At 37.1% G+C, this 144179-nt stretch overlaps 12 protein-coding genes and 2 long non-coding RNA genes across 23 annotated transcripts; 8 read left to right on the top strand and 6 right to left on the bottom strand.

Annotated features, from left to right (window-relative positions):
* Window positions 1–4752: 4752 nt before the first annotated feature.
* LOC116192804 (probable isoaspartyl peptidase/L-asparaginase 2) lies at window positions 4753–8387 on the top strand. Its single transcript, XM_031521454.1, has 4 exons — window positions 4753–4985; window positions 5089–5322; window positions 7501–7587; window positions 7679–8387. Exons 1-4 carry the CDS (start codon window positions 4821–4823, stop codon window positions 8177–8179), a joined length of 987 nt encoding a protein of 328 aa, XP_031377314.1. The 5' UTR covers window positions 4753–4820; the 3' UTR covers window positions 8180–8387.
* An 827-nt stretch (window positions 8388–9214) lies between these two features.
* LOC116202818 (probable carbohydrate esterase At4g34215) lies at window positions 9215–14216 on the bottom strand. The gene is made up of 4 exons (XM_031534442.1): window positions 14194–14216; window positions 11185–11202; window positions 9845–10478; window positions 9215–9484 (listed from the first exon to the last, which is right to left on the bottom strand). Exons 1-4 carry the CDS (start codon window positions 14214–14216, stop codon window positions 9215–9217), a joined length of 945 nt encoding a protein of 314 aa, XP_031390302.1.
* An 11016-nt stretch (window positions 14217–25232) lies between these two features.
* On the top strand, window positions 25233–26036 carry LOC116202803 (probable carbohydrate esterase At4g34215). Its single transcript, XM_031534419.1, has 2 exons — window positions 25233–25646; window positions 25845–26036. The coding sequence occupies exons 1-2, from the start codon at window positions 25233–25235 to the stop codon at window positions 26034–26036; spliced, it is 606 nt and encodes a 201-aa protein (XP_031390279.1).
* Window positions 26037–32297: 6261 nt separating this feature from the next.
* On the bottom strand, window positions 32298–35345 carry LOC116193256 (mannose-P-dolichol utilization defect 1 protein homolog 2-like). Its single transcript, XM_031522069.1, has 8 exons — window positions 35033–35345; window positions 34275–34428; window positions 34108–34183; window positions 33944–34010; window positions 33467–33526; window positions 33112–33172; window positions 32943–32984; window positions 32298–32667 (listed from the first exon to the last, which is right to left on the bottom strand). The coding sequence occupies exons 1-8, from the start codon at window positions 35177–35179 to the stop codon at window positions 32564–32566; spliced, it is 711 nt and encodes a 236-aa protein (XP_031377929.1). The 5' UTR covers window positions 35180–35345; the 3' UTR covers window positions 32298–32563.
* A 2476-nt stretch (window positions 35346–37821) lies between these two features.
* On the bottom strand, window positions 37822–39781 carry LOC116192366 (elicitor-responsive protein 1-like). Its single transcript, XM_031520903.1, has 6 exons — window positions 39639–39781; window positions 39321–39425; window positions 39095–39221; window positions 38909–38980; window positions 38445–38496; window positions 37822–38336 (listed from the first exon to the last, which is right to left on the bottom strand). The coding sequence occupies exons 1-6, from the start codon at window positions 39679–39681 to the stop codon at window positions 37983–37985; spliced, it is 753 nt and encodes a 250-aa protein (XP_031376763.1). The 5' UTR covers window positions 39682–39781; the 3' UTR covers window positions 37822–37982.
* Window positions 39782–45771: 5990 nt separating this feature from the next.
* On the top strand, window positions 45772–47900 carry LOC116209767 (protein RICE SALT SENSITIVE 3-like). 3 transcript variants are annotated; one of them, XM_031543458.1, is made up of 8 exons: window positions 45772–45877; window positions 46020–46169; window positions 46295–46348; window positions 46466–46597; window positions 46695–46803; window positions 46920–46961; window positions 47098–47154; window positions 47224–47900. In XM_031543458.1, the coding sequence occupies exons 1-8, from the start codon at window positions 45798–45800 to the stop codon at window positions 47656–47658; spliced, it is 1059 nt and encodes a 352-aa protein (XP_031399318.1). In that variant the 5' UTR covers window positions 45772–45797; the 3' UTR covers window positions 47659–47900. The 3 variants fall into 3 exon arrangements, with proteins under 3 accessions (XP_031399318.1, XP_031399329.1, XP_031399321.1); XM_031543469.1 differs by lacking the exon at window positions 45772–45877 and having other exon boundaries at window positions 45889–46169; XM_031543461.1 differs by lacking the exon at window positions 45772–45877 and having other exon boundaries at window positions 45889–46169; window positions 46283–46348.
* Window positions 47901–48361: 461 nt separating this feature from the next.
* On the bottom strand, window positions 48362–51296 carry LOC116209751 (cysteine proteinase RD21A-like). Its single transcript, XM_031543457.1, has 5 exons — window positions 50685–51296; window positions 49964–50199; window positions 49690–49830; window positions 49126–49578; window positions 48362–48772 (listed from the first exon to the last, which is right to left on the bottom strand). The coding sequence occupies exons 1-5, from the start codon at window positions 51187–51189 to the stop codon at window positions 48686–48688; spliced, it is 1422 nt and encodes a 473-aa protein (XP_031399317.1). The 5' UTR covers window positions 51190–51296; the 3' UTR covers window positions 48362–48685.
* Window positions 51297–61474: 10178 nt separating this feature from the next.
* LOC116194651 (uncharacterized protein At4g06744) lies at window positions 61475–63116 on the top strand. Its single transcript, XM_031523515.1, has one exon. It carries the CDS (start codon window positions 61687–61689, stop codon window positions 62950–62952), a length of 1266 nt encoding a protein of 421 aa, XP_031379375.1. The 5' UTR covers window positions 61475–61686; the 3' UTR covers window positions 62953–63116.
* Window positions 63117–70875: 7759 nt separating this feature from the next.
* LOC116193022 lies at window positions 70876–73320 on the top strand. Its single transcript, XM_031521746.1, has 2 exons — window positions 70876–71245; window positions 72607–73320. The coding sequence occupies exons 1-2, from the start codon at window positions 71087–71089 to the stop codon at window positions 72967–72969; spliced, it is 522 nt and encodes a 173-aa protein (XP_031377606.1). The 5' UTR covers window positions 70876–71086; the 3' UTR covers window positions 72970–73320.
* Window positions 73321–83534: 10214 nt separating this feature from the next.
* LOC116212984 (kinesin-like protein KIN-4A) lies at window positions 83535–93455 on the bottom strand. Its single transcript, XM_031547768.1, has 26 exons — window positions 92924–93455; window positions 91506–91652; window positions 91258–91407; window positions 90827–91080; window positions 90133–90317; window positions 89908–90032; window positions 89572–89608; window positions 89347–89438; window positions 89129–89236; window positions 88747–88860; window positions 88546–88636; window positions 88269–88378; window positions 87826–87924; window positions 87526–87639; window positions 87304–87420; window positions 87138–87218; window positions 86741–86812; window positions 86301–86394; window positions 86155–86186; window positions 85970–86067; window positions 85735–85833; window positions 85335–85556; window positions 84971–85133; window positions 84681–84836; window positions 84238–84566; window positions 83535–84035 (listed from the first exon to the last, which is right to left on the bottom strand). The coding sequence occupies exons 1-25, from the start codon at window positions 93047–93049 to the stop codon at window positions 84354–84356; spliced, it is 3099 nt and encodes a 1032-aa protein (XP_031403628.1). The 5' UTR covers window positions 93050–93455; the 3' UTR covers window positions 83535–84035; window positions 84238–84353.
* A 15539-nt stretch (window positions 93456–108994) lies between these two features.
* Window positions 108995–112382, top strand: LOC116187212. The gene is made up of 2 exons (XM_031515850.1): window positions 108995–110697; window positions 111045–112382. The coding sequence occupies exon 1, from the start codon at window positions 109107–109109 to the stop codon at window positions 110379–110381; it is 1275 nt and encodes a 424-aa protein (XP_031371710.1). The 5' UTR covers window positions 108995–109106; the 3' UTR covers window positions 110382–110697; window positions 111045–112382.
* A 3518-nt stretch (window positions 112383–115900) lies between these two features.
* Window positions 115901–117140, top strand: LOC116193314 (ethylene-responsive transcription factor RAP2-1-like). Its single transcript, XM_031522134.1, has one exon. It carries the CDS (start codon window positions 115916–115918, stop codon window positions 116705–116707), a length of 792 nt encoding a protein of 263 aa, XP_031377994.1. The 5' UTR covers window positions 115901–115915; the 3' UTR covers window positions 116708–117140.
* Window positions 117141–124247: 7107 nt separating this feature from the next.
* LOC116192183 lies at window positions 124248–125353 on the bottom strand. Its single transcript, XR_004154021.1, has 2 exons — window positions 124992–125353; window positions 124248–124597 (listed from the first exon to the last, which is right to left on the bottom strand). It is a non-coding gene; the product is annotated as an uncharacterized LOC116192183 (long non-coding RNA).
* A 3608-nt stretch (window positions 125354–128961) lies between these two features.
* Window positions 128962–132066, top strand: LOC116214386. 8 transcript variants are annotated; one of them, XR_004158283.1, is made up of 10 exons: window positions 128965–129146; window positions 129810–129970; window positions 130165–130249; window positions 130374–130533; window positions 130674–130754; window positions 130933–130986; window positions 131058–131148; window positions 131323–131404; window positions 131516–131626; window positions 131738–132066. It is a non-coding gene; the product is annotated as an uncharacterized LOC116214386 (long non-coding RNA). The 8 variants fall into 8 exon arrangements; XR_004158284.1 differs by having other exon boundaries at window positions 128966–129146; window positions 130406–130533; XR_004158273.1 differs by having other exon boundaries at window positions 128967–129146; window positions 130370–130533.
* Window positions 132067–144179: the final 12113 nt, after the last annotated feature.

The raw sequence follows: 144179 nt of genomic DNA, 5'->3' as shown, positions 1-144179 counted from the left end.
ATGTATGAAAAATCAAGATTACGTGGCACGTATCTCAATGCTTTTGAAATTGTGAATTTAAAAAGCGAATGACTAACAGTTCTTTAACTGTCGATGCGATTACAGATTATTAATCGGTTTGTACAGTTCATTTAAAAGAGTCAAGTGATTTAATTTAGCCAAATTTTAACGTCCCGATTACCCCGTGTGTGGAATTTTAAGTTAATTTAAACTTACCGAATGATCTAGTTTACGGGTTTCGAGCCATCGAAATGGCCATTGGTGGACCGCCCGATAAACTCTAATTTCCAACCGTCTTGGGGTTAAATGAAATTTTTAATCAACTTTACGTGATTAAACCAATTTAGGTGAGGTTTTAATCAAAAACACATTCATCATTCCAAGCACAATAATATGGGCAAAATGATCACAATAAAATTAATTCGTCGATTTTAAGTCCAAGTGATTAATTAAACCGGCCTTAGTTTGTTTAGTCGATTTTATCTTTAACAGCCAAATGAGCATGAAGTTAATTCGCGTGGGCTCATTCTCATTTCAAACAATCAATTCTAAATTCGATTCTTTGAAAATATTCAAATTCGTATTCATATCGATTTCTTTTCACATGCCTCAGTTTTTTTAAAAGTCAGGTTTAATGATTAGACCGATTCATGTTATTTTCATTCAAGACACATATTTCTCATCATCACAATTCATGTAAGTATTGAATCGACAATAACAAACAAATGCGAAATCGGTATCTACATAATCTCGGAATTTCAAACAAAACATTCAAGCATGCATAACAATATGGGATTTAACGAAATCGATAAAAAGGGCATCGGTTCATACCAAAATATGCATGGAAATCGATATGGGACCGCCTTATCACCCCACAATACTCGGAAATTAAAAGACCTAACTCCTCTAAGGGTTTAGTGGATGTCATACTTATGCCTTACGGATGAAAATGAGTCGGGAAAAGTGTGAGGTGATAAGCTGGATGCTCAGGTACAACAATGATCCAAGTAAGCCTTCCTTGGAGCTCAGGTGAGGTGAGACTGTGAGATAAAATAGGGGTGTCTCATCCGATCAGGCACGGTTTGTTCAAGGTTGTTAAGAGGTCCACGGAAGTTGCTGTTGATGGTGCTCAAGAGGTGAGTACCCTAGCTGACCTAAATCAACAAGGAAAAAAAAAAACCGTGAAACCTTAAAGAGAGAGAAAGAAAAATAAAAATAAAAATAAAAATAAAATTCGGGTAGTTTGCACGGTGGAACGGCCCTCGGGCTATGACCTTCGTGTCACGGGGAGAGTGAGGATCGTTAGAGACCCGTCAAGGAAGAATCGTACGACTCGCCTTAGTCGTAGGGGTCGAAGAACGCAAGGAAACCTTAAAATCTACAAAGAGCTTGTTTCCGTTCAGCTCTGGAGCGGGTGGTTAGGGACTCCAAATGGCTAAATGAATGTCACCAATGGATTGAAAAGGTCGAAAATAGGTGGGGTATGTATTTTTTCGAAGTTTGGGTGAGGGTAGATGGATGTTTTGCCCGAAAAACGACATTTTTTGACAATAACGGTTTTTTTTTTGTTCTCTCCTCTGCCGCTCTCTTTTCCTCCGAATTCCTCTCTGTTCTCTGCTCACCCCTCCCCTTTTGAAAATTTCTGAATGAATTCTGAATCAATGAGGGTGATGGGTAAGAGAGGAAGGAAGGTTTTAGATCGGAAAGTTGTGCCAAAAATCAGGCAAATTCCCACTAAATTCCTTTTTTCTTTTTCAGCTGAACCTGGCCCCTATTCAGCTCACCATGCTGACCGAAATCTTCCTAAATCTCTGCTAAAAAATGAATGGGAGAAATGAATTAATGTCATGTGCAAAGAGGAAGGTGAGGCTTGGATAATAAAGTTTCGCAAAAACCGGGAAATTTTCTACAAACTTCCTTTCTTCCTTTCTGCTATGAACCTAACTGTGTTCCTCATCCTCCTGCTGACCGAATCCTCTCAAGAATTAATGGAGAGATGAATGTGATTTTCGGGCAAGAAAAGGAGGAGAAGCTTAGATAGGAAAATTATGTAAAACCGGGAAAACCTTCACGAACTTCCTTTTTTTTTTTTCCTTTTTCAGCTGAACTTAGCCGAATTCTTGGCTTCTTTTGAATGTGTTTTTCTGCTGAAATTAAGAGAGTAAATGCTTGAGGGAGTGTGAACTTGGAAGGTGAATGCGAGTTTAGAAATTGTCACACGATGAGGAAAGTCATTAATGAATTTTTTTTCTTTCTTTTCTCCTTTGCAGCTGCCCCTTTTTGGCCGAATTCTTCCTTTCTTTGCTGTAAAATGAATGATTTTATTAAAGGAGGAATTTTTGCCAATCAAAGAGCAAACTAGGAAAATGATTAAATGGCATAAAGTGTCATGAATGACCGGTCAAAGGAAATGAATGCAACCATGTTTTTGCCGAAATTAATGAGGAAGCTTGATTGATGGAATGAGCTTGGAATGATTCTTAGAATGGCAAAGGATTGAATGAGTTTGGAGACCGGTTAAAGGAGGAAAGATTTGGCCATGCAAGACTACAATGAATGAGTGAAATTCGGCCATATGAAGGAAGAAACATAATTGGAAGAAAAATGCAAGAGAGGAATATAATTTATGCAAAAAGGATTCGGCCATAAAGAGAAAGAAGCAAGAAGAAAATTGGAGTTGGAAGTGGGATTCAAGATGGAAGAATAAGATCAAAAATGGAAGAAAAGTTAATGGGAAATAAAAGGAGAAAAAGTGACCAAATGTAAAATAAAATAGGAAAGAAAAGACTTGGATGTGAGTTTAAGAGAAATATGGATGTAATGTGCTAGATTAGGAAAGAATGAGACTAATTTTGCAAATGAAATAAAGAATGTGGCTAGTTTTATGAAAAATAAAAGATTGGGGTCAATTTGTGAATAATGAAAAGGTGGTTCTAATTTTGTAAATAAATAAAAGTAACGTGCTAGTTTGCAAAATAATAAGAAAAAGGCTAGATTGCAAATAAAGAAAGAGAATGGAGCTGTTTGCAAATAAAAATGGAAAAGTGGCCGTGGGTCTTACATGGATTTAAGGGATGTTGGAGGAGTCTGGATCCTAATCAATTGCACATTTAAATTTCGTAACACAAAGGACAACTGTTGATATGTGCAGAAAGGCGATCCCGATAAACCTGATTTTGGTTTATCATGACTTGATGCACTGGGAGCTTGGGAGCTGGTTTTGCCCGATACGGGTAACCGGAGCAACACTAATTGATTCAATTGCATGTTTGCATGTTTGTGCATTATACTGCTTGTCTGGGTAAGATCTGTCATCCTTTCGTAAACCTTTTGGAAGGCCCTGAAACATTCCTTTGTCATCATATTTCTTGAGTCGCCTAGTCGGTCCTATCGATCTTACCTTGAATAGTAAACCGACTTTGTCTGATTATTTTCTGCTGGAGCTCATATTATGACCTAATTGGTTCAAGACTTTGTTGTAGCCGGTGGACCAAAAATGGGGTGCTGACACATATAATTCCAACATATCCTGCAAAGCATATTAAATATTTTCTCCCTTATAGAAAAAAAAATTAAATATTTTCTCCTTATATTACAATTTCCGTCCATTTTGTATAAAAAATGAGATTATTATAAATTATAAATTAATATTCCATTTTCTGTAAGCTGCATGAATTATAATTTTTTGTCAAAAATAAAAACAATTAATTTATCATAAATATGAGTGAAAATGGCAATAAATTATTTTCAGTTAGATTCAGTAGACTTGAATTTTTATTTTTATTTTTTATTGAACAAACTCGCATTTCAGATTTAAGCTTTTATAATGAGGTGAATCGTATGAAAAGTGAAAACGTATATAGTCGTAAATTTTTATAAGTCAGAATCAAGTTTTTTGGAACTTCCCTTCACTTGTTTGTCCACTCCTTCCCTCTCTTCTGCTGTCTTATACTTATTCGTCACTAGCTCTCAATTAATCTATACCTACCACTTAAACTTTGTAATAGGTTTTATCGGGTGTTTTCATACTTTTTAATACATTTTCGTAATGTAGACGGGACAATGAATCAGATTCTAGGTCCAAATTTCCAGTTATCTCGAGATAAATTCTTCCCAACAAAAGCTCATAAAGGGGAACAAAGGCAAAAGAAATCTTATAGTTATAGATCGGATAATGACAATCAATTCGACTATCACGAAATGACAATATATGAAAAGCTCTTAACTATGTGGATGGAAGCATAATACGATCTTCGGTGCATGCGCTGTACTATTATGCCTATCCAGAATAAATTGAAACTCTCAATAAGCAAAGTTCGTGATAGCTGCAATTTGCAAACATAAAAGAGTCGAAAGCGATTACTGGAAAAATGGACCCATACATAAGGAAATAACAACTTTAATGACCGACTTATCTAAAAATAAAATTAGTGGGTTTACTTATTCACCAAAAAAAAAAAACTTTAGTGTAATAGTTTGTACTTCTGGCCTAAGTCTGTTTAATTTATAAAAATACCCTTTTGCCTTTATAGTAGGCTTCAATCTATATATGAGGGAATTGAAATCACAATCTATGACTTGGCAAAAAAAAAAAAAGAAATCACAACTTTTTTTTTTTTTGGGTGATAAGAATTACACCTGTTTGTCCTACTAGGAGCCAAATCACCAAGGGCAAATACGACCCGACCCGAAACAGATATAAGCGGGCCCGACAGAGAGCCTATAAAAACCCGCCCGAGTCCTTAGCGTGTTGCATTGTAGTTTTACAGAAGTAGACACGATCAGAGAGAGAAGAGAAGGAGAGGGATTGAGATCAGAGAATGGGGAGGGGCTGGGCAATCGCAGTTCACGGCGGCGCCGGAGTTGACCCCAACGTCCCTCTCCACCGGCAGGAGGAAGCGAAACTACTCCTCGCCCGTTGCCTCAACCTCGGCGTCTCCGCCCTCCGCTCCTCTCTCCCTGCCATCGATGTCGTCGAACTCGTCGTACGTTATCCAATCTCTATCTCCCCCAGTTTCTCTCATCAGTTTTTTCGCCTTTGCCGAGTTTTGTTTGATTCGGTGATATTGTTAACGTTGTGATCGGCAGGTAAGAGAGCTGGAGAGCGATCCCCTGTTCAACTCGGGGCGGGGATCGGCACTGACGGAGAAGGGGACAGTGGAGATGGAGGCGAGCATAATGGACGGGCCGAGGAGGAAGTGCGGGGCCGTGTCGGGGGTGACAACGGTGAAGAACCCAGTGTCCCTGGCCCGCCTGGTGATGGAGAAGTCGCCGCACTCTTACCTGGCCTTCGCTGGCGCCGAGGAGTTCGCCCGTCAACAGGTACGTTAGTCTCCCCTTGCCCTAATACACTTTGTGTCCGCTGTTTTCGGGGCGCCCAGAAAAAAAACAAAAGGAAACAAATTGTGTGGGCCCCGAGTTTTTACTCCACGTGCTCCAAAATCTCTGTCGTCTCATTGGCACGTGACGATCCTGTAAGATGCCCCCGTGCGGGATCCCGCCGTGCGGCAGAAGGGAGATTCGATTCCAGGGACGATATAAGCGTTCCTTTCGGCGCCTTCTTCCGTTTGATTTTGCAATAAAATTTTTAAAATTTTAATTTTAATTTTATTTCTATTTATTACATAACAAAAATTAATAATACAGTTATTACTTTTTTCTATTTTTTTTTCAATTTTTTAATAAATTAATTTAATTTTTAATACTAAATTCTCTCAACTATTCATTACTTTTTTTCACAATTCAACAACACAATCATTACTTTTTCTTAATTATTCATTATTTTTTTATATTTTTTCTTATAATTCAATAACACAATCATTACAGCTTAATTAAAATCAAAATTCAACTCTACTTAACTCTAAAACTAAACACAAATCAAACACACCTACTAACCAATTTCGATTCACGACTAATAATCGGTACATGGACTTGCTAGACGGACGAGTAACAGTCACTTTTTAATGGCCGTAAGAATCCGGCCCCTAGGAACATTCGAACAATATAACGATCAGAATCGATAATTTTAAGGGTAAATTGCACTGGTGGTTCAAAAAGTTTTACAAATGTTTCAATATGGTACAAAAAGTTTTTTTTGCTACTTGATGGTACAAAATATTTTAAAGTTGTTTCAGTATAGTACAAATCGTTATCTTGCCATTGACGTCGTCAAATCGACGCTGATAGTGGAAAGCCAATTTTTTAGGGACGTTACATGATGGTGCAAAATGTTTTGAAGTTATAACTTAATAGTACAAAATGTTTTACATAAGTTACATGATGGTGCAAAATTTACAGATTTTGTAAAAGACGGCTTGACGGCGTTAATAGCGAGATGACGGTTTGTACTATACCTAAACAATTTTGAAACATTTTGTACCATTGAGTAGCAAAAAAATTTTTATACCACATTAAAATATTTGTAAATTTTTTAAATCACCAGTGCAATTTACCATAATTTTAATTTAAAGTGCCAAGGTTGAATTCACCTTCCCTTAACATGTCCCCTTTTTTTTTTCTTGTCGTTTTGGGTCGTTGGGAGCATGCATGGGACGGGTCTCGATCGGTCCCACTCCTTATTAAAACTTAAAGTGGGAGATTCGTTTGGTTTATAAGTAACATTTTAAAATTAGATTTTGTTTTTGAAAAAGAGTGATATAAATTGATATATACGGAGCCCACCCTTTGACTTTGTATGAGTTATGTGATTTTGATTTTGAAAAAGAGTGGTATAAATGGGATCCCCCTTTGACTTTATATGAGTTATTTTGTTTTGTTGTGAGTAGAATTAAATTAAAGTAAGATTTTAAAATCTCACTTTGAATCCAAACGCGACATCGGCGGGCGATCTCTCCGATTGTCACGGTTGATGTTCACATTTCACAAGATGCGTTTTGAATGTTTCAAATTCCCTGGAGAATAGAACTGGTTCCTCGTATTCATCGGCTTAATCGAACAAAACTGTTTTCAATTTTTAATGTCGTAATGCCCTTTTTGGTTTTTACTCTTTTTTCCTCATAAAATCACCAAGATTTCTTTTATTTCAATTTGTTGTCCATATTGAAGAATCCTATACCTAATGGTTGTTCTTGGTCGTCGGCTTAGGATGGAATATAAAAGGAGATTGGATAGGAATTCATATCTTATTGAATATCCCAATTATGTATTTAGCGTAGATGTAGATAGAATTAGAGTATCTAGCACAGAGTATCGCCACCAAATATGGGTTTTGGATTTTCAGTTAATAAAATATATGAGATAAGAATTTTGAAGTCTTATACTAACCAAAGTCGGTTTACCAAATACAGCCTAAGTGACTCTAACCTTATACGTGGATCTGCTTTGTGTGTCCGTGATGTGGTCTTGATGAGTCAGCTGTTGATTCAGACCGGCCTATTTAGTGATCAAATTGATGAACAAGCTCGGAAGGCAGTGCAAGCTTTACTTACTCGCATCACGGGTTACAAAATTCGCTTATAGCTTTATACTGTTGTTTGACAGAGCGTTGAGATGGTGGACAACGAGTATTTCATCACTGAAGAGAACAAGGGAATGCTGAAACTGGCTCAGGAGGCAAACACCATCATTGTACGTTTGATTCACAATTTCAGATGTATTCGCTGTGATTACGTCGTGAGCACTTATAATGGTATCTAAATTGGATGAGTTCGATTTGCAGTTTGATTACAGAACCCCAATCACGGCTCTTGAGACTTGCGGCACGAGCGTGGATAATTCCCTGATGATGAACGGCCTTCCCATCAGTGTGTATGCACCAGAGACAGTGGGGTGTGTGGTAGTGGATAGCGAAGGCCGATGTGCTGCCGCCACTTCCACAGGTGGCCTAATGAACAAGATGAGTGGCCGGATCGGAGACTCGCCCCTGATCGGATCTGGCACCTACGCCTGCAATCTCTGCGGGGTCTCCTGTACCGGGGAAGGTGAGGCCATCATCAGGGGGACGCTGGCTCGGGATGTGGCTGCAGTCATGGAGTACAAAGGCCTGGGCCTGCAGGAGGCGGTCGATTTTGTGGTCAAGGAGAGGCTTGACGAGGGGGGCAAGGCGGGGATAATTGCTGTGTCGAGGGACGGGGACGTTGCCTGTGGGTTTAACAGCAATGGGATGTTTAGGGGGTTTGCCAGCGAAAACGGGTTCATGGAGGTTGCCATCTGGAATTAATCGAATCGAGACCAAAAAATATCAGATAGTCGAAGTCCAATAGGTCCGCTCTCATCCTAATTCGTCTTTGTGCTCTGCTTGTATGTTAAAGCAACTGTCGCGATTAATTAGCTTTATAACTTTACCCAATAGAAATACCCGGTGTCGGTTAAGTGTCGCTTGTGATCAAGAACCGTAATGGTAGTGCGAATTTCTCGACTTTCATCAATTTCAATTTGTCGAAATCTCTAAGATCACTTGAGTGATCGGTAATTGAATGATCCAAAAACTATGATCTTAACTGGTTGGTTGAATGTTGATGAACCACAAATAAATCTAGCATGAATCTAGCATAGAAGATTCAAAAGCTTGATGCATCCATCGGTCTGTAAAGGCCTGTTAACAATAGGATAACAGGCGAATGCATTGCCTGAAGTCGCCCCGCTACAAGGGCTTTTGGTGAGTCGGAAACGAAATAGACGAGTATCGGTTAGTCTTATTCCAGTCCGCTTGGATCAGCAAGGTGCCCGTGGAATTAATCTACTACCTGGGCCAGTCGATGGACCACCGTTTTTGTTGAAGTTTCTATGAAGCTGGTACATGAACTTGTGATATCATATCTTACGGTTTGCTACTATCCTCGTGATTTATCCTCAAGGACGACAACGGGGAAAAAATGTGACATTTAAATCAAATTACTGTAGGAAATGGGTTCATATCCACGACAATTTGGCTTATTTTACATGGAAAAAAGTAAGCATAAAAGAAGAAATAAGGTTGTGAATGTAGAAGCAAGCAGTGGCCATTAGGCTTATCGTTAGGTTTTTCATAAATCTTTTGCTGAATGCGAAAATTCACCGATCGACTTCTTACCGGAGTATCGCTGCTGACAATATTAATTAACTTGGATGCACCACGGACTGAGGAAATTATGCCCAGGTGCATGTATATGGCAATTATCCCGAATTCATATATCATCTGAGACTCTTCCCCAGCCCCTTGTCTTACTGCATCGAAAGGATTCGAGGGATAGTTGATGATTCAGATCTAATGAAATCATGTCAGGATAAAAGAGTTGGCCGGTGAGAAATTTGGGGAAAAGAAAGTTACCCCTTGCAGATTGAAGGTTTGGTTGCTTGGTGGATCGAGAAATCTCGACGCGAGAATCTTGCCGAGCTGAATTTGGCCCTGAGTTGTGAGGTGCACATGGTCCCACTCCACCGGCATTCCCTCTGTATCGACAGTTCGAATGTTAGGGTCTTCTACTGTGAATTGAGCGGATCGCACGAGACTTGTGAACCGTTTCTTCCCCGGTGCAATTGCTATCTGGAAATAATGGAAAAAAATAGAAGGAGCAGAGTCAAATGAAAATTATGCTTTGATAACCAAGAGCACGTTAACCAAGAGCAGGTTAAAAAATTCACCCACCTCGTTCGACATGGAGATTGTGTACTATTAAGCTAAATATAGCACATGTAAATGAGATTCAATGTTCCCGAACTCTAAAACCATCTCAAAACCACAAGATCCTGAGCTCAATTTTCACATAGGGTTTCCCATACCGGTTATAACGCAAACGAAGGCTGTTAGTACGCAATATTCACCCTTATGTGTGTGTGTATCCCTTGCTTGAATTTGCTTTCCGTTTCTAATATATGTAAACATAGCAGATGAGAAATAATCAACCTGCAAGATTATGAGGTCAGGAGACTTAAGATCTTCACGGACGTCGCTAAAGAATTTCGACAACTTGGGTTGGTATGCGATCGCATCGCCGATAGATTCTGAATCGCTGCCACCTTGTTGCCACAGAAGCGCTTGAATCTTCCCTCCACCCTGTACCGAAACATTGGCCCTCAGCATCAGACGATCATACAGAGCCGTCCCACGTTGCCACCGGTCGATGGAGCTTCCGGCGAGCGCACACGGTACCAGACCAATGGTCCCATAATCCGGCTTAAGCTTTAGAATCTCGTGGGCAAAGGGCATCCCTGGCCCAACCCCGTTGATTCTCTTGGCATCGATGCCTTCATGGAGTGGCTCCTTGGCCAGCTCCCAAGTAAGGTTTGCGTCGAGCCGGCTGATCGAGGGATCGGGCTCACATTCTGGAGGGACGACCCCGTCCCAGGCTAAGTAGCCGGTCTTATCTCTCTTCACACCGCCACGGCCCGACATGTTGCTCTGCCCCGCCAGCAGGAAGATGTTTTTGGGGGGAGCTTCAGGCATGACCGGCCATGCAACGGCAAGAAACATCAACAATATGAAACGACACATTCGTGAAATTCCCTCCCCTTTTGCCTTCATTATGTATTCTATTGAACTAGAGACCAAGAATTTTTGCTTTTCACAACGATTTGTGTATTTATATGACTAATTTAGTCTTCGATGATGATCGATATGTCTATTTACATAACAGTAATCATCTCTCAATGATTTCCTTAAATATCACACTATGAAGTGGTCAGTTACTTGCATTTATTGCTCTTCTATGTTTCCCTAGCAATCAACCTCCATGACATGTGTAACACAACCATGATTTATGTAATTTCTTCCAATTTTCTGTCTGTACGGTGTCTATCTAAGTATAATTCCCGGATCACAAATTAATTGGCTAATTACCTCGAGTAAACTGTATTGTGGTACCAATACTAGTCGAAACATATGAATCTTGTTTCATTCCATAAGACGCCTCCAAGCGTCCATTATTATAAACACTAGCGAAATATACGCACGTTGCACCTTGAAGTTGTCCCCGAAGGAGAATAAAAAAAATTAAAATAATATAGATAAATTGGTATAGTAATAGTAAAGTATTTCAATATATTAAAAATAGCATTCCTTAGCATCCAACATGCACGACCTGGACAAAGAGTAAATTGAAATTAAGAGATATGGGCCCGTATGAAGAGAATAATATTTAACATTGATGAATAAAATGCAATTTGCATCCTCATATTTGGACTTAAAGGCGAAGTGCTCTCTATCCTTTAAAATTTTATACTATATCACCGACCTATTTAACAAACAACAAAATGCAACCCCAACTACTTTTTCACTCAATTATCCTGCCAAAAGTAAATTTATTATTAATTTTTTGATTCTAGATTTTCAAAAATAATTTCAAAAATGAAAAAAAAATTAAAATTAGAAAAGGAAAAAAGAGAACTTATGAAATCAAGGCTAACGAGGGATAACAATCAATTAACATTCCCTGTTCTTGCCAACAAAAGTGAGATGGTCGCATTTGATCAACTCCAATGGAAGAACATTTAATGGGGGCACAACAGGATTCAGGATTTGATTAGACAGACCCAAAGGTGAGATCTTTTATCGAATCAGAGAGTCAGACGACCTCTTCAACGACAAATAACTCCAAGACCAAACTGATTTCATATAGGCGAGCCCTTTCCTGTGTCAAACGGTTGAACGACCTTGGAAGAAAATGACCTTGATGGAGGATGATGAATTCTTTGCAGAACACCTCCTAGATAGGCCTCCGAAGACCTGCCTGGGGCGGCGGGCCCTGGCACCTGCTCCCTCTTCTTTCCCTTCCCTCTCTCTTACATTGTTGTGTTTTTTTTTAAAATTTTAATTATTTTTTAAAATTTGAATGAATAAATTGATAATAATTTATTTTGTTGATCGGAAAAGTGGTCAGAAAGGTAAGTGGGGTTCACTTTGCTTCTTTTTAAAAACATTGGATGGTATAGTGCAAAATTTTAAAGGTTATGCCACTTTATAACTACGCGCAAAGGTCATGGTGCGTATTGCATTTTACTCAACATTAATTGAAAAATCTTCAAAAAAAAAAAATTGTTTGCCCTGACCCATATGTAAAGGACCAATGGAATCCTTGGTGCGAGAGAGCAAAATATTTTTATATGGACGTTTTGGAGATCTCAGGAAATAGAATATTTGAAGAAATAAGATTACATCAATCAATTAGGTTAATTGGTATTATCGGATCTGAATGTAACGATATTATTTTGACGTAATTAGTTTCCTAGTTCAGGTACTTTTTGAGCCTATAAATAGGCTAGTCATCCTATGTATACAATGAGTCGACTTACACAATAGGAAAGTGGCCAAATAGAGACGGAAATTTGAGACTAGCACATCTTCATCTCAAACTAAGACAAAATTTGAGACGAAAAATTTTGTCTCAGTGATACAGAGGGAAATTTTCGTCTCATAATTCGTCTAAATTATGAGACGAACACAGGGCGACCGCTTCTGCCTCGAACTATGAAGAGACGGAAGTCTTTGTCTCAATTGCGTCCCACGCTATTTGAAGACGAAAAAAGCCCGTTTGCTTTCCCATCTCTAGTTTGAGATGGATGGAGAGACAGATTTGTCTATCTCGTTACTCGGTGAGACTAATCTTTCTGTCTCAATATGCGTTGCAACATTGAGACGGAAAACAAGACATAAAATTCCATCTCTTTTTTTGACAAGTCAGGAGACATAAAACTTCATCTATTAATTTGATGAGACGAAATTTTCTATCTCTCACTAATGCAAGACGGACAATGCCATCTCATTTTCCGTCTCTAGCTTGAGACAAAACATAAGATGAAAATTTTCGTCTCAAGGGGAGTGAGACGAACAAGCCTGTCTCAAATTCCCGTTTCTATCCACATGAGATGAAAGTTTTTGTCTTAAATTTCCGTTTTTATGATCTAGATACTACTTATAAATTTGAATAATTATTTTTACTTTTGTTTCTCCTTTTTTCGTTCCGAATCTTCTTCCTCTCCTTTTCTAAAATCCAAAATTTTTTTAGGATTTCACACTTAAAAATTTAATCACTCGCAGAGTAAATGCATCAAACAAGTTATTAATTGCTCCTATTAGTTTTAATGTTGAGTGTAAATGAGATCACGAATAGCAAGGTATATGAATATGAATTATAAGAAAAGTATATCAAAGTTTAAAATATTATCAAAATAAAAGTGATGAATATTAATTGTACATTATAAGTTTTGTAGTTAAAATAATAAATAAATGATAAACAAGAGATAAATATTATTAGGAAAAAGGTACAAACCACAATAAGAGTGGAGATATAAAATTAGTCGGAGGTATTTAACAAATTAGCAATAGAAAAATAAATATTAGTTTTAAAATGAAAACTTATAGATGTATAATAAATATAATGAAATGTTAAAAGATAACAATAAATGAGAGTAGTCTGGATGGTAATAAGCATGTGTGCCAAGATTTAAACCTTGGTTCGAGTCTCCGCAATTGCAAAACATGGCACCACAAAAGCCTGTGGTCCCTCCAAGCTTGGCCTATTCCCATTTTTTTTTAAAAACATTTTTCAATGGATTTGGGTATCAAGGATTGAGATGGAGAAAAAGATGGAATTTTTACTCTCTAATGGAGAGACAAAAAACTCTCTCTCTTTTTGTCTCAATTGTGAGACGGAAATTCCGTCTCACTATTTTGCAGCGATGCTTTTTGATGGCGGTAAGGAGAGAAGAGAGGACCAAGCCCCCAAAACAACGAGCGAACGACCCGAAAAACCTTATGAATCCACCTAAGTTATTCGAAATCAGAGAAGAACAACTCAAAGAATGAGTTACTCTAGAATATAAATTGATTACTTCAAAGATGACTTGCTCATATCCTTACACGATCATCCTATTTATAGAACAAGGACACAAGGACTTTTTAGCTTCCCAAGACACCTCATTAACTCTAATTCTATTTTCTCGGATTTTTCTGGACACAGCTCACGAAAATGACAATAACTTTTCCTAGACAATTCCAAATTACGAACAGTTTGATTCATTAGAAACTAGACTTCTAGGGCTTTCCAATGACATCTTATGTGACCCTATTTAGTGCAGAAACGACTCAGAAAACTAAACACGAAATGACTCTTCGGTTTCAGTCCAACAGCCTTTAATTATATTCTAGAACCATCATATGGTCTTCTCGTTGTCTCCATCATTCTCCCCCAGTTGGAAGAGACTTGTCCCCAAGTCAGACCCTTCTTCTTCTCCAGTATAGGGCAATAGGTTAGAGACATTGAAAGTCGGAGAAACTCCATAGTCTCCCGATAACTCAACCTTATATGCGTTTTCACCCACTCTCTTCAAAATGCGAAAAGGTCCTTCAGCTCTAGGCTTGAGCTTACCAAAGCGACCTTGGGGAAACTGCTCTTTGCGAAGATGAATCCATACCAAGTCTCCTTCCTTGAAAGTTGCCGGCTTTCTGAACTTGTTGGCTTGCTCCTTGTACTTCTCATTTTGCCGAATGATCTTCTTGCGAACCTCTTTATGCATACTCCGAATTTGCTTCACTCTTTGTTCAGCATCACTACTAAAAGAGTGATTAATTCGAAAAGGGACCAAATCCAACGGACCAATAGGATTAGATCCATAAACAACCTCGAATGGGCTCTTACCGGTAGACTTGCTTTGAGATCGGTTATAAGCAAACTCCGCTTGAGGCAGCACCATGTCCCATTGACGAATATTTCCTTTCACCAAGGACCTTAGCAAGCTTCCCCAACTTCGATTAACCACCTCCGTTTGGCCATCGGTTTGAGGATGATGGGAGGAACTAAATTGAAGAGTAGTTCCAAGCTTTCTCCAAAGCGTACGCCAAAAGTGACTCATAAACTTCGTATCACGATCGGAAGTGATAGTCCTTGGAATGCCATGAAGCTTGACAATCTCTCTGAAGTAAAGATCTGTAACATGAGACGCATCCAAGGTCTTAAGACACGAAACGAAGTGCGCCATCTTAGAGAATCGATCCACCACCACCATGATCGAGTCTTTGTTCCTTTGTGTCCTTGGTAATCCCACCACGAAATCGATGCTCATATCTTCCCAAGGTGCATTGGGGACCGGAAGTGGAGTGTAAAGGCCCGTATTTTGAGAATAAGCCTTAACAATGTGACATGTTTTGCAGCGCTCCACATGTCTCGATACGTCTCGGATCATATTCGGCCAATAGAATTGCGCATCAATAAGAGCAAGCGTTTTATCTCGCCCAAAGTGACCTCCAAGTCCTCCCTCGTGAGCTTCTTTGATGATGGCCTCCCTCAAAGAACATTGAGGAATGCACAACTTATTGGACTTGAAAAGATAGCCATCATGTACGAGAAAGTCCTTCCAAGGGCCTTTGGAACATTCACGCCATGTCTTGGAGAAATCAACATCCTCCTCATAAAGCTCCTTGATGATCTCGAACCCCAACACTTTTACTTGCATAGATGAAAGCAATCCACACCTTCGACTCAAAGTATCAACGACTTGGTTTTGAGTACCGCTCTTATGCTTGATCACGAACGTGTAGGCTTGTAGGAACTCCACCCACTTTGCATGGCGATTGTTGAGCTTATGCTGGCCATTAATGTACTTCAACGCCTCATGGTCCGAGAAGAGCACAAATTCCTTCGAAATAAGATAATGCCTCCAATTGGCCAAAGCTCGAACAATGGCATAAAATTCCTTGTCGTACGTCGAATAATTCCTCCTCGGTCCATTCAACTTCTCACTAAAGAAAGCAAGTGGTTTGCCTTCTTGAGAAAGAACGGCTTCAATTCCCACATTCGAAGCATCGCAACATACCTCAAAGACTTTCTCAAAGTCAAGCAAGGCAAGAAGTGGTGCCTTCGTCATCTTCTTCTTTATTAGCTCGAAACTCTTTTGAGCCGCCTCGTCCCACTTGAATACACCTCCTTTCAAGCACTCCGTGATAGGAGCGACAAGAGTGCTAAACCCCGCAATGAACCTCCGATAGAAAGAAGCTAGCCCATGGAAACTCCGGACCTCTTGGAGAGATCTTGGAGTCGGCCAATTTACGATCGCCTCCACTTTACTTGGATCCATGCGAATGCCTTCTTGAGAGACAATATAACCCAAGAAATTGACACTATTTGTGAGGAAGTGACACTTCTTGAGGTTAGCATATAGGCGTTGCTCTTGAAGCATGTTAAAGAGCTCTTTAAGTTGCTCCAAGTGCTCCTCCACGCTAGTACTATAGATCAAAATATCGTCAAAGTAGACGACCAAGAACTTGCCTATGAAAACTTTCAACACATGGTTCATGAGGCGCATGAAAGTACTCGGGGCATTAGAGAGGCCAAATGGCATAACTAGCCACTCGTAGAGACAATCTCTCGTCTTGAATGCCATCTTCCACTCATCAGAGCAAGATGATAGGCCTATTGATGATGCCGACGACAAAGTTGTTGATGCGACGACGAAGCCAAAAAACCTGTAGTCAGTCTCTTCTAGCTTCTGAAGCCAGAATGCTCAGGTCGTTGTATTTGACCTTTGAGGGCAAGACACCTCAAGTCAACCATTGTTCTTTGACCTTTGAAACCAAGAAGTTCAGGTTGATTTTTCGATGACTGTTGGGCAAAGCACCTAAGTCCATCCATAATGGTTATCGGCTGGGCCAAGAGCCTATGTCGTCATCAAACTTGTCTATGTCACATGCAAGACAAGCATTTCGTTGTGCTACATGCTCTTCCTGGAGAGATTGTGAGAGATATTATGATATTTCAGGAAGTAGAATATTTAAAAAAAAAAAATTGTATCAGATCAATTAGTTTATTTAATATGTGTTTCGGATATTCAAATATCTGATCGATATCCAAATTAATTAAACCACATGACCTTGAATCCAGTTAGATAGGACCATCAAATAGGGAAGGGAATTATTTGCCTGCTTCACAAATAGTACCGTATGTGATATAGAAATTTCCCTAGCAACGGAAATACATTATTTGACACCCACTTGAGCTTAATCTACTTGGGGAGAAAATCGTTGGCAATGTTAATGAGCTCATTGGTCCTCTTGATTCCAGTCTCCAACTCAAACCTCAAACTCGGAGTAAGAGGCCAGAAGTCCATCTCCTGAGGACATATACGAGCCTGATACACTGCAAAACTATACCAACCTGCTACATTGATTCCCTCACGGACCCTATGAAGGCTAAGACTGAGGTGATTGACGAGGTTGATACAGTCCGTGATAACACTGGCGTTGATAGTGCTGAGCCCCAGCCTCTTCGAAGCCTCCACCAGCAACGCCAGATCTTTGCTCACGCTGCCCTCAGCATTCCGTAAGGCCTGCATGCTCAACTCCCCTGGATTGGTCTTGATTGTGGACGCGTAGGGAGAGAGGGACTCGTAGCATCAATCTTTGTAGAAAAATTCATCAGAGATCTTAGTTTGGCACATCGCCGTGATATAGCCTGTATTGACAGGCGGTTGAGAAGCTTGTGCTCCTCCTTGAGCCATTGATTGATGAGATGCAGTTTGTATAACGAAAATTACGAGGATAAATTGAAAGGGGATGATAGTATTTGCGGTCGTCGTCTTAATGTTCATCTTCCTCCCTTCCTAGCTCAGTTTAATTTTTCTGGAAGAAAGAACTCAAATCAATGAGTTTATGGTCCTTGATTAGAACTGACTACTTAGATTAAATGCTACACACTGCACACCTATTTTTCATTTTAATTTAATTGATTTCATGATTTTAATTTAAAAGTCAACTATAAGGAACGCCGTTTTATGTATGCTGAAGTAATGGTTCAGTCGGTTAAGATTACGATTTGAACAGAATTATACAATAAATGAAGCGAGTTGCATTTGACCTTATGTTATATAAAACTTATATTCACTGATAATTTTGTCTAAAACTTAACGAATCCTCCCCAATTTCTACAGTTCCACTACAATCAATTAAGAGCAACATAGTTAAGCAAGCCTCTAATTGAAAACTCGATTGCGAAACCATAATTTTTCTTTCTGTGAAAATATGAGGCTTCCAAAACAATTTCCATCCGGTCATTGACTTGACCTTGGCTATGGCCATGAAATACGTATAACAGGTTTCGAACCCTTACATTATAGGTAAAATTTACCCACTAACAACGTAATTTGCCAACTTGATTGCGGCCTCATGATTTCTTGTTTTGATCAGATGGGTATCAATGTATGTGACACTTTTAATTCAGGGGTTGACATCCAGGGGTTGCCCAACAGAGTTCGAAACCCAAATACAAATTTCAATATATGTGACACTTTTAATTCATTCAATAAAATTAACTTATTACCATTAAAAAATTTATAGTGTTAACTTTTTGAAATGCAAAATTACTCCTTAAAATTTTCCTAGTTGATACCTTAAAATTCTTATAAAAACATAACATCTATAGTATATACATATTGATTCTAAATTAATATGACACTTTTTACCTTTTCATTTTTTCTATTTTTCAATTATTATGGAAGCTCATAATCTAGTATAGTAAAATTGAAATCTTAATAGTTAAAAAAGGAACACAGATAGTTCCACTGAGTATCGAATTTGAAACTTTTAATTACCAGACGAGAGCGTGGCCCACTACAATACACCCTCTTTGATTCGACCTCCGTTTTATTAAATAATCGGAATGCAATTTCTTTAATTGCTCCCCGTTATAAGTTAATTAATTATGGTTCCTAGGTAGCTCTATATTTTCGTGGCATGACCAACAATTTGAAGTAATTTAAAAGTTAATCTTTATCAATTGGGTTATAAAGCAGCTTTTAGAGAATGCCTATTAGATCCGATTATCTATGAGTGTTGCTTTTTTACCGAGTTCGGCATACCAAACGAGAGGTATAATTATCAGAAAAAGCGGGACAGTTATTCGCGTAATTTATCTAGATAGTTTTCATCTAGTCCAGATGAAATTGTGTCCAAATCAACCTGGCCCATCGTATACGAACTCAGATCATCTACATATTTGGTGCGTTTGATTTCAGAGTTAAAGTAACTTTGATTTTGATTTTGGAAAATGACAAGTGATTGTGTAGTGTGTTGAGTTAAAGTAGTTAAAGTTAAAATTTTTTACTTGGGAAATTTGTATTTTTATTGTGTAGTGTGTTGAGTTAAAGTTAAAGTTAAAATTTTTGTTATTTTAATCGAGAAATCTGATGGCGGTAAGGAGAGAAGAGAGGACCAAGCCCCCAAAACAACGAGCGAACAACCCGAAGAGCCTTAGGAATCCACCTAAGTTATTCGAAGTCAGAGAAGAACAACTCAAAAAATGAGTTACTCTAGAATATAAATTGATTACTTCAAAGATGACTTGCACATATCCTTACACGATCATCCTATTTATAGAACAAGGACACAAGGACTTTTTAGCTTCCCAAGACACCCCATTAACTCTAATTCTATCTTTTCGAATTTTTCTGGACACAACTCACGAAAATGACAATAACTTTTCCTCGACAATTCCAAATTACGAACAGTTTGATTCATTGGAAACTAGACTTTTAGGGCTTTCCAATGACATCTTATTTGACTCTATTTAGTGCAGAAACGACTCAGAAAACTAAGCACGAAATGACTCTTCGGTTTCAGTCCAACAGCCTTTAATTATATTCTAGAACCATTGTATGGTCTTCTCGTTTTCTCCATCAAAATCAAACGGAGATTGGCTTTTAACCTTACTCAGCCCAACTAGTAAAACCGAATGGATATATTTGAAGTAATTGGAAACATATTACATGGACGTGGATATGTTGCATAGTGTTATAGATGGATGTCAGACTCGTTGGCGCGCTTAAAATGTTATATTTATTGTTATTGTACATGCATTGTATTTATATATAGATATACAAAAAAAAAATTCGCATACAAAAATCCATATAAGAGAGATGAATCATGGGTGCGGTGGCATATAATGTTATCTCCGTCCATTAGCTAGGGCCGATTCATCTAGGCAAAATTTGGTCTTAGAAAGCTTACATTAAGATGCTAATTGTAAATTTCAGCCCAAACCTTCCACTTATGTTCTTCACGCTTACTAGTTAATTACTGTATTCAATTGTAATTTTCCACCCAAAGTTTCGAAGCGATCAATGCGCGCTATGAAGTATGAAAATACCATCGATCGGGCGCGGTAAGTGGTGGTTGCGAACTAATAAAGATATCATGATAATTGCATGCATATCTCCGAGCTAAAGGAAGAGTTAGCTAGTCTTTTGAATCTCCATAAAATATAATACGTATACGTACAATCAGATGAGTAACCAACAAGAGGAAGTGAAGCTTTAATGGATTCAACCTGGAATACGGATTATTAACCCTAAAGCACAGCAAGCCTGCTGTTGTTCGCTTGCCATTAGTCTTGACGACCTTGGAATCAGGGATGGATGGAGGGAGGGTGAGGGGACAATCGTCCTCTAAAATTCTGACTTTCCAAAAAATTTTGTGTATAATTCTTCAAATTTTTATAAAATTACTGCTATTTATTCCTTTAAATTGAAAAGTCTATGTTCTTACTACTTCAAGAATCTACCCCATTCTCCTAAATCCTGCGTCGGTTCCTGCTTGGAATACTGAAACAGAGCAGTAAAAGTAATACTGCGGCTATATATGAGTTTCGTTGCACGTCAAATCAGCAAAGGGGTGCTTATATATATATATATACACACACACATACATATATATAGATTATTAGCATATCTCCTCCTTTTTCAGCCCTCTATGAAGTAAATTCACGTATAGAACCCCATCTTACCCGGCATGCATTTAATTAGGGCTCCCCAGGAGGCCAAACAAAAAGTTATGGTTCCATATTTTTTAAATTAGTAAAGTGATTTTTTTATTTATAAGAGATTATTAGTGTGATCAATTAGTTGTGTGAGGCTCTATATGGGTTTTATGGTTTTGCCAAGAAGTAGATTGTTTAGGTTCTCCTAACTAATGTAGTTTCGGGTCTTACTAGAAGGTGCCTAGAATTATCCTTTGTGTCTATCAATAGAGTGGTCTAGCTATTCTCAGGTATAGCGAGTAGTGTCCTCAAGTGTATATTGGTGAGTGAGAGTTCTCAAGTTTTCACAATATATAGAATTGCATGCTCGTACCTTTTTTAATCTGAAATATTAATGCACGATTTGCATTAAACAAGCAGTAGTCTCCATAGAAGAAAATATCGTCGGTACAGATGAGCTTGGTGTTTTGACTTCCGGCCCACTCACGATCGTATACTTGAAATTTGATGTCATAAAATATTTATTTAATTATTCAAAGATGATTTTAAGTAACTATTTCTTCGATTACAAGATATACTCATGGATCTTGTACAATGAAATAGAAATCTTAAATATCTAATAAATTGCACGAATAGTTCCATCTGAGTATCGAACGTGGAATCTTTTAGTCATTAGGTGAAGACGTGCACTACTATACTTTTTAAGTAACAATTTGTTTATCGAATGTCGTGCCCGGTTTGCTCCCTTTCGTTTTCTGATAACAGCGCAGTGGGTTTGTCCCCTTCATTTATATCTATAAGAAAATAAAGTCTAAACCTAATTCTCACGTAGTCAAAAATAAAAAACGGAGCTCTCTCATGTTACCACGTCATTTATTTACATTAAGGAAATTATTGTATTCTTATAAAGGAATGGAATATTCTCATAGATTGTTTTAAATTTGATTAATTAATTATGTAATAATAGAATATATAGATTATATATATAGCTCAATGAAATATATATAAGGGAAGAAAAATAAGCAGTACAATATATACATTGTATATTCGACCAATATATAAATTGTTTACAATGGAATATAGTCTAATAAGAGTATTACAATAATTTACGATATAAATTATATAATCTATATTTATTATTGCGGTATTTTAGATATTATATTTTCTTTTATTAAATTTAGACATATCTCTTTAATTGACTATAATATGTGTTTTATACTACTCGAGTTCTTCGACAAGTAACAAATAAAAGTTTCTCGAATGAATATCGTTTCTCATCTCTCTTTTTTTTTCCCTCCATTCTTTCTTTTTTTATGAATTGTCACATGCAAATTTTTTCATCTATGATTGCAGCTCCACAAGTCCCAATCCAAATTCGAGTGGTAAGGGATTCGATGGACCCTTTAGATTCAATAAATGGTAGGTTCTCAAATGAATATTGTTTCTACTTTTTTTTTGTAATGAATTATTACATGCAAATTTTCTCCACTATGTTTGACAACAATAAACAATAGGTTCTCGAATAAATGTCATTTCTTCTTTTTTATTTTTCATGATTTTCGCATGCGAAGTTTCTCTACTATGTTTGAGCTCCCCAAGTCGCTCTCCAAATTCAAATGGTGAGGAATTCGATTGACCCTATAATAAGATGACATCTTACCTATATAAAAACAATTTATACAAGAGATTATTCAATTTTTTATATAGATTTCTTAAGAGTTTTGGTCAACATTTTAATTTTCATTAAGATTTTTGTACGATATCCATAACTATATCACATGGAGAAAATATAATATGGACAATTACATATTAATTATTTTATTATTATTTTGTCCAAAATAATTATTTTTAATATTGCATTTTTATTTATTAAGAATCCAAAATTTTCTTATTTTAATATTTAACTGTTTTGCAAATAATTTTTTGGCAATAATGAGAATGAGATACTACATAAATATATTGAAATATTAATGTTTGATATTTTGAATTGATGATATTTTATCTTATTGGATATTGTATAGTTTTGGAAAATTTTATTTTGCGTTAGACAGCATATCCAAAAAATCAAGATTTGATATATATGAAGTTAAAAGTATATACAATTCCGAATCTACACTATCCATTAAATATTGATTACAAACAAATATTATTTCTTATGATTTTATTTTTTATAATCTATAACAATCAGATATATATATATATATATATATCCAATTGCAAGTTATAAAATATTATGAATAGGCCTTATTTTCTTAACCTAATTTCTTCAATTTTGTTTCTTCTTTTTTCCTATTCAAATATATTCTTTCCAATTTTTTTGCTTTTCTAAAATAATATTTTAGACTATGTGACTCCAACGTGAACCATACAATGTCATGGAGGGGCAAACAGCCTATATTAAACTTATCTCTTGTCAGGTTGGCGGAATAAAAGCAACGTACTCCCAAACAAAAACTAAATTATGGCAATGTAATATGATTACTATCAATATAATATTATAACATAATCATTTTAATTGAGAAAATTAGAATCATTTCCCACGCAATGCGTGGATTTTCATCTAGTTTAATTGATTTTTGAATAAATTCACAATTTGGTACCTAAAAGATACCTTGCTAGAGGAATTAGTCCCTGAAAAATACTAAGTGTACAAATTGGTTACGCCGTTTGAAAGGTTTACACAATTCGCCTGTGGAATTCTATCTCAGCAACTTTCTCATCTCTATTAACATGAAGACGGAAACAAAGAGCTGAGTATACTTGAGCTTTAAGGGGGAAAGAGTGACAATTGGAGGATCGCGAAAATTGATGGCCAGTCTGCATTTTTGGATTATCTGTTACATATATCTCTTTTGGAATTTCGACTATGTATACTTTATGTAAATATTCATATATAATTGATGCTGATATTGATGGAGTGCCCCATGAAAGCATCAACATAATTTTCTCACATATGTACACTTTTTACTCAGGTGGTGGTCATGTAAAACAGATTTATTATATATATTCAATATATAGCTCAAGACTTACTTTATAGGCCAATTGACAAAATATGAAAAATCAAATAGGTGTCTTATACATGATATCTAACCTTAACTAAATCCGATACCGAAAGCACAATAGAAATCCGTAGAATTTAATATCATAGAGACTATACATGACCTCATTAAAGTACCTCTACTAGTAATTTACTCATAACAGTGTTGTGATTGGATTTTCATCAGAAATATTAGTTTGTCTAAGGGCATAAGTCTATTTCGGTAAATTTTTTCCCTCCCAACAAGCTCATTTTTAAAAATAAACTTTTGCTCAAGATAGATTGTCCGCATCATATGATGATGTGGATTGAAAACTAAGAAGTATAAACCCGTACGTTTCTATGCTCCTTCTTAGTTTTTGAATAGTAACTTGAATACAACGATAGAGATCATCATGACCGTTTCATAAAAAAAAAAATTATGACGATGTTTTGTTTACCGTCTCTTATTTGTTTTTTCTAGAATTACTTATAATATTATTTATATATATATATATATATGTCACAATATACTCCTCAGAAAAAGCCCACTTTTTTGGCTTGGAAAGGTAATTTGTAAAAGCCTTCTCATTACCGCCTTACCTTTACCACCGTCATGTAATATAGTAGAACCCGCCATTGCCATTGTGTGGCGTATTTAATTTGTGGCCGTATGGAAAAATCCCATCCCTCTTGAATGTTTGGATCAGTATATTCATCATTTTTTTTCTATTATAAAAGAGACTCAATGCTTAATATATTTATTATTTCACTTTCACTATGTTAACAACAAAAGTAATAATTTTCGAGTGATGGACTGATGGGATTTGGTGATCTGCCACTAGCTCCTATGTACTAGAATATATAAATAGTCATCCACCATTAAGAAGGTTCTGCAGTCGGAAAGTTACAAATTATCATTTGATCTCGCTTTGGTGGAGACATTCCAAAACCATTGCACCTGTTTGCCTCCAATGCTTCAGCAAGTATGGGAGCTTCAACTAGTCTTTTGAATGGGACGATTTGTTAATAAAGATCGATATTGGCCAAACTTCATTTTGTATATAAACCCAGCTAATTAAGGATCACGCCATATCTAGTCTCCACTACAAGGGTAAAAATTTATGATACCAGAATTTATTAGAGCGTACCAAAACAAGTTTATGAAGTCCAACCTGTATGTGTACGCAACCAGTATTTCCCCGATAGAAACAGGATGTGCACTAATATATATATATATATATATATATATACCTCATCAAAGTTAAAAAAGAAAGAATGGCCCCTTTGATATCTCTCCTCAGACAGTCGACGACATTCACAGTCCTCGCCGTGCTAACCGGACTCATCGTACTCTCCGAGACACAGCCCCCCACTTCGGTTCCTCCGTCCCAGCCTCCTCCGCCTCCTCCTCCTTCTCCTCCTCCCGTCAATCTCCCGAACGTTTTCCTTCTTGCTGGCCAGAGTAATATGGTCGGACACGGCGGTGTGCATAACGTGTCCGGCCGTGTCTGGTGGGACCATTACGTGCCTCCAAAATGCCAACCGAACCCCGCGATTGTCCGCCTCAATCCCGACCTCTCCTGGTCCATGGCACAAGAGCCGCTCCACCTCAACCAGACGCCCAGAAGACTGTTGGGATCGGACCTGGCATCCCATTCGCAAGTAAGGTGCTCGAGCTCACCCCGGAGATGCAGGCAGTGAAGCTCGTCCCCTGCGCCCGCGACATGTGCCACCTCCACCAGTGGCAGCGCAGGGAGGACCTGTATGATGACTTGATCGCCAGGGCCAAGGCGGCTGATCAGAACGGCTCCCAGCTCGCTGCATTACTTTGGCGGCAGGGTGGCGCGGATGGCTTCCATATAGAGGACACCGAGAATTACCGACTGAAGCTTGTCCAGTTCTTCGAAGACCTGAGGAACGATCTCCATCCTTCCCTCCTCATCATCATGGTAATTTATCATGTACCGGTTTTTCGTTCTTTCCTTCCTTGCAGTGCAATCCATCGGGGCTTTCAAATTTATGTCTTCTGTTCGATTCTTTTTTGAAAATAAAAAACGATGCTGGTGGTGATCCCATCGCCTTCTCACATCCCAGAATCGCCATCCACCGGAAGTTTGGAGCTCCCTCTCCTCCCGGGCAACTTTCAGGAAATCGTTCGAGACTCTCAACTGGCAGTCGACATGCTGAACCTTATGAAGATAGACCATCGGGGTCCCCCTTACATGCCTGACCGCACCCACGTAACCCCTGATGGGCAGGTTTTGGTGAGGGAGCTCATGGCAGAGGTCTACTTGCCAAGAATTCTGACTCCGCGTCCGCCGCTGTCCAAGGCACGATAAACTGCACACCCACCCGGTCCCCCTAGTCCATCTATTGCTTTGTTGCCGATGTCAGTTACGTGAACTTTTTAAAAATTTTATGTCTAGTGCTACGTTACTTTGGGAAACACCCACTAAATTGTAACAATCGGTAACAAGGGTTAGTATCGGTTAGGCTTTTCACAATCTATTTATTTTCCCCATGATTAAATCTATGTCCCAAATGTTCAGTCTTAAATCCCAAGTAATCCACAAATTCAACGTCCTAATGTCATGTGGTTTTGAGTTGCCGATTATAATCTATGCCAAATCTTCAAGCGGTTCTGCTTCTGTCAAGTTTTGAGCCGAAGTGTTGCGACCCGAACAATCATTTGAGGATTCCGACGATTACCTCTCCCCACCACAGTTCGACATTAGTACACACGATACATGTGAAGTTAGTAGGGTCTTCCTCTAGAGATATTAGGGGCGCGCCTTTTGTAAGTTAATTAAATTCAGAGCAAGGGTTTGCTCCTACGACTATGGGCCTGGGCCTATGACCCAAAGGATTGGGCCTCAATGTTCACATTTATCTTTTCTGTGAAGCGTTGGGCCTCCTGTCTGTGTATATACTGACTGAGTCCTACTCCCAAGATATGCGTGTGTTCGTTCATACTTGGGTAGATTGTTAATGCAAAAAGGCATATGAATTTACTGATTTAGTCCTAATTTAGTTCATACAGATCTAACTTAGTACTTTGTCTATAAATGGTTAATGCAGAATGGAATATGAATTTATTGATTAAGTCCTAATTTAGTCTAAATCCTTTTTTTTGGAGCCAATAGTCTTCATCCAAAAAATGATTTTTTATTTGAGATGCACGATATATAACGAGCATTTTACGGAGAAGGGAAGTTACGTAACTACACCTTCCTTCTCCCCTTATATTAATAATATAGATCTAAAACTTTGAGTGGGGCAATTTGAAAATTCTATTCTGATACCTCTAACTTTTTTTTTTGGGTATAATATTCTATTTTCTATATATGCATTGGTAGTAGGAATTAGATGTATTATCCCGTGCATGTCTATAAAATTCAATACTAATTCGCTCTTCTCACGGATAGAAAATTTGCTCTGTTGCTTATGACAAGGGTCAAGTCTACATTCGAGTGCCAATTTTTGTTGAACTATAGAGTCGTTGGATTAGGATGAGATATGAGAACTTCAAATTCCATGAATTTTCAATATTCTAATTAAATATTTGGTGCATATTAAAATTTGGAATGATAATATTGAAGTGGACGTGCCAACAAGGCCTCAAAGTAACATGTTTATTTTAGAAAGTAGATATAAATTAGTCAATTGACTCGCGCGCTGTGGAATAGTTACACATTTAATTTTGGATATGTGTGAATGAATATGTCAAAATTATTGACTTTATGATAGTAATTTGATCTATAACACTGCTGCGTGCCCTCAAACATACTCATTAGTAAATTGACTAATTAAAGGCCATAAAGTTTCCTCATCCTCCACCATACTCAATAGGAAACTTTTGTGCTTTTTTTTTTGGGTGAATAATATAAAAACTTTGTGCCTTTTCAACCAATAATTTTTTTCCTTTTATTTAATGTATTTTTCTTTAAATTCTATATTTTTTAAGAAATAGGTGCTAGTTTCACGAGGCCTATAGAAAGGTAGAAGGAAGAGAAATTAAAAATTTCCTACCCGTAAAACTAGATCCCAAGACCTACTAGTAAAATGGGAGCATATAAAGTGTATCCCAAGAGCTACTAGTAGAATGGGAGCAGATAAAGTGTATCTGATTAATATCGATTCGTCAACCGAGCGCCTCACGCGTGACGCCTCTATCGGTATCCACACCGACTTCGTTAACGAATTTTCGAGATCAGCAGTGCTAACGGCCAACACTCGAAGAAAATCACAATGCAACACCCAAAATTATTAGACTAGTAAGATTAATTTAAGTTGAACTATTCAACTGAATTTCCCAATATACACTCATACACGTACACATATATGTATGTATGGGAACCATTTTTGTTCCACGGCCGGTGTGGGATTCTTGAAATGAATATCCCAAATGGCCACGTGGACAACCACTTGTCCTCATACATTAAACCTTGGGTGGCATAGCATGAACGTGCCACATGGCTCTCAATTCAAGCCATCTTTTGTTTCATGTATAAATCGAGTCCAATTAAATCTAATAAATTAGGTCTAATTAATCGGCAAATCTAAACTCATTAAATATCTGATTAATCGAATCGCACCTTAACTCGTCTAATCTCCATTAGACAGTTTCAGTGTTTCAAAATTATCCCATCGATTTGGTCGTAATGTGTGACCCTATAGGTTCCCAATTACGTTGACAGTAATATCGAAATAAATTTCGATATTACAAACAGTAAGTAGCATCTAGCAATGCATCACTGTTACTCAAGTAATCAGAAAGTTAATTGCTAGATGAACCTGTGACATATGTTACCGTGCAGTATAATCTCTTTGTCTTCTATATCTCTATTGAGCCCAAGGCATGGTCGCTGTCATTTTTGTATGGTTCAATCTCTCTTTCTTGGTTTATTGGGTAAGTCTATAAGAACAAATGAACTCGATATCTCTATATCGACTCATTTGGGTATGCATACACTTTTAGACTCTACCCACCAAACTGTCGTGAGATTTCACTCCCGTTACCTAAGAGGGACAAATCATATTTTAATCACTCACATTCCTCTCCATGCTCTGCGACATACTGATGCAGCAGAGGTAACGGCAAATCGGTACCTGGAGAAAAATAGGTTCTGATGACTCTATTTCAAAGGAAATGGCCTCTGGAGCAAAACTCACGCTTTGCCGTGATTTTTCGATATTTAAGGCAAATTCCATCGTTTATGGCCTCAAACGGGCATTTTATAGTTATTTGAGTGTTTTTGCAATTTTAGGAAAGTTTATTTCTTTTCATGCAATTTAGGTTTTCTTAATCTCTATTTAAGTTTTGTAAGCCCTAGGGTTGAAACAGTTAATTCGGATTTATCAATAAAGTTCAGAGTTTTCGCGCTCTTTGTCCAATTTCAGACATCAAATCGGATAAATGGAAGCTCTGCAGCCAAGTGATCTCGCTGTCCCAGCAAGAGGTCAACAAGACTTCCTCTTTGTTGTCGGAGGTCTCGATCCGATCTAACCTCAGCGACATGGAGGCAGCACTAACCCAGGGCTGCCATAACTGTGCGGGCTACTCTGCCGATGCAATTCGGGTGTCCATATCGAAATTCAACCAAAGGGTTTACCCGAAACCCAGTTTTGGATATGTTGGGCTCGGGATCTGGCTCGACGATGCCATGTTTCAGCTGTACATTTATTTGAATAGTAGCTTCGATGGACCGGATGTAACTCTGGATATGAGGCGTACAGTGAGTGGTAGTGTCCTTAAGTCTGCTGAACACATTTCCATGGCTTAGGATCTTGTGAACACCCAATGTCTTTACCCATGACGTACGTGAACATATCGGTTTTTGTTGCCTATGATCAATCTTATACCGAAATAATTAATAACAGTAAGCACGATCACAATGTCTCCATCCGGATTTTTGTCGAAATTCATATAATAATAAATCTGTCACATATATGCACCCACAATATATATCTTGGATCAATTCGTTTCTTTCTTTTTTTTTTAATGGCGAAAATTCTACATGCACCAATCCTTGCAAATTTTACATGTATCACTTACGATTTCCGGTGCCTTAGATCAGATGCGTATTAGTGTATATGGGTGGGGTGAGCGCAGACGTCCAAGGCTTTCTGTTATGTGTGATTGGACATTAAAAGCATGGGCGAGCATTTCATTTCATGAGTGCGTATTGCACATCTGATGATAATATAATTGATTCAATAAAATATGTTGAGAAATTATTTTGCGAATTCAATGGGTTTATATGTTCAGTAAATTACTTGGCGTAGTTCGTGTATTTAGTGAACGAAATCGAAATAATAGTTTAAAGAATCAGTTTAAGAAAAATGATCAAATCAATCTTAGACCGCGGTCAATGCCTGGTCAACAAAATTTGACTGACAGTATTATCAAGTGGCGGGTCAAGTATATTATCTCTGTTATGGAAATTCTGAATTTATTCCGAATATACAGATTATGCTAAAGATTCAAAGCCCATTTCATCTTATTTTTTTCCCTTTAATTTAGATTAAAAAAAAGACGAAAAAATGCATTTCAAATTTATTGTTCGGTAAATCGGTTGTTAATACTTTTTTTCTATTTCTGGATTGTCCAATATTTGTTTTACTTCTTCCCTAAGAAAATTAAGAGTAAAACTTTGGCGGATGAACCCAAAGATTAACCACATCCTTGAAAACATTTTATCCTGATATTATTTGATATTTTAAAATTTAATTTATAGAATTTTTTTAAACATAATTAAACTATCTTTTTTATGTTTTTTGAATTAAATAAAAATCGTTACTACCATGTAATATCAAAAATGAAATATTAACAATGATATTATAAATTTTTACTAAAATATAAAATAGTTTCTCAAATAACGTCTCACATATCAGTTTAATTGCGAACAAATTTTAAATTAACATAACCTAACACAATATTATTTTAATAAATCATCATATTCTTTATTCGTGTGAAAATCATATTATTGTAAATCCTTGCTATTTTAGTGTTGTTTAATAGCTAATAAAAATGCACATATAGTCCTACCGAGTATTGAACCTGAAACCTCTTGATTATCAAGCAAGCACATGTACCACTGCACTATACCCTCTTTGATGATTTTATTTATTGTTGTTTCCAATTGATGATTTTACTCATTAATTTCTATCTAATCTTTGAATAAAAAAGTCTATCTTCATTAATTCAATAGTATTTTTTATTATTTATAAATTATAACAAGATGCAATATAAATATGATATAACTGAAAATGTGGGGAAAGAAACCGAAGGAGGCTATTCTAGGAAAACTACCTTGTTTGTTTACAAAATTAATCTTAACTTAATTTTACTTTTCCCTCAATTCAACAATACAAGAATTATTTTTTTTATCTTTTTCTTCAAATTCTCTCTCATAATTTTTATTATTCATTATTTAAATTAGTTTTTTAATACTAAATTATCTCAATTATTCAACACATTTTTCTCAATTTTAACATTTTTTTTCAATTCAACAATGCATTCATTACTTTTTTTATCTTCTTATTCAAATTCTCTCACAGAATTTTCCCAAATACTTTTATCTTTATCTCCTCAAATGAAATGAAATCAAATTAAATTAAACTTAACTTCGTTATCAAACTCTCTAGCAATTATAATATGCTTGAGTTTCATTGCCATCTAACTGCAAATTCAAATTTTGATTCTTTTTCATATCAATTCACCAAAAAAACGCGGGTTAGTTTCACTAAATAGATATTAGAATATTATACAACATTGGATTGGATACTCATGCACTCTTTGCTTCCCTATTGCCAGATTAACTGAATCGGCCAATTATTAATCTTTTAGCCAATTATTCTCCTTAAAATTCAGTTTATTAATTACTCGGCTATCAAGATGGGCCTTGCTATGGCGTGGGATCTCGATCTGAGGAAGCTGATTCTCGAGACTCACTCAGAGGTTGTTGTTCAGCTTATTCAAGGATCTCAAGACCAGGCGGGTCGTAATGAAGCTGTCATTCGAGATGTTGGAGTGCTACGCCAATGAGAGTGGACAGCGGCGGTGGAACATGTTTTCCACGAAGGCAACCGATCAATGTGCGCATTGATTAGCGAATTATGCACTCTCACTTCCGATCAGGATTCATAGACTTTAGTCTTTGCTCTCATGGGCTTGATCTCTTGATAGTTGGGGATGTTATAGGAGCCACTGTGCCTCGATTTTGTACCGTTTGATTTCTTCTTTCATAAATTTGGGCTTCGACCACCAGTTAATGTTGGTACTAATCAAACCTAATCAAGGACTAAATTAAAGCAAAAGCTAAGGTTGCTCTTTAGTTTCTCAATCTCTGTAAACCCTATAGAATTGACGTAATAGTTAAAAGCATTAACATGGTAAAGTCTTAATTTCAAGTGACCTTATATATCCTGCATAATACGCTCTGTTAGGCCACCTACACGACCTGACCCATCTCATGGATTTGCAAAGTGTTTACTTAAACAGTAAGGATTAGTCGGGTTAAGTCTAAACACTCCTCGTGTATATATATATATATATATATATATATATATGTGGAAGAAGACAACATAAAACTCAAGTATAAAATGAAGTACAAGATATATAAACAACTGAGATTAAATGGGTAAAAGGAGTACATAAAATTCTGAAAAGGAAGAGAAGTATAAGTTTCTTGCTTCATAATCTTCCCTAGTAGGCCTATCACAATTTCCTAATTATAATCATGCCAATTTTCAAAAGAACAGAAAAATCTGATCCAAGCAGATACAAAAAAAACACTATGAATCTCTCAAAGTGGTTATGACAACCTCCTTTCTGCGTTGAAAAATCCAACAGAGTCGGTCTTTTCTAGTTCTTCTTCTTCTCCTCCTTTTCTTGTGGATTCCCATACACAAGTATTTGAGTCAGAATCGTGCCATTTGTGAAGATACCAATGACCGAACCCATAACAACTGCATGAGACAAAAAGGTTATTGAATTAGGGTAGTTGTGCAAGATTGTTCTATATAAGAAAGGTAAAGGCACAGACAACAATCGATGATAAAAGTCTAATGGAAATCATCACTACTCCACTGCATTGTTTATAGAAGTTTGGCCTCCAAGAATCTTAACTCTTCTCAAAATGAGTTTTACAGAACTTGACATCTGAGTAACCACATCTAGATAACGTATTTCAAATTCGACAATAAGAAAACACAAGATCAAAACCAAAAAGACAAGGATATACCACTTGTTGGTGCCTTTTCCTGTAAGCTGGTGAAAACTCTCACTGCAAAATCATAATACAGCATACATATTAACAGAAGCAAAGCCATTTCTTTCAACTATTGTGACTTAGATTGCGTGCAAAAATATCATAAAACTGGTCTACGAATCAGCAAACTTTCTGAACTTACCCATGGAACCAGCAAAATTCATCAGTGACGTCAAGAAGCTGAGCTCCCCTGTACTCTTGTTCTGCGTAGCATTCATCAACCACCATCAACATCGTTAACAACATGAGAAGACAAAAAGAAATTGATATATACCAAAAACATTTTAGGGAAGAAAATTGTGTTAGAAAACATTAGGTGGCACAACTATTCGACTTATATATAACGGCACATCCTTCTATTGAGTGAGATTCACAAGTAATATTATGAATGTTCTTGATAAACTGAAACCAATAAATGTTCCTAAAAGTCAACCAAAACCTTCAGGACAAATAAAACTATCATTTCCTTGTGCTAGAATGGAAGAGGAATTTGTTACCTTGAAGTTTTGCCATATTTGCGGAACTCTCGCGCAGAAGAATACTGCATGCTGGGATGCCTGTATCAGAGCATTTCAGTGTCAACATAGATCCTGATCAGTTTCACAGGCATAGGCCAAGCTCAGTATTAGAAAACTTTGTCCTCCTTTCACTAATAAAAAGTTCTTAGACAAGGCAAACAAATAGGCTGATTGGACCAAATTTTATTGATTACAGACACATGCAATTATTTTTGTTGCCTCAAAAACTGAAAGAAAATGTGGATTCCCAACCACACACACATACCAACCACCCCACCACACCACCCCTCCACCAATATAATTCTAAGGCTTCCAACACCAAATAAGGCCCTAAATTCTGTCACCAGCAGAGTACATAACAACAGAGAACCCAGAAGTAGCAAATGAAAGAGCATGACTGAATACTTTTTACTGTATTTGTAGCCAAAGAGAGCTAGAGAGAATTCTACTACTTACATATAAAGCTTCAAAGAGTACAGGGCTGATGTTACCAGCTAAAACAGTCGGTGCAACAGCACAATATCTGAATTACAAGAAGTTAAGAGAGAAAACTAGAAAGGATCCATCATTCTTGCACGATGAAACAACTCATCAGCTGGATAAGCAAACAAGAAGGATACAGAAGTGCCCTGATCCAGGTCATCATTCCCACAGATAGTTGAGAGTAATAGTATATTATTGCAACCAAAATTATAGCTGCCAAGAAGCAAATAATTAAACCCAATAGACAGAACCTTAAGGTGCAAGAATATATGTCTTCTGATTTGAGACCTCTACTCTACCGTACCTTGAATAAGAAGAAACGCCAATTCACCGTAAGCAGAAAAAGGAAGCCCCTTATGAAGACAATAAGCCAGAGCAATGGTGTAGCCTACCACCTCGAGTTCGAATGCCAGAGTACTCAGCCCTCTCACACTCTTATGCTTCAAAATTTTCATAATCTGCGAGTACCCAAAATCGAAGATCCAAACAACATCAAGAACTTAAAATCATAACATGCTTCTATCTAACTGTTAAAAATAGAAGCAGAAGTCAAAAGCACTACTACAATAGATTATATAACATGCTTCTACCACCTTCCCCAAAATACAAACTTTGCAATTCAGAGGCTTGAACGAACAAAGTCTTACGCCCTGTCTTATTTTCTATATCTAAAAATTTGTGCCTGACAGTCTTCTGGTTTCTAGTTCTTTTGTTAAAGCACTAAAGAGGAGCTAATATCTCGTTTTCTGAACAGAAATTAATAAAACAAAGACAAATTCCAACAAAGATTCTTAATCTCCGAATATGGAAAACCAAAGAATTCTCTGTTCGTTCAAACAAGGCCCCTCACAACTTCTGAACAGCAACAATTTCAACCCAACAAGGACATAGTCAGCTTTGACCGAACAAACATCCAGCAGTCGACCAGTAAATCAGCTGAGAAACCGAACAATCATGCCCAACGATCACTGAACAGCATCCACCAACCCCAAGTACGTATTTTTGATGCGTGATCAGCAACACCCACATCGACCAGCTCAAGGGGTATGAGTAATTACGAACCTGGGGGACTTTGACGGTGGTGGAGGCAGCGACGATGCAGTAGCCGAGGACCTTAGACATCAGCGGCAGCAGGCAGTCCTTGTCGGGGATTTCGCCGTCCCGGAGGGACTCGAAGAGGCAGCCGAGATCGATCCCGAGGATCATCATTGCTCTAGCCTTCTCCCCGAATCTCAATCGACGTGTTGAATGAAGCAAACAAAGGGAATTGAAAACGCGAGAAATCGATAGTCAGATTAAACTAGAGATTCAATGTTCTTTTTGGGGGTCCTTTGGCGATGAAAGCAATAAGTATGAATTCTACTTTGTCCTGAGCTTTTACATTGAGCCCACTTTACACCTTAAATCTCACGTGCCGATTTTATGGTTTGTTTATGTTCTCCAATTTGCGACATGGACTTAGTTTTACAGTGCACAGCAATGAGTTTAGTTTTAATTTCACCGGCCAATATGATATTATAAGAATTTTCACTACATAGCGCATATCGTAATAACTTCATCAAATCGCACGACATTTTGAAATTTTTTCATAACATATCATGTAACGTAATAATTTCATCGTATACCACCAAATTTCAAAAAAAATTCACGACATAACATGACATTAGTTTTCTGTCAATGATATAACGGAGATCTACCATGACCGACATTATTGGCCCACCCTTGTTCATCCCAGCCATACACGACTATGTCAGATCTCCATTAAGTCGTTGATGGAAAATTAATATCATGCTATGCCATGAAAATTTGTAGAAATTTTGTGCCATACGACGAAATTATTTCCTTTCGTGCTATGCCGTGAAAAATTTTCAAAATATTATGCGATTTGGTGAAATTCTGTCGATAATAGACTCGATATGTGTTATGTGGTGAAAATTTTCAAAATATCGTGATGTACGCTGAAATTATCCCATGAGTTTATGACCCCCGAAAAAGATTGATTGAAATCATAATTCACTACATGTGTTGGCCAGATGCAATGATAGGAGATGTTTAAATTTTACACAGACAAACATAAGGTGTCATTGTTTACTTTTTCATGAGTGTTATGCCATATTTGAAGATTGGCTTACTATGTTAGATTTTCGGATCACGTGAGAGGTTTACCTCAAGGTGCAATTTGGCACAATGTACGCTCAAAGGCAAATATTGAATTGAACAGATAAGTTTGAGGTGCAAATTGGTGATTAACGAAAATAGAGGGTGAAGTGGGTGAAATCCGAATTTTTCCCTTCACTGTCACTGTCATAGGCATTAGGCCATAGACAAATAGGAGCCACAATACAAACTGAATTCTTTTTTTTTTTTTGGGGTAATAATACAAACTGAATTTTGATATGGCTGATGAAGTAAAAAGATGTCTAGCCCATTCCAATATTAGTAGGAGCTTTGATGGTAAAAGGATTTATTGAAGTCTCGAATTCTAATCTTATCTGGAGATTACAAATAAAAAAAATAAAAAAAAGTTCTAGACGATCTCGTATTAAGTTTGGGAAACTTTTCTTAGTTACGTAAATGCACTCCAGATAATAATTTATTTCATTGTTTGCTTAAGGTAAGCCAACAAATCTTATTACAAGACACAGTTTTATCCATCGTCCTATGTTTCTCGACTCCATCTGATCTCCATGTATAGTCCGATCAATCCTAAATACACTTCCATGCACTGAGTATAAATATTTTGAAGATTTCCCATTTTATAGCTAAGGTATTAGGCAATTGAACTCCAAAAAGAAAAAAATATATATGATAATAACGGTGATAATCCAGCTTGATTATGTGCCCTTGAGATGATGTTATGATTTGAACACCCTCTTATCTAAATCTGAAGATTTTTTATTTGTGAGATTTTGTTATACACCATATATCATCGTTCAAATTAAATTGGATGAGCTAAGCTCTGAATCGTTTTCATCATGGAGAGAACTCTTGGCAAAAGAATATCTTCAGATTTTAAGACATAGATACTCTCCGTTTTGTTTCTGGGTAATACACAGACACTGTCCTTGTGGACCCAAAGTGGGGCACTGCCCACGTTGGAAACAATAGTTTCGATAGCATCTAATTTAATACAACAGACAAATTCATTGGTGACAATAATTTTAGTGATCATAGAGAAAATTACTCGAAAAAGCCACGAAAATAAAGATAAGTTTTCAGTTAACAAAAGAAAACCAATGTGGATTAGTTGAAGTGATTTGACGCTTATTTTCCTAAACTAAGATCCTAACGGTGCGTTTGGTTTCAGAGTTAAAGTAATTTTGACTTTGATTGTGGAGAATGACAAATGCTGTGTAGTGTGTTGAGTTAAAGTTAAAGTTAAAATTTTTATGATTTTAACTCTAAAAACAAACGGGCTTTAAGTTTTTTTTTTATAAGATCCTATGTTTGAATCTTGTTAATAGAGAAGATCCACACTGTGAAAGTTTTGCCTTTTAATGAGCTAATTCGGCTCGATCCTAAATTAGTCAAACCCATTTGAACTTTTAAATATCAGATTGTGCACGCCGAAAAAATAAAACAAAATTCTTGACTCGCTTGCTTATTTATAAGGCACAACATTCCACGAATAAAGAGAACCATCGTTTGTGGGGCTTATTACCGCGCAACTACATTTATTTGGAATAATTTGTAGAAAATTATGAATTTGTTATTTTATTAAATAAAGTGCTGTTATTTGAATCTACCGAAAAAAGTGCCGTTATTTGAGATTGAAGAGATGGCAAGTATATGTGGTTGATAAACTGATATACGATTAACGGAAGCAGGAAAAAAGGAAATTCAGCTGAATATATTAAATTCTGCTAATTTATTTAGTGATGGGCAGAATCAGGAATTAGAGAAAGAAAATTACAAATTACAAAAAGGCGTGATGTTCTTCAAGACAAGAATATGATTGCACCTTTTCCTTTGTAAAATAATTCCAACAATTTGCGAGAATGTCGACGGCTAATCAATACGGTGGAGGCGGGTAAATTCCGGCCAGCGGAGCTGGTGGGTACACTGAAGAATGAGGCGGAGGCGGGTACTGCAGAGGATAAGCGGGCGGAGGGCAGGCTGGATATCCAGCTGGAGGAGGAGGAGGAGGATAGGCTGCTGCTGCCGGTGGTGGGGGTGGATAAGCTGCCGTGACAGCAGGGTATGTAGAGTACGTAGATGGAGGGTAGGCAGGGCCCGATGGATAAGCCGGGGCAAATGATTTTCCCGGAGGTGCGTATGTGGTTGTGGCGGGGTAAGCCGGGTAATGCGGAGCTGTCGGGGTCGCGTATGAGTGGGCTGGTGTCTGAATTTTGCTCTTCCCTGGTTGCTGAAAATTATTCGATAAATTAAGAATTAAGTAAACTATATGCATTTGTTGTAATTCAGCAAGAGTGCTATATCATCTATGTAGTGATGATGGGCTCGAAGTAGTTACATTGGCGTTTCCATACGAGTAGTGCAATATGAGCCTGACTTCTCCAGCGTACCTGCGTAATTACTCGAGACGGTATGCATTCAGATACGCAATATCGGATTTGAATAATGAGAAATCTATAACATGAAAAATGACCGCTCAAACCATTTTTATGGGTACATGGACTGTTATAGATCCAACAAATTTCATAGAATGAAGTGAGAGATATCAAACAGATCCATCAATAAAAATTAAACCCGACATAGAGTGAATTAAAGTGTAGACAAACATTTGGCACATCTAATGCCCCTTGGTCAAATATTTGACATGCCAATGCAAACATATCGTCGACTGATGTAGTTCTTTTGCTTCTGGGGATGCAACTCCAAATGGTTATGCAATTCGCCTTGTATACAATGCGCGTGCTGCGTCGAAGTTTACATGAACACTGCGTGGACTATTATGGTATATTCTAAAATTAGTACCTGCCACATTTGTCCTGAATGGTCCAGGAACTGTCATCGTAGCTTTGAGAAAGCACCTTCTGAAGTTGAATCCTGAATAATAAGGAGCAATAAATCAAGTGGGCATTTGAAATCATTAATGCTCATTGATTAAATTAAACATAGTTTTGGCTAGGGAATAATTGTTAATCAATCTAAAATTAGTACCTTCCATTGCCAATGAAGTCATCGGCCGAGACGGTGTTGCTATTCCAAACCGTAACAGTCAACTCTCGGAGACCTTCAATGAGGGAGATGACAAATTTCTCCTGGAACGTCGGGTTTTTGCCTCCATCTAGATAACCGAATGCATTAGATCATGATCAGGACAGTCGATCAGTTGATCTAGAATGAGAAATAGCTAGATAGGTCGGGGTAAATTTTAATTTAGTACCTGTGCATGTCCTGGTCCTGTGTCTGGCGCTTCCATATTCAACGGAGACATAAGGATCTTGCCTGGATATCCATTCCTTGTCCTTCAGGTTCAAACATCCCACAACTGCACAAACAGAACGTACAATATGTCATCCAAGATTACGAAAATCATGAATCGGTCGAACTAAAGCCAAAACCAGCCTTCATGTTATGGTCGAAGATTGCTAATCATCTCATGAACATCATCACCACACCTACCCCTACTGTTAATGATATTCAAGGTTATGGATCCGATACTAGACAAATATTGAATGACGAGTATCACTAGTGATCTTACCAGTGACTTCGAGGGGCAGCCCTTGGATTCCTGAGACTGACATTCTCACTCCCAACTTAATTTGCAAAGAAAGATGGAGCTTAGGGCAAAGTGATCTAATTTCCTGGGAAGGAGAAGGGTTTGACACTAAGCAAAATTCTTCTTAGGACGTTATGGTTCTTCCCAATGGGGGCTCATCGATATATATACTATTAATTAGGAGATCATTTAGGGCAGCTTTATTAGTCAACTCCATTTTTTGGTCAAATTTTGATCTATATACTTGATATAAGAAGACTTTGCACGAATTTTGAAGTCTTTCCAGAGATGAAAAGAAAAAAAATGAGGGAAAATTCCAAAAAATGTAGTGGTAATTAGGACTAATTGTGTGCAATTGAAGCTGAGGAGAGGTTCGATAATATAGATGTTGGACATTGTTTATGGTCAGTCAATATAGATGTTGTACATTGTTTGTTGCCTGATATGGCCTTTACTTACGGTAACTAATTTTCGATTGCTAAGGATATTAAATTGGCCTATTAGGAGATAGAATTAACAAATAACGAGGCACAAGAGTCCTTTATTAGAAAATGAATCTGAAACCTTTTGATTCTAAGTAGATGATATTGCCATTATAGTAGACCTCATTCCCTATTATTATGCGATTATTAAGCATAGCTCACATTTGTAAGTATATGCGGCTTATGTTTGGCCTTATCGATGATAAATTACAACCAAAGCACTCTTCGTTATTTGAAACAATATTTTTTTCTTTATAGGTACAATGAAAAATAAACTTAGAAAAGGGAAAAATCGATAATAGTTCTGCTTCCCCCATAATAATATATGGATAATGAGTCAGTTATCCTAATTTATGATTTGTATTATGCAACTAGCTGATTACATGAATATCCACATTCCTATCACATTGAACGGGTGTTAATGCCATTGCCGAGTTATATATAGGTCCTTTCTTTAAGAAGAAATAATCAATTTCTTTCATGAACATAATATCATATTGTCAACGGATTGTTACGTTTGCTTGTCGTTAATAATTCTTCCATTTTTAACTTTAGAGTATTAGTAAAACCTAATCGGCTCATAGGACCGGCTGATGACAATTGAATTAACGAAGAGATGATATCCCGATTCCACCGATCTACTCCCAAAAACGTTGACCGTACAGATGGTTGACTCTATTCTTGGTTTTGTGAAAGTCAACGCCTGCACTCATTCCATGCCAGCAAGCCAGCGGAATTTTGTATTGGAGCTGCGCTGTGTCTCCCTTCTCAGCGTTGACGACGACTTACTTCTCATACATATATCTAAATACATATTTCCGGTGAACAACTTGTCTTTTTTGATAAGACGGTGAACAACTTGTCGTTATAATTAATTTACTGATAATAGATCGATAGCCCTGAATTAAGAACCCTACCGGAAATCAACTTTCCGAGTGGGATCCGGTGGGAGGTTGGATCTTCATGTTGGTCAACGTTGACGCACGATTAACTGGGCTCATTTCATGCATATAATTAAAATCCACCATTGTATGAAAATCGAATCATTTCATGTGATTCAGACACGGCCCTGACACGGTCCGGTACCCTTATCTCATAGTTGTGGTTTTTCCCCCACGGTTGAGGATGACCCCATATGTCTTAGATCGAATACATAGATATCTGATAACGTGTCTTGCCTCGACCACCTTGTTAACGATAGTCAACATATTTACTCCGATCACAGGATTTCCTAAGATCAAGCGTCAAAGCTTGATTTGAACATGAATCGGGCAGGCTTGTCACACATTTTGGGCTCTCCCATGCATGAAACCCGTTGGAAATTAGACATGATGTTGGGACAAACTCAATTATTGTCATGGATGCATTGATAGTTCAAACTAAACCTTTGGTATCCAATAGTTTATATATATTCAACTTTAAAAAAAAAAGAAAAACGGTTGTTGATAAATTCTAGTTGAGACTCAAATCCTTCTTCCTATTTTTGTGCTCCAACAAAAAAACAATAGTCGCCTTAAAGCGATGGTAATTACTTTATTTTCTTGTTATATATAAGAAATGCCCGAAGGTCTAGTAGGAGATAAGGAAAGGGAAAACAAAAGGGCACAATAAGTCTCACCGACGAAAATTGAATATAGAACCTCTTGATTTCAATTTGAAAATGAGTATGTATCCTGATGGAGTTTATTTTACTGCGTACCGGCTCTCACACCATCCCCAATTTCTTCTCTTGCTCTTCTTCATATAGTTCATTAAACCGTTGCATCATTCTGAAGTCAATAACGTTATATTTGGTTCATTGTAATGTAATTTTCTGGGAATGAGATAGATATTGATTATGAATGGCGGAGAATCAAATTGAAACGTGGAGAAAACTTTGATTGTTTGATTGGAGGTGAAATGCCGGGATTTGAGATTACTTAGTTGCTTAATTTGTATCAACACAATGAATGGAGAAAAACGGATTATCAAAAGTCAAAAAATGCCGCTGCTAGTAAAGGATGGATAGTCCACAAATGAATGCAATTTCTGAATTGAGTGTTCGAGTATGAGGAGCAGTTTTGATCTTTTCTGCGTGTTAGTATGTGATCATGAGGAGCACATAATACTCGGAATCCATGTCTGAGTCTCTTAAAAAAACGAAGAAGTCAGTGTAAAGATGTATTGTACTGTCTTTAGGTGTCGGGGAAGATGAGGTTGAAGGCATGGGTCTACCATCTGATCTGCGGTCCCAAATCAAATTTGCCATTCCAGCCCACACTTTTGTATTTATTGTACTGAACGTCCATTCTCGGTTCTCCAATCATCGAATGTATTCTGTGCATCTACGGACTCATTTAGATGCATCCAGTTTCTGATTGACTGCATTCTCGCTAGCGTACGCTTGTACAATCGCCAAATGGACGTGCTCCTAGTCAATATCAATTAATTTTCATACAAAAATCCGCTTAGTATCATCATACGTATAAGTACTATTGGCGAGGAGTAATGTTGGACAATTGAGCTGTCCGGTGGAAAGCACGATTCCAGCTGCAATCAATGATACCTCCTAACTGATAAAGGATTGGCCTTAGAAAAGGGAACAAGCCATGCCTACTGGCTATTATAAGATGTTGGACACAATATAATGATGTAAGGCTCATGAAAAATTGAAAGGTTGTGAACCAAATAGGGGCATTAGGTTTTTCCTATCCATAAGGGATAAGAAGGGAAATCATGACAATTGGTATGGGAAAAAATGGGCCATGACCCTATCCTTGTGTGAGGGTGGGTGTCCTTAATCAGAGGGTGGAGTAAATTGGATGCTCTTTTGCCCTACCTTAACTTGTCGCTTTCAATCGTTTTCTTCCAGTCTTTTTTATTTTCATCTATGGGTCCCGAGGATGAAATGCGCGTAACCGGTTCCTCCTTTGCCTCTCGACCTGGACCAGTTATACTGTTACCACCACGTACGGACTGAAATGATCTTGATTGATTGAGGTTTTAGAAAGAATATAAAAGAGATGATGGAAGCGTGAAACGAATCAATGTTTTGATCAAATGTGCATAGTACATTACTTTAAAATTCGCCACTTTAAAAAAGCACATGATATATATCTGCTTCCGTGAACTTCGAAATATCTTTTACCATGCTGGTGTTCCTCACTTCTACCTAACAAAATGAGCATGTCAATTCCTGATGGCATTTCGATTCTTTTGTTTTCTCGTGTTGGAAAATAAGAAAATAACTTTAGGTATTTTTTATAAGTCTATGTGACAATCTGGAAAACATGAAAGTTGCTTAATTCAAGAAGACCAGGAGAGATTCTATCTTTCAACTGACATGATCAATCACAACTATATTGATTATCGTGGATATAATTTTTAATCCATTCTCGTAGTTGTAGATATATATTGTTGCAAATTCTAGTAAAATCACCGTATGTAGGATAGATTTTTGTATGCCTTAATATATTCGTCTTTTGAGCGGTTGATCTCGCTGTGCTATAAATAAGCAATGGAACGTTTTTTGTCCCTTTGTACTTTGAGCTACCCTGCAGTCAGTAGTGGACTCGGAGGTAGCAATCAAATGTCATTTAATTTCTGATCAAGAATTTGGCAACTGTATTTCAATGAAAGATCTGCGCACATCACCTCCCGTTCCTCCGTACATAGTCTGCATTTTATGTGCAGGCAGGCTCGGTTTAGAAGAAGAGTCCAATTGATTCGCTTGTTCTTGCACTTCAAAAACTTTCTCGTCATAATTATGGAAATATCATAGTGCATAGAGTTGTTAGGAATCTCAATCGCGTTCAGTGATCCAGATATATCCTGCATCAGTTGCGTTGGAAGAACACCGTATGTATTTCAGCATATATAGGGATGCAAGACTTTCTTCAGCATGCGATATTTAATGATCTGTCAACCATGATGTTGCATATGGTTTTGGCTAATGAGGATGGATCATCCGGAGAGGTTTAATCGGCTCAAACACATGACATATTCTCCATTAGCCAAAGGAAAGGGAAGTTAAACACGAAACGGGAAAGGGGATTCCTATTTCCCAGAGAACTCTGAAAAATTATCTTCCCAAATTCAATTCTCCATAATACAGCATGCATATAGTTTTTGCAAGATACATTTATTCTGAAGCACGCCCTCCCTCCTTTCCCTTTTTCATCATTCAACTGCGTGAAAGGGAAATCATCCTTTCCTTTCTGCGATAGGGTACATCCAATTTATTATAACGAATTAGTTCCAGCTGAAGTTTCAGATAAATTCTTTCCCGGTATTTATTACCTCGAGACTCAAGACATCATTTTGTTTATGGTTATGCACATAGAGTTAGGAGAAAATTTGTTTTGCTAGTACATTTAGGAATTTTAACCATAGATGAACAAATTATTTAAAAAATCAATAGAAGCGCAACGTAAGACAGACTCCAACTTGGATGCACTTTGATTGGTTGTTGCTCATCCTACCATTCATTGAATATTTAGTCCAGTGAGGGGAATAAGGGAAATATACCCCGATTGGAGGGACCAAATTCTCATAATCGACATTATATATATATATATATATATATATATAGCCTCTTATGTAAATTGCTAAAAGGGATGGCCCATAAGGAGGACCACAAGTTTGCCGATGTTTCTCTCTCTGGTTCTTTTTTATTTGTTCCTTTGTCCTCAACTGTTCCAATGTCTCGGAACACAGAATTTGGACTGAGAAAAAGCAGTTCCTTCCGTCGATCTATTGATCTAGGATGTATGTTCCTATACCATGCGAGTTAGCAATTTATGAAGATATACATGTTACAACCCCAAAACACATACTGCATAGTGATTAGATAGCTATTACACTCTATAGGTTTTTGGATCATAAAATGTATGAGTAGTAATTAGGTTTCCAAGGAGATAATCGTCGACAGACATGAAAAAAATAATGGAGAAGTTTTCCTAACAATTAAATCTATTTCAAGGATGATTAATTTTATGTACCCCTTCATGTAAATTAGAGAGTATGCTGTAGCAATTTGTCAATGCATATTCGTGGTTAAGATACACCAACACTGATCAGTCATAGCTGACATGATATGAGAGATCAGGCTCCGATGCCTCTCTTGCATCTTCTCGAGAATACTAAGGGGCATGTGATACAATATACGACGCCGTCGTGCAATTAATTCCTTTGATTAGGTATTGTAAATGGTCGATAAATGGAAGTAACGAATGGTAACTTGAAGTTTCCTTTGGTCGGGGAGGCTTGTCCATAAATATCAAAATTGATATGGACGCGCCCAAACAAAACGTACGTCAGTAAAAGTTGGGACCTAAATGCAACTGGCATTTGAATGATTTATGTACTTGCTCTCTGCCCCATAAGAGCCACTTGCTAACTGTCCCTCGACATACTATCCTCTCTGTTCATCAGACCCGACCCTGAACCGTATTTTGCAATGTACACATAACTCAATGGAGGCATACGTATCTGACATCTGAAAACGAAAAAAAAAAAAAAAAAAAAAAAAAAAAAAACTCAACAGTGGTAGCTCAAGGGCAATTCTCGATGAATAAATTTCACGTAAATCTTACGGATGATGATAAGGAAATTCGTATATTTGCACAATTATTGAATCATAAGAATGTCTTTTGTCTCCCCCGCGCGCCGGTTCACGTGCATGGGGGCACATGGTTGCCCTCATTGCCAAGCTTCCCTTTTGTTCTGTTTCCCTTTTAATTCCAAAGGCCACAAGAAAAGGTTGAGACCACTGTTGTAGCTTACTACACCATAGCCATTAGCTTCCTTCCTCTCCCTCTCCCTCTCCCTCTCCTCTCTCTCTCTCTCTCTCTCTCTCTCTCTCTCTCTCTCTAACACACTGTCTTTCTCTGTCTAAAATTAGAAGGGCAATGGAAGGGGGACTTCCCACGCTCAACTGTCTCTTGCAGCACACCCTCAGGAGCCTCTGTTCTTCAGATTTCTCTCCCAATTCCTCCAAGTGGGTGTACTCTGTCTTCTGGAGGATCTTGCCAAGGAACTACCCTCCCCCCAAGTAAAGTACTGCCCCTAAATATCAAAAAATTCGACAAAGAACGATTAATGTTATTCTATTCGAACAATGGTTCACTTTCTTTCCTTGTCTAGTTCTTGATCACATTGTCTTAGTGCAAACTGCAGGTGGGAATTTGGAGGAGGAGCCATTGACAGGGCCAAAGGGAACGAGAGGAACTGGTAAATGCGGGGCCTTCACCATCCGTCTTATTGGACATCAGTATCGCCGGGTTTTCAATCAATCTGCCACAATTTAAAAGAGCTAAAAATTTGAGAGCTATGGTTTTGTTGTTGTAGGATTCTTGTCTGGGAAGATGGGTACTGCGATTTCTATGAATGTGAGGGGGCAGGGAATGGATACATGAAGGGCAGGTTTGGTCCTGAGGTGTTCTTCAAAATGTCCCATGAGGTCTATAGCTATGGAGAAGGGTAACATAGGATTATCTTCCGCATTTTCCGGTTAATGGGCAAGAAAAATTGGAAATCAAGAAGATGTTTCTCATTGTGATGATCATTTTTTCTACAGATTGGTGGGGAAAGTTGCAGCTGATAATAGCCACAAATGGGTTTTCAGAGACTCCCAGAATGAGCTTGAATCTAACTTCATTTCCTCATGGAACATGTCAATTGAGCCCGTAAGCCCGTTGACTTATAAAAAAAGAATGATACATTGATCTCTCTTTGATTGAAAGGAAATACGAAACATCAGATAAAAAGATTCAGTTCTTGTATTTTACCTGTAATGTGGCAGCAACCAAAGGCATGGGAGGCTCAGTTCAATGCCGGCATTCAGGTCAGTGATGAAGGACCATACATGGAACCGCGACGTGCTTTACCCAGCTATTCGTTAATTTTAATTAGTTATTCAAACTTATCAGCCGAAGGGAAAAGGAGAAGAGCTTCTAAATTGATATTTTGATTTTATGCAGACAATTGCCATTATTGCTGTGAGGGAAGGCATTGTTCAGCTTGGCTCATTGGATAAGGTGATAACTCCTCTACCTTGACCTGTCTCATCTCCCCAGTTTCAGCTTGATCTTTACAGTTTCCTTCAGGTTGTGGAAGACATAAATTTGGTGATCAAGATTCAGAGGAAATTCAGCTACCTCCAGAGCATCCCGGGTGTCTTCTCGATCCAGAGGCCGTTCCTTCCTCCCCATCTCACGGGGATCAAGCGATCCTTCGATGAAGGGCCCGCCGAGCCAGGGAACTCTCCGAGCAAGTCCCTCAACTTGGGCTGGAACGGCCCGCAGAATGACATTCCCTGGCCCCAGCCCTCTTGGCCCATCCCGTCGCTCCTTCCCGGGCTCGGGGCTTGGCTATCGAAGGTGCCCTCTGGAATCCCTACCTACAACCCGAATGGGGGCAACAGTTTGTGCGGTGAAGTCCGATTCGGTGATGTCAAGGTGGAGCCTTCATGTCACTTGGATGGAATTAGGGAAGAGAAGCCAAGACCCAACAAAGAGAATTCTCTAAATCTGGCTGATTAGGATAGCCCAAAATTGCAATAAATGCAAATAAAGATAGATTTTTCTAGCGGCCCTTTCTTTGCTTTAAAATTGGTCGGTTGGTAGCAAATTTTCATTTTCTTAATTAATTTATAATAATATTCATAGTAGCATCCATCAAATTTCCCCTTTGTTCATAAAGCTGAAAAGTACAATTACCAATGTTGATTAGCACATCTTATCAGAAACAATAAAATGCAGAAGTACCAATTCTTTAGTCGTAGCTGAAATCCGATGTCCACATTTTTATGTGCTTTCTGCTGCTCAAGCGACTCGGGCTAAGAAGATTTTTCTAAAGAGGGATAGAATCTTGGCATTTGGAAACTGCACCGACTACTTCAATCACCAGTGGAATTGAGTCATTGTTCAATGATCGGTGGTGGTTTGCTGGAGTGGGTTCGGGTTCTTTGTTCCATCCCTATCCAAGTGGACAGACAGACAGCTTAGACCATACTGTCGTGTGATGGTCCCCCTCAGGAAATTGATAGGAAAGGGGTAGCCAGCATCGTTATTGGATCAAGTTGGATCCAACATTTGGTCTATTTATCCATCCATCCTTAGCATCCCCAACACAGCGTATATGGTCCCTGATCAACGAGTTTTTGATATTTCTTTTCGTTCTTCTTTCCCTTCCAAGAGATTAGACCTTCCAAATGAATCAATCATTCATCTACAAAGCATTTCTGGGAAGCTTAGGTTGTATGAAAGCATCGGAATTACATTGAGAAAAGAGCACATTACATAATCCTTTATAAGGACAATAATGGATTTACATAGGAAATTTGGGTTCTGGATAATGTTTGCAAATCTGCTGCAGCTGTAGATTCGAATGCATGCCTAGATAAATGGCTAAAATCCCTATTTACATAATAACTAATCCTTGTCCTTCATAACATATTAGCAGGATAGGCATATCCTTTCTCAGGATATGAAATCTTAAGAATTTCTGAAGGTTTGCGGCAGAACGAAATCAACAACCTTGTCCGCAGCTAAATTCCCCAGAACTGAATTAGACACTGCTCTTTCTCCCAAAAGCCCAATGGAACTTCGCAGGAGTACGCTTCAATGCCTTGATGCTGAACGGGCTGTTCTTGCTCTGTTCCCCACAAAAAGCAAATTGTCAACAACATGAAACTAACTGGTGATCTGCTAAGGAAATTACTTCATATTACATGCCCATAATCCCAGTTATCTCGCCAACTTCCCAGCTCTCACATATCTCTGAAAATCGACATACAACTCTTCATAAACATTAACCATATCACTTGCCTCAGCGTCAGCACCTTGCATTACGAATTGTTGAGACTAACCAACTAGTTTAGAACATTGTGTATCAACTAATCTGGTCATTTTTATGATGAAGCAGCGGCTCCTGACATGTATAGTTAGTGGAGTCTCTATGGGGTACGAGGATTTTTATATAGAATCAGAAAGTTTCAGTTATATTACCATCAAGCAAGTGCCAGCATTGACGTCACATATCGGGTATTCGTGGGGGCAGCAACTGTAGTTGTCCTCGCAGCAAGTTGCGGCTTCTAATGGGCAGCATCCCCAAGCGAAGCAGTAGCTTGCATATTCATACACACAGCAGCAGGTGTTACTCTGCGGGCATGTATAGTAGCTGTCACACACAGTCGGGGGCTTGATTGGAGAAGGAGGAGAGGGACCTGGGTTGGGAGGGTTCTGGCCAGTCTTAAGCGGGTATGAGGCCTCCATCGCAATCCCACACTTGCCTGCTACGGAATTGGCCACATTCCTCTCCATCCTTATGTAGCCCTTCTCTCCCCAGCTGTCGCCCCACGAGTTCTTCACAATCCAGTAGTCAGCTCCATTTTCTGACCCGTATCCCACAGCTGTGACACCATGGTCCAGTGCAGTTCCGCATGTTCCAGTGAATACACCCTGTCGAGATTCCAAATATAATAGTAAGAAACAGCTCAAGTTAAGTTAGATTAGCTCAAGCTTGTTAGAAATAATTTTTCTACGTAACAGGTGATGCAGAGAGTGCATTACCGAATCATAGAACTGAAAGGCCCTCCCACCGGCTTCAATAGCAACGCTCACAGGCTGATTAGCAACAGCCTTCTGCAACGATTTCTCGTCGTTCTCAGGAACGTCTTCATAACCATTGATTGTCACAACCTTTGCGTTCTTCTGAGAAAGTCACAGAGCAAATGGAATGACATGAAAATATGTTTCGTGGCCCAAAACATGTCGAAATTTAAAACCAATAATTATGCAGGAGCAACAAAAAACTGCAACAATGCTCCAAGCACTCAGCACTAACCCTGTATTGGTCACACGTGGCATCGTAGCCCTTGTAGGGATAGTCTTCTTCAGAGTCTATGCCTCCGTTGTTGATAATGAACTCAAACGCATAGTCCATGAGACCACCGTTGCACCCCTCATTGTAGGACGTGTCGCAGTCGACGAGCTCTTGCTCAGACAGCGAGATCAAGTCGCCTGTGACAATCTTGTTTATACCTTCCACAGCGGCAATCGTCGAGAATGCCCAGCAACTCCCTTCAGTTCAAATCACGTGGCATGTCACAAAGTTATCCAATGTATTCTATCAAGAGAATACCATATCATACATCTTGACCAAACTTTAACTTGGACTACTGCATACATCAAAACGGCCCATGGGCCTGACATCTGACAACCTTAATGGACCTCAACATCGTCCTGATTTTTCTCTCTCGATCATCCCGCCGGAGTACATGATAAGCAGGCGAGAGCTGCTAATTGACTTGCATAACACAAGCAAGTGTTTCCTAAGCTGCCCAACAGATATAAATCTTTCTATCCTTCAAATTTTTTTTTCTAAATTGTCCCATTTTCGGGCCGTAAATTTCACTAATTTCTCAAGAAGTCATCCATAAACTATCAAGGATTCCCGATTCTTGGATCGGTCGATCTATAACACACAGCACAACTTATTGACTACTTAAAAATCAAAACTTGATTTATCGTTAATCAATCATCAGTGTAAAGATTGCGAAGCTCACCGCAGCTTCCCTGGTCCTTGACGTCGACGACAGCACCCTCCTTCCTCCAGTCAACGGAGGCCGGAAGCTCCTCACCGGCCTCCGCGGCGTACCGGCTGCTCCGCCTGGACCCGGCGGCCCTCCGCCGCCCATCCACCCTCGTACCCAGGTAGATGGACCGGTACTCCTCATTGGTCAGGTCAGCAAACCGGTTGAGCCCGAGCCGGTAGGTCCGGTTCGCGGGGGAGAAGTTGTGCTCGTCGATGAATCGGAGGTTGTCCTTGAAGATTTCGAACCGCTTCTCCTTCTCACCCAGAGCGTTGTAAGCCTTCCCGTGCTGTGCCAGCCACGACTCGTAGAGGGCGGCAACCCCGGCCTCGGTCCTGATGGGGGCCCCACCGGAGGCGCCGCCGTGGGCCTCGTCGTAGCTGATTATGGACATGTCGAGGGCTGATGACAGAGTCAACAGCACTAGGAGGGACATGGCCATGGAAGAGGACGACGGCGATGATCGGAGAAGACCCATGTTTGTGATGTCCGTCTGACACCAACTGAGATTCCTTCGGACAGAGAGAGAGAGAAGGGAGGGAGGAGGAAGGTGGGGGAGAGAAGTGAGGGAGGAGAGGTTGGACTTAAAAAGGTAAACAAGTGAATGGGGACTTGGACGGAAACAAATAAATTCTTATAATTTCCAATTTAAGAGAATATAAGCTAAAAATGTTAAGAATAATGACAATTATTTAATTAGTTTGACTTCTACGGATAGCACAAGAAATAATTCATTGGATGTCCCTCCTCTCTACGTATCATCATGTAATCAAATCATGATGATTCATAAGAAAAATGTAATCAAATAATGGAATCTTTAGTTAATGTCCATCTATAGCAGATTACCCCCACAATATCACAAAACATACAAAGCCTTAATAAGTGACTGGCATGTACGTATTTACAATAGATAAATCATGCGTGTCAAACTTGCCGAAAAAGACATGTTTTAATCACCTGCGATTTCTTGTCTTTACTCCGTAAGCATTTTAATAAGGACGGTGATAAAATGAGCTGATATCGTATATATATTTTTTCACAATGGTGAGGATACAATTATTTTTGTATTTTTATATTTCACGTGCATTTAACAATACATATGTGCCAATTACATCGACACAAAATTCAGAATCGTGAATTCTTTTTCTAAATTTTTTCGAGAAATTGAAGATTGACCATTGAAATTGTTTAGGGGCAAGAATCATCCATGACATAAGATAAGATTCCATTTCCACAAAGGCGAGAAAGAGAGCGGACAGAGGCCCACGGAATTTGGAGCGCTCCGCAAATGGGGAGAGGGGCCCAATCACGAGCGTGAAATGTACTGCAAAGATCCGAGCGAAGAAGTGAGCGAATTAGAAGAGGCCACGTCATGCTCACTTTTCTTCTCTGAAGTTCTATGATGCCCGTGGAATCATTTGTAGTCCGGGTGTACGCTCTCCATGCGTCTCAAAAGGGTAGCTGGCCCACCCGAATACGTGAACGGAGTATGCACCCGGAGCATACAATCTCTCAACTGACTATCACTACGAAGTAAGGCCTGTTTAGATATCAATGTAGTTTTCGGACTTTCCCAAGGAAAATCCGAAGATCACTACCTATTATACGTTGTTTGGACGTAAAATCTTTACAGGTGTGATTAGAAAATCATTTTTCCAGGTTAGGATTTTAGAGGTGTAGTTGGAAAAAATTTTACGGTCGAAACACTGTATTCTTGGATTACGGCTGTGAATCACGTTTTATCCTTATAAAAATAAATCATATAGTATATTACCACCAACATTTCATATAATCCAAACACAACAATCTTACTTTTCGACTTTTAACTCATGTAAAATGATTTCATAGTTAAATTTTTTTTTGTAATCTTCACATTCATCATAATTTAACGATCAGGGAGCCAAACGATCCCTAAAGATCAAAGGGCCAAAAATCTTGTTCACCAAAATGAAAGGAAAAAAAACCACCGAAAATAAAAGAAAGAAAAAAAATGGTGTGAAAAAATGGGGCAGCATTCTCGGTTTAGAAGAATCAATTATTGGCATGAAACTCCTTTATTGCTTCTTTACTTTTCTCTAATTAGTCTTCGTAATGTCCTTTATAAATAAGAAAAAAGACGCAATTTCTAATACATTATTTCCTCGACAATTGGAGTCGTCCTTCTACGGTTTCATAATTGGGTAAAAGTAGAACTATTAACCCACTCAAAATCCAGTTCAAGAAATGATTAAATACATGCACTTAATTTAATTAGCTCTGATGACTTGCTACTTTGTTTGGATGGAAGATTTTCAAAGGAACATAAAAAAAAAGGTGTTATTTTATTTAAAATGGAATTCTTTTTTATTTATTGATAGCAACCTTATTAGTGATTTTTTTTAGATACTTGTTAGTGTTCTTTTTTTGCACGATACTTATTGGTGTTTTTTATGCCATGAGATGAAATATTATCTTCGAAAAATTTCTCTATTTAGAGGGATAACAGTCTCCTTACCATGAGGAAATCTTAAACCATTTTGTCTCATATTGACATGGCGAGAAGGAACTAATAAAATTTTTTAATAAAAAATAATTATGACAATTATTCGAGTGATTAACATAAATTCTCTTGTTTTATGCAATTTAATTGGTGCATCCTCTATAATCGAAAAAAATTGATGTTTCATCACGCAACGTGGTGAAATATGATCATCCAATAACTTCTTCCTTACTAGTCCCCTTCCTTTGCTTGGTATAGCGTAGTCTATGTAGACTACTAGAAATATGAATGCCCAATTAATCCACTCTCTCACTCAGCTAGTAATATAATTTCTCAATATGGGGTGTTTATCTAAATTACCAGCAAGATTACCATAAATGAATTACAAGTCCATACCACACATGATAATAAACGACCAGTAATTTTAAAAGTGAAAATATATTTATAGTGGGAATCTAAATAATCAGTAATCTTAAATAATAACGTACTAAATGCCACTTTAACTCCTTCGCCGACATGTCATGGATGAATCAACTTTTTTCAGATTAGATGGATTATGATTTTTAAGAGGATTAGATAATTTCTTTTCAACATAATATCATTTATTTATAAAAGAGGATCATTGAATTTAGCATAATAAAATAGAAATCATAATAATTATTAAAATGTTACGAATAATCCCATCATGATGTCGAACCTGTAATCTCCTCATTACTATACGACATTGCGTTCCGCCATTTTTTACAATTTTTTTAAATATATAATATCATTTTTTCGGGTGGGTGAGAATATAATATCATTTTACATATTGGGCCCCACTCAAAAGGTAGAGAATTTGCCTTTCTCTTTGTATCGATAGTTTCGTGGCCCTTTCGCCGTCTTTCGTTTGTTTCTGGAAATTTTGAACCAGAAAAGATCGGCATGCCATCGTTCCATAAAAAGACCAAGTTAGCTTAGAACGAAATATATACACAATAAGCTACGTCTACCTTGTAGGGTGAGTTACAATCCTATTCAGGACAAGACAATTGTTTTCACAAATATCTTGGCCAAAAGAAAATCGTTCAATAATAAAACCGGAGTGTGTTGAGGTAGCTGTTGGGAATTTGTACCTTAAGGCAGATGGCTCGGAGACGAAGATGGAATCGAATTTGGATACGTAGAAGACGAACTTCGGAGACGGTCGAAGAAGACGACGTCGATCATGAATTTGGAATCGAAAATATGACAAATATGATCTTCGATGTTGTATAATTGTTTCAAGGCACGAGTCAACACTTTTCAAAAAAAGTTATTCGTCCTCACACGAAGTTGATATTGAGCTTCTGACGAGTCTGTCCAAGAATACAATAAAGTCTTTATGCATTTTAGAATTAGTAAACTCATAAAACACCCATATTTTCTCACTCAATATCCTAAAATTATTATTAATTAACTGATCAATTGACTTTGAATGCCAGAGCATCTATTTATTTGTTCTCAATAGGCACTATCGGGGAGAGCAAACATGTCTTCTATTTGGATCGTGTCTCTCGAAGAAACTTTTTTATTTAATTAATTAATTTAACTTTCGATCACGTATTAACCTTAACTAATGCAATGCATTGGTCAAATGACCATTGGCACAAGTAACACTCATACCCCTTCAATGCAACTCCACCTATAATTTTCCATCAAACACAATTGACTATTTATATATATATATGTATATATATATATATATATTAAAACTTCAATTCCGTATTTAGACGTAAATTACACCAAGTACCAAACATATAAACACATTGAATTTGCAATCTAAATTTCTCAACCGTAGCTCTAATGTAGCCTTTAGCGCAATGACTAGCCTGTATGGTTAGCTTATTAAATTTCTATCTACGTAAGTGATTTGATCCTATGTTCATTTGCTTATGAAAAGAAATTGTAATTAGTCCTTCGGCATGAAGACTATTTAATATGTTGAATTGATGATCACTTTACCAAATGACCTTCTCGAACAGTTTCCTTCAGAAATCCAGTTTAATTTTTAGAGCGATAATGTCATCTAATATCATTATACTAAACCTCTTTCTTATATATTTCCAATATAATTAAGAGAGGGAACCCAGCTTAATTTTTATAACAATTATGTCATCTAATATCATTACAGTAAACCTCTTTCTTATATATTTCCTAACGTATTTCAGACTATCGACCATGTATTACAATGGAATGATATTTGCACTTAATGAAGGCATCTTTTTTTGGTTTTCTTGTCCTGGCATATCATGCAATATATTCCGTATACAACAGAAATATCTTTTCATGAAGTCGTCATCGAGCCAAGGGGGAACCTTAGATTTGGAAGAACCTCGGGAACTATCTATACGTGTAGACAGTTACATCTATGCGGTCGATAGCTTGATTTGGTAGGCGACACCGAACATGACATCATAAGGTGATCGTGATTCCAATATGACCCCAAAAGTAAATCAAAACTCTCGCCGTCTTGCAGGCAAATTAATCGTGTTTGGTATCAACTAGCACAACAAAAAGGAAGTAGATCGTTGAATAATTGTTTCACTAGGCATTCAAGTATAGTTAATTGATTGAGCAGGTGGCGACAATGAAGAAAACAATAATTGAGTTTGATTCATGGATTCGGGTTAGACCAATTTATGGGGTTTTCGAGTTCTAATTTATGAATATGTTTTTGGCATATGCAATCACGAGGATGCTTATACTCCTCCATAATAAGATAATTACTTTTCTTTATTTGTAGATGAAAAGAAGAAAGATGGGTATAACTCAACATTATCATCATTTCGGACTAAAATCCCGAAAACTCAATCTAATCCCCCCGTGAGTCGATTCAATAGTAGGCCCTTATGTCCAACTTAACACATTCATGTGCATATTATTTTCATACTAGAGTCCTAAAATTTCAATTAAATCTGTCAACGAGCCGTATGCCGAACCAAACAAGTTCCCCGGAACGGTATCTCATTATTTTCCAACAAACTGATTCTTAATACTTCTACTGGAGAGGAGCAAACTCATTTTACTATCTAAAACAATTTCACAAGCATGTTACATCATCCCAAGATGTAGCTTGACTAATTATAGAATTTCAATAGAAAATGTAATAAAAATTTATCACGATAAAAAGAAGAAATCTTAGCTTTATCCCATTTGGGGCAAATGCGGAGTTGACCCGAAATAATGAATGGTGGAAGATTTTAATACCGTGCCGTGACCGCACTTCCGTAATAATTTCTTCTTCTTTTTTTTGGAAAAGAAATTATATATTTTTCTGTCGTAATTTTTCTCAACCATGCGGACAAGAAGAGGGGAAAGCGTGAGTAGAGACGGGCGGCGTTGGCTTTGAAAAATTCAGCCTTTGGTGGGGCCCATAGGGATTATGATGTGGGAGTTTCAATGTGAGGCTTTAATTGGGATTCATGGAGAAGGGGACAAATGAGAGATGATGGAGATCCTTTTATTTTTCTTTTGTTCTTCTTAATAGGTAAGAAGTAGATGGAGACTTGGTATCAAATATCAATCAACCACCTCTTCCATAAGATCATATATATCCATCAAACCCAACAAATATACAAACAACTAATGAAAAAAATGTCCACTCCCTTTCATAAAGAAATACAAAATTCACCTATCTAATTGCATATATAGATGTAAATGGTACGACATATACGATAGATAGTACACGTGAATACATATCTAAATAGATGTTTATACGTTCGAGACATCTAGGGCGGTCCGCCCAATTTTATATATATATATATATATATATATATATATATATATATATGTTTCAAACATAATGTAAATTGGGCTATCCATAAAGCACTATCAATTATGCTAGAAGAAAGCCCAATCCAAAGTGCTTAAACCCAAAAAGGGCCTAATCCATTGAGTCATGGGTATGAACAAGGATGGGTTTGATATGCACAACGCTTTTCACGGCCCAATGCTTTCCTTCACCAAACCCCAACCTCCTCGCCCCCCTTCTTCCCCTTTTTTTGCTACTTCATTTTTTTTTTCTCATGCGTTTTTAATTTGGATACATGATTATTGAAAATTACCAGTGAATAAATCGATAAACTACCCCGTATCCAAAAAAATTAACCTTTTAGATGGACGATTGTGATTATTTTAAAATCTGATATGGTATTAAAAGGAAGGTTCGAGATACCATACACGCATTTAACCCATTTAATGGAATTCCATGTAATAGGTTTTCAAACCTATTTCAACCTATTAGTGAATAAATTTATATAAGTCACGCCATACTTAATAATGTTAATATATATTAGATAAGACAATTGTGATCATCTTATATCTGGCAAAAATAAAGGAGTACCACATGCCTAGAAAAGGAAAACGGGGACATAAGGCCATCATATTTTGAAACGTTCTCCATCGATTTAGTTACTCAAGTAACACATCAATAAAAAACTTTAGGGAAAAGTACAAAAATCACATTGTGGTTTGAGCTTGAGATAAATTACACCATGTGATTTTTCTAAAGACAAATAACACCATGTGATTCCCTTCGTAAGACATAATGAACCTCATTGTTAATTTTTTTTATCACTTTTGGTCCTTAAACTTTTCTTTTTACTATTATTATTCTCAAATTTTTAACTTTTTTATTTTAATTTTGGTCCTAAAATTCGGAAAAAAATGGGAAGGGGCCAAAAAAAAAAAAGGATGGGTTTGATATGCACAACGCTTTCACAGCCCAGTGCTTTCCTTCATCCCCCACCCCCTTTTTTCTTTGCTGCTTCATTTTTTTTTTCATGCGTTTTTAATTTGAATACATGATTGGAAATTACCAGTGAATAAACCAATAAATTACACTCTATCCAACAAAATTAACCATTTAGATAAATGATTGTGATTATCTTAAAATCTCTTATGGCATCAAAATGAAGGTTTGAGATGCCATACATGCATTTAACCCATTTAATAAAATTCCACGCGATAACGTTTTGTATAAGGAAAATAATGTTTCGTATAAAATATCAGTCGTTCTTCCACGTAGTTGACCGATTATTTTATAAGAAACGTTATTTCCATTATACGAAACCTTATTTTTGAGTACGAAAACATTTAGTATAGGGACTTGCGACTACTAAACTTAAGAATTTCCCCTATAGAAGTTGAGAATGCCGTATAGAAGTGGCATGTGTACCGTACTAGATAAGATCATTGCGTCCATTCATTTTGTGATGATGAAAGAAAAAAAAAGGGGAAAAAAGTTATTTTTGGTCCTCAATGTTTGGTCACTTTTCATTTTCATCCTAAACCTTATTTTTTTTGTTCATTTTCGTCCCAAACGTTACAATTTTTGTTCTGTTTGGTCCTACATTACTTTTTCCATCCAAAAGTAACTTTTCTTAATAAAAATCATTTTCGGAAATAAAAATAATAATAAAAAAATGAAAAAAAATAAATTTTACAACAAAATGGAGCTGGTTCCCACCGCCACCGCCATCGCCACCCCCAACCCAACCCCTGAAACTTCTTTGGTGGCGCCCCCACTGCCACCTCCACCCCGCGCGCCTTCTTGTCCAGCCCCCTCTAGCATTGACGGAAACTCCCTCTCGTATATTGCCGTTGCGGCACCACTACTCGTGAGGTTCTCTGGAAACACGTAATCACTGATCGAGTTCTCTGTTTCGCTCCCTTGAAACTTGAATTCAAAGAATCTGTGGACTTTAGCGATTTTAGCTTGTCTTTCTTCCATTATAGAAGTGATTTCATCTGATTACTCAATGAGTTGTTTTGAATTATGGAGAATTTGATGATGGGAGATCTTTATATGATCAAGATCAAGGCATGTGGCTGTGCAGATAAGACATGAAAGCACCCAGAGAGTCTCGAGTTGCCAAGCCTCTTCATTCAACTGGGCTTTCTGGGTTTTTCTTCTGGTAAAGGTACGGAGCCTTACTCCGCCGCCATCGATCAAAGATTTCGACGAATCGGGGTTGTTCGGATTTTTCGCTTGGAAACACTCGATCAATCAACTGCAAGTAATAATCAACAGTCAATTGACATTATCATCAGAATTATCAACGAAAGAGGATAGATGACAATGCGATCCACGGTTGGATCCCGCTTCGGAGAGGGGCCTCGAGCAACCACGCCCCTCCAATCTGAGGTCGTCAACAAACTCAGTGGTTGCTGGCGACCTCGAGGGGGCAGTCGTGGCCGCCGCTCCGGCGAGGTCGCCGTTGACCTAGCCGGGGCAGGGGGCTGCCGGCAGGCCCTCACCACCCCTCTCCCTCCTGTTGGCCGTTGAATTTCTTTCTTTTTTACTATTTTAAATTTTCGTTATTATTTTTCCATTTTTGAAAATAATTTTTATGAAGAAAAGTTTGTTTTGGATGGAAAAGGTGACGGTAGGACCAAACAGTACAAAAGACGTCACGTTTAGGATGAAGTTGAACAAGAAATAAGGTCGAGGACGAAAACAAAATGGTAATCTGAGAGCCAAAAATGATTTTTTCTCCAAAAAAAAAAATGCTAATGCTAAACGACCTCAATTTGAAAGATGCTTCTGACGCTCTCTTTCCTAGAAATAATTCTAAATATTCTATGTTCACCATGTCGTAGTATATCCGGAAAATAATTTAAATGTTGATTGCTAAGTAAATAAAAAATAAATAAAATAATTATGATGTTACTAGTACATGAAATTTTTTTAATTGGTTGGAAACGTGGACGTACTAAGGCAATGTTTGATCATCGGGTTAGGAATAAGGATATCGATGGGATGATCTCACAGATCATCATAATTTAATGCTTAGTGTAGTCTATGGTTTGGGATTGGGTTAAAAAGAAAAATTTCCTACATGTCCAATAGTTTTTATTTATGCCAAAATATGCCCAATAGTTTATTTAATACTTTTACATAAAAATTTGAAAAAAAGAAAAAGAATTAACATCGAAGATCAAAGCTTGAGAGGGAAATGGGAGGTGGCATGCCTGACGTCGCCAACGACCAACTTGATGAGGGCGCTGGCGACTCCAGAGGTCGTCGGCGACCTCAACTGGTGCAATGGCATCACCAGGAAAAAAAAAATTGCAAACTAGAGAGAGAGTATATCAGATCTGTGGTGACTTGACACCTGCTATCACCATTCAATCAAGGTCGCTGGTGATCATATATAATATGTATTGAGTAATTACTAAAGAGTCCCGCATAAAGTGTTGAATGTATTCCTCATGTCTTGCCATAACCAAACTCCTGTAGATCACTTTCCTTGGAAATCGGAAGGATGAAGTGAGAAGGCTTTAGCCAATGCAACCAAAATCTCAATATGGTATCTATGTCGTGAACCACGTTCGGACTAATAAATATTCTTTTGACACTATTGAACGATATATGCGTTGTTACCCTAATAACAAGTACGCTAACAAGTCGAATAGAAGAAAATATTAAGTGGTTGTCATTCAGTAAGATGGCATGAATGAATTCTAATCTAATATCAAGTAAAATTGAAAATAAAAATAAGTTTTACGGGCTCCATAGGATAATGCATGACACATCAATCGGAAGTTGCATGCCACAATGTTCGTATTACTTTTTTTGGTACATCGCGTTTTCACGTGTTATCACCAAAAGGAAAAGAATCGCTCTCTTGCTTCCATCTGTATAAATACCAAATTGGAGTAGCATGGTTTTCTCAGGGCCATTAACCATGGACCCTTGTCGAACTTACCGGACAGTCGAGAAATCATTCCAGCATATGTCTATGAAGCCTATGAGGAGCAATCCTTTTACAGGACATCAATAGAGGAGGAGGAGGAGACATTCACTTCGAGTCGAAAAGTTGGACCTGCCTCCTTAGAAAATGGAGCTAAAGAAAGCATTCGGAAAAGTGAGAAAATTCAAAGAGCAGTTTGGGTACTGTCCAAATACTGCTTATCTATTAGGTACAATTCCTACAATTATCGTCAATGTTCCAAATAGAAAAGGACTTCTCCTTTGACAACCAAAAGGGGAAGGAAGAACTTGGGGAGAGTTAGGCAGCAGAAGTCTAAGCTGAGCCACCTCGATCAGCGGCTGCTGAGCACAAGCCTATCCTGCTAGTAAGTCGTGGTAGAACGAACTTGGTCAGGGCTCCCACGGCCTCGATCGAGACAGGTCGTCCGGTAACATCACAGAACTAAAAGATAATTAATTATATTTTTGACACAAAAAGCTATGATGACGTTTATGCTTCAGCAGAAATCTTTGATAAAGAGGGGCGCATGCCTTGGCTGCAATCATTAGTGGAAAATGGGCATGGCTTGCTGTTCTCTGGTAGTTGGGAAGGGAAGGGAGTAGTCTTCAGTGTAGATGTATACTATAAGTAAGAAAGTGGGCACAGACTTTAAATAACAAATCTTTTTTATCCCTAATCATTTCATAGTGACTTGCCACAAATTCCCATTTCTTGTCAATTCTCTCTGGCAAGCCCATCGCCTCCTGAAATTAGAAGGGAAGCAATGATCAGAACCATTTCATCTCCAACTGCCACGGCTTCGGTGTTCCTCGCAGTCCTCGTATTCCTGACATGCCTCTCGTCCGAAGCCGAACCAAACCTCCTCAACTCCTCGGACCTCCCGCTCGTCCCGGACCTCCCTCTCGTCCCGGATCTCCCTCTCGTCCCGGAAATCCTGGAATTCCTCGACCAGAGGCTCGCGGTGATCTACCCGGTGATCCAAGCCTTCAAGTCCATCATCACCTTGGACCCGCTAGGAATCACAAAGACATGGCAGGGCCCGGACATCTGCAATTACCAAGGCTTCTACTGCGACAGCCCGCCAGACAATAATTCCGCAACCACCTTGGCTTCCATTGATTTCAATGGTTTCCAGCTCTTTGCTCCGACCCTCGAGGGGTTCCTTGATCAGCTCCCCGACCTTGCCCTCTTCCATGCAAATTCCAACAACTTTGGGGGCATGATTCCCTCTAGCATCGCGAAGCTCCCTTACCTGTACGAGCTCGACTTAAGCAATAACAGATTTTCTGGGCCATTTCCTAGTGTGCTATTAGGAATGCCAGATCTCACTTTCCTGGATCTTCGGTTCAATTCCTTCACCGGATCAGTGCCGCCCCAGATATTCGCCCAGAACCTCGACGTGCTCTTCCTCAACAATAACGACTTCGACCAGAGGCTGCCTGATGACATAGGGAGCAATCACGTTCTCTACCTTACGTTAGCAAACAACAAGTTCACGGGCCCTATTCCTAGGAGCATTTCCAGGGCCCTGTCCAGCTTAACCGAAGTGCTGTTCCTGAACAACCAGTTTACAGGTTGCATTCCATACGAGATCGGGTTACTAAATGAGGCGGTAGTGCTCGATATTGGGTACAATCGTCTAACGGGTCCTTTACCAGCCTCTCTGGCTTGCCTTGACAAGGCGGAACAACTGAATTTCGCCGGGAACTCCCTCCACGGGATTGTCCCTGAGGTGATATGCTGGCTTGGAATTGGGAAGAACCTGATGAACTTCTCCCTGTCGAATAATTACTTCACTAATGTGGGACCGTGGTGTAGGGCCCTGATCGAGAGAGGGATACTCGACGTGAGGAACAACTGCATCCCCAATCTCCCGTCACAGAGGCCTGTATCTGAGTGCGCAGGGTTCTTCTCACGTTCGAGATTTTTGTGTCCTCGGATATGGACTTACAACTATGTACCATGCAGTCGTCCTCATCCCAGTTCATCAGATGTTCCATTGATTCCTGGGAGTGCTCCTACTCCTTGAAACTTAGAAACTCCATTTTTTTTTTGTATGTAAGAAGAGACTTTGTGGTCATGTCGGGACTAATCGAATTTCCAATGTTACGCTAAAATGCAATGGCATGTCAATACCGTTACCACAAAGTCCTAACGCATTACATGACCATTCGTGCCGAACGATTTCTTCAACGTTTCATTGTCAAGATGGACAATATTTCTTCACGTTGTTGAAAATCATTACCGCATTCTTAGGAAAATCAAGCACTTACGTACTCATCGAATCATGATATCTACAAAATTGTCAAAAGGACATGCATATAAAAACATAACCGTTAATTGTCTGTAAGATAGAGATTTTATAATCGTATTGAATATTAAATGACGAATCGAATTTCCGATGCTACACTTGCAATGGCACATCAATACCGTTGCCAAAACAGTCCTAATCCACACCATGACCATTCGTGCCCTATGATTTCTTTGTCAACATTTCCTGTTGTTGAAAATGAACCCTACCAAATTCTTAGGAAAATCGAGCACTTCCGTATACATCGAATCATGATATGGGCAAAATTGTCAAGAGGATCTGCATATAAAAACAGAACTGTTAATGTAGATCAATTCCCAAGGCATTCCATTATTTACTTCCTGCTAAATAGCAACATGTATTATATGTGCTAATGATATAAATTATATATCATTTATCAGTTCACAAGAATTTTTAAAGATGCACTAAGCAGTCACTGCCCACTGAAGAAACCTACGAACTTCTGGAACAACTAATACCATCACACGACAAAATTGTCGAACATAATAATAAAGTATAAGGTCTTTCTAAAATTACTCGAACTCACGGTAATACGTATTAGTATTTTCATTTTAAGTATTTAGTACTTCAGTTCAAGTGTCTGGTATTTTTAGTACTCATGATTAGTATAAGTGTTTATTATTTTTGCTTTCGCTTTAAGTGTTTAGTATTTTTATTCAAATATAAATAGTAAAAATATTAAAAACTTGAACTGAAATACTAAATTCTTGAACTAATATACCAAATATATTATGATCACTCAAAATCACATTAGAATTTTCCTACCGTATAATAGGATAAAGAGTCAATCATATGGTAGTGCCCTAGGAAAGTTGGAACCATTACAATATTATCAATGGTCCCATTCTATTATTATTATTATTATTATTATTATTTTTCCCTTTGGGTTTTAGTGGGCGGAGAAGAGATCAGGTGGGAAACAAAGGAACATTCTTTACTGCAGCTGACTTGGAACTCGGTGGAGTAGCATGCCTCCTTTCTCAGCACCACGTCCCTGATCATAATGTGCTATCATATCGCGAATGTGCTGTCATATCACGAATGTATTATGAGCATGAGGATGCAACACTCGAGCGCCATACTGTAACCATTAATTCACATTTTATATGATGACGAGCCTATTCTTCAAAACTCACAAGATTTGTAGTTGCACATATGTTCAAGGCTAATTTTTGAAAATTCTCGTATATATATGCTTTAATAACAGATCTATAGCTGTGATGAAAGGCCATCCATGTACACTCCATTCAAGCATATATAATTGAGCGTCCTAGGCAAGTGGATAGACCAGTCAAGACATATGTAAGCAGTGATAATCGCAATTTCCTTGGTTCACATTGGCTATTGCGAAGGGCTAATGGGATAATATATCCAAGGGCCTAATCTCATTGGTATATAGGAAATTCGGCTCCACTAACCCGTTCCATTAAGTTAGTAACATCGCCGGCTGCTATATATATAGGGGTCCAGCTCATCTTTCCATACTTCCATTGCATTTTAAATGTGGAAGACATCCTTAGTAATCAAAGTGGCTCTCTTTGAATCTCTTTAATGTTTCGTTTGGTTTCGCAGTTAAAATCACAAAAATTTTAACTTTAACTTTAACTCAACACACTGCACAATAAAAATACACATTTCCCAAGTAAAAAATTTTAACTTTAACTTTAACTCAACACACTACACAATCGTTTGTCATTTTTCACAATCAAAATCAAAATTACTTTAACTCTGAAACCAAACGCACCATAAGTTTCTTTATTCGGAAGTGTTTCTTTATCGTCCATTTATGGCTTCAAGAAGGTTCTTAATGCTATGGTGCGACTTAAGGTTATTTAAATTGACGAAAAGTAATGAAGAACATGAATCATTGCTCAACTTGGAATATGTATACGTTGATTTGGGCCGAAAAGACATCAATCAACCTTTTTCTTGTTGCTATTCTGACTTCAGGTCGGTGTTTCGGACAAATGGATTGCAGTTTGCCGTGTCATCGCTATCACCTGGAGCATGAACATATCTGTTAATCAATCAACAGCCTGAGTTTCACGGAGGTCTGATCGGTAGCACTGGCTCGGAACATCTCAAGTCACGAGTAGTACGGATTCTGATCAGTACAGATGTCGAAGATCATTTGAAACAAAGCGCCAACCCTTTCAGGTACCACCATTCTTGTGACATGGTGTGTCCTATCATAATTGATCATCTGATATATCAATCATCAATGACATATTTATACATATATTTCCATACTTGATAGGATAAATAGTAGGTATCTCTATCTCCAAATGCGATGACGAAGTATATGAAGTCTCTTCTCTCCATAAGTTGTACTATAATATAGAGTATATATGAGGGTCCAATGGAAATTCTAATGCCTCCATCAGGGGCCCTACCTCCGGTTTACATATCCAGTTAAATTTTGGCAAGATGCTCTGAGCCGCTTTCTTTATTTTTCGCATAATAATCCACCACTATTTTTCTTCAAATTCAATAATATAATAATTATTATTTTATCTTTTTTCCATTTAATAATACTTCCTCGCTCATATTTTTTCATAATCATTTTTAAACATATATTTTTTAATAATAAATTTCATATCTACTTTCACACACACATATATATATACACATACATCAATATATTTTTCAGCACTTACAATCATTGCATAAAATCAAATTGAGTTGAATTAATTATTCAACTCGAAAACCAAACGCAAACCAAATTATCTAATAGGACTACTTATGTCTCTTTATTCATTGTTAGGATCCTTGTTTGTTTTTCGGATAATAATCCAACTCTATTCTTCCCCAAATTCAACAATATAATAATTACTATTTTATCTTTTTCTTTCATTTAATAATATATTATTACTCATACTTTTTCCTAAAAATTTTTAAACTTTAAATTAATAATACTTTCTCCCTCATACTTTTTTCTAACCATTTTTAAAATCAATTTTTAATAATAAATTTCCTATCTACTTTTACATCTATACATACATACACATACATACATACATACATACATATATATATATATTCCCATACTTCAATATATTTGTCAATACTTATAATCATTATACAAAATCAAATTGAGTTGGATCATTTATCCAACTTGAAAACCAAATGCAAGCTTTTTTCTTTTTCTTTTTCTTTTTTCGGTGTGTACCTTAGTATCCAGTAGCTCTACGTTCTCGACTAATCCACTTGGAGCTGAGTCAGTCCACGAAGAGGTAAAACTCTCCCAATCAAGAATTTTCCATTCACAAGACTCGAACCCAAAACCTTACTTAAGGGGTACAAGCGTCGAACTATTTGAATCAACCCTTATTTATTAGGATTTGTATTTCACTATATTACAATCATGAATCCCGTGTAACCAAAAAAGAGTACGTGCCTAATGATCCATTGGAGTTCACTTATATGCCTTTCTGGGCCTACTTCTTACAGAGGCTGGCAGGACAGTGGACAACCCTATTAGGAAACTGCGAGATTCCTGGAGAGGCCCTAAATGAAGGCGCCATTGAGCTCCAAATTTCAACCATCCAATCCGATCACCTGAAAAGACACGAACATCACTTACGTGAGATCAGATTATTAAAGCAGAAAGAGTTTGCTAAAATGATCCAGCCATTGATGTTATAAGCCCCCACGACCGAATTCAGTAACCATGGTCCAAGAAGAGCCCACTACATTTCCGGTGAAGCTCCTAGCCGAGAGTCTCAAAGTGTTGTACTCCTCACTGGCTACTGGATGCATCGGCGATTGCAAAGAAGAAATGGCGGGCCAGGCCACGCCGGGGACTGCACTGATGTGGAGCAGCACTCTTGGCTGCAGAGATGATGCCATGCTGATGATGGGGATCTCCAGCTCTCTGGGCAGAGAGCTTTACTAGGTTTGTACCTTGTAACCGGCTCCATACTTCATCTTCATTCAAGCCAAGAAAAAAGTTGTTGTCGTACATAATATCGAATTTGGCCCTCGCAACATAGGGAGTGAGTGGCCCAGATCTGTTCGGTTTTTGTTTCCCATTAGCTACGATGTTGGATGTTCCCTTTGCAGCCAATGCAACAATCGGGTTGGTGCCCCTGGAAGACTGGAGAACAACATTTCCTTTATCCAGGGCATATTGCATTGTTGAGGAGCGCTTTCCTTCTTAATTTCCATGTTGAAGCTTTTTGATTGTCTCCAAATAAAAAAGGGTCTCTCCTGCCTCCTGGCAGAGTGGAAGCTAAGATATGCTCTCCTCGATTGGCGCCGTATCGTCTCATTTTATCGGAGAAGAAATCATATACCCTATTGATCATTGATGTTTTTACTGGAACCGGTTTCGTGGTATTTTGTCATGCACCAAGAGCTTTCGATGTTAAAAAAAAAAAAGTTCGTTGCTCGTGGTCTGGATTTATGTGTGTAATCTTATAATACCTATCATTCGGGACTCGGAAAAAGATTGTAATTTGGGGATGACTTTGTTGATCCTCTTCCATCCAGGGGTTTTACATTTCCATGAAATGGATTAATTCCTACTTCGCACATTGTAAATTTTCCCTCACATTCACAAGAATTGGGCAGTCGGCTGCCTAAATACGAAACATACAAAACGTGAAAATCATCTAACAATAAATCAGAACTCAAGCGAAGTCAAACATATGATAGTGCTCAGAATGATGGTAATCACTGGAATAATTAAAGGTATTATTCTTTCTTGCTACCGACCTCCAAATGGTAAGAAAAGCCTCCTTATAATTAAATTACTTCTAGAAGCAAGGCGAGGGGCACCAAATCCTTAATCATATAAATGTGTTGTGATTAACCAAACGTGGGTTGATTCAAACGGTTCGGTGTTTGTTATGCTTAAGTAAGGTCTTGGGTTAGAGTCCTTATAAATGCAAAAAATCTACGCTGGAAAAACTTTACCCCTTAGTGGGTCAACCCAACTCGATTAGATTCATCGGGACCCAATTATACTTCCGGATACTGTGGTTCACACAGAGAAAGAAATGTGTTGGGATTCACCCAAAAAAAAAATGTTGCCGTATTGGGCCTCTTTTGAATAAAAAAATAAAAAAATGTATTGCTATGTGTATTATGAGCACGAACATCCACATTCCGGGCCTAATGTAACCATTAATTTACATACTATATTCACAATCTGCCCAATCCATCAGTTCAGAACTCATAATAGCATATCTTTTTCAAGGCTATTTCTGTCATAAACATTCACACTATGCTTTAGCAACGGGTCACTAGCTGATAAGCCGAGCCTAGATATACGTATTGGCAGTACCATGCAATTCAGTGGTCCACATTGTCTAATGTCTATTGCACTAATTGACATAATTAAACTTCTAGTTATGCAATGGAATAATAGTTTCCAAGGCCTAATCTCATTGATGGAAAATTGACTTACCCAACCATTCCCTAGCCGCAAAGTACGATTCCAGCTAGCCCATCGTGCCATATAATTCATTTTGATGATCTCAGTGGTTCTATGAACCTTCTTTTCAGTACTCATTATGGTCCATATGTATAGCTTCAAGAGGATTCCCGATGCAATTGGGGCGATCGAGTGAAACAAAATGCGGGCAGATTCTCATTGGATTTTAAAACCTGCGGATACAATGCTTGATACTAAAGAAAACCGATACAATAAGGCATGATTCATGCAATCCCACCGCAGAAAACTAAAGCTCTCTATCTGTTCACTACTCAACTAGAAAGACCAAAATGCATCCTTTAACAATCGGTGGACCCCAAGACGAGGTTCTGGATCTAAGGTGATATTTAATAACATTAATTAAGTGCTGAAATTAAATTTTAAACTCTTAATTGAATTTAATCTATTTGATAAATACAAAAAATTACTTATTAAGTGATGAACTAATGATTAAGTAATTGACAACCTACTTTAACTTATTCACTCAATCAATTATCAATTTCTTAAAATTTGCAGCGGGGCCTTATGGTTTTCAGTAATTGCTAACCAATTCCCATTCTTCCACTCAGCCCGGAGAGGATAGGGTAGGGGGTATGCCGAGGGAGGGGAAGGTAGCGAATCCGTAGCCGGCCACCGGTCTCAATTGAGGTCACTGGCGACATCATTGGTCACCGGCCACCACCATCACAAAAGAGGTTTTTGGCAACTTCTATCAATGGCGTAGTAGTGTCTGTAGTTGCAGCCCCTTTACTTCAATCTCCCACTCGGGGTGGGTGTTGAGGGGGTTGAGAGAGGAGGACAATAGCGACCCCATAGCCGGCCACCTGTCTTAACATAGATCTCCGACAACTCCATGGGTCATTGGCCACTACCACCACAAGGAGGTTGTTGTCGACCTCTATAGTGAATATCATAAATTGGCACTGTGGTGTTTGAAATTGGAGGCCATTCGCTCCAATCTCTCACTCTCTGAAAAGAGAGAGAGGGTGACCACTCCAGGTAGTGGTGGCTTCCACGGCAAGCACCATCAACCAGCCGAGGTAGGCCGAGCGACCTCTTGAGATAGTGATGGCCATAGTTGGAGCCTCCACTGTCTCCTTTCCCTTCTTAGATCGTTCGGTTTGCCTCTCTTTATTTTTAATTTAGAGAATAATAATATAAAATTTAATTGAGGCTCAAGTTGAAAAAAGAAAGTTGTAGCTTAATTGATAGGATCTGAAATAATATAAAACTTTCAAGTTTCAACCCTTTATCACACTAATAAAATTAGACTAATTATAAAAGTATTGAATTTCCATTAGATTTATACGGATTTAGGTGCATTCCCACTTAAAAACTCAAGTTGATAACTGATGGTATCCAATTATAAACTCATGGTTATTCTTTTATTTTTTCTATGTGGGATTAACATCCTCAACATCCGCCCTCACGTGCAACGTGTTATTTATTTATGCTTATACGCTGTCACGTGCTCTTAAACACCTGCTTTCAATAGTTGACCTCGAGTCGGGCTCATCTTCCATACTCAGATGAGGGGGGACTAATACGAGGCATTTTTTTGACTGTTCTCGAACATACTAGGTTTGGCATGATGTTGATGCGCATAAGTGCGTGAGAGCGCATACGTGTAATCTGATATCATATTGAATTTCCATTGGACTTTTATGCGTTTGGGCCCATTTTCACTTATAAGCTTAAGTTGATAAATGATGGTGTTCAATTCTCATATAAATTCATGGTTATTCTTTTATTTTTTTCATGTGGAATTAACATGCTCAACAAAAAGCACTTATTCTATTCAACACTTCAAATTAAGTTGAACATATATTACTTGCTTTTGAATAAAGACAACCTAAACATGTATTGTTTGGCCTTATTTTTAAGTGCGGAAATTTTAAAATTTTAATAGAACAAGTACTTTAGTAATTAAGTTTAGGATTGTTTGGTAATATATATATATATACACACACATATATGAACTAAAAATATCAAGTTATTTCACTTAATTGTCCAATACTTTTTTGTGACCCAATTAGATTTACGTCCTTGCCATTTATGGGCTGGGCCTATATCTTGCGGAGGATCTGCAGGAGAGCCCAATTGAGAACGACGAGATTTCTCCAGAAGGCCCAAACTGACGGCGCCGACCTATTGAAAACCACCCGAGAACGGCGAATCTGCTAGAATGATCCGTCAGTCTGATTACAAAATCCGCCCTGACCGACCGCATTTAAGTCGTTGCAGGGGAATCATCATCGGAGAATCATCATCGGAGAATCATCATCGTCGTCACCGTCCGACAACATCGTACATTGCTGGCCAGAACTCTTCTCCGGCTACTAGTGCTGGCAATGTGTTGTGCTGCGCGCTAGGTCGTGCGTCGGCGAAGAGGATATGACGGGCCAAGCGCCGGACCGCGCTGATGCTGAGATGGCGGAGGTGGAGGCGGCCTCGCAGCAGCTCTCTCGCGGCGGAGAGGACGCCGCCAGGGAGATGCTGGCGACGGCTCGCCAGCTCATCGACCAGGGGAAGCCCTCTCAGGCCCTCCAGGCGGTATAAATCTTCTTCTCCTTCACGCCGATAGCTCGTCGAGTGTTTCGATTACTTCATCTTCCTCTGATGTTGCAATTCTCCTATTGGTTAGCTCGAAATCGGCGTTGGATTAGTTTACATCTATGCTCTGCCTCTCTTACTCTCTTTAGATCACGAAGTTGTCTCTGCACTACTTAGTTTCATGGGTAAATTAGGGTGCTTTACTAGGTTTGCATCTTGTAATCGGCTTAATCTTTCAACTTAGTTCACGGCAAAGAAGAAGTTGTTGAGCTGCTTGTTGAATTTTGGGTGTAATCATAGTTTTTTCTTCCTTTAAAAGCTGCTTCCTTAATTTGCCAAGATGAAATTCGTGTCGAATTCCAGTAGGAAGTTAAGGAACTAATGAATCACATGTGTTTTAGCTTCTATTGTTGTCAAATAACAAGACTAGTTTCTTTTTGAAGAGGAAAGCGATGGAGGAGATGTTGGGGGAATAAGTGAGTTAACCAGGCCCTGGAAACTTAACATTCATTATTGAACTGCTAGAAGGTCGATTTTTGGTCGGAATGCTGCAGTGATTTGTAGAATCACGTGTGACTTGGCTTCATGACATCGGGAGGGAGTGCAAAGGGTTTTCTCTGATTTGGCTTCACTAAGGCTCTGAGGTTGCATGTCTCCTTTGAACATGCAACGCTCGATGTGAAGCTAAATGAATGTTCGCTTCAGAGCCAGTGCAACAATTGGGGGGTTTGTCACTGGACGATTGGAGAACGACATATCCGGGGGGATGCTTTATTGAGAGCCAGTGCAACAATTGGGGGGTTTGTCACTGGACGATTGGAGAAAGACATATCCGGGGGGATGCTTTATTGAGAGCCAGTGTTCCTTCTTGGGCTCCTCATAGAAGGTTTATGATTGTTTGTGAACGTCCTTCTCCACCGTACTCTTGGCTCTTGAATGAATATCATTTTCACACTGGGCAAATAGCTAAGGGAGAAGGTTTTTTGGTCGAGTATGTTATCCAACTTTGATTAGGTGCTACAACATATGAAGAATGGCATATTAATTCTGTTGGTTTATCAGCATTTTCATATTGGATGAGAGGGTAGTCTCTGGCTGTGATCTAACAAGGATCCTACTGAGAGTGCTAAATGCAGGAATTCAAGGGAAGCGTTCCTGACATCATTGCTTGTTTAGGGACTAGGTTGAACGTGCTCCGTTGGTGCATGCATGCTCTTTATTCTGATATTTTGCTTCTGCTTACATCATATATGAAACTTTTGTTTGACATACAACTTGGATGTTCTTACTCTAGGCGAAAAGATATATATATATATATATATATATATATTACTTTATGTAATGTGTTGACTCTGGAGCAGGTGGTAATGGCAACAAGGGCTAAAGGTGGGGACGAGGCTGTGTGTCTGTTCCTTCAGCGGGCTCGTGACCTATATCGGACAAGAATTCAATCGAATGCTGCCATTGATCAGCTGGCCTCCTTGTTCGCTGAGTGCGCCATAGCTGAAGCAGAGCCTCAGAACGGTGAGCCTTTACCAGAAACTATGGCATCCAACCCATCCATGGATCCAGATGCTCAAAGGGGCTCTATTTTGGCTGAAACTGGGAGAGTCCAGGTTGTGCTCGATGCATTTGCTGATGGGAGCAGTTTCATCTGCTTGCAATGTGGGGGCCTTGTTAGCGTACATCGAAAAGACGAGCATTATGCCTACTGGTGTGGGTAGGTGATGAATCCTAGACGACTTGATCTGAAACTCATTCATCAGCTTATGGCGTGATATGATGACCCACTCTGCTTATATTTCCTCATCGATGCATTCTCGAGTCCCTATTGACTCAACTTCAAGGGAAGATTGTATGCATCGGATAGGGTTTGTGAAGTTGTCCTGCATTGGATCAGTATAGACAACCGAGTGAGCTGGCGAACTTGATGCCATGCTATTGTAATGCACATACATGTATTATTATAAGCGAGTGTCCAAGGAAACTGGAAGACACGATTGCTCATGGGAAGTTCATGATATTGTGACAAAATATTTATCGAATATTATTCATTCGCTTTGGATGAGTATTCACTAATCAGAATGTTTATAAGTGGGAGTTTGTGAAACCGGTGTGGCGTCAATTTTTCGTTTTCAAACAAGCTGATTGAGTGTTACACAATCAAGGGGTCCAAGAAATACTTTTCGAATATTTGCTCTAATATTGAGATTTTAAATAAATATCGCATGATTTTGGGAAGATCACCTAAACGGGAGAGGAAAAAATTACTCGTCATAAAAAAAATATTTATTTTAAGTGTGGTAATTTGATCCTATATATGTCTTTTAAAATCTCAGTCATAAAAAATAAAATATTTTTTTAAGTGTAATAATTTGATTCTATATATGCCTTTTATTTAGCTTGTATTTGATCTTTATGTAATGTTATTATTAGTCTTATCACGGTACCCATTATGTTATAATATACATTGCAAATGTACCATGTGCATCAAGTTTTTTTTTTTAATATTTATGTAATTATTTTTTGTTACATTTTTTTTTTGCTATGCGTCTTTTATATTGTATTAAAAATGATATCAATCTCGTTGAAACTAAACTCAAGAAGCTCTTTAAATATGGTAATTTAGTTTATTAAGTAAACTAACAAAATTATCTTATTTTATAAAATTTTACAATGATATGATAATTTATACTATATATAAATGTTCAATCTCAAATGAGTGTTTTCTCCAATTTTACTTTTCAATAATAAATTTTCATAATATTCTTTCTTTTCTAGAATATCAAATTCTCTCAAACAGTCAAACTGTACTTATTCGGTGATGCCGTTTTTTTCCTGCTGACACCCTTTCCCCAAATATCACTTCTGTTCATCGGCCCTTTTTTTCATCATTTGTCTAATTATTTCCCCCCAAAAAAAATATGTATTTTCCATATTTTCGTTATCCCTAAATTACCGCTGCCTATTTATTTTTCCCAAATCTTTTCCTTAAATTACCGTTGCCTTTTCTGGCGCCTCTTTACCCCCGCCTTCTTAGAGACTCCTCGCCAAGCCAAACGCCAAGCACCAAATCTTCCCTCCAACGGTCACCATTTTTGGCTTTAGCACTACTTTCTTAGCCCGCCTTTCCGTCTCCTTTCTCGCTCCCCTCTGTGCGTTTCCTCTTCCCTCTTAATCAGTTCCTTTGATTTCTTCCCTCTCCGTGCTTATCAACTGCCTGCTCAAATGATTGGGGTTGTCATCCTCTCTGCCTTAATCGAATTGCCCGCCTGTACAGCCCACTCATACAATCAAGCTACTGATTGCACTCACTCAGACGGGCCCTGTCGATCAATCCATCGTTGCACTATCTGCCATTTAGGTTTGGGTTTCAAGTGACACCCAGTATATATTAACATTAACATGTATTTTTATCTCCATTTATCAATCTGTGCTACTTTCTGCCCCATATTTTATTGTTCGTCGTGCTTGATAAAAATCTATGATCAAACTCCGGTTCGACATGATTCACTCATTCCTTTATTTCTTTCTCTCTTTTCCAGATATTTTTTCAAAACCTGAAACGTGAATGATTAGTGGCTGGTTAGATGCTCTTGTGTTTTGAATGTATTAGGAAACATTAATGTAATTTAACAATTATTATGAACTCATGTTTTTGCGTTGAACTGCTGACATCCCATTGCAATGTGATGCCTCCTGTGGCATCATCATTGTCCCTTTTCTATTCCATATATCTCACTACTCTATTTGCTAATTTGACAACAGTTAGATGGTGCATAATATATTTTTCAAAGTCTAGAATGCCTCTCAAATCATGAAGTTTCCAGTGATTCTTTCAGTTAATACACTAATAAATATTTCTCTCTTATGCAATCATGTCTTGGCATTAGAAAAGAGTGGGGCTTGCGGGAAAGAAAAGATCCATATTTAAATTAAGTGATATCGTGCAATATGTAATGTATTGCCGCTTTTGGGCTCTTGTAATTTTCACTAATTGAGTTGTTTTCAAGTGTCTGTGATCTGTCTTATAAAAGTTAGTCTTCAAATGAGTTGAGTTTTTCTTACTTTCAAATATACAGAATTCTTTCTTTCTTCTTCTTTCTCTCTTTTTTTTTTTCCGATCATGTACTTTTAAGAGAGATATTTTGATTTTGTTATTATCTAGATATATCTCCATGGCTCAAGGGTTACACTATCAGTTGCCAAAATGGATTATGGTCCTCTAGCTGCAATATCTGTATTTAGATCTAAATAAGAAGAAGGTTCGACTGTGAGTTCAGTTTCTGACATTTTTCCTTTGGCCATTGGTTTCTAAGTCATTATTTGCTCTCTAAGATTTGCCAAGGCGTGCATGCACAAGTCATAATCCTTTCTTTTATTTTTTTTCCCTTAATTTGAGGTTTAATTTCATGTTAGGTCATTACAATGTTTTTATTTGCTGAATAAAAGGCTAGGTCGGATTATTGGCCCGCTGTGGCTCCCCTAAGTAAGGGAACCTAACAGCCACGGAGTGTTCCTTTCGCCATAGCTCACTGAAATTTTAGCCCAACTTAGTCACTGCAGCCTCACCACCACACTAGTGGATTAAGTTCAAGGTCCACTGGATTAAGTATTATGGGCTGGCCACCATTATCCTATAATACATCCACATAGTGGCAAGCTCTACGTTCTCAGTGAGGTTCAAACTCGTGATGTTCAAGTGACTACCGTGCTGGTGGTAAGGTCATTACAATGTTAATTAAGGCCAAATGGTGCTCACAGAACTTTTGCATTTTCAAAAGAAAATTAATAGATAAACCAGGCTTGTCTATTCAATGCATTGACAGAAAGATGAGGAGTTGTGACTATAACAAGCGCAAGTATATTAAATGACTTTGGAAGTGGAAGCATTATTGATGTCTGCATGGTTACCATGGTTTCCTCTCTTGTTTCCTTACTTTTAAAAAAGGAGGACTTCAATGTCTGCTACTGAATCCCTGCAATATAGTAGTGCAGAATGCTACTCTTTCCCCTTAGAAGATTGTTATTAACAATTTTTTGTCACTGCATTAATTGTTATTTTTACAGCATAGAGCTCTTGTTCCTCAAATAAAGTATTATCATCATCATGCCGATTTCGTTGTGATATTTTATAACTTTAAAAATCAAAATTTGCTGCTATCTAATGAGTTAGTCCCCTCAGTGAATGATGACTGCAAGTATTGGCACTTTCGAGACTGAAGCACAGTGAAGTGCAATCTATCATTTCCTCTTCTTCCTAAAGACAACAGAAGTTGGAAAATTGAGAAATTTTCCATGACCAAAAAAGGAAATTACAAATATGTATAATACGTTTTTTTGGGTTAAGAACAATACTTCGTTAAGTAACATAGAAAGGAACGCAAACTGCAAATCGGATGGAGTGACTTTATAGTTTTTAGGTTCAACATGGTTGTTCTTATAGGGTCTATTTGGTATACGTATCTCTACAAGATTTTTCAACTAAAAGAAAAAAAAATCTCTACAAGATTTAGTGTGTAATAATGTGTAATGGTTTTGTAATTACAAATAAGATTACATGTATGTTAGAAACGTAGAATAGATTCGAAAAACTCTACCGAGGATTAAGAAAATCAATAAGTATTTCTTTTCTCGGTTACAAAGAGACCACAAGTTTAAGATAATGAAATATAAATTTTAATAGCTAATAAAGGGATACGGGGAGTCCCACAATGAAAATTGAACATGCAATTATTTAGTTGACAAGTAAAAGAATACGCTAATGCACTACATTCTCTTGGTCAATAAGTACTCTTTTCCACTGTTTGCATGTCCTGACAAACTTAAAGTTACAGCCATATAAGTTGTACAATATGTTAGTGAACATCGTTTTTCTTGCAGTGTTTGCTCTAATCTTAAGCCAATAGTTAACTTTTTCTTTTCTTCCTTTTATCCTTTGCAAGGTCCATTAATACAAGTAAGACATAATTAAAAATTCATCATTTATCTTTCACTAAGGAAAAAATTCATCATATATCTACCGCTAACGTCAACTTTAAAATTAATTATTTGATATATATATATATATATACATAATGACTAAAAAGTTGTATTATTTACACCGTATTATGTTGAAATTAACGTAAGAATCATTCTATAATTTTTCAAAGGTGCATGTCTTACTTGGTTATAATTTTATTGGACCGGGCTCATCTGATACTTGTGGTATTCAGAGATGAATTTGAGGTTTCCAAAAAAATAATAATTTATTTTTCAGAAATATTTTAAAAGCCGGGAAGAAAATTTTACTAGCTTACTGTGCATGGATGATATAGATTTTGAATCGGCTTCTTATCTTTGTGTTAAAGGCATCACAGGATACGGCTAGCACTGCCCTGCTTTGGGGCGTGACAATGCATTTGTAACAAGAGCTGGCAAAGACATTGTTTTATGGAACCATTAACCAATGTCCACCCTGGCTAAAAAGCATGGTAAGACATCACACGCAGAAAAACTGTAAGTTGCTTGGCATAAACTGCTTTGGTTTCATGGGCGCATTCCTGGGGTGTCCTTTATCGCATGGTTGGTTGTGTTAAGACTGATTGACAACGAAGGATAGGGTTGTAAAACTGAGGCTGTTTACTTGGATTAATTGACTATGTATTTTGTGGTAGAGCCTAAATTATGCGGTTTTTTACTTGTGAAGCTACCAAACTAATTTGGAAGGGTATTTAAAAATGTTGTGCTTATAATAATCTTTTGCGAGAGAATATTGGGTGAGTAATACGCAACCACTTAGCTGTGCAAAACTCCATCCCTGAATGACAGGTGTACAATAAGAAAGAGAGAGAGTGGTATAGTGGGACATTTGTCATTCAAGAGTGGAATTTTATATAACCAAGTGATTGTGTATTACTTACCCAATATTTTCTCATCCTTTGCAGACTGGCAACGCGAGCTAATGTCAATATTGCTTCAGTTTGGAAACAGAAGAAATTGGAGATCACTTTACGGAAACTCTATTGGACTATATAACTCTATGTTATGCGGAAAGAAAGAAAATCCAAGTTACTCTCAACTGGAAGATTGAAGATGGTGGACTGGGAGCATGAAGTAGAAGTAGCAAGAGAATGAGTAGACTTTCTGGCCAACTTTCACCATAGCGTTCTTCATATCTTTCTTTGAATTTGAGTGACCTGATGTAAAGCCATGGGGCCATGACTCTCGAACAATAAGTTTTTAATTGTTACAGTCTACATATTTGTTCAGTAATGATTTATGCACTTATAATAGAAAAGTATTAGTCTAATGTAGTATATATGTTATCTCAAGAATGAATCAAACACGACGAGTTGCACGTGCTTATTATACTAATATAATAAAACTTTTAAGAGAAAATGATATCATATATCTCAGTTTGAGAATCACTTTCACCCCACATCGTATTTTCAAAAAAATTTACGATCCATCACGGAATTTTTTTTAATTTTTCACTGTGCATCATTTCCGTCAAGTGATGGACGGAAACATGACGTGGCACGTTATTTGGACAAACGGTATCCATGTGGCCGAGCTTACTCAGCATATGGGTCCCACTCCCTTCTTTCCCCGACCCCCAATTCTGTCTTTCCCACCCTTCTCTGTAACGTTGTACCGTGTCTTTTGATGTCCTCTCACAAATCAATCAGAGTTGATCAAAACCCTAAATCTTCAAGGATCACATGAATGATTGATAGAAGAACGAAGGAGGAAAGTGTCGACTACTTGCGAGAAGAGAAGCAACCACTGATACATGCAGGAAAAAATAGAAGGATCAATCATGGGTACTGTCCATATCCATTTGCATGTGGACTATCTGAGTTGCTATTGATGATGGCATTAAAGTTCATGATGGTATACAAAATCATTTCTTTAGTTGCAAGAGGGGTAAAACTTGGATAAAGTTGGTGACTTGGAGTATTTGGTGTCTTGCCAGTGAATCATGTCCTTCTCATCCCAACAGAGGAAGACAATATAAGTTCAAAATCATAACTTGATCTACTAGTTTGGTACGATTTTCTTGTCTGCTGCTAGAAGACTGAGGATTAAGTGGTGTTTACTTTGAGTCTTTAGGTTAGTGAAGTTGTGTTTTGCTATTGTAGGATGGGAACTAAGTTTGGTATGCGACTATACTATGGAGGCCACATAAAACTAACTCCACCAATTGAGTACATTGGCGGTACAAGTTGTATATTAACTGTGGATGTTGATACAATGTCATGGTATGAGATGAAGGGACATCTAAAAGACTTTGGCTACAAAGAGTATAAAAGAATGTGGTGTTTACTTCATGAAAGTAGTTTAGATGATGGTTTGGTTGACATGAACACTGATCCTGAGGTAATGTCAATGGCTAAGGTTGGATTGAAATTTGAAATAGTTACTGTGTATACTGAAGCAGATAGGATGTAAGATAGTGATGATGAGGGTGATGTGGACTTTGATGTTGAGAGTGATGGTATAAGGGATAACACCGATGATGATAGTATGGGAGTAGAGGACGGTGAAGAAAATGAGACTGAGAGGGATGACTCTGATATAGGTGGGTATAAAGGTATTAGTGATGGAGAAAATAATGAACTTACACAAGTTAGAGAGAAGATGCAAGCATACTGAGTAAGGGAAGAAGAGACATAAAAGGAGGTCGAACAAGAAACAAACAAAGAAGTCCAATGATGCAGGGAATGATGTAGATATATCTTAGATCCCTGTAGATCACAGCAGGGAACAAAGTAGTATGGGAAAGGGAAGGAAAAAGGCCATGAATGAGCATGTTGTGCAACCACCTACTAGGCAGTCGTCATCAACATCTCAGATACCATTAGGATCGATGGATCCCTCACCATCTTAGCCTTGTCAGCCTAAGGTGATGAGAATAGATTCCATGAATACTGACATCCAATCTTCACAACCATCTGTGCAAGAGGACTTGATGAAGGAGCCTGTTGTGCAACCACCAATTGGGTAGCCATCATCAACATCTCAGATACCATCAGGATCGAAGCCTAACAATTATATTAGACATTGTTTTGTTGAAGGATGGAGACCACAAAAAATTCAGGCAAAGGCAACACCTCTTAGCTCATACTCCTTTCTATTTAAGTATATAACCTTTTACAAGTTATTTTACACGTTCAAAGGGCAAAACAACCTACTGTTGAGCAACATATATTTAAAGAACTTAACCTAGCTCACAAAGGGGTTGGAGTACTACATGGAGAGAGTAGAATGACATATATCAATGTAAGCATTGTTTAAAAAGAAAATCATGATTGATTGTCATTTACCTATAATGATGATGTGCATAAATGTGTATCAGGTACCTGGGCAACCATTCAGGACCAGTTATGTTGGCAGGTATAGTGGTTAAGTCACCACAGGAAGAGATCAACAAGTGCATCAACCAGAAAGGCCCATGACCAGAGCACGAAGAAATGCACTAGAGTCAGCCTCTGTTAAGGATGACATGAGCAAATAAAAAAAACAGAATTAGCTTCAATAGATTACGCTATTTTTTGTATAACTTTTTGGTATAGTTTATGGGAGTAGTGGATAGTTTGGTTTTATCATCTTTTCATGACTATCTTTGTTGGTGTATTAGTACTGAATAGCTTCTGGAGATGGGTGTTGGTTTTTCCTTGGTTTAGTGACCTTTTCATAACTGTCATCTTTACTGACCCAACATATGCATGGTTACTTTGTGGGATGGTATGAATGGTCGCTTTGTCAATGGTTTAGTTTAAGCAGTATTATCAATGGTATAGTTTAAGGAATGGATGAAATTTCACAAGTAGATATTGAGCAGAACAATGGTACATAAAGAAACAATTTATCCTTTAGAAATTAGTACACAAAGTAGTCTTGCCAACATAAGCTGAACATACACCCAAACCAAACCAATACAATCTTCACAAGTCGATACATAAGCAGAACATTGCTTTTTTCACGCAACTATAATGATTTTTCACTTTTCATGTAACATAGACTCAAACCAATACAATCATACACATAAGCATGATCAAAGGTACAGCTTTCATCGAGCAAATCTTGTTTCAATTAGACTTTACATCTTGGAGTTGCTACCTCATTCTCATGATCTCTCCATGTTGTCATTTTTCCATTTCAATGCTTTCACCTTATCCTCAAATGTCGATAACTTAACAAGTAAAATCTCATTCTTTTCTTTTATTAGCTTTAGCTCTGTCGCAAGGGCTTCCTTCTCCTTAATCAAACACTTGATAACATCGTTTGTGTGCTTTGTGTTCTCATGGTCATACCATTCAAAATGTTTGCAATCATCATCCTGCAAAACTACTAAACTCACAAACTCATCATCATATCATGAAACATTAAACAGAAATCCAGTATAATCGAGGTCAGGAAAAATCAGCAATGGTTATAAACCTTCCAAAATTTGCATTGGATGAATTTTCTCCCTGGGTTTTCTCACTCCATGAAGTCTGCATTACCGTTTTAACTCCATGATGACATTCCTTATCGCCTCGAGACACAGTGGACGATATTCGACTAGCTTCCCTAATCTCAATCGATCCACTTGAAGCCATTTCTTTGACAACAATTATACTCTGTACTATGCAACAACTAGCAACGGAGGGAAGGAAAATTAACCTTAGAAAACGCAAAGCATCACTGATCACTTCTTCTCTTTTTCGATATCAGCTGAGGAAGACAAACGAAGCATCGACCTCAGGATCACCCATCACCTCTTCTCTTCACCGATTGCAACTGAAATTAGGGGAAATGGAGATGCAAACGAAGCATTGAACTGCAATGAAGCATACCGGTTGAGGAAGACAAAGAAGCATCCAGCTCAGGATCGCCTGTCACCTCTTCTCTAAAATTGGGGGAATTGGGCAAATTGAACTGAAATTTGGGGGAATTGAACCGTAATTGGGGGAATTGAACCTTAGACCGTTTAATTAGGGGCAGGGGAAAGAAGGGAGTGAGACCCAGATGCTGAGTAAGTGCTGCCACATGGGCACCATTTGTTCAAATAACGTGTCACGTCATGTTTCCGTCCATCACTTGACGGAAATTATGCACATTATAAAAATTAAAAAAATTCCGTGATGCATAGTGAAAATTTTTGAAAATATGATGTGGGGTGAAAATGATTCTCAAACCATGATATATGCTGGTATTTTTCCAAATTTTAATAACTAATCAAGAGGTATGAATAGTCTCACCACGAGAATTGGACATCCAACCTCTTGGTGGAGAGGCTACGGTGTATACCATTACATTACATCTTCTTTCGAGTTCCTTAATTTTAGGTTAGTTATAGATTATAAATATTAAAACGCGCGTCTTATTTGGTTAGAATTTTATTGGATCGGGCTCATCTAATACTCGTGGTATTCATAAATGAATTTGAGGTTTTCAATTGAGCTGTAATTAAGCCTGAAATGGTTATGATATTTTAATCTCAGTTGATTTTGATAATATATATGAAATATTAAATACATACATAATATATATCTTTTAACGAGATTTGACTATTGAAAATATTATAAATTTGTACTTTTCAAGCCATGGGTGGTTGAAATCTCCCCAGACAATTTTGATATGTTCATTATGATTTGGGGCATATTCAAAAAGATAAAATGGAGAGTTAGAAGGATCCGAATAAAGAAAATAAGCGAAAAGATGGGAAAAGAGAAGAAAGGAGACTGGGTATCAAAATATTCTAATTTTATAATAGTGTACTCATTTTATCGTTTCATTTTCTACTAAAAATGTACAGATGTTGCACGTAGAGTGTAATGGGAAAAATGCGTGAGTATCAAAACGATATGCGCTTAATTGCATTAGTTAATGCTTGTTATTTTTTAAATGGTTTAGGATAATATAAGGAGGAATTGAAAAAAAAAAGATACAACCAAAAGAATATCAAAATTTTTTTCCTTTGACGAATGTAAGAAGGAATATAAAAAAAAGATATAAACAACAATCAAAGTTTATAAAAAAAATCTTTATAAACGAGGAAGAAAGGTTAGAAATGACAAAAAATATAAAGTAGGGCCGCATGGGCATGGCTTCACAATATTTGGACGGTCCCGTTTCATCTATCTACAAATAAATTGTATCATCCCACCATGTTCCAAAGTGATCTGCAGATTTTGGATGCAACACTTATTTCTCCTGCTGAACCTGGGAGCATGTCCCGAAACTCGCAGGATGTAAAAACCGCTATCTTCTAACGGTTAGAGTATCGAATTTAACCATAATGTCAAAGGGCCAACAGGAAGAAAAAGAACCTAAAAGCATTTCCATTTCTTCAGTGTGCTACGCAAGTCTACAATGTGTAATTAACAAATCAATATCGTTTACACACAGACAAAAGTGGGAACAAAAAAAAACACACTATGGACAAATTTCATAAAAAAGGGGGATGAAAAAAGAAGAATTACAATGAAAAACATCACACAACCACCACCCTTTGGCTATACAAGAGGATATTTTCCTTTCCTAGACCCGTTATTGATGGAAAAACAGGCGGAATCAGACATAACCGTGTTTAAGCTTGAGATCTCTCCTTCCATCACCGTTGGACTAGCGACCGTCTTATATCTGATATGCCTTTTCATGAATCCATAGTAAAGCAATGGCAGCACCAAGACCCGCCTCCTATACAAAATCCTGTCGACGTATCGGTTGCTACGGGTTTCAAAGTTTTCACAAGATTAACATCGAAAATCTGGACGTGCTACAAGCAGAGATCCCTTGACCACCTTTATACAACTTGTCCCTGCATTAACAGAATCAGTTAATGGCGTTTAGGATTTTTGAACAAAAACACGCGATATACATTGTTGAATTTTCAGAAGTAGATAAAATCTTATTTTTCTGTTATTTCGGCAGAGAATATTTCCTAAATTCCCCATTGCTACAGTGAAAATACGTGAAGTGTCCCTTGATAATGAAGTAGCACAAATTTGCAAGACGATTACCTGACCCAGATTTCCCCTTCTCCATCTGTCGTCTCGGGATCTATACTTGTTGGTCCAAAAGAAAAGACAAAGCGAAAAATGTTGGGCAGCCAGCTGACCGTCAAACAAAGCCATCATCAGATCATATCAGGAAGGGCCTGAGGACGAGGCCTCGTCTTTATAATGGTCTCATCACTGTGCCGAATCCATTCGGAGAGCCTCCATGGTTTCTGCCACTTCCACTTGAACTGCAGGAGCCATTGGTGATGGCTTCTCTTCCACCTCCACAGCTTCCCTGCTTGCCCCACTGCTGCCATCTTCTTCATTGATAGTTGCCCCATCGGGATCATCTGCCATTAAATGATTAGGTTAACATTCTCCCAGGAAATCCAATATGTTATATATTGGTTCTAAAAACAGAAAACCACTTTTAAGACGAAAAAAAATTCTGGGACTTTTCCAACCTTTCGCGTGTGATCTACAAATGCAGCATATTCTCTTGCAGAGCCGTTTGCGATTCCAGGGGTGTATTTGAGCTGCTTCTGTGCTGGCACGGACATCGGAGACAGAGGACCACTCAAGTCGTCAGCAGAATGCTTCAATGAATTGTGTGAGTTTCCCTGTTCAAACAATTGGTGAGAAGTCAATATCTCTTGCAAATATCAATTAGTCCAGCCTTACTAGTAGAGGATGAGGTTGGCCCTCATGATGCACGAAGAACCGTAAAAATTAAAAGCATATATATGAAACTTACTGAAGGTGATGATGCCAATGCAATTGCAAAAGCCTGCTCTCTCAACTTCATCTCCTTCTCGACCTCCTTCCTTCGGGTCTCACTCTGTCGCAATAATCCCACAAGTTCTCTTAGCTGTTCTTTCATTTCCCTGATCTCCATGTCCTTCTCCCACATTTGGCATCTGGAGATCACATGATACACTCTATTAGAATATACATAATTATGATAGTGTAATAAAATTGGATTTTTAAAGATCTGTTGGATAAAAATGTCATTCAAAATGCATTCCAAGGGGTTCTCTCTCAATCTCTTTTGAGGTCCTCAACGAAATAGGCCCGTATAGATAACGATCCTTAATACTTTTTTGGTTTAGTGAAAGCACCTTGCATCACCGAGAGAACTGAACATGTATTGGAGGAGGTTCTTCGCATCTCCCATTGATCGCAAGTTGTTCCAACGTCCACGGTTTGTGAAACCGCGTTCCCTCTCTTCTGCCTCTGACAGTTGAGAAGCCATGGCTACTAAAGAATTTGATGAAATGCTTAGCATATTTTCGAGTGAAGATATCCTCGCCATCCTTGCATTTGGAGACATGGAGGATGCCCTAGAAAAGCCAAAACAGAGTGAGCTAACTGAAATGATCTAAAATAGCCTGGTGAAACATCAAACAGTCAAAAGTATTTTGGAAAGAAAAAGAGAGTAGAAAACTAAATTTTTACTTGATATGATTTAAAAAATCTAGTCCAAGGTTATCAATATGTATGCATTGCTGCAAGCTTTACCTAGCGAAACCATTCTTCCCCCTCGGTGGACTTAGCCCCTTTGAAGCAAACTCATCCACTTGCTTCAGCACTGCCAACTCTTCTGCCAATGCAGCCCGACTGTATAGCGTCAACAAACTTGTTAGGAGGAGTTTGGGAAGCGGTAAGAAGCACCTGACATAATATATATATATATAAAAACACACACATACACACACACATTATAAAAGAAAAGGTGAATCTGTCGAGAACATACACTTGGCTCTGTTTCTCATATTCAAAGCGAACTTCATGGACATTGACCATCACTTCAAGCTCATGGTCGAGCCACTTTTGCAAAGACTTCTCATTGCTCTGAAAGTTTTTCGCATGTCAGATGGACTTGAACACAAAGGCAAAGTGTATTAAATATCCTTCTAAATTAGGAAGCGAGCCTATTACCTGCCCATTAATTCCATTTCCATTGCTCATAACTGGAACACAAGAAAATTTGAAGATCAGAATTGGAAATTACACCTGCTAGAGGAACTCCACTAGAATATAAGGGAACTTTGCTTATAGTCTGCATAGGGAAGTGAAATGATTACCAGAGTTGTCTCGTGTATTTGATTTGCGAGCTTCTAGCAATTCCTTCAGCCTCTTCGTTGCCATTGCAGCCTCTTCTGTCTTCCTCTGAAGAACCTGAAAGGAGGGAACTTATTCGAGTTAAAAACTGGCATATTCATGGTCTATTAATGAACTAGGAAAAAATACCAAAGATGATTCAGTCCTTCTACCATATGAATTGGGCACTTAAAGATAAGGGTAATTTTAATTATCCGTTAATGAGTGAATAATGTGTGCAAGATAACTTCTGTTTTTGTGTTATGATGAATTCATGCTGTTTCTTCCTTTTGTTTGCCTTTTACCATGTCGACATTTTGTGAAAATGTCAGTATGTTCTATTGAATTATCTAGGACTCAGCTGTCTAGTACTTTACACTGTATTCTACTAAGTAGCTACTCATGAGGAATGAAAAGCAGTTACCAATTTCTGTCGCTGATTCAAAGCTTGTAGCTTATGCCTTTCATATTCGTTCTTCCTCCCCTCCTTCCGCAACTGTGGTTCCACAGCACAATTAGCAAACAGGAAATATAAATAGAACTATAACATAACCAAATCAATTCAATTTCCAGCTAAATTAGATATTGAGAAAAATATTATTACATCCTACTTACTGAAATAGCAAAGGATAAAAGAATGATGTAAGCTATTATATCTTAACCGTGCATGGAATGCCTTCTCAAGCAAAGTAATTTAAATAAGAAGTGATACAAGCAATAGATCTAGCACAATCCTCATCCTTGGTGATTGTGTTCCGAAATAAAGGATAGAAAAAAATTAAACAAAAAACTACAGAATAGAGGGGGGAAAGAACAAAAACCTGCAAGAGCTCCTTTTCTCTGGAAGCCTTCCATTGCCGAAACTGCTCAGCCTCTTGTTTCATTCTATGTTGCAGTTGAACCTAAAAAGCCAAACTTAATCCATGAGGAGTTGAAGTAACAAAATCAAAATACCGTAGATGGAAAAGCAAGGTGACTGTATTCAACCTTTTGTGCTTTTATCGATTGAATCTCTTCCTGTAACCGCTTTGCTGCTTCGTCACTCTTCTGCTTTTGCTTTAATAATTGCACCTGGTTCTCTTGCTTCTTCTTAAGATCCAAAATCTATAGGACAAAAATCAAGAAAAAAGATGAAACTTTTAATATAGTGCAAAGTCCAATTTCTTGTGCGTGACAAGAAAGTCAGCTCATTCATTATAGGTCAAATACCTGAGCCTCAAGCGTTTTTAATTTCTGGGCATGCATGTCCTGCATCTTTTGGGTTTGTCCATCGGTATTAGAAGCTCGATTTTCTACTTCAGCTAATAGACGATCTCTCTCTTGCTGCAGCAGATAGTACGAAAATATTATCAGGTACTCTTAGATAATAACAGTTAAAAGTTCAGGTGGGTCAATATCCCTTTTCTCGTAGGAACACTAGTAATACAGGTTCCATGCAATGTGAATGTCTTGCTGTATAGCTCCTTCACATCAATTCTGACTGTCTAACGAAAAAAATTCTGTAATCACCTGCACAGTTCTCTTTTCGTCCTCCAATTCCATAATCTTCTTTCCAAAGTGCTGCTTGAGCGCCACTGTATCTAAGCCTCCAAAGAGTTTCATCTCAGACTGTTTATATAATGCCACACCAGCAGACAGTTATGTGTAATTGTACACGAAGAAAAGAGAGGATAGAAAGCAAGAAACTATAGCAGAAAAGAGGCTCTATCTTGTAAGCCATTAACTAATGCAAATTCTTCACAGATTTAAAAAAAAAAAAAACTGACGAATAAAATGCAGTCATGCATCCTGGATGCACTTCATCTGGTTCCTTAAGGGCATAATGTAGCATCCCTTTTGAGAAATAAGCAATATTGGAGCACCAGTTCATGAGTCATAGCATGCAAGGGAAAACCTATGAATAAATGTTTTTTCAATGCAATCACCATACAATGACCAAAAGTTCCTTATACCTCCTTCTCTTCTAGGCGTCGATTTAACTCGTGCATCTCTTTGTCCATAGAGTTCTGTAGTATCGTGTGCTCCCACTCTTTTGCTACTTCATCAATATCCCTCGAATCACCTATAACAGTTTTGGGATATTGTCAATAAAATGCATGGTAAACAGTATTTAACAGGAAAAGATTAGAAACACATGGTGTCGACTCTAAAATGTATTTTAAAGATGAGAAAGATCCAAAAAATGAAAGGAAAATAAAAATAAAAACTGCGATGAGAATTGAGGATTACCACTTATTGTTTCATTCATTTGGTAATCACAAGCCTCCATACTCTGCAAGCCTCTTTTGAGACCATCACTTTTCACCGAACAGTTATCCTCCTAAGAAAAAGGAAAAAGAGCCCTGATTCAAATAAAGTATATGTGCACATATGTACCAAGCGTCTAATAGAAGAGCCTACGTGGAATGTAATTCATTTTCAAGTACGTACTTGGGAATCCGATTCACATTGCTCCCCAGATAAGCATCTGCTCCGGTGCTCGCGAAGTTCACGATAGAGATTCTCATTTACAGTCTCAAGCCATGCAATCCTTTCCTTGAGAACCTAATCAAGTTGACAGATTGAAATGGTTTATCAAGTCAGTGCATTCTATGTCACCTCCAATGTTCACCTTTCAAGTTTTCTAATTTTTCTTTGTTCTCCTCTTAGTAAAGAAAAAAACATACACAGAAAACACATTATAATGCAGTTTATGAGATATTATATGGCACCTGCAGAGAGCAATTCAATCTACATGTACTAATTTTGCTGTGTTTCAAAAAGAAAAGAAAGGGCAATGCCACCGAAATAGATGTCAAGGTTACACAAGTACCTGCACTTCTTCAGAGGAAGGCCCGCCACGAGCAAAAAGTTCTGCTTGCAGATACTCAAGTTGTTGGCGCATCTTTAGCATTTCACTGGACGTGGGATCTCTGTTAACCTACATGACCAAAGAGGAAATAATTATACGACCTCACATGATCAAAGTTATTCACCCACATAAAGCAAATCAAATAAGAACTTAAAATAATCAAGTCATCAGAAACTTACGACAGGCTTATTTTGGATATTTCGAGCACGATTTGCATACTTCAAAGTGTTCAGTGTCTCTTCAGCATTGATATCAGCAGGGCTAATGCAGGCTGCAAATGAATGCAGTAAAGATGGTAAATGAGATGGTCAGTAAATATCATATATACAACAATATGCTAAAGATTTATTGAATCATTTTTAAGACATTTTCATTAGATATCAGTTTAAGGGTTGGCATATTACCTATCATCACTGTTCGACTATTACCACCAAGTGAATCCTGAGGTAGCACAGAGCAAGATTTTAGGATAGGCATGAGGCACATACAAATTTAAAAATAATAATAGTAGTAACAATTAAGATGAAAACAAAGCCTTGTATTCCAGGATAGAATTGCCAAAAGAAGGCCAAAGGCTTGATTAACTACTACCAAAATTTCCGCATGTTGGTAGAAATTGGTTTGTCCGAGTTTGTCCAAATATTTTTGTTCATAATACTTCTGCTTGCATTGGGAAATCCGATGGGAGACATATTTGTTATGACATGGGAGTTAAAACAAGCCTTTCAAGATTTCTATACCTGCAAAAGCCGGGTAAGTTTACTGTCTCGGTAGGGAACATGAACACCTTCTTTCCGCTTCTTCTCATCTCCAAGAGCACTGATAACATTGCCAAGTGCAAGAAGGCCCTTATTGATGTGGACTCCTGCTCAGTATATGAGAAAATTTATTTCATTGTGGACCTGTGGTTATCTAGAAGTATTTGGATAGCTTTACTTTATCCCTATGGTGAAACATTCACCTACCTTCCTTAAATCGTAGACCATCCGAACCAGTTCTTTTAGCGCGTTCTGAGCCAGCAAGATCTACAAGATGTAGCTTGGCACATAGATATTCTTCATTCAAAGTCTCAGCACTGCTATCGGCTGGGTAGAGAGGATTAAGCTTCCGCATCTGCTCCATTGTGATGGTAAAGATTGCATGGGAACGGCTACATATTCGTAATAATTATTCATTAAGCTCCAATTAGGGACATAGTTCATGTTAGAACATAATCACCAGGTTTCACCAACATGCTTGAGCTTTTAGATAAGTAGGGTAATAGATGTATATTTAACACTGCAGATAATCAGTGTTCCCAGAACAAGCACTCCAGAGGAAAGAACATTTATTCGAGATTCCAACTTAGAAACATTCTTCATGGATTTTAGTACTCATGGTTTTTCATGTGCTTTTTTTTTTTTTTACACATTAAGAAGTGATATACCTCATACAACACCCTGAAATTAGCTAAACTTTGTACGACCTTTGTCCAAGTTTCATGTTGTAACGTAAAGATGTTGGGTCACGTTCGACAGAGAGAAGTAATGCAATTATCACATAAATAAAATACTCTCCCTTCGTATAGTGATTCCATATCAAGTTTTTTGTATTCCTTAGGCCAAACAAGCTCTTAGACTATTTAAGAAATTAAACGGATTAGGGAAGATTGTCAATTACCTTGACTGATTGTTCATGTTCGTGCTTCCAGTAGCCCGGCTCAGAGACCCCTGTTCCAGGCAGGCAGCCATCTCCTTTAGCGAGGTAACACTAACTTCAGTGGACCCCGCCAATGTAATAACACCATTCGAGGATTCACGGATCTGGATTGGTGGTTTTCCTGGAACGGATACTTTCCCTGCGTGCCCATTCGCAGTCTCTGACTTGCTCAGACAGGTGGGTTCCAGCAGATCTTGCACTTCTTCTTTCAAGATCTTATTAAAATTAAAACTTCTCACTCAGTTTATCAATACATGATGAACATAAAAGAGAAGGGTTGGGCAGCTGATCCATGAAGAATGCTTGGCCATTCTAGACTTGAAAAATGCTACTTTCATATATTGCAGCAAAAGCATATTCAAGATGTTAAAAAAGCAGAAAGAAGAGCTAACCTCGATGAAGGAAACGTGCATTTGAAACTCGGTCTGATGCTTTAAGCTTTCAATCTTACTGAATAAAGCATTCATGACTTGAGGGATTAGTCCTGTCTGGCAACCATCCTTAAAGCCAGTGCCCATTGTATAGGTTTTTCCAGATCCTGTCTGCAAAGTTCCAAGAGCAAAATTTGAACAAAAGAGGCTTATAAATTTGTAGATACTTAGTTTGGGCTGTGGAATTGGTATCACGAGATAATTCTCACCTGCCCATAAGCAAGAACGGTCGCATTATATCCTTGGAAAAGGCCATCAACAAGAGGAGCAACACATTCTTCAAACATTGCTGATGAAGGAGAACCCGTGCTCCCATAGACGTGATCAAAAGTGAAGGAATGCGTGCCTATTTGTACCTGAAACAGGAAACTATCATTCATACCAATCTAAGACAGAAAAGTTATCTACTAAGCTAGATGAAGAAAAAAACAACGACATCTGTTTGTCCAAGATAATGGTTGAATACCAGAATATGGAAATACTTGATCAGCTTCATAAGTTTATGCTCAGGAAAAAGAAAAAAAAATGGTGGCTTTCTTTTTCCCCTGCCCCATTCTTTTCCTTTTCTTTGCCTTGATGTATAGAGTTCTTAGTTAAGAGGTAAACATCTAACGAATCCATCACACTCACTACATTATAAAATAGAATAGCATGCAAAGGGGGCGAAAGGGAAAACAAAAGCAACTGCGAACTCACTAACCCAGCTATCCTTGACTCGCTTATTCAGCTAATCAATACTTGGATTAATCTACTGCCTCATGAGGTCAAAGCTTTTACACAAAGTCGATAAATGCATTTAATTCTTTTTAATATACAATATCCTTTAACAAACACGAACTAGACTATTATGAGGTAACCCTATGTTCTGCTTTTTTTCTCATATATGCCACATTTTCTGAACTAGCACATGTATTTCCTCCGAGATCATCAAAAATGAAGAAGCCATGAAGACTCTCCCCAAGATTCATGGCATGTGCTATTAATTTTTTATGTTTCTGAATATCAACATTCAATGGCTAGCCTGAAGAATTTCGAATATGGGAATCAAATACGATCATTCACTCGTCTAGCCAAATAATATTACGGCTGTCAACAGTAGAGTAGAACTCAAAATAAATGGTACAGAAGCAGAGATGACAGAGACAGTTACTATTAGACCTGCCAAGGAGAAAAAGCAAAGGAACTGGACTCGAAAACGAAACATCAACCCCCTCATCAATTACAGATGAAGAAAGATTAAAACTTTCTATATTTACTCAGCTGTCTGCTCTCCCTGGAAAAATTTTCCCACAGCGACGTGTACATACACAAAAATCCAAAATTTCATTTTCTGGGTGTCGGACGAATAATCCAAATTAAGTCACCGGCATATTTTCCCATCACAATTACAATCAAAACAATCAAGAATAATTTTATATTATCAAGCCCATACTCTGATTCCCAATTGTCCATCCTAATTCAGCTCAGTCGTCATCAGTCAAACATGCAGAGCACCCAAAGAAATTTTTCCCAAAAAAATGGAGAATTTCCAGTATGAAGAAGCAATTCTAAGATCTAGATCTCAAAACCCGACAGAAATGAACCGAACCCATGACCACATTCCAAGAGGGAGACATCGGGGGTGCACCTGAGGCTTCCCGGGGACGACGGTGACGCAATCTTTACAGCCCTGGAGCTTCTCATCCCCGATTAGCGGCCGTATGTGGACAGCTACCTTGACGCAGCAGTCCTCGCCGCCGCCGGCGGGTTCCATGGGAGCCAGCTCAGGTGAGGCCGAATGGGTGGACAGGGGGATGAAATATGAATGGGTTTGCGTCCGGGGGAGGAAAGGATCGATCAAACTTCAGTCAGAAAGGGACCAGTAATGGAGGAGAAAGAGAGAGAGAGAAGGAGGAGGAGGAGGAGGAGGAGGAGGACGAAGAGAAGAAGGAATTACAGAGGGTGGGCTATGGGGGGGAGGTGTGCTTCAATGGGGTTGAGGGCTGCGGAGAAAGTAACACACAGCTCAGCTCAGACAGAGAGAGAGAGAGAGAGAGAGAGAGAGAGACAGTAAAGGTGGCATGTGTGTGTGGGGAAGTCTACAGAGAGAGAGAGAGAGAGAGAGAGAGTGTGTGTCTGAGCGATAGATGTTTTTATTATTTGTAGAGAGAGAAAGGGTAGTTGAGGGAAATAGTTAGAGATGGAGGGAGAGGGAGAGGGAATGAATGGGTAACTGCTTGAGGCAGAGGCAGAAGGAGTGAGAGACAACAACAACCACTATCATTTTCCTTAGCCTTCACTCCCCTCTGCCATTCCTTCCTTAAAAATTCCTTCTCTCCCAAAAAAAGAAAATAAAATAAAATTACTCACGTATTCTCCATATCTTTAACTCGAATTAACAAGTTCACCGGTCACCCACCACGACTCGACGAGTATAAAACAAGACTTCGGCGATACCCAATCAAGACATGTCACGGAAACAGATTATTCAATAACAGCGTAGCTGCGCATACTATGTGCACTGATCATGAATTATACCGATAAAAAAGATAATGAGATGATCATCTTATGTTCAATATATACGGTAGATTCGACATATCGATAAGTCTTATCGTTACGTACCGAGTCTTACGTGAGGGATTACAGAAATAAACTCCGTGTTCGGCGTTTGATTGGTTTGATGAATGACTTAGTACGTTGTCGAATAGGTACGTACGAAGTGACGACATAACATAACGTTGTGTGATGGAAGAATGGAATAACTAAAATTTTTGTCTGTAGTTCGTCTGTGCAGAACGTAAAGTTACCCAACTCACGTATGCTTCTACGACACCTTCCCGATTTTGCCCTTCCCCACGCAACGGCTCTCACTCTGTCCCCTTTATCATAGGTGTATTTCTATTTATTTTATTTATTAATTATTTTAATTTTCAGACTTGACTATCTTCAGAAAAATTAATAAAAGAGTTCGTTAATTATTTATTAACAGTCTAATTATGCCTATGCAAGCCTGATTGACCTCCCACCTCAATTTTTTATACGTCCAACCAATAAACTACCATTATCTATGTGTGTTTATACATTCAAAAATCCTAATTATTTTGCAACTCTTTTACCAAGATTTATGTATCTCCGTTTAGTCTTTTTTTTTAATGCGTGTTCAATGTCATAGTAAATGACTATCTATTAATATTCGAAAGTCATAAGTATTTTACACATTTTGTTCGATGTGAACTCTAATATTCAGAAACTTAATTGGGCATCGATTAATCCAGTCGAGCCAAGTTGATCCACTAAGAGTAAAACTTTCACCGCATGAATTTTTTACATTCACAAGAACTCAAACCCGAGATCTTATTTTGGTAAGTACTTTACACATTTTGTGCAATATATTTAAGTAGGATGACTAATCAAAAGCATTCAAATAGAATTTTTTTTTTAATTTAATACGAGCTTAAAGGAAATTTAGGATTTTTTTTTAAGGAAATGTGTAATACATTAATAAGAGTGGAGGGGTATATAAAGTATTAGGACAAATTTAAGGAAATGTTGAGGCGAAATTTACACATAATAAAGACAATCCAATAGAATGATGGAGTAATTTTTTTATTTTTCTATGTATTTCTTTTGGAGGTGCATGATGTTTTGTCATGGTGGAGAAGTAGAAGAATATATTTATATATATTCATATGAAAATATGTATTGGAGGGAGAAAAAAGAGTGGAGCCACGTGATTAGGAATCGTATGCGATTCTCGCTGGAGCTTTCACCGGCACGAGGAGTCTTCTTGTCATCATTTTTATTAATTTAATCACATTTCATATATTAATATGGATTAATTACAGCAATTCGACATTTATTTCGCTTAAGTAAAAATTCAAAATTAGGTCTTGTAACCGGAGAGAATTCATGATCGAGAAAGATTTTATTCTTTAGTGGACCAACTCGACTCAAACTGAATTAATTAGGATTCATTGAGCTTTCAAGTATCAGAATACATATCGAAAAAATTACATTTTATTTAATTTCTTTTGGTCAAAGCGTATTTATAATTCGATTGTCTTGTCTCAATGACATTAAACGAAGATTATGTCCATATTCATATTGATATGCGTGAACACGAATTATTGATATGCGTTAGACCATGATCTTTACAAAACAAGATTCGGTATAATATAATCCAACTCGAAACCAAAAGATTACAAATTGAATCTCAATAATTGCATTCTCGTAACTCTATTTATTTCCTTTTTTCGTACATTTTGATGCTTGAAACAAAAGAAGAAATATTCAATCTTCGGAATTCCTTTGTCAACCACTCGTGAATAAATCTCGAAACTTCTAGTTGTATACATGCGATGGATAGCTAAGCACTTCTCTATTCATGAAAGAGATTTAATCCAAACTTCACGTTATTAATTAATAGATAGCTTTTCACAACTCACTTATCCTCCCTTGCGAATGCCAACCATCCATTCACAGGTGTAATCTTTAGGTAGAAAAAAAGAATAAAAAATGGAAATATTTACCTAAAAAACAATTTATTGGTCATAAATATTTTTTTATCCACTGAAGCAAAAGTCCAAAAGTAATGATATAGTATTACTTATGGAAAAAGGTACTATCCGTTTTCTTCTCAATCTTATAAAAGAAAAAACAGAAACGTAGAGAGATGGAGAGGATTAGCAATGTTGGAGGGTGATAGGATAGGCAATGTGAGAGTCAAAATTATTGTTATACGTTTGCTATTAATTAATACTAATAAACCAAGTCGATCTTCGTTAACAAAATACTAAGAATGTTCTTGATATAAGTTATAACTTATACGTTATTGTTTTGGTTCGTCAATCACAACTTATATTATAGCTTGAAATAAAACTATATCTTATTTCTTGCTTAGATCAAGTCCATATGAACAGAGATTAAGGAATACATGCCGATTATAGGAAACCTCCTTCGATGTGCGACTTGCGATATCCATCCAATGTCTTTACAATGTTTAGACCGCTCGTCGATGGCATCGTATTTAGAGATGAGTGGGATGATGATTGAAGTAAAGTAGAAATGAGAGAAGGGACCCACAAAATGGACAGATACAGCTGGGCGGTCTCACAATCTCACATGGCCTTTACAATCGTCTCAGTAGCAACAAAAGTGGACCCAACGTTCATCGGGTCAGTGTCTGACTCAGCTAGCTGATGGTCCAAATGTTTCTTCACAATTCTTGCCACTTTTCTTTTCTTAATTTTCTCCAAATTATTATTATTTTATCTTATAATAAGGGTGGCTATTGTTTGCCTGACTACCACGTACGGTTCACGTGATCTCCCCACAAACTTACGGGATAGGTTAGTCACGTCACAGGTCGTACAAGTGACCTAATATGAAGTATTTTCTTATATGACTTTTGAGATAATGAAATCTCAAACTTATAAAGAAAAAAAATCATATTCTTTAATCACGATGCGAGTTCTATGGGCCTTGGCAAAATTATTGATATTAATGCCCTCTTTTTCCTCCTCCTTCCAAATTTACTATTAAATAATCAATTCTTCTTTTTCTTTTTCAGTGAACTAATCAATTCATTTTTAACCTTGAAAAATTAAAATTATAGATTATCTAAGACCCTCAACGAAAGATCCTACATAAAATCCCGTATTCATATTATTAAGACACTAATTCAATCTAATGTCACTATTTAAGAACCTCAAGATATGCTTCAACACAATAATATTGTGAAAATAAGGAATTAAGAACCAGTGAGATTTGTTGTAATCGGTTAAAATTTACTTACATTAACCTAATCCTTCTATCTTTACGTCACATGTCGAGAAGAGTATCTTTATCGCTAGAGGGAGGAGAATATTCTTTCTTTTCCGTATGCTAGCTAGTTAGTAAAATTCTTTTGCAAATTTAAGGATATAGTTGTGCATAAGTAGTTCTTTTTAATAATAATGGGGTTGGCATTGGCACTCTTAAAGCTGTAAAATGAACCAGCTTATCTCTCGCACCAAAACTTTGACATTGTAGTGGGCAGTTAATGGAGTCCTATATATATATATATATATATATGTATATATAAGTGTGTATATGTATATATATTAATTTACTATATATGCATGTGGATATATGCACATACGTGTATAATGTTTTAAAGTCATGTGGTCCTTTAACGGGGATATTGCTATCCCATCATCACTTTTGTCAAATAGGTCCGTCGTCCATTAAATTTGGTGGCACTTAATTTCTTCCTATCCGTACATATCAATTTATAGTGAGGGTGTACTATTCCCGCTATGACGGTTTTTTGGGGGATCATCAATAATGAACAGACAGAGAATTCATTCTCGAATAATTTGGATCGAGAGTCCTTTGCCCTTGTTGTCACCCGAACTTCATGGTTATACTGATTGCAGTTATAATGCTCAAGCTAAACCCTAACGGGGCGATTATTAATTAAAGAGACCTATTCATGAGAAAATTCAGAGCAGGACCAGGTGAATGGTAATTATCATAGCCATGCATTTCTATAATTTCATTTTTCGAGTTTTGGATGAGACGTTCTATTGACTGATGATTTTACTAATTCCTATTCAGACATTAACTGGTTTTGATCATGAAATGTTTTCACTGAATTTTCAAATCCTTATACTAGATGATTAATCTATAGTTCACCGACCATAGCACGCCAACTACAGCACTCCTCTCATAGTTAATTTTATTTATTTATGATTTTAATTCTTTGTGATTGAACAGAGTGGACAGAAGATACCCGCTCTCCTCGCCTTAACGAGCATCCATTTTATTATTGAATAATAATATATATGATCTCTAGACGACAAAGTCGTAACTCATTTGGAGATGTGGTGCTACTACAATAACATTGGATCACCCTGACACCCGTATCACAGACGTGTATGGCATGTGGGGCCCACGTTCCACTTATATAAAATGGAGTTGTGGTGAGCCCGACCATAGCACCTCGGAACGTTCGATTGTTGAATGAAATTTTCTCGGTCTTTTTAGTTTTTTAAACAAATTTTAAAATTTTAAAAAATATATATATAGATAGATTTGTGGAAACGTTCACTATTTTATCGATTTCTTTTTAATTTTTTGTTTTTTGAAATTTTTAGACCATGTAAATATAGATTCGTGGGATCAATCGTTATTTTCTCCATTTTTTGAGCCTTTTTAGAAAACAAACTTTTGATTTTTTTAATTTTTTAAAGCATATAAATATTGATTTGGATGACCGGTCATTGAGCTTTTTAATTTTTTTTAAAAACTTTTTCAAACATAAAGATATATATCCATGGGACCTGTCATTTTTTCTATTTTTTAAACTTTCTAAAATTTTAAATATTTTAAGAAAAATCTAGATGAGACAAATCATGTAAGCTCATATTTGCTTTTTAAAAAATAAATTAGATCATATTTCCATAGATATGATGTATAATTGAAATCAACATAGCATGTATGATACCTGGATTTGAGGGGAAAAAAAGAGTACAAAATCAAAGTATCTAATACCTCAGGTGCTAATGAAACTATTTTAGTGAAACTTTTATCTGTCTCAATTCTCGGGCAATCGCACCAAAAACTCGAGTTCTTGCTTTTGATCATATTTCTTAAAAGATAAATAGATATAATATGTTATTGATATTATATTATGTATCAAATAACTAGCAGATATACCATACTTAAAGTGTGATTGATCCGGCCCTAAAAAATATTGTTATCACTCGAATTCTGAAAGTTTCTACATGTATAAGAGTTTATTTTATTATGTTTATAATTAGACTTTTGAAGGTGTGTACTTTAAGTTTTTACTTTTTCGCACACATAAACCTTTTAGAACTTTTGAGTTTTTGAATATTATGTATGTGATTAACATAAGACATTATATAACACCATATGAATTTTGACGTTGTTGAAGGCAAAAAACCATCTTTTAATGGTTAGAATTTATTTTGTTAATGTTTTATGCAGTCCTGACAATGATTTTTAAGATGTATATTGATTACTTTTCTTTTATATAATTTTTTCTTATCTTATTTGTAAAATTAAATTACCATTAATCTTATATATAACAATATATTGTTATTAATTGTAAATTATTATTTTCAATAATTTACAATGCTGATTTTATATAATTAAATTAGCAAAAGAAAGATCATGTTCTATCTTATGCAACACATGGATAGCACTATTAGTGTATATATAAATATACTAGTGAATTTATACGTGCGTTGCACGTGAAACCTTCTTTGATAAGGTTAAAATACATAATACTCTAGCGACTGAATATATATATATATATATAAGAAAACTCTTTTAAAAAAAGAAATATATAAATTATAAGTAAATTAATAACATCTCCTTTTGAATGGATTTGTGATTATTTCGAGTCAGAAATGTATTTTTACTTTAATTTATAAATAAATAAATTTAATAATATTTATTAGGGTTGATGACAAAAAAAATTAAAAATTTGGTCTTTTTATTATTTCTAGTGTGACATCACTTTCCTGTTAATTTAAACGAATTTTTCTAACATGGTACTAAAATTGTAGAGATGGTACATAGAAATCTACCAAGTGGACCCTAAGGGTATTTAAATATTAAATTAAAATAAAAATTATTAAAGGAAACTAATAATATTCACAAAAAATATTTCATTTAATTTTATAGTAAAATCAATAAATAATATTAAATTCATGGAAACATATAAGTATATATATTACTAATAGTATTTACATATGTGTAACGTAAAAAAGCATATACAAAACTAACATACTAATGACAAATCACTATATATATATATATAAATATAATTTTTGTACAATTTTAAGAAATTATTCCCTTTATTTTTTTACTCTATGAAAGAAAAGTAAAAATAAAGGCACTAATAAAATCATAAAAATACTCAAATTTTAAACTCATATATCTTATCTCACTCTTCCATCAGTTCACACGTGGTCATCTTTGGCTCTACGTTTTACTTATTTCCCTTTAACCTTCACTCCATCTCTATATCAACCTAAGATATTTTTCTTTTTTTGATTAAAAAATATTTTTTTCAATTTTCATCACAATTTTTATTAATTTTTTAATAATAGCACAACTATGTAGAATTACAAATTGTATATAATGATGAAAATACAGAGACAATGTTTTAAACTATGTTTTTTCACACTGCGCATAACTTTGGTGCAAAATCTAGTGAATGCATAATGAAAATTTGATGAGTAAGATTAAAATATTGAAAATGATTTAAAAAAATAAAATTAACGCAACTTGAAAAATAACTTATTCCAAGAAAATATTTTTAGTTGATATAGTTTTCTGACTTAATCTTTCACTGCAACGAAATATTCTAAAGAAAAAGGAAATGAATTTAAATTTTTAATAAAAGTTTACAAAATAATTAATAGAAATATTATTTTCACAAATAGTCTTGCAATGACATCCATAACTAAAAAATTTAGAAAAATCCCACCCAAATCGATCAATTTTTTTTTAAAATTAAAGACCTTAAAGGCCGGGTTTAAGTTTTAAAGAAAGAAAATTGAAAGGAAGTGGATCGGACCCTATTATATATATATATATTTAGTTTAATAATTCATATTGTATATTATAATTTATACTTAACAAATAAAAACAAACAAACAATACACTTTAGATTCCACCTAAGGTACAAGAGTAAAATTAATTTCAATTGCAAACTAATAAGTTGTATTGATAATCGATATTAGATTTACATTGGAAGCAACTTATTTGTCCATTTTTACACATGTACCCTTTGGGAGCAAGAACGAAAATGTACCTAGAGCTCGTGAAAGAGGACATTGACAGAATATGGACTTTAAGTTTGTGCAACATTGTTAACAGGTGGTGGCGGCAGGCACTATAGTGGCAATGGATAAAACGGTAGTCGATGTCTGTGGACAGAAGAAAAATAAGATAATAAGAATAAGGTGATGAGAAGAAGAAACCCAAGATAACATAAAATTAAATTAAATAAAAAAGAAATTAATGATATGGTATATCTTTTCTTTGAAACTCTTCTTCTTTTTCTTTCTTTTTTATTCTCTCAAATGCGTACTTTTATATCCATAGATCTCATAAAAAAATTTGATTTACATATGGCATAATGTCTTAAATAATTTTTTAAATAAATTAATATAAATATTGAAAAATTCGTTGAAAAAATATAATTTTTTAATTACAGGATATATGTCAGTAACTCATCTGAAAATATCCATCTATAAAATAATTTTAAGAAATTGTTAATATAAATTTTAAAAATCTTTCAATACAAATATAAATATGAAACATGAGAGAAGAACCATGAGCATTGAATAGAGAAATTATTTCATCTTTGATACATTCGTCAAAGTGAATAATTATGGGAAAGAACATGCTAGGTAGTTTTGATAGTGAAAAAGTATGAAATTGTGTCTTGAAATTGAAAGGTCATAAGAAATAATAGGTATAAGTTGGTTTTTGAAACTTGAAAAAAATAAAAGGATTATGGTTGAAAAAAGAGAATGCAGGAAATTTTTTTTCCAACAATTAGCAAAGTCAAAGAATAAGGATAATTAAAAACCGAAAGAGAAAATATAATAGATACAAATGTAAATAGGAAACGGGAGAGAGGAACCGTGAGCGTTGAATGGAGGAATTATGTTTGATGCGTTTGTCAAAATGAATAATTATAAGAAAGAACATGTTAGGTAGTTTTTATAGTGAAGAAGTACGAAATGGTATCTTGAAGTCAAAAGGTTATGAAAAAGAGTACGTAAAAATTAATTTCTCTATTAAAACAAATGAAATGATGTCATGCTATTAAAAAGATATGATATTTAATAGCATTCGTATTATTTGAGTAAAGAGTAAAATAATAATATTATCAATTTATCAAGAACGAAAGGAAAATAAAAGTTGGAGAAACACTTTGGGAATGATCGTACTTAAAAGAGATGTACAAAGTTTAACTCGACTAAGGCAATGTATGATTGAACGCGTGATTGGTAAAACATGAATTTATGAAACAATCACGTGATTTATAGAGATGAGTCAAATAATGTATGAACCTGTTAGAACAACAGACATTGAAAACGAACATATGGTGTAATGAAATTTTGAAATTATAAATCATTATGAAATAATAATAGAACAAATATACTTGTGGTGAAGGGCTAACTCGGTTAAGAAAGATGCAAGGCAATAAAGCGTCGAAAATGAGCAATGAGTAAAAAGAGACGGTTTATATATATAGTGAAAATGTGCGACTAAAAGTCACGAACTAAAAAAGTAAGAGGGAAAGTCACAATGATTAAGGGCATTTTTAAAATGTTGAAAATTAGAGAAACTTACTATGCTTTTTATATATAGTATAGATATATATAGCACAAATTTCCGTTTACTTCTAATTGTCCCTTATGCGCTTATGATTGCTAGAATCACTCTTTAAGAGCCATTGGTTGGCCATCTACCCATGCATGTATCCGCTTGAAGAACAATGAGATGCAACTTAATTGTTGCAACCAGATCCATTGAAAGCAAATGAGGAAATTAGAAAATTTGAATATGTGCTCAAAATTTCAAGTTAAAACTGTCATTGAGTCCTCGTGAAGACTCTAGTTATAGAAACTGAATGCACGAAATCGACTTAATAAGTCAATTGTTACCATGGGTTGAAGTAAAGCATCATCGAAGCTATGATGCCTTAACTTCAGCTACGAAAAACCTGTGCCCTTATTATATGCAACAGTATGAAAAAGACACTTTAGTTGGAAAATGAAGGGATGATATTAGGTGGATATCACCGTAAGTCGGTAATAACCTCAAGTATTGAGGATGACCCGCTATAACTCATTAAATATCTCAACCGGAAGGGCCAAATTATGACATCATCTATCGGACCCATTGCACTGGGGTGGCCGGGTCCCTGTCCTTATTTTCCATTTCTTTCTCTTTGGAATAATTATAAGCTACTCGTATTTTTTTTCTTTTGGTGAATCAGTAATATTTTATTAAAACACTAATATACATTGGATTGCCGATGAGATTGTCGGCTAACACAACCACGATGCTGCCGACTAGAGAGTCGGCCATACCATTGCCGACTAAGGAGACGGCCACCCATCCATGGATGACGGAAGAATCACCCTTTATCGGACACATCCTTTATTATGAGCTACTCGTATGGCTCTAAAGGAAGTATGCTACTCAAACGACATGAATAATCCACGTAATATATCAATTATATCCATCCATCAACGACTAATTCCGGGACATGGGGGCTTTTTGAGCAGATATTTCCCTTCCCCTTTTTCATATATTATTTATACACACAAACAAATATAAATATATATGGGTATATATATTATAATATATATGCCATACAAATTTCCTGCTTGTGTTGGACGGATGGTGAGCATACATTAGCTATAATCCGAGCACTGCAGGAGAAAGACTTGTCATGTATATATGCCTACTCTTCGCAACATGCAATGGTATGAAAATTCTTAAACGCGCCTCAATAGAAGTCCTGATCCTGAACAGCATTCTAATGAGGGAAGCCGATGAATTTCGAGCCAGGCATTTGATTTTCGGCGCACGCTCAATAAAATGTCATGCTTTTGCTACTGCGATCCCATGATTGATTGCAACTTATTTTCCATATCAAAAAATCCAATTAATCAGGGTATAATCTTTCCCGAAACATCTCGTTGGTTGATTTTCTTATTGAAATTAAATAGAAGCGCTGGAGATATATACGCATCATTTATTTCTCAAAATGAGTGATTGAATGAAGCTTTCGGATGAATAGTCGATGACCATGCCATGCTATATATAATTGAGATTCAATAATCTTTTATACCTTTGATATTTTTCATTACCAGATATATATTTCTCCATTCTAGCTTTGCGATGATAATCACGGTTTAGAGAAAATCTCAAATGATTTTTTTTCTCAAAATGTCGTTGTGAGCGAGAAATAACTAACAACGATAATACTACTTCAATTTACAAATCCTTCAATTTTTTGCAGTTAGTATCTTTCTCACGCCACGAAACAAAGAATTTTAACTGTGATAGAGAACTATGAGAACTCCTATTTGCCGACATATGTACAACTATATCTTACCAAAACAAACGTCAACATTGATTAAATCAATTTTTTAAGGGGCAAAAATTACTTCGTCCATCAACTCATCATCATCCTCTTTTCTATGGTTCTTTGGACTACAAGCTAAGCAATCTCCTGCCCCCAAAGAAATAGGCTTTTCTCAGAACTTCACATTCTTTCACACATCAACTCCTTCCCCAACAAGGAAAGAACTGACGAGGGATACAAAGACAAAATGGGAAAAGCAGAGGCATCTCACTGACACACACACACACACAAATTAATTTCTCTTCCTTCACCTCAACCCCAAGTATCCTTTTCCTCAACCTAACCCTCGGTTCATTGGATTTCCTCAATCCGACCGTTAGCTTCGATGCAGACGAGGTAACCATATTTGGGCCCCACCCACCACTGCCCTCCAAGAACTACTTGAGACTGTGTACTTCTACTTCAAGTTTTCCCATCCACCAAATAACGTGTACGCGTAGAGCTGCTCGCTAGCTAGATCGATGATAAACAGAAATTAGAGAATCGAGATATTTAATGGAGGATCAATTGATTACATATACGATGATAATCTCTTTTGCAATCTTACCCAATTTTTGGATTAGACCCGTCTTATACGACGATGATGATCTCTTCATTGGCAATTCTTACCCTATTTGATTAGACCCATCTTACCAAACGTTAAAACGGGGTTATTCTTGAAGACAAACACTCAAATGTTTCACACTAGCTACCATGAATGAATCAATCATAAGGCTCTCTCTTTTCTTTCTTTCCTTTTTTTTTTTTGACTGTAAGACCCTGGCTGGCTGGTTCAGTTGTCTTCATCTTAGGGCTAATTTTAACCTGATTTTGGAAGTGATGTAGAGTAATAATGATAAAGGGATCAATGGGGTTCTGTGGTTAAGATGTGTTTTGCTCACCAAAAACATATAAAAGCCTTCTCTTTTCCCCCCCTTTTCGGCGGGAGAGAGTAGTGGTTGCATTGCATATCATATATGTTCAATTGTTAAAATCCCAATCTCATCCATTTCAACAAACTCTAATTCCTGGAGTCCCAAGCAAACTCATGTTTTTTGTTTCTTTTCCTGTCCATGTCTGAGAGGAACAGATGATAACTATATCTCTATGGAGTTTGTTGTGCGATGTTAATATATTGGACAATGATGGAGTGTCAGTACGTAAGATCGATGTTAGAAGATGTTCATGTACCACGACTATTTAGACCTCTTGTGATACAAGTTCTTTTTTGTTGTGATAGAAGTAGTTTCCTGAAGATTACAGGTTTGAATCCCAGCATTGCATGTATAAAAAAAAAAAACCTTAATCCAATAAGTCAAATATAATTTTAGTTCATGTTTTTATCCCGGTTATGAGGAAGGACAATGGTCAAGTGAAGGGATAGATATTAGAGATATAGATCCAACTATTGGTTGTAAAAATAAAATGGTATCATATAAAATGAGTAGTTATTTTTTAGAATTTAGAATATATTCTGTGATTTGATTTGAGTTAGTAGGATATTTTGATATCATTTGTTTTCTAGGTTTAGTTGTTCATTGTGCTATAAATAGTTATATTGTTTTATGTAATCTCTTGAGCACTTCAGAATAGATATGTGGTTTGGCATATGGCCACTACATAATTTCTATATATCTCTATCCTTCTACGATCGTATTATTATTATTATTTTATTTTATTTTATTTTATTTTGAATTTCTTCAATAGATGAGGAGAAATAAAGGATATGAGATGAGACAAGCAAACCTTAAAACCTCTCTGCATCCAAGCAAAAAACGCATTCCGTTGTACTGCATCCATTCCTCAATTATAATTCACTTACTTGGAGGAATTGCTAATTATCCTATGTACTAATTAAAATTCCTCATAATGATCTTTGCTGAACACACTTCACCTTGCATTTGCATTTGCTTTTGCTTCCTCTCTCTCTCTCTCTCTCTCTCTCTCAATGACCAGTCAATGCCACACTAAACAAATGAGCCAACTTTTTCTTGTTCTTTTTGCCTAATCCAATTAATCAATCAAGTAATTCTGCTATTGGCCCAAAAAAAATCAAGTGATTTTTGTTTAGTATTCACAAACCCAACACAACATTCTTTCATGGGACAAAACAACCCACATGATTTAGGTTAAAATTGGAGCCACACTATAATTCCATCCAACTGGCGGCAGCTTTTCTTTTCTTCCCTCGTCCCTTAGAAAAAGCTTTACATGTTATTCTTTTCTTACCTTTTCTCCTCAAATTCCTTTCTACCATGTGGAGGCCCTTTGCAAATCACATGCTCCCACCTTCTTTACAGTCTCTCATGATCAGTTCTTATCCCCAGAGACATCATCCTTCTGTGTGTCCCCTTTCTTTCTATCATTCTCACAAGCAAACCTCTCATGAAAACATGTATCTTTTCAACAATTCCCCATCTTAAAATGGCCCGATTAATCATCATTAGCGCAATAATTAAGCCGATATCTGGACTAAACGACAATCGTCCAATCATATTAATTATACTATTAATCAGCAAAGCACTGAGATCTTATCCTAATCAGTGCTCTTAAATTAGCTTTGCACATATGGTTTCACCTAAGGGAGGAGGGAATGATTCCAATGGAGAGTAAAGTGGTACGATTGGTGGCCCAGTTTCTCCAACTCAAAGCATATAGGCAATGGAAGTGTGGCCTCTTTTGGATTTGCTCTCCATCACATCATCTTTAGGGATGAGCATCACAATAATATTAAAAAGTCGCATATATTTTGATACGATAGAATAAAACGAAAAATCACTTATACCGTGTTTGGGAGGAAAGTGAAAGAAAAAATATGAATATATCTCACGTTCGAACATACGGATAGCTTCCAGTTCATCATAAATTAAAAAAATATATATAAATTTTCTTTGAGTGTCAAAATTTTAGGAGAGCAAGTGCTCTTTTCAGGCCCATTCATTCTGTTCGTGACCTCTCATTTCAATCAAGAAAAAATCTTTTTTTTTTTGAAATATTAATAAGAAAAAGAGGAATGGGTTATCTTGTTGGTGTCAGTTTTTTTTTTATAAATAAAAATAAAAAATAAAAAATTGTAGGCTCCAGCAATAATAAAGCTTAAAGGAAGGAGAAAATGGGAGGGAAGAGGGAGAGTGGCGAAAACACAGCATGTGCAGCTCTGGAGCCACTCATGATTGTCAAGCCGTTTTAGATGCGATATATCTATGTATGTATTTGCATGTATGTGTTTGTGTATGTCCTTTCCGTATCAGTGGATTTTGCCCCATTGGAGGATCTATCGTTGTTATGACAAGTGTCCTGACTTTTGGCTCTCTTGTTGACATTGTGAACCAAAAAAAAAACACCATCACGAATGCCCTTCAACGTACCCTCTTTCTCTTGATATAATCAATACGGACAACGGTCTTTATAAGATCTTCTGTTCGTAGATCGCGCGAGAACCATATGACTCATCGGAATCGGGCTCGTTCTTGCTCGAATATTGCATTTTATCACACTTGTTAGTACTCTATTCAGATGCATATGGTCGGACGACATTACCTTCTATCTAACTCAAATATGTAATCGGTAAGTTTGAAGCACGAACAACACTAATGAATCATCCCGATACAAGTGGATGGACCACATGTAAAATCTTAGATTAAGAAGTAACCGGAATGCTTGCTCGATATCATCGATCCTGCATCATCGTTTCCCTCTGCAATAATCAGAAGGCCTTACTCATCAGCAAGCAGAAACATCACTTGGACCTCAAGAAAATTGGATGGTTGGAGGGAGGGCCCAAGAGCCGTAGCTCTGCAAGTATGTTTGAGGACCAATTCAGCTATATCCATCTTTCATGGGCCACAACCAGCCATTACTTGGGCCTAAGTTACGAACATTTCCATCCCGTCAAGTTTGCGTGCCGTATCGAGAAATCTCTATCAACAAGATCATTGATCGCGGTTTCATCCGTAACTTTCATTTGTAGTATCTTGAAAAATGCACGACTAGATGTAACTTTGCATTTTCCCCAACTATAGCTTGAATTATTTGAGAAAAACAGCCCGTTTAGTTTTAGGGTTAGTTTTTAAAATTTTAACTCTAATTTTAACTGTATTCATTACACAACAAAAGTCAACAATACAATTATTACTTTTTAATTTTCTTCAATTTTTTAAACTATTCAATTCAATTTTTAATATTAAATTCTCTCAACTATTCATTATATTTTCACATTTTTTCTCATAATTTAACGACACAATTATTACAACCCAATTAAAATCAAAACTCAACTCTACTTAACTCTAAAACCAAATACATAATTTTTATAGATAAGGAAACGTACGTTTATATTACATTTGTCAAAGTTCGAACTCGTCAAGTCGTTCGGCTGATGATCAGTTTTATTGCGGATAATGCTTGTGCGGTGAAAGTGCACCAAGGTCATAGTAAATCGTGGTCGCTCTAGTTTGGGCCGACGACCGAACGTGATGTTTGTTTTGGTGTTTAGATTAGACCAAAAGTGAGACAATGTGTAAACTTGGGGGCCAGAAGGGTTAGGAACTAAAACCTTAGGGACCAGAAAAGGAAACTAACAAAAAAGCCTTGTCTTCTTTCTCCTCTATCCAATCTGCTTCTGCTTCAATGGCGAAAGGGCAGTGAATCCTCCTCTGCAGCTCCAATGGAGACTGTTTCATTCTCCATTGCATCTCCTCCTCTGCTTCTCCGGAACCCGATGGAGCGACTCCGCTCCTCTCAGTCCCTCTTCCTCAGAACCCCGAAACCGTCCCTTCAAACAAGGCTGGCCCTTACCCACAAGCATCAGCAGGGCTCATACGCCGACGCCGCCGGCAGAATCAGGTCCTTGGCCTTGTCAGATATCGACATGGTCAGGAACAAGCAGGGGGTCTACACCCCGAAACCCAAGAAGGTCGTCGTCCTATGGGACCTCGACAACAAGCCCCCCCGTGGCCCTCCCTACGAGGCGGCGACGGCCCTGAAAAGAGTCGCCGAGCGGTTCGGCGAGGTGGTGGAGGTGTCCGCCTACGCGAACCGCCACGCGTTCATCCACCTCCCCCGATGGGTAGTGGACGAGCGCCGGGAGAGGAAGCAGGTCGACATCCTCGAAAGGAAGGGGATCGTCAGCCCTCCTCAGCCGTACATATGTTCCGTCTGCGGCCGGAAATGCAAGACCAATTTGGACCTGAAGAAGCATTTCAAGCAATTGCACGAGAGGGAGAGGGAGAAGAAGCTGAACAGGATGAGGTCACTGAAGGGCAAGAAGAGGCAGAAGTATAGGGAGAAGTATATCTCCGGAAATCACAAGTACAACGAGGCGGCTCGGGTTTTGGTTAGGCCCAAGGTAGGATATGGCCTGGCTGCAGAGCTGCGGAGGGCGGGGGTATACGTAAAGACAGTGGAGGATAAGCCACAGGCGGCCGATTGGGCCCTCAAGAGGCAAATGCAGCATTCCATGAGTAGAGGGATCGATTGGCTCCTCTTGGTATCGGATGACTCGGACTTTTCAGACATGTTGAGGAAGGCGAGGGAGGCCGATTTGGGGACGGTGGTGATCGGGGATTGGGACAGGGCGCTGGGGAGGCACGCCGACTTGTGGGTCCCGTGGAACGGAGTGGAGAGCGGGGAAGTGAGGGACGAGGATTTGGTGCCGAGGAAGAGGGTTGAGAGGGAAGAGTTAAATAGGGATGAGGATGGCAATGGGTTGTTTTCAATTTCAGTGTTCGATGAGGATTCCGAGGATAGCGAGTTGGACAGTGTGGTGAATGAGATTATAAGAGGGAGGTCAGGGTTCAGGGATATGAGAATTTTGGCCTTTTCGGAAGGGGAGGAGGAGGGGGATGAAGAGCAAGAAGAGGGAGAATGGGTGACTGAGGAAGCAAATGGGGACTATTTTTCGGAGGATGAGGATTTTGAGAGGGATGGCGGGTACTTTTGAATCTGAGGAATAGAGGGCAGATGCTTGATCGCTATTTCGCATCGGAATCCTTGGTAGTATTGCTTCGGAACATGTGAAGGAATATGGCAAGTGATGGCTCTGTTGCTAGAGTTCAGCAAAATAGGCTTTTTGTCAGATGGCAAAGAACAGGGCGGGATATCTTTCTGGGCCAAGGTTTGGTGAGGACTTCATAGGAAGCTTGCGAGTGCATATGTGACTTATGTTTGCTGCATTCGAAGTCCCAAATTTAGCCTCCCCGAAAACGGATGGCTTCTTTCTGCCCTCATCCTTGTACAGATAAGAGATCTCTGATACGGTAATACTTCCGGTTCTGGGATTTCATTCTACATGCCCTGTTAGCATAGAGATCTTTGCAAGGTGCAATTTATGTTAAATTCTGCCAAATTATTGCAACTTCCGCTGATCATTGATCATGAAAACCGGTAATAGTACATAGCATAAACAGCCGCCCTGAACATTCCCGTGAATGTTGAGCCTCGTTAGATTATCTATAACTTATGAGGATCTGACAGATGAGCTGTGGGGGATAGATTTGAATGATTGATTAGATGAAAAGGTAACAGGATGAAGCGGGTCTTTGCTTTGATTAGAAGCACTAGTTTGATAAATAATAGGATCATGGAAGAATGTCGCTGTTTTCAGGATCTGTCACGCTTCATAAAGAAGGAACGGAAGAGGATATACGGAACCATCATACCAAATGATATTCGTTCCATATGAGACTTCCATTCCAAGACTCATCAGACTCCCTCGCACCAAACGCAACTAAAGAATTTCTTGGTATCTTGTCAAGAACGGGTAGCCCTATACTTTGAATCCACGCTAAAGCCAGGTGACGTTTTTCTTGCGCAAAGCCGCTTTCAGCCACCTCAGTAAGTGGATGTGGGATGGATTGTGACGTTTCCATTTTATATTCGGCTTGTAGAAGTCGGTTCGGTTTAGGGCTCGGTGGAAACACTAGCTCAATGCACAGAACTTGCTCTCTTTGCTTCTTTGACAAGGATAATGAGATAGTCTCGCGTGTAATTATGGAGTCATCACATCTTCAACATATCCTTCTGGTGGAGGAACTGTGGAGATCTGTACTTGGCAATTGATGAAGGCCTTCAATGGCTGGCTGTTCTACTGCATCTTCTGACCCCATTGACGGCTTTCCTATGAAATGCAAGCAGTTTCCTCTTTCGGTGTTTCCGGTTGGGGTCAGGATAAAGTCCAATTCAAGACCTCCCGTATGATCAATAACCCGTGTGCCCACATGGTGTAGATCGTCAAACCTATGTTAGATCTCCACACGCACTGTTCTTTTCATCGCGTTATACTCTGCTCAAGAAATTTGACAAAACTTGAAAGAGTCGTGAGATTTTAGACGGCCACCAACATGCACTACTGTTGAGGGGCTCCGGCGACTTGGGTCATGTTCGCTACCATGTTCCATTGAGCTCGTGTTGGCCTCGGTGCATGTTCCTGAGTTGCTATCAGCTTCTTTTATTTTTGGTAGTAAGCGCAGTTCTTCATTAACTAATCGAGGGCTAGGTGGAGGCCTTGTCTAAGGCCATGTAGTTCAGCAATAACGCTTGTTGTGCCCAAGTTCATACTAAAATTGGCAACACGGAAACCCTGTGCGTCCCTAATGATCCCACCAGCCCCAACTGCGTTTGGGTTACCCCTACTGGAACTATCAGAATTGAGCTTGAAGAAGTTCGAGGGAGGCGGCGTCCAGCTAACAAGAACTTCAGCGGAATTTCGCTTCATGGAAGGTTTCATTATGCGAAGTACTCGGCAGCAAGTTGAAGAACAAGAAGCGGGATGTCACTATGAAGGGTTTGCTTGGAGAAGACAAGAAAGTTTCTATGTTTCCACAGGTTCTAAATGGCAGTGATGAAGATGATGTCCCATGGGATACCCAGATGAGAGGTCGACAATGATGTGCAGTTTGATGTGAGCCAAGAGTCAATGTTGTCAATGAAAAAAATTGTTGCATCTCCTGGTGGCGTGATATATTCCCAAAATAGCTTAGCGATGCATCCGTCTCTCAAGATGTGCAGCACTAATTCGTTGTGTCCACGACAAAAGGGGCAGCAGGGGTCGATCTGGATGCCTCTTTGCACGAAGAGAGATGTGGTCGCGATCCTCTGGTGTAGGCACAGCCAAACGAACAGTAGAATACGAGGTGTGGCCTTGCATTTCCAAATCCATCGGCAGTCAATTGGTGTATCAGTGTTGTCAGCCTTTGCTAGTAAGCCATGAGCGGACTTGGCGCTGAATTTTCCATCTTGAGAGCAACCCCAAACCACTTTGTCATGGATAGGCGAGAGACGACTCAGGGGAGTGCCTCATATTAAATTGATGACATCCACAGGGAGTTCAGAAGGAATACCATCAAGGGACCAGTCCCTTTCAGGTGAAACAGCAGAGCTGACCAGTCTCTCGGCCTCGCCTCTTGGTAGCGGCCCTACCACCTGTCGTCTTAGTGTGGAGCTACCAACCCATTTATCTTCCCAGAACTTAACACGAGCACCATCTCCTACGCGCCATTTCTCCCCTCGTTCCACACTAGCACCATGCCCTTGCTATCAGCTTCACGCATTGGCCCAATCACTAAACCTCAAGTATTATCTTACGATGCTCCGAACAAAATGTTCCAAACCCTTCATACTGTGTGAATGGTGCAAGATTGGCAGCCGATCCTTTGACAACAAGTGAATGAATTATCTATTTTTCTTTTTCCACAAGAAATTTCCACCCCAGTTCGAGTAATGTTACCGGCAATGCATTCGCCATTGCCGGGGATCAGTATCTGGCCGAACAAATGGAGACTTCAAAGTTCAAACATGTTGAGTCGGTTTTTCTTGTTGACCAAACAATAATATTGTTAAATGATTTTCAAGGCTTAATGCCTAACTCTTCCACTTGTCATTTATTCACTCAAATACAATAAATAATCGAACGGAAAAGAACTCGTGCTTAATCTGGAACAGAGAGATATCCAACTCTATTTTTATGGTGAAATTTCTAGTACTTCTTTATTTTCTTCCTTTTATTAATTTTTAAATAAAAAAAATTCTTTTTCTTTTAATAATTGAACCGGAAAAAATACGAAAAACAATGAAGCCAAATGAATTGCCTCTCTTCATGATGGGAATTGCGATTGCAGTTGCAATTGCGTGGACGGAAAGTCATGTCACCAAAGTTAATTTAGCCCATGAAGTCCACCACCGACTTGCTAATAATCTGCCTCCACAAGTTCTCTTCTAACTGTTTGTTTGAACATAATGTACATGCTTCCCCCCTTTTCCCCTAATTAAAATCTTGCCAAAAAAAAACAAAAATGTCATTATTGATCCAACGACAACGTACATAATAATTGTATATATGACGATGATATATTATATATATTTGTCAATCATGAAGCGTCATGGAAATATTTTATATGATGACTAGGTGGACGTCGGCATATCAGCAACCTCAATATCCAAAGCCGATTCTCGAAACTAATCAATATAATCCATGGAAGATTCAGCCAAGCATATGCCTAATGGGAGATATCATTTGAAATTACATACATATATACAGCCCGTCGTGTTTGCATGAGCCAAAGATATTGTACTGCAGTACCATTCAAATGACGGACGACATTAAATATTATTCAATCTATGCGAAGAATCGGAGTACGACTTGATAAACGCTCTATAGGTTAGCACTATTTTTCTAGTCTTGTAATGCAAGTGAGATACCATAAAGAGAAGAAGAGGAAAGACGGGGGACCATTCTTGAGGATATGACTCGACGCGGTAACCTTTACACCGAATACCGAATTGATTGGTATATATCTCTCCGTGCATATGGAAATAGTTAGCACACGCTGCAATTTCCATGTTTTCCTCATATATATATGTATGTATGTGTATGTGTACACAAGGAGATCCCCGTATTGGGTATCTCCATAAATTGTTAATAATGTCATTTTACGGTACCAGAATGCAATTCCAATATAAAGATGAGAAATTAATTAGTATACCGTTTCTTCCTTCCGGTTCTACTCCATGGATTATATACCATATAAATAACTCGGCGATGCATGCGTTTACTCCTCATTTGATTAATACCACACTGGTCTTCAAAACTAATTCACCTCACACAATTGAGGGAGGATATTAAATAACAAATGAATAAACTGCACCTTACTTAATAATGTTAATTTTTTTTATGAGTATCCTTATATCTGGAAGCTCAATGAGTCTTGAATAATTTTCATATAGTCGGATCGGCTCAGTAAGGGAAAAAAGCTCTCTTAGCATAAATTTTTTATGTTCATAAGACTCGAATCTGAGACATTATTTAAGAGAAACAAGTACCGAATCGTTTGAACCAACTCATATTGATAATCATATTAATTTTTTTAATCAAATAGGTATGACACATCGGAATCTCACCGTAGTATTATGACTTTTCGATATTTTTTATTAAGGTCGGAATAAGGGAAAATAAAATGGAAAAATGTCTTTATTATGGAAATTTAGGAATTATTAAAAGAGAGAGAGAGCGGTGGGATTTGGCCTTGCGTCCTAGAGAGGGTAAGGTAAGGTACGGTTAACGGTCCCGAAATCTTTGGACCAGTTGATTGAAAAATCAATTCTACGAAAAGTTATCGTACTTAAAAAATAACGTTTTATATAAGGAGAATAATGTTTCGTGCAAAATAATCAATCAACTGATTCATACATATAGTTGACTGATTATTTTGTACCAAATATTATTCTCCTCGTACAAAATGTTACCTATATCATACCTCGTAGTAGGTTCGCTTGTAAATATTAGATTATATTAAGATAACGTTGAGGCATGTTATAACTTGTAAACCGTACTGCAAGTGCATAATGAACATAGATAAACATAAGTTGTAATACAATGAATCAGCGCGCTACAAGTGAACAGACAATAGATGTAGTGCTATGGTGGGAAGAATTTCATTGCAAATGAAACAAGCCAACAACTGAGTCGAGGTTGACCTCAATCACTAATTCACTAGACGGCGTCTAGAAAAATTACATTATCATGAGCGTGTCATGTTAAATGTAACATGTTATAAAAGAAAATCGTGTAAGTGATATTTTCCAGGAGATAAAAAAGGAAAAAAAAAAGAGGATTGCATGAGGAGTTACAACTAACAAATTGCATTATCAATGAACATATTGAAATATACTAATATAAATTGAACAGTTCGATACTTATTTTTCTGAAATAAAATTTAGAATTTGTATAAGGAAAAATTTTATAATATATAGTAATATCATTTGGCGGTCCACCCAAACTGAATTAATCAAAATTAGAATTAGGTTTTTGAATACTAAAAAAAAAAAAAGATCTATTTGAAACCGCCTCATAACAGAATAATGGGTTGGAACAACTTACAATTAAGGGTTAACGGACTGAATCAGCCCGAAATCTTGACCGAAAAAATAAAGAAAAGGGGAAGATATTAGGAAAATAATATTTCTAGAGTGCGATGGAATATGTCGGCCCACCTTGTACTTATCCCCAAAAAGAGAAGATCAACGTGGCGGCCGCCTCCTGACGACAGACTAGCAGCCAAGTCGGACATCCCCTCCGCCTCGCCTCCCCCTTCCCTCCTTAATGCGTGCACCCTCTGCAACTTCCTCCGCCTCCTCCTCTCTCTCCTCTCTCCCTCACTATATAAACCCCACCGATCCCTTCCACCCGAGTCTTTCCTTTCAATAATTGGATTCCCGAAGAGGATCCCCACCCACAAGAAACAATCGAATCTATTCTCCTCTTCCCCTGATCCCACCCGACAGAAGATATACCACATGGAGATCGCTTGTGGCGGCACCGGCGTTGGAGAGAACAAGCGGAAGAGGCAGTCGGTGGCGCCGCCTCCACCGACCCACCAAGTACAGGGTCAAGAGAAGCCTTACAGAGGGATTAGGAGGAGGAAGTGGGGCAAGTGGGTGGCGGAGATCCGGGAGCCCAACAAGCGCTCCCGCATCTGGCTAGGCTCCTACACCACCCCCGTCGCGGCCGCCCGCGCCTACGACATCGCCGTCTTCTACCTCCGCGGACCCTCCGCCCGCCTCAACTTCCCGGACCTCGTCCTCCGCGAGGAGGAGGACGACCGCCTCAGGGAAGTCTCGGCCGCCTCCATCAGGAAGAAGGCCGCCGAGGTCGGTGCCCGGGTCGACGCCCAGCAGAACAAGCTCCACCAGCACGACCAAGGGTCCAGCCCCACCCACGTCCTCGAGAAGCCCGACCTCAACGAGTACCCCAAATCCGAAGACGAAGACTGAAGAAGGACCAGCGCGGAAAACCCCGGTGACCGATCACTAATCAATCGGTCTCGATATCGCCATACCAATATCATCAGCAATTGTTCATATTCTCGTCATGATATGTGTAAAAATTAGAGCTCTTTTTTTCTGAATCTGGCATAGTTAGTTACTCTTGCTAGCTAGCTCGACGAGGCCGCTGGATAGTTACTCGATCGACCTAACTAGATATGACCCGCTTATGACCTAGCTAGCTAGCACATCAGGTTATTAGATAGTTGAGATGCTACTCGAGCTAGTGACCCGGGCTTGTATCGGTTTTGCAGGGATCTCTTTGTTCTTTTCTTTTTAATCGGGAGACGGACCGAAGGGCGACGTCCCTCCTCCTTGTGTCTGAAGTTCACCAAGTAATAAAAGGAAATTGGTCGTATGGCTGGACAATTCTGATCAGTTAGTTTCATAGTCATCTCCTTAATTTGTTCTTGATTGTTCTGATTAGTGTCCAAGTGATTCGTATTAAATCCTAGTATTAGTGCCCCAAATATGAAAGTATAGTGTGTGAAGGGACAGCAACGTTATCATGTTTTGTCGAATGGCCCACGTTGGGACTTTTTTGTCAGTTGGGATTGCGAGGGGGCGGATGAAGGGATAAGGCAGGGAGGAGTTTGCAGGCCGCGACAGCGGTCTGTATGTATGGACGTGGCGGAGAGAGCAATGGAACAGTGAAGGAGAAGGGAAGGGAGGAGAAGAGAGCGCAAATGGATGGATGAATTGATGGATGGATGGTGGTCCATAGTGCAGGAGGATGTCGCCGTCATGGTGAAGGTGGCAGAACGTCTACCTGCCCACCACCACTTCGCGTTCCTGAAAAAGCATTAAGCAAGGTTGGACTGGCATCGTAATATCGAAGACTGGTCGGTTGCATTGAATTATAATTAATCATATTACCATCGACAATTAGTGAGAAGCAAACAATTATCTGTGATGCGAAGACATGTATCGATGGCGTTTTGCTAAATTATCCGAATATTATCCCCTGAAAATCCTCCTAACTACGCATAATGGTATGAGTTGTAATTTCATTGACGTTTAAGGGCATTTCAATACACAGAAGCATTAAGGGAACAATTAAGCACATTTTTAGGAGTATTCAACATTTTTGGTATCAATGTGTTTTACATCGTTTGGACGTCAAATTAATGAATTCGTGCAATTTTTTTTTCTTTTTCGAGGTTAAGGTTTCATGAGAGGGGTGGAAATTTTTTTTACGATCGAAACATTCGATATTCTCGTATTACATTGTCTTCATATCTTATCTTCATAAAATCAAATCATATGTTATATTACCGGTCATAATTCTTGCAATGTTTATCACAATCAGATACAATAATTTTTTTGGTATGAACCCTGATATTCGAAAGCCTAATTGGGTCCCGACTAATCTAGTCGAACCGGTCCGCTCACTAAGGGGTAAAACTCTTCAACGTGCATTTTTTACATCCACAAGAATTCGAACCCGAGATCTTGCATAAGCGGAACAAGCGCCGAACCGCTTGAATCGACATGCATTAGTAACACAATAATCTTTTTTGAATCTATAATAATTCATACTAAAGGATTCTTTGTAATTTAATGTAATAATATCCGAACCAATGCTCCCTTGCTTTCCATCTGTTGTTTTTTTGACGTTCTTCTTTGCTTGTTCTACTTTCGTTTTGATTTGGTCCAGCTCGAGTTATGGGCTTAGTGCATAAAATAACAAAAAGGCGCCATCAAGGTCGGTGGAACGTCCTTGATGAAGCCGTTGGATTACCAGAACTGCGAGGAAAAACAATCAGAGACGTCCACAAGTACGAGCAGTTGTAGCTCTACCGGTCAGGTGATATTATATAGCGATCACGACGAAGACAATTATAATAATAAAATTGTTCAGTTTTCGATTAATAACTACCCGATTGTTTACACGTTTACGATATATAATTTGTAACAAATGTTAAATTATTTGGGTTTCCAGAGGGCCGACATTTGTTGCCTCCTCTCACTGGTTTACGTAATTTTTCTTTTGCAATAGGCTTCGTTTTGTTTCTCATTTGCATATAACTCAGATAGGCATCCGAGGTTTCAACCTGCGGCCGCCCAAACTTTGAAATTCCTGTTCAATGGAAGTGTCAAATTTTTTTTTTCCTTTTTAGTTTTTCCAGAGCTGGAAAGTTGTTTGTAATGGTCACATATTATCATGGCAGAGCTGTATATTGCACTCAAAGGAACGCACTGGAATTACTATAATTGTAATCTCGATTATTATTGCACCCTTATGATCATACAATTATTCCAAACCACCAACGCTGCAATGTTGTATCTTATTGAAAGCATAAAGGGAAAATAGACCGAACATACGCTAGATCACAACATAGGACAGACACAACATTGGGAAAACTATTTGCTGATTTATTGGGAACAAAACGAGGAGGGCCGGGTTCATTTCATCTTCTTCCTTGCTTCCTATGTCGGGCTGGTTCATTTTATCAATGATGCTTTAGAGATCAAGCTTTATGTTTAGCGCATGCTTCACCTTCTTGACAAGATCGCAATCAACCGAATTGGAGGAGGTCTTGCATAAATCTGATTAATAGAGAAGGGAGAGACTCAATTAATAGAGAGATCTGATGATATGATGAATTGCAATGAGATAGAATGATGAAGAAAGATAATAATGATAATGATGATGATGGTGATGATGATGATGATGATGATGGTGATGATGATGATGATGATGATCGTAGTAATAATAATAATAATAATTATAATGATAATGAATGTTGAATTTGCGGCACCTCAAATTTTCGACCATCATTGATTTCATTAAGCTCTATAAATGCTACAGGGATACTTGCATCGTTAGTTGCTCCTTATGAACTTTCACCCTCATTTGTTAAAGTGGGTAGAGTTATTGGCCAATTGATCAAAGAGTTTCCACATACACCCATTTATGATCACACTAATTTTTGTAGTGATGCTAATATATTTTTTTTTTGTGAAAATAACAAATTATATATTTTCTGAATGAATAGGAAGGTCTTAATAAGATCAAGGAATTCACTTACCTTATATGTTTGTGTTCTGCAACACATGGTCTTTACATATTCTTACCATATAAAATGATCGCAATACCGTACAAAATGGACTATAGCGTTTTTAATTGATTGAAACTATATACTATTATCCACCAAAAAAGAAAAATACTCTTGCGATTTGCAGTTTACATACGTTCGGAGTACTTCTCAGCAAAAAAACTAATATTACACGTGAAGATCAATTTAGGAATTTATACTTAGTCATAAATCGGAAAGCTAGTGGATTTACCGTTGCATTTTATTTTGTTTATATTGCTTCGGTTTTTTCTTTTTTGTGTTATAAAAATGAATGTGCCATGTTACATATCGAGATGGTGGATGATCTGGCTTTGTATTGGGAAGCAACTGAGATTTTTGGTTAGTTTCACGTACCGCACATTGATTATAAACACACCTTTTTTTTGCAAGCGGCTGTTAGATCATGGTTGCTGAAGGTATCAGATCAATTTGAGTAGGGCAGTTAATTCCACCACCAATATGTCAACAAGAATTTGGGTAGATTATCTCCAAAGGGGGGGTAAAAAAAGTTGCGTAACAAACACCAAACCAACTGTCCAATCCGTATACCACTAGCATGGTGATCTAGTGGTTAAGTATCAAGCGTTCCACTTGAACATCACGAGTTCGAATCTCACTGAGGACGTAGAGCTCGCCACTATGTGGGTGTATTATGGGATGGCGGTGGCGGGCCCATAATACTTAATCCAGTGGACCTTAAACTTAATTCACTAGTGTGTTGGTAGATTAGATTCCCTTAGTTGGGTAGCTTTTTATTCAGCAAAAAAAAAAAAACTGTCCAATCCGCATGAAATGGATAGACGGACAATGCTCCACCATGCGTTCATCAATGTATTTACTGAAATAACTTGATATTTTTTTACTAAGACCTGCATAGAAATAGACTACTGACATAATATCATACCTTGATTGGTTTTTTGTATCCAGATAATGCAAAACAATAAGACTTATTAGCAGATTAATAGATCACTTCGAATGGCATATACATGACACATTCTAGGTCAAGTAAAGACTCTGAGTTTCAAGCACGCTTGATAAATTTGTGAATCTAGAAGTTTATTTCAGACAATTGAAACATAAAGAAACCTCAGAAACGAAAGAAAGGGGAAAGTGAGGAAGAAGGAGATGTAAAAATCATTATGGCATTAAAATTTCCATGGTTTAGCCAAGGCTTAGTCAAAATCCCACAAGGCTTGGTCAGGATCCCACTACTCGTTACACCTACGGTTCTACCGATTGGGAGAGATTCAATAGAATCCTTTTCCGGAGCGAAAGGCCAAGTATAAGAGCATATATATGGTGTACATTATACATTTAGTTGGAAAATATTAACCCATATAGTTTGAATTGGTAACATTTTTCACATTGTATTATCAACTTTTTCCTACTATATGGTGATAAGTAAAATTGATAAGGTTCTCTCGCTAAAGTAATAACATTGCGCATGTATCATATTTGCAAATACTTTGAATAGTTATTTGACCGATCCATTTGTCAAAATTTTCATTCTATAATGTTATTTCATTTTTCTATCATACTATCTCGATTGACTTGCTTAGTAAATATGAAAGAAATAGAACAATATGATATCATTAGATGTAACCATTCGAGTTCCTTCAAAAATTAGGGTGAGAGTGGCGGAGATGCAACATATGCCATTTTTTTTCCCCTTGTTTTTGGTAAACTTATGCCAATTTTTGATCCCTTTATTACGTAAATACTCACAAATCAGAGGATATCGGAGGATCGACGTACGTATTAGGAAGAAAAAGCAATTTTCGGAAAAAAGAAGCCCTTACGTTTATAATTTCCTTCAGTACTCTAATGAGCTTCTACTTCCTCAAAAGGAGAGGAGGTACAGGTAATAGATGAAATCAAACAACAACACGGTAACCTACGACTGATTTAAGTCGGCGGATTGTTCTTAAAATGTGGCATAACCAACTTATCCTTCCCTAGAGCTCTTTTTTCCGCCAACAAAATAGTCACAACTCCCATAGCAATTGCGGACTCCTCCAATCAACTATCGTAAAGAGATTGACCAGTCATCGCTGCTGCTGATCGACTAGTAATAAGATGCACCAGAGAATGCTAGTTAAAAACGTTAAAGTTTGACCTAAAATTCCCATGGTAACACAACCGACTTCGGCACAGAGGATTTGCTGCCTCATACTCAAGTGCCTAACAATAACAAACAAGGGTATTCGTACAAGCAGTATCTAGAACAGAGGATGATCTATCTTAGGTTTAGGGGAGTCAATTGGTCCTGCTAGATTTTGATGGTGTGTTTGGTTTTATAGTTAAATAGAGTTGAATTTTTATTTTAATTGGATTGTAATTATTGTGTTGTTAAATTATGAAAAAAAAAAGTGAAAAAGTAATGAATAGTTGAGAAAAAATAATGATTGTATTATTGAATTGTGGAAAAAGTAATGGATAATTGATAGAATTTTATATTAAAAATTGAATTGAATGATTAAAAATTTGAAGAAAATAAAAAAAGTAATAATTGTGCTGTTAATTTTGTTGTGTAGTGAGTAGAGTTAAAGTTAGAGTTAAAATTTTAAAATCGTGATTGTAAAACCAAAAATTTCCTTGGAGTACTCATAGTTGGCAATATTTTTCAAATTAATTCGATTGTTATTTAGAAAATACTTCAAGGAACTGTAATAAAGAAAAAGTAAATCGAACCCATTTTATTCTCTCATGCGCTCTCCTACATGAAAAAAGGGAAAACATTTGTGCTTCATTCCTGGAAAAGTCTCACAAAACTCTATCTCACATTATCCTATCCACAATTTGAAACAAACAAAGAAGACTGTTTTCTCTACTAACGTGAGTGGGTTAGTACACGTGGTTCATCACGTACTTTTCTCAAATAAATTTTTCGATATGGGTCTTGTCAATAAAAAATATTACGATTAGATTGATTTATTCCATCGTAGGTCGGCCCTCCTCAAATTTAAATTAATCACGACTCATTAAATTTTCAGATATCAAATAATATATGCTCCAAAAACAAACAAACAAAAAATTTCTGCTTACGTGTACATCTCTTGGACACTTGGCAAATCTCATGTAAGTAAAATTTCTTCTATCCATCTTTATCAATTTCAATTGATTTTTTCCTCTCAACTTTTAATATACAACACAATTCCTTTATTCCAGCAATTAAAACCACCATTGTTGTTTCTTTGAAACAGAAAATGATTAACAAATGTAGGATTTTCATAGGTTTTAATTTCCTATGTAATTAACTAATTGATAACCCCCAATGTAAAATTATAGAAATCTCGAGCGAGATAAATGTAAAATGTTATGTTCAAATTTTAATGATTGAGCATTTATCTATCTTTTTATTTACAATATTCATTACAAAATTATAAAAATATTAATATTTTATAAGATTAAGGTACATTGTACTAGTTCTTGGATTCTAAGTCTGACACTGATCTAGAAGGTCGTGTTTTCAACAGCTGGATTAATGATATTGGTGGTGGTTTTTTTCCTGCTTATAAGACAGGCTCACAAGCCAAGTACTTGTGGGTGGCTATTTAATATCTTATCTAAGTCATAAAAAGATATCAATATTATGTTGCTTTTGACTTTCTTCTTTGCCTGTTCTCCTTTCGTTTGATTTGGCCCAGCTCGAGTGATGGGCTAAGTGCTTAAAATAATAAAATCGCACCATCAAGGTCGGTGGAACAACCTTGATGATGCCCATGAATTACCGTAACTACGAAGGACGTCCACAACTACGAGCAGTTGCAGCTCTACTGGTCTCATGATATTATACAGCGATCATGACACAGACGAATATAATAATAAAATTGTTCAGTTAATGATTAGCAAATGCCCGATTGTTTACGCGGTTATGATCTATAATTTGTAACAAATATTAAATTATTTGGGTTTCAAGAGGACCGACATTTTGTTGCCTCTACTCAATGGTTTACGCAATTTTTCTTTTGTAATGGCCTTCGTTTTGTTCCTCATTTGTATATAACTCAGATAGTAATCCGAGGGTTCAACTAGCGACCGCCCAAAACTTTCCCGTTTGATTTTAGGGTCAATTTTTAAAATTTTAACTCTAATTTTAATTCTACTCACTACACAACAAAAGTCAACAACACAATTATTACTTTTTTATTTTTCTTCAATTTTTTTAACTATTCAATTCAATTTTTAATACTAAATTCTCTCAAGTATTTATTATTTTTTCACACATTTTTTCATAATTCAACATCACAATCATTACAACACAATTAAAATCAAAACTCAATTCTACTTCACTATAAAACTAAACACACAGAAATTCCTGCTCAATGGAAATGCCTTTTTTTTTAAAGTTTTTCCAGAGCTGGAAAGTTGTTTGTAATGGTCGCATATTATCATGACAGAGCTGTATATTGCACTCAAAGGAACGCACTGGAATTACTATAATCGGTAACCCGATTGTTATTGCACCCTTACGATCATACATTTGCTGCAAACCTTCTACGCTGCAATGCTGTATCTTATTGGAAGCATAAAGGGAAAATAGACAGAACACACGCTAGATGACAACATAGGACAGAAACAACGTTGGCAAAACTATTTGCCAATTTATTGGGAACAAAATGAGGTGGGCTTGGTTCATTTCATCTTCTTCCTTGCTGCCATCAACGGTGCTTCAAAGGTCAAGCTTTATGTATAGCGCCTCCTCCACCTTCTTGACAAGATCGCTATCAATCGAATTTGGAGGAGGTCTCGCATAAATCTGATTAAGAGAGAAGGGGGAGTCTCAATTAATAGAGATATGATGGTACGATGAATAGCTATGAGATAGAACTATGAAGAAAGATGTTGTGACAAGATGTCGAATTAGAAAAATTTAACCGAGAAGTAAGAACAACGAATACTGGGATATACAAATCTTCTGAGTGAGAAAAACGTCCACGGACAAAGTATGAAGATTCCACTTCATCCTAAACCTTATTTCTTGTTCAACTTCGTTTATTCCGTTTAGTCTTACGGATACCATTTCCATCCAAAATTAACAGTTTTCAATAAAAATTATATTTAAATAATAATAAAAAACGAAAAAAAAAAAAAAACGTAACAAGCATCGGCATGGAAGCAGGGCAAGGAGAGGAAGAGAAGGCGGAGGGGACCTGCTGGCGCCCCAACTGCTTCGGCCACCAAGATTGTTTGAAAAGGGGGTTTTTTGCATTGTCTGCAGCCATGGATCTGTGGAAGAGAAATCTGGGGTTAAAATTGATGAAAAACAGGGTAAAAAATATGGTCTTGACAAGGTAGCAGAAGGAATGTGCCCCCTCCTCTGTCTCCGTTGCTGCTTAATTGTCAACTCAACGCTGTCTTTGCAGTGGACATAATGATTCTCTCTCTCTCTCTCTCTCTCTCTCTCTCTCTCTCTCTCTCTCCCGTTGCCTTCAAAATAAATCTACATATCACTTTTCTCTCTCATTCTTCGCTTTTCTCCCCCTTCCTTGCAACGGAACATCTTTTTGCAGGAGGAGGAAAATAAAAAAAAAGATTCTCAGAGTTGGGGGAGGGGGTGGTGGGACCTGCCGGCGTCCACCCTCGCTTCGGTTTGCTCGCCGGAGACCTCGCCGGAGTGGTGGGGGCGCCAGCAGGTCCCCCGCCCGCTTTCCCTCTCCTTTGCCTGTTTCCTTTCCCGATGCTTGGTAGGATTTTTTTTTATTTTTTTATTTTAAATTTTTTTAAAGTTTTCAAATATAAAAATTTATTAAAAACTATCAGTTTTGGATGAAAAATGTAATGGTAGGATCAAACGGAACAAAAGACGTGTTTAGGACGAAATTGAACAAGTTTCGGGACAAAAATGAAAAAGTTTCCAAAGGTAGATGATCAAAAATGGCTTTTTCCCGACATACATACTCTTGCTATTTTCAGTTTACATACATTTGGAGTACTTCTCAGCAAGAAACTATTATTACACATGAAGATCAAGTTAGCAATTCATACTATAGTCATATATCGAAAAGGCAGTGGATTTATTGTTGCATCTTATTTTCTTTAAATTTGTTCTTTTTTTTGTGTTATAAACATGAACATGTCATGGTTCATATAGAGTTGGTGGATGATCTGGCTTTACATACCTTTTATGCAAGCGGCAGTTATATCATGACTACTGAAGGTGTCAGATCAATTTGAGACCTTGAGTAGGGCACTTAATTCCACCATGAATATGTGAACAAGAATTTACGTAGATTATCTCCAAAAAAGATTTTAAAAAAAGTTATTTAGCAAACACTAAACCAATCCTCCAATGCGCGTGAGATGGATAGATAGACAATGCTGTATTTACTGAAACAATTTAATTCTTTTTTGCTAATACATGCATAGAATTAGACTACTGACGTAATATCATTACTAGTTTTTATTATCTAGACGATAGGATGCAATAAGACTTATTACCAAATTAATAGATCACTTCAGAATAGCATATACATGACACATTCTAGATCAAGTCAAGACTAGGAGTTTCCAGCAAACCAAATAAATTTGTGAATATAGAAGTTCATTTCGGACAACTAAAACTGAAAGAAACCTTAGAAACGAAAGAAAGGGGAAAGAGAGGAAGAAAGAGATGTGAAAAGTATTATAACATTAAAAATTCCATGGTTTCTAGCCAAGGCGTAGCTCAGGATCCCACTATTCGTCGCACCTACGGTCCAAATAATTAGGAAAGAATCGATAGATTCCTTTTTGGGAATAGAAGGCCGTGTCTAAGAAAAAGTCTGACATGCAACGGTAATACCATGTGGTAATGTCATAAGCCAATAAAAGTTTACTATTTTGATTTTTAGTATGTAAATAAAAATAAAAAAATCTATTGTTGACAAAAATAATTCATTGTTAGCAAAAATATTTTTTATGTTCTTGTGATATAATTCTACGTGGTACTAATGTTACACACGAGACCTTCTCGTGTATAAAAGCATATATACGATGTATATTATATATTTAGTTGGAAAATGTTAACACATAGCTTGAATTGGTAACATTTTTCACATTTTATTTATCAACTTGTTTCCTACTATATGTTGATAAGTAAAATTTGTAAGGTTCACTAGTTAAAGTAGTCACATTGCGCATGTAGCATATCTGCAAATACTTTGAATAGTCATTTGATTGTTCCATTTGTCAAAATTATCATTCTATAATATTACTATTTCACTTTACTATTATACTAGCTCGACTTGCTTAATACGTAGGAGATAAATAGAATAATATGTATATATCGTCTGATGTAACCAATAGAGTTCCTTCAAAAAGTAGGGAGAGAGTGGCTGAGTTGCAATGCATGCCAGCTTTTTTTTTTTTGTTTTTTTTTCTTTGTGGTAAACGAATGCCACTTTTCTTTTATCCTTTTTTACGTGAATACTCGCAAATCAGAAGATGTTGGAGGATGCATTCGAAAGAAAAAGCAATTTTCGAAAAGAAAGCCCTTGCTTTTATAATTTCTTTCAATATTCTAATGGGCTTACTTCCTCAAAAGGAGAGGAGGTACAGGTAATTGACGAAATCAAAGACCAACTAGAATCTGATTTACTTGGAATATTGCTAGTGACATGAGGATCCATCAGCTGGCCCATGACTGATTTAAGTTGGGAATTCCGATTGCTCATAAAATGTGGCATAACCAATTTATCCCTCTCTAGAGCTCTTTTTGCCCCTAACAAAATAGTCACAATTCCCATAGCAATCGAATCCCGGACTCTTCCAATCAACTATCATAAAGAGATTGATCAGTCATCGCTGCTGCTCATGATCGACTAGTAATAGGAGGGACCCATGGACCGAGTACTTGTGACTGGCTATTTAATCTCGTCTAAGTCACCAAAAACAGCAATATTATGTTGCTTTTGACTTTCTTCTTTGCCTGTTCTAGTTTGGTTTGATTTGGCCCAGCACACGTTATGGGCTAAGGCTGAATCTATAATTCATATTTATAACCCTTATAAAAGTGTGAAACTCACTCTCTTGTTTCTCTATTTTTGTTTATTTCCAAATTTGGCTTGTTTGGTGTCAAAGTAAGATTTTAATGCTGCGTTTGGTTTCATAGTAGGATTTTAAAATCAGATTTTAATTTTGAAAAATTGTGGTATAAATGGAGCCCACCATTTGACTTTGTATGAGTTATTTTGTTTTGTTGTGAGTAGAATTAGATTAAAGTTGTGATTTTAAAAATATACTCACAAACCAAACAAGACCTAAAATACTACTTTAACTTAATTCTACCACAACAAAACAAAATAACTTCTACAAAGTTAAAGGGTGTGCCCCATTTATATCACTTTTTTTCCACAACAAAACAAAATAATTTATACAAAGTCAAAGGATGTGTCCCATTTATACCACTCTTTTTCAAAATTAAAATCTAATTTTAAAATTTTATTTTAAAACCAAATGCAGTATTAGAATAGACGCCTTCTCCCACAGTGGGTGCCTGCACATAATTACAAGACGTACCTTTTCAAATAAAACTCTCACGTAACTTGACGCCTTTAACAGAGCAAAGGAACCCACACATACGCTTAGCCGCTTCATTTTTTTTCTTTTCTCTTGCCGATTCAAAACAACGCCCAATCCGTCCCTGCGCCTACGTTGTTCTATCATTCGGTGGATTGGATACGCGCTGCAAGTACGCACAGAAAGTTTGAATGGTTGTTTGTTCGGTTCGATTCATGAAAGCCCCTCCGATATAATCCATTTAAGTTCAAATCGACCAACACAGCCCCCTCAGTTCTTCTCTTTTCTACCACCGTCGGTTTGTGGTTGATTGCCCACATTAAAATGCTTAATATACTTGATGCATTTCTCGATACATTTCTCGCCTGCCATTGATCATTCTTTGAAATTGTTTTGAGGCCATTGTTGCCGCCTGCCACGTCCTCGATGGAAGTCCGCAATGAACTTGCCATTATGATTTATGCCTTCCTGTCATTGGCTGATCGCCACTGCCTTGGTCTTGGATGTTCAAAGCTACTCTTAACCTATGTTATTGAGTTAATCTCCACGTGTTCTGCCATTGTTAACGCATGCGATGCAAATATACCTATATATATATATATATATATTCCACGTGTTCGGCCATTGTTAACGTCCTTAGATTGCTCTTGCTAAAATATCATCTCTCTCTCTCTCTCTCTCTCTCTCTCTCTCTCTCTCTCAATGTCAATTAGGTTTTGACTAGGTCTGATTTTCCTAGGATGGACTGCTCCAATGCCTTCACCAGCATTCTGAAACTTTGCAAATTGCAACTGCTAATGATGCGCCATGTAAATCTATTGTCCCACTCTTGATTACAATTTATAGAGTTGAATTTGATGAATTTTTGTTCCATCTCTTAATTTTGGATATGCCTTCTTGCAATACCGAATAACGATCGATTCTGATTGGATTGGGAGGTAGAAATGGTCAACATGACCTACAGTGGGCGGCCATTGAGAGGTTACCAACCTTGGAGAGGCATAGGAAACCAATCTTCGAGATGGAATATAGGGGAGGCGAGAAAATGGTGGTTGATATCACTAAGCTCGGGCCTAGGGAACGACACCTGTTAATGGATAAGTTCATCAAGCACACTGAGCATGAGAAACTTAGGCTGCTTCGGAAGATACGCGAGAGAATAGAACAGAAGCCAGGCCTCTGCGCTGAGAATAGATTTTCGACTTAATCCTCTGTGACATGGATCCTCTTTCTTCTTATATCTTCTGTTCTTTTTCTGTTCCATTTATACAATGTCTGATAAATCTTTCCGCTTGGCTTTGTATCAGACCATAGAGTGCTTATTGTCAATGAGTCGACCAATTGAAACCTTCCCTTTTTCTTTTCTAACCCCAATGGCCTTTGTAGTTTTTTTCTTTCCTAAATCTGATTGCTTCGTATTACGTTTTTGTTAATAAATGGATGTTTTACTTTTGTGAAATTTTCCTCGGTAGGGTTGATGTGAACTTCCCACGATGGAGGTGAGATATAGGAGTCACTGCAAGGATGCAAACTGAGACTGTCCATGGAAAGCCGCTCCGGACTCTCTGGAATTCTCTGAATGACACTATTTGTATAAGTATAGAATGACGGTAAAAAGACTTCTTTTTTTTCGGTAAGTGATGGTAAAACAAGTTTGCATGGAATTTTATGATCAGGGCTTTGCAATGTTTCCGTTTTCATGGGGGGAATGGAGCCAAGAAAAGCATCGTCGAGGGTGTTAGCGGAATGATTAAACCTGGGAGGTATTGGTGGCAACACAATCCAATGAAGAAGCTAATTCTAATAATTATTGTTCAATTTGTCCAGGATGACTTTTCTGCTTGGCCTTCCGGGATGTGGGAAAACCACCTTCTTGAAGGCACTCGTAGGGAATCTACACGGACATCTCGAGGTTCCATGCTTCCTTTACACTTTATATAATAGAAACCTCTGAAATTCTGGAAAGTGAATTTCTTTTCTTGGACACACTCTTGGGTTTATCTGTTCTTTTTGTTTCTCTGGTTGGTTCTAGATAGTTGACAGAGGAAGTTTTGTCCAACGTCTACAGTTTTGTACAACGTCTACAAGCGTAAAAGACTTCGGCTTACACTAGCCAATATGACTTGCACATCCCTCAGATGACTGTGATGGAGACATCGGACTTCTCAGCCCGGTGCCAGGGTATTGGACTAGAAGGTAAGTTCTTTCCCCTTACACGGGTCTGGGGAGCATATTTTGTACAAAATACAACCATTTGAAAATGAAAATCTGTAGCAATTCTGAATGACAATTGATGAGAGTAAAAGAGTACGTGACATTGTTTTGCTGTTTAACAGTGAAGATACTTTGATGGAGGTCAGCAGAAGGGAAAAGGAGGCAGGGTTTGTTCGGATCCAAATGTAGATACCTACATGAAGGTAAACGAATTCTTCACGAAGATTTCGTAGTTTAAGGGGGTGGAAGTGTAATGTTTATGCAAAGTTAAGAGAGGAATTTCTTCAAGCAGCGAGATGACTTCCCAAGCATGTAATGTTTGCCCTATTTTTTAAGGTATCTCTCTGAAGCTGATGGCTATAATTATCATTGTGTCTTCAGGGTGTTGCTATAAACGGATTGAAGAAAACTCTCCAAACAGACTACATTTTGAGAGTAAGTAATTTTCTCCGGCTGAGCCATCCGCCTCTTTCGGGAATTTTCGAGTTTTATAGTCTTTTCTTCAGATCCTTGGGCAAGATGTCCATGCAGATAGACTTGTCGAAGACGCGATGAGGAGGGTCATTTCTGGTGGCCAGAAGAAGAAACTGACAACAGGTAAGTTCTAAATTAACAATTTTTGCAGATACTTATGCTGGCGACCCTGCAAGAAAAGGCTCCAAAAAACTCCGGTTTTCAACTGCCAGCACACATAAAAAAGATGATTCAAGGTTATTTACGGAATAGAAATTTTAACTTTCACGTGGATAAATTTCCCATGGAAATGTGCAGGGGAGATGATTGTTGGTCCAAACAGAGCTCTCTTCCTGGACGTGATTACAAATATGGCTTAGACAGTTCCACCGCATTTCAGGTCGTCGTTTTCCTTTAGCAACCCGCACGAATAACAGATGCTACCATAATCATCTCCCTTCTCCAGCGCGCTCCTGAAACTTTCAACCTCTTTGATGATGTGATCTTACAGGCAGAAGGCAAAATAGTCTACCACGGTCCCTGGGATCATGTCCTCGAGTTTCTCGAGGATTGTGGGTTTAAGTATCCCGAAATGATATGAGTAGCCGTTTTCCTCCACAAGGTAAATGAATTACATCATTTAAATTATACTCTTCTTATTTAGTTGAGCATCTCGCTCGTCTCGATCGTGGTGCTAAAGCATGTATATACCTTGTCACTCGATGAAGTCCAGGTCATCTCTAGGAAGGACCAAGAGCAATACTGGAACCGCCTGGAAGTCACACCAAGTCACATATCAGTTAACACTTTCACGAAAAACTTCGAGGAGTCTTCCCTTGGGATGACGCTTGAGGAGGAGCTTTCGAGTCCACTTGATTAATCTCTAGAGTCTACCTAAAAGTGTGACTTTTCCTCATTTTTTTAGCTTGTAATTTCTGCATCAGTCTTGATGGCATGACTATAGATGTTTATCAAACACAAGTTGAGACCATTGCATATGTAAAACAAATGTACCAGTCCTGTCCTTGTATATGTTAATGTCCATGTTTCGATCTCCTTTCTCGTAGCTTATCTTAAAAATAATATTCTATAGAAAAAGGACATAATAGAAGTATCAAAATTTGTTGGTTGCTATGGCAAGGTCAGTTAGCCCATTGGGAATAAATTCAAAATAAATTATTATTATTATTATTATTATAATTATCAAAGGAAAGGTATGTCAATATAGCTTCTTGAAATGTGTGTATCTATAGACATATATATATATATATAGCTTTGAAGGAACATTCAGGACAACCCATTGAAGGAATGACGATGCACTTGCATTTCTTTTCATGTAAATAATATGTAATCATTCACCAATCAGGTGTAGCTCAATTGGTAATGGGCTAATATTTCAAGTAATAGGTTGTGGGGTCGAGTATCTTTGGAGACTTGGGAGTAAATAAGGGGGAAATGTCCCCCTCGAACCCGCTTGCGATAGTAGTACTTTGACTATAGACTTGTGGATTAGTAGTGTTCATTTGTCCAGTGAGGACTCAAAGATATCTACCACGAGCACGGAGCATCCTTGTCTTCTTCTTCTTCTTCTTTTTTTTGGTAGAGAAATCCTTGACGAATGCTTTGAATTACCATAACTACGAGTTATGGTAATACAGTCACTTTGAATTACCATAACTACGAGTTAAAACAATGAGAGAGGTCCACAACCACAAGGCAGTTTCAGCTCTATCGGTCACATGATATTATATGGCGATCATGACACCGACAAGTATAATAATAGAATTATTCAGTTTTCAATTAATAATTACCCGATTGTTTACGCGGTTACAATCTATAATTTGGAACAAGTGTTAAATTACTTGGCTTTCAAGAGGGCCGGCATCTATTGTCTCCGCTGGGCTTATGCAGTTTAATTTTCTTTTGTGGTGGCCTTTCTTTCGTTCCTCGTTTGCATGTAACTCAGATAGTCATCCGAGGTTTCATGGAAGCAAGAAATCCTGCGGCCGCCCAAACTTTGAAATTCCTGCTCAAAAACAACCCAAAACAAAACCCACGTTCTTTTTTTTAAAAAAAAAATTGAAATTATTTTCTAAAATCTGAAAGTAATAAGTTAATAATTTTTGGATGGAATAGTGGCAGGAAAAATAATCGGGGATGCACTTGCTATTTTTTAAATAGGTCGGGCGGTATAAAGCAAAATTTTGAAGGGTACTCTGTCACTAGGTTTAAAGGTGCGGGTGTGTAGTGCATTTTATTCTTTTGATTAGCATGTGAAGATTATATAACTAACAACCTGTTACTGTTTTTATAGGTTGTGAACTTTGGTTAGAATTAATTTTAATTATTGGTCTTGCTGTATTGATATATTTTATATTTATCCGTAAGTGACACATTCGTCCATTTGAATTACAATTACATATATATACATATATCATATTTTTAATTAAAATTAAATTTGATCAAATCAAAATATTATAATCCAGATGAACGATGGTTGATGTGATTCTAGCTAGGAAGTTATCAATCAAGAATTTTTTTTTATTTTTTTTTTGAAAAAGATATGAAACAAATTCCACTTAATGCGCGGGCTTATCGGCTAACTCAGGTTCCTAATTAACAAGTAATGGTATACAAACAGACGGTATGTATAACATCGTGTTTTCACCTGCCGGATTAATGGACTTGCAGGTGGCTATCTAACCTTCTTTCTAAGTCATCAAACAATGCAATATTGCCATCGTCCCGCTTACTCCGTGGAGAAAACAAAACCGCAACCGGAATGAGAGAAAAGACCACTGGACTTGCAGACGTGGAGCTAAAGGCGGGCCCAGTTCCTAAGGGCCCATGCTGGAGGCCCACTTACACGGCCCATCTCAATTTTCGTCTTTCGTTTTTATTTTTGCATGATATTTTCCTCTGCTCCCTTTTTCATTCATTTCCTCAATTTCAACGTCCTGGGAATTATAAATTACGAGAGCCCAATGTTCAATTTAAGACGGAAATAAAAGCATGTCTAAATCATGAACTATATCGTAGTATTTTTCTTCTGCGAAATTAATTTGATGTAGCAAAATGATGGCCGTCTATGGGGAAGTTTCTTTTTTTTTTTTCCTTTGCTCGATTTATGCATGCAAAACTTGGTTTCTTACGTGCATGGAAATCCAGTTACTTTGGTGTAAGAACCCACAGTACGACTTTCGTACACGAGCTCAATGTTCATAACAGATATCAACGATCTTGTAGAATATATATCAAACCAACAAGCAAAGAGGGCGGAGTCCGCTAACGCTATCGTGAGATTAGGCTCTGGCAGCCCCTGCATAATGAGTAGAAGATAAAACATATGGAGCAAAACAGAAAGAGCATTCACTACAGTGTTCATCGCTCAGCCTAGACTAAGAAATTCTGGGTTCGTTATTATTAGTAAGACTTTGCGTGCTCCTTTATTTGTCCTTTTCCGTAGTCCTATTAGGGCCTTCATTAATTATAACCTGGAAAAAAGGGGGAAAAAATGCAGCATTTGCTTCCCTCTCCATTGTCCTCACGTAGAAAATATCCCAAAGAATTAAAATACGTAAAATTTTCAATCTATAATATCGTATATCTTAACAAAAAAATAGACCCCCACCCTCTTTCCTAAACTCGAAGTCATTATAGTGTTTCCTTGAATATGTAACATGTATATATCAACTTAACCTCGCTACGAAGAACTGGAAACTCGTATGATGGTGTTTTTGAAAATAACCTTTTACAGATCTATTTATTTTTTTTCCTCATAATGTATTTAATTTTTATATATGGTTTGACCATGTCCTTATTTTTCCCATATTCGGCTTCGAAAGACTATATAACAGGAAGAAAAAAGTATAGTTGTGTATAAAGTGGAAGGGCACTTTCATTGTGTTATCCACTCTCATGGTGCAAAGAGGCTATTTTTGTTCTTATATGCTGAATACAAAGAGGCTATATTCAAAGTTATATGTCAGTCACCTTTGCAGATATTGTCTTTTTATAAGGTTTCTCCCCTCATAATATTTGTTGTCGCACTCACAAAATTTATCGTAATAATTTACACACAAAAAAAAATCAGAATGACAATAAAATTAAGATTCTTTTGAGAACGAACATACTGATGTCACACTCTTTTTTGACCTGCCACACTTCATTTTTTGGTCCTTTTATGGATTATATCGTCTTTGCCATTTCTATATATGCAAATCGATCTTTCTTGGTTTTCAAAATCACTAGCTAGTTCATGATCAGATAGAGTGAGAAACATACTAGTGGATTTGGATATTCATATTTGCTAAATTAACTACAAAAAGGTACTAAATAGAACCAATTATCACTACAAATAAACCGATTAATTATGTAATTAAATTTTTTAAGGTTAGACCAATGCTGTGATCTTAGACTAATAGGTAGTTTTCTTTTCTCAAGTCGGGCGGGAAATAACTTAAACGCTGATATCCACATATGTTAAGGCATGGTATACATTCACCTTTGATGTCATTCATAGTGATCTCTCAAACTTTAGTTGTCTTTCACTTGGTTAATTGGATCTCTCATGATGATGAGATTGAAAAAAAAAGGGTCAAAGTTGAGGTGGTGTCCGTACAGAATGGAAAACTAAACATCCTCTCCTTAGTTTCAAAGACAAGACACGGGAGAATGTGACATATTATGCGTGTCGACATCCCATAATTGAGCACTAAGTTGGTTTCAATTTCTTCCCTGATTTTTGGCGGGAAGCATGAGAGTGCCAGACAGTTAGAAAGACACCCCATATGTACATGAATTAGCAATATATATAACAAAAGGACCATGACTATATATGACTACACACAGGGGAAGGGACATTATTGGTGGTTCTGTTACTTTATTTCTTTCGTGTGTAGTGTTCGTTCGATACATCAATAGGACGCGTGTCACTAAGATTAGTATCGTTCATAAACCTGTTTTTATTTTCTTATTAGCCATCAGGTGGTGACTGGACCAACTTGCACACTCCTTGCGTCATCTACTTCTCTGGGCAAGTCAAAGACACGAATTCATGCTTGGCATAGTGTGCATTCACAGAGAAAATTAAATCTTATGGCCTGACCACTTGGTTATTCAAATCTAGGAGGCTAGCTTCCTTGGATAGTTATCCACTTAACTATCAAGCTAAGCACTTGAAGTCGTTTCATTATCACCGGCTTAAACAAAAAAAAGGAGGAAAACAAAGGAAGAAGATTCGAGGAGCTGAATATCGGGCAGGCGCATGTCAAGTCAGTCGACCCAAATGGCTAGCTCTTAGCTGATATAGCACCTTTAATCAATTGTATTAAAACCTAGTAGCTCTTAACTAGCTAGTCTCACTTCTAGTTATATATGTAATGTATAAATTCTTGATGGTATGTTCTTCATACTAGCTTAGCTCATAAGGAGATGGAGGGATGATGAAAGGAACAGGATCCTCATCATCTAAAAAGAGGCACAATTTTTTAACTTTGAGAAGAGTCAAGATTTAACTCCATTGAGTTTGTGCGGAGAGCACCACTACAAAAAGGGTTGAGGAAAGAAAAAAGCTTTGGAAAAAAGTTCAGCATAAAGGATAGAAAATGCATGAAAAAAGTAATTTGGATTTATTTTCACGATCACTTAATTGTGTTTGGACTGTCACCCATTCACTTCACTAAACCTCAAAAAAAAAAAAAAAAGGGGGAAAAATCTGATCTCCCCCTCCATATCTGTACCCACTTTCCCTTACATGACATGACAAATTCAATTTTCTTTCCCTTTTCTCACCATGCGAAACCCTCACCCATCTCTCCTTTCTTCACTTTCTCGAGGAAAAAGAAAAAGGAAGGAGTGTAAAGAGGAAAAAAGGAGGAATTATAAATCTAGTTGAGGAATAACTTTCAACCCTAGCAATGATGGCCTTTGTGCCCACACATTCATATATATTATATTTAACCATATATATATATATACAAATTTCATATATATATATATATATGTGTGTGTGTGTGACCGATCAACAATCACTTTCCACCAATTTCCAAGCTAAAAAGGCTTCCAAACAAAATGTAACTAAAGAGAGAGAAGGGAATAGAAATTGTGTAAAAAGCCATTAAGGGGGATAAAAAAGTTCGTGAAGAGGTGTTACCTTTTGGTTATTAATATATAAAGTTAAATAAGTGATATTTCTGTTGATGGCATTTAAATTCCACTGTACATTCTATTGCCCTTTTTTTTTCCCTCCTCATTTCCCACCGACATGTTGGGCTTTGTACAAAACTCCCAAGGCAACCATACATCTTGCTATTCTAATTACCTCAGAAATATATATATATATATAAGCAACTAGTTGAAGTGCTCTTGATCCTTGCACTCGGCCAAATACAAAATGAACTACACTTGAGGCCCCGAGTTACGCGAGGACTTGTGATTTTTATTTTTGTTAATTAATCATAAATAAATAAAATCTTTATGTTCCTATAACTTATTATGCTTGTGGCTTATATGTAGTATTATGTATTAGTAGATGTAACATTGATTGAGAGTATAGATTTGTTATGGTTATATGTTACTCTTTTTCTAATAGAAATTTTTAAATTTATTTATAATATATTTGTATAGATGGTGTTTTTTTATTTTTTTAATAGAAATTTATCAGAAACAATATGCGGTATAATGCTAAATCGAATACAATTTTTCATATGAATAGTTATATTAAATAATACATATTTTGCTTATCGATATTATAAAAATAGGACAGTCTGTACATTTTGTAGTAAGAGAGTTACATATTTGCAACTCTTATCTTAAAAGTTTCATATCCATATAATATATTGGACAATGATATATGTGTCACTTTGCAGGGGCCTACAAAGGGGAGGCTCTAATTCGGTCCCCCTCTCGGCGACCATTCAGACCCTTGGCGTTATTTTTTTTTAATTTTTAATTCATTTATTTTATTTTAATTTCTCATTTTTATTTTACTTTTTAAATAATTTTAAATTGCAATCACTGATTACCATGTAGGTAAAATTAACGGCGTCAAGTGCACATTAAAAATGTCTTTTTAAAAAAAATGAAAAAAAAGCATAATAAAAATAAGAAAAGTTTGATGGAAAGTTTCGACCATAAGACAATTGACACAACTAAACATGTTTATACCACTACAATACTAATAAACTTATGCTTATCTCCCACATTCTTTATTTTTTTATTAATTACTATCGATGAGCTATTAAATTAAAGAAGATGAATGAAAAGACACTTAATCAAGAGTTGAGGAATTGATTAAAAATCCTATGTGGCAGACTCAGCACACGAACGGAGGCTCCTCATCGCACAGGTTCGAAAAACCTCCTTTAAATACCTATAACTAGCTACACAACCTAAATTCATTAATGTAGGGAATATGAAAACACAATTAATCTACACGTAAATTCCTCATCGCTCTTATGGGAGGTTCCTACTGAAAGAGTTTAAATTGCTATATAATATATATACATAATGTATGTATGTATTGAATCCTTGCCTGCTCATGTTCTCTTATAGGGAGCCTAAGTCCTATTTATCCAAAATGGTCATTTATATACCACGCGGCATCATTTGAATGCCTCTGCTAGCTGAAAGCCCGAAAATTCCCCGCTCCAATTTTTTTTTTCTCCACCGAAATCCAAAATCTTGGAAAATCTTCTCCATAAACGGAATTAGTGCACAATACTAGAATAGCCAATGAAAATTTTTTTTGTGAGGTTGCAGGGGCTTGTGGGGATGGGGCCGAAAAGTAAGAGGAAAAAGAAATTTGAACATTTATTTATTAATTTTTTTGTGTATATATCTATATTTGAGTTCCTTGATTTTTTATTATATATTTAATGTAGACATTATTAATAGGATGAGTTATGTATAAGGGATTTGAAGAGTCGAATCTCCACATGTGGCGAAAGTTCCGTGGAAGCTTATGTGGCAAACTCTCGTTACACGAATGGTGACTTCTTATCGCATAAGTCAAGGGAGTCTGCTTTAAATACCTATATATAGATAGATTAGATAATGCAAATCATAATAAATAAATTGGTTTAAGCCAAGAAAGGAATAAATGAAAAGTGCAGAAAAGGTGTAACGTTGGTATCATGATATTTTTAAATGGTTGACCTCAGTTGACTACATAGATAAAAAAAAAAGAAGAAGAAGAAGAAATTTCGTTGTTTCTTGAGAAAGGTTTGTGTTGTCGATAAGTAAGCGTCATCATCTTAAAATCAAGATATTTCAGATTTAATTATGTTAAATGGGATTATTTGTGTGCTACTTTATATAACATTCCATTTCATTATAGTAGATCCATGAGTCTCTCTTATATAAAAAAAATGATATTTACAGTTTTGAATCATTCAGACAATTAAATTGAACCACAATCCAATAATTTCTATACTAACCGGTGAATCAAAATTATAGAACACCATCAAAGAGAGTATAGCTCAATTGCGCACACTCTCGTCTGGTAACCGGAAGTTCTAGGTTTGATAATCAATGAGATTACCATTGCCTCTTTATTAGATATTAGTGAATCTACAAGTCCGTTGCACGCGAAAGGTTTCTCGATTAAGTGATAAGATATAGTACTTATAAAATGCTACAAAATATATATTAAAAAAAATTAAATTTCATTGAAAATATATAATTAATTATATAACATTGTTAATAATCTTATTGGTTGGTTTAAAGATACCAAATCAATAAATTTGAATTACTTAATATCTTTAATGTATACTGATACTTTTTATTTAAATAAAAAATAATTTATATTATCAAAACTTAAAAAAATAATTCAATTTTCTTGCAAGAATTAAGTCGATTAACCTTAAAAAATTAAGGTTAATAGAAGAAGTGAAGGTATAATCTTTTAATATTGCACGTTACCAAACTATTATACATTTGTTGGACTTTGGAAGTAGTTAACTGAAACAAAAGAAAATAAATTTCATTCTAATGTTTAATCGAAAAGAAATTGCAATAAATATTCATTTTAAGTACATTAGTAATTTAAAATTTTTGTTGTATTGCACATATAATAAAATTTTAAAATACATAAAAATAAAACATGAGCAATAATTTAATTAATATAAAAAAGTCTTAGTAGAAAGTCGAGTTAAAATTATGATAATCAAGAACAAAAGAATCATCTAATTGTTTATAATTCTAATCCTTTGTAAAAATTTACCTCGGAAGTAATAATGGGTAATCATTGCTAATCTTCTTTTGAGTGTAAATCCCATATAATTTAATTTTTTCTCAATTTTCATTTGAGATAAGAACCAAAAAAGATAATAACATTTGAAACATTTTCATTTCAGACCAAAACGTTTATTTTTGTATAAACATGACATAATATTTGTACATATTTACATTAGGAATTTTCAATATTTTTAAATTTCAAAGGTAAAGAAAAAATCTATAATAAAAAATAGAACAATTATATACACACACACATGAAGAGCAAACTTATAGGATCGAAGAACGAATGAGAAAGACAGATCGGACCAACGGTGGTTCATCGGAGGGCACCACTGCCCCTGGTAAGGTTATCGAGGGGTGTTAGTTGCCGATCAAAGGCCCCTACCGCTCAATTTCCTTCTTCCTATAAAACTATGAACAAGAGTACAAAGGAAAAATTAACAATCAAATAATATCATCAAATATAGAGGGAAACATATGATATCCTAAAAAAAGTAAAATTTATGAAGAACAATAGATAAAGGATTATTCGAGAACCATACGTAAATATTTTCTATTAAAGACATATAAAGAATACTTACCAAAAAAAAGATCTATAAATAATACATGAATAGATGTCTTATAACAAATGACATACCTTTCGAAATATAAGAACACGACCATTTAGATTTTTGGGCAACAACGTTGAGAATCTTTTATGCTGCGTTTGGTTTGTAAGTAACATTTTAAAATTGGATTTTGATTTTGAAAAAGAGATAAATTGTTATGTATGGGGCCCACCCTTTGACTTTATATGAGTTATGTGATTTTGATTTTGAAAAAGAGTGGTATAAATGGGGCTCACCCTTTGACTTTGTATGAATTATTTTGTTTCGTTGTAAATAGAATTAAGTTAAAGTAAGATTTTAAAATCTCACTTTGAATCCAAACGGAGCATGGAGTTCAAATGATTTTTCATATGAACTATCTAGGAGAAAAGTTTTAAATAGATAATAGAGTGCAAATGATTTTTCATGTCTATTTAGAAACTGAAAAAAGGTATATAGCAGAAACAAATACAACTCTTTGAATAGTCACATCTATTTAGCAATCACATCCTTTCACTAGAAAATCATATTTCACAAAATATGAAATAGTATTTGATGATTGAATTTATCTATACTGATTTAACTATTAAATTTATCTTCGTATTAAATTATAGCATTCTTTTTTTTCAAATTTTTATATTTTTCGTTATTCTAAAGAAGATATAATTTTCGAATAAAAAATTAAGTGTTGTATTAATTCCATTTAACTCTAGGAGTGTAAGAGTTTCTTGAAATATTGTTTGAAAAGTTGTCTCACTTGTATTGTTTGAATGAATGGATATTTATAAAAGGTACAATGATTTCAATAATTAATTTGGTTTGTAAATGTAAAGCGGCGAATTTGTAATATCATTATTTAAATAATGGCAAAATTGGAAGAAAAATTGGAGAAACACCTCATATTTTTATTTTGGCCATTGATAGTGTGAAAGGGTGCAAGAAATAAAGACTGTGTAAAATCGCAAGGCAACAAACATATGATGCAAAGAAGTATTGAAGTTACAAATCGGTATGAAAAAAAAGAAGGACAAACGTACCTACGATAAGGCCTACTCAGTTGAAATGGATATGAGGGGAAAAAATGTCAAAAATCAGTGACAAAGAGAAAGAATCCGAATATAAGCATTATAAAAACACGCAATCAAAAGTAACAAATCTAAAAGGGTGCAATGATAAGTTACGAGAATACAAAGGTACTTTTAGAATAATGAAAATTGGAGAAACATATCATACATTTATATATAGTATAGATTTGAATTTCTAGTTTATTGTATTGAGTTAATGGGCCTCCTTTGTAACTGTAAAATTATCTTACACAGTATCTAAATTTAACAATGAAAACGATACTCTAAATCTCTAATTAGACATAATTACCTCAAATCTTCTTAAGTAATCGGGTTTCCTTCCCAACTAATACAAAAATAGAATCTATTCAAGAAAATTCAAAACCTAAAACAAATAATCATGCTGTAGTCAGAATCAATCGAATGGTCAATTTTCTACGCCGATATATAGGTCCAGGTGCCAATTCCCATATTCAATCTCCGCAAATCCGACAAAAAATGCTTAAATTAAGACTCAATGAATCAATGAGATTTTTACCCAAAAAAGTCTCGATGAATTAGAGAGGCTTTTTTCGTTTTTTTTCTTTTTTTTTTTGGTTTAAAAAATAGAGGGTTTTCTGAAGCTCGTGGAAATTTGTTTTCGGATTTACATACTGGCAGGATGACCATGGGGCCATCGACAAAATTGATGCAGTGCTGTAATACTTGTTCTTAACATTAAGATGAGGAAATTTATTGATAAATTTTGGTAAGCGGGAATTTTCGTACTCTTTCATTTTTTATTTTAGAATTGTTATTAAGTTCATGAGCTTCTTTATTATTATTATAAGAAGAGGGAAAAAAAAGAACTTATGCGTCATTTATCGCATGAGGCAATTCAAAAAACGTAAGCCGTTGAGTTGTGTTTTGAATTTTGATCTAATTTTGTTTCTTATTATTCTATACTTGGATCTCTATCATTTAGGGAATGTGATATTTTCAGAATATTCAAAATATTGTATTTTAGGATATCGCTATACATAAAATAGGGATTTCTATATTGAGAGTGCATCAGGGTCCTATAAATATCTATCGAGAGATTCAAGTAAAGGTGTGGGGAGAGCTTTTAGAGATTGGGAGTATCCTGTGAGATGGAGTACCTCTTCGAGGATTAGAGTTTCTCGTTTTTGTTCCACCATCGTGCCTATGAGATGTAGGCTCGTATTGTAATCCAATCCATATTTGTTACTCAATAAGAAGTCACCACTAAATCTCATTTGCCCATGGATACTTCCAATCAAACATTTTCACAGCATTTAAGAGTTTTACCATATATATCTTATGTACAATGTCTTCTTCCATTACATTTTCGTTGATTATTGAGTGGATTTCACAACATAAGCCCGTTATAACGGGGAAAGCAAATATTTTACCGGGGAACAAGAAAAAAAAAACCTTCACTTCCTTAGGAAATATTGCTAATGAAAAGATGAGATAAAATTTATAAGCTATTCTGCCGTCATGCACTGCGGCTGCAGTAGCTACTTAATTACATGCATGACTGGTTCTACACACAATTAACTTAAGCTCATTATTAACGAGTAATCATTAAATATAATAATGGTCATTAATTGTTTGCATGCATGCAATAATTCTGGTTCTTCGAATATTTCTCATATTTCCTGATATGTTTGATCTATAGGGTTCCGGTTATAGGTACGAATCAGCTCATACTATTGACCAAGCAAAAAGCTAATTGAGACAATTAGATTTCGCTCTTGGATGTATTGATCACTTATTTGGACCGAAAATCATATGCGTGGCATATAGATACTATAAATGCATTAAAATTTCGGAAATAGCTGCCATTTTTAAATGGTAAAACATGGCTGGCATATCGATGGATATTACTCCCAGAAATTCAAAAAAACATGCATAAGCGTGAGTAGGGATTCTATAAAGATTACAATATACTCATTGTAAAACATGACACTACTTAGCCCGTATATATGATTTAAACGACTATATACAGGTTACCTCCGTCCCAATCGAATGCAAAGTTACCCGAAAGATCACTCTCGATACCACCACAAGTCACTTTGTAAAATGAAGAGAATTAACATCGGAGCATTTGGAGGGCTTTTCAAATTAATGAATTGGTAGTTACCCCACTTATAGTCCCACAAAATATTTTAAAAACATTATTCAAAGCAAACGTATGCATATGATAAATACATATACGTACGTGGACACTCTGTTTTTTTGACGTTCGTGCATGCTTTTTGATTAGGAGAGGATTGGGGTGGGG

This window comes from Punica granatum, chromosome 1 (genome assembly GCF_007655135.1).
Source record: "Punica granatum isolate Tunisia-2019 chromosome 1, ASM765513v2, whole genome shotgun sequence".
In the NCBI taxonomy this organism is placed as follows: Eukaryota; Viridiplantae; Streptophyta; class Magnoliopsida; order Myrtales; family Lythraceae; genus Punica; species Punica granatum.
The sequence above is the reverse complement of the archived record's forward strand: the minus strand, read 5'-3'. Positions and strand labels throughout refer to the sequence as shown.

What these genes read in the sequence shown, in the direction of transcription:
- LOC116192804 (XM_031521454.1), top strand. Translation starts at nt 4,821, where the DNA reads ATGGGGAGGGGCTGGGCAATCGCAGTTCACGGCGGCGCCGGAGTTGAC. An exon ending in TCGATGTCGTCGAACTCGTC is followed by an intron (nt 4,986 to 5,088) that starts GTACGTTATCCA and finishes TGTGATCGGCAG; the next exon opens with GTAAGAGAGCTGGAGAGCGA. An exon ending in AGGAGTTCGCCCGTCAACAG is followed by an intron (nt 5,323 to 7,500) that starts GTACGTTAGTCT and finishes GTTGTTTGACAG; the next exon opens with AGCGTTGAGATGGTGGACAA.
- LOC116202818 (XM_031534442.1), bottom strand. Translation starts at nt 14,216, where the DNA reads ATGGAGTTTCTCCGACTTTCAAT. An exon ending in CTGACCTCATAATCTTGCAG is followed by an intron (nt 9,485 to 9,844) that starts GTTGATTATTTC and finishes CATTATTTCCAG; the next exon opens with ATAGCAATTGCACCGGGGAA.
- LOC116202803 (XM_031534419.1), top strand. Translation starts at nt 25,233, where the DNA reads ATGCCAACCGAACCCCGCGATTGTCCGCCTCAATCCCGACCTCTCCTG. An exon ending in CTTCCCTCCTCATCATCATG is followed by an intron (nt 25,647 to 25,844) that starts GTAATTTATCAT and finishes GGCAACTTTCAG; the next exon opens with GAAATCGTTCGAGACTCTCA.
- LOC116193256 (XM_031522069.1), bottom strand. Translation starts at nt 35,179, where the DNA reads ATGATGATCCTCGGGATCGATCTCGGCTGCCTCTTCGAGTCCCTCCGG. An exon ending in GGCGTTTCTTCTTATTCAAG is followed by an intron (nt 34,184 to 34,274) that starts GTACGGTAGAGT and finishes GCTTCTTGGCAG; the next exon opens with CTATAATTTTGGTTGCAATA. An exon ending in GGAAAAGGCACCAACAAGTG is followed by an intron (nt 32,668 to 32,942) that starts GTATATCCTTGT and finishes TGTCTCATGCAG; the next exon opens with TTGTTATGGGTTCGGTCATT.
- LOC116192366 (XM_031520903.1), bottom strand. Translation starts at nt 39,681, where the DNA reads ATGTCAGTCTCAGGAATCCAAGGGCTGCCCCTCGAAGTCACTG. An exon ending in CAGGACCAGGACATGCACAG is followed by an intron (nt 39,222 to 39,320) that starts GTACTAAATTAA and finishes TCGGTTATCTAG; the next exon opens with ATGGAGGCAAAAACCCGACG. An exon ending in GACTTCATTGGCAATGGAAG is followed by an intron (nt 38,981 to 39,094) that starts GTACTAATTTTA and finishes CTTATTATTCAG; the next exon opens with GATTCAACTTCAGAAGGTGC.
- LOC116209767 (XM_031543458.1), top strand. Translation starts at nt 45,798, where the DNA reads ATGGGGGCACATGGTTGCCCTCATTGCCAAGCTTCCCTTTTGTTCTGT. An exon ending in TCCAAAGGCCACAAGAAAAG is followed by an intron (nt 45,878 to 46,019) that starts GTTGAGACCACT and finishes GTCTAAAATTAG; the next exon opens with AAGGGCAATGGAAGGGGGAC. An exon ending in GTCTATAGCTATGGAGAAGG is followed by an intron (nt 46,598 to 46,694) that starts GTAACATAGGAT and finishes TTTTTTCTACAG; the next exon opens with ATTGGTGGGGAAAGTTGCAG.
- LOC116209751 (XM_031543457.1), bottom strand. Translation starts at nt 51,189, where the DNA reads ATGGGTCTTCTCCGATCATCGCCGTCGTCCTCTTCCATGGCCATGTCC. An exon ending in CCACGTGTGACCAATACAGG is followed by an intron (nt 49,831 to 49,963) that starts GTTAGTGCTGAG and finishes TGACTTTCTCAG; the next exon opens with AAGAACGCAAAGGTTGTGAC. An exon ending in ATGCTGGCACTTGCTTGATG is followed by an intron (nt 48,773 to 49,125) that starts GTAATATAACTG and finishes TGTGGGGAACAG; the next exon opens with AGCAAGAACAGCCCGTTCAG.
- LOC116194651 (XM_031523515.1), top strand. Translation starts at nt 61,687, where the DNA reads ATGATCAGAACCATTTCATCTCCAACTGCCACGGCTTCGGTGTTCCTC.
- LOC116193022 (XM_031521746.1), top strand. Translation starts at nt 71,087, where the DNA reads ATGACGGGCCAAGCGCCGGACCGCGCTGATGCTGAGATGGCGGAGGTG. An exon ending in CCTCTCAGGCCCTCCAGGCG is followed by an intron (nt 71,246 to 72,606) that starts GTATAAATCTTC and finishes ACTCTGGAGCAG; the next exon opens with GTGGTAATGGCAACAAGGGC.
- LOC116212984 (XM_031547768.1), bottom strand. Translation starts at nt 93,049, where the DNA reads ATGGAACCCGCCGGCGGCGGCGAGGACTGCTGCGTCAAGGTAGCTGTC. An exon ending in GACGCCTAGAAGAGAAGGAG is followed by an intron (nt 87,925 to 88,268) that starts GTATAAGGAACT and finishes TTATATAAACAG; the next exon opens with TCTGAGATGAAACTCTTTGG. An exon ending in AGTTCTCTCGGTGATGCAAG is followed by an intron (nt 85,134 to 85,334) that starts GTGCTTTCACTA and finishes TGTGATCTCCAG; the next exon opens with ATGCCAAATGTGGGAGAAGG.
- LOC116187212 (XM_031515850.1), top strand. Translation starts at nt 109,107, where the DNA reads ATGGAGACTGTTTCATTCTCCATTGCATCTCCTCCTCTGCTTCTCCGG.
- LOC116193314 (XM_031522134.1), top strand. Translation starts at nt 115,916, where the DNA reads ATGTCGGCCCACCTTGTACTTATCCCCAAAAAGAGAAGATCAACGTGG.